Consider the following 103,848-nt stretch of genomic DNA (forward strand, 5'->3'; position numbering starts at 1 on the left):
TAGTGTTACTATTGCATTCACAGTCTTCAATCTATTAATCTATCAAGAAAAAAATGACAGTTCTTGTTTTTCCTCTAGATTTAAATTCAGCAGCCTCTCTCACAGTCAGTCCTAACAGAGTGCAGCACTTCATTTATGATTCAGTATCTCTGAATTGTTCTGGAAACTCTTCTCAGTGGAGAGTGATGACATTTACTCAGGACGGCTATCTGAGAGAACTCCAGGAATGTGGAAACTGGGGGATAATGACTGAATCCACATGCAACATAGATCATCTCCTGTACCAAGATGCTGTATCCTGGTGTGAGTCTGAATCAGGACAGTTCAGCAATGGAATCAACATTACTGCACCTTGTAGGTCTTTACATCCCTAATTCTAAAGAGTTTGGATGCTGTGTAAAATATAAATTAAGAAAGAAAACAGTATCTATGTTTAAGCTTTTAAAATGAGAAACTGTATAATTGCATGAAATAAGTCATTTTAAATGTGGTGGCAGCAACGCATCACAAAAAAGGGAGAGGGCCACATTTACCACTGTGTAGCATCTCCACTTATTTTAACAGCAGTCTATAAACATCTGGGGACTGTAGAAACCGGCTGCTGGACCTTTGGGAGAGCAATATTATCCCATAGTTTTCTGATAGAGGCTTATATCTGCTCAACAATCCTGGGTCTTCTTTGTCATGTTTTTCATTTTGTGATACACAAATTGTTTTCAAATGGTATAGTAACCTTGAAACACTGACTAATCTGCAACAAAAAAATCTATCCTTGCTGCAAGTCATCTTATTACAATGTGTATACAGCAGAATAGAACATGTATTTATACAATGTTTGACATGTTTCATTATATGGTTCAATATCTACATTTTTGAAATATATTTTCCACATAATTACCAAGAGTTTAGTTTTCTATTAAGTGGCACCAACAGGATTTAAATTCACAGTACAGCCATTGCACACATTGTGCTCATTTCTGAGTTATTTATTTATTTACAAATAACTCCAACACTGCAGAGGATGAAGCAGAAATGTGAGCCCATGATTATAGGTGTGGTAATAGCTTTGTGTCATAACAGTATTCATAATTATGAGACGACGTAGCCAAAAATGCATCTGAAATCCAGCTATAGCTTAAATGATCATGCTGTGGTTAAAAGTGTGAGGAAAAATATTACTAATAAAACATAACAAAGAACAGGATTAGAGCTGTTGATGCCACCGTCTTCATTTACCAAACAAGGATGGAAACAGTAGACTTTATGTTGGCAAGTTCTCTCATATTTTAATGGCTTTTACAGATACTGATGTGATCCTGGTGAGCCCTGTCCATCCAGTCAATGAAGGGGACTCTGTTGCTCTTGGCTGCAAGTTGAGGACAGGAAACGTCAATTCCACTGTTGCATTCTACAAAAATGGGAAACTAATTCAAAATGATGACCGAGAAAAGCTAAATATCCCTGCAGTGTCAAAGTCTGATGAAGGTTTCTACAAGTGTGACTATTCAGGGCATGAGTCACCAGAAAGTTGGATGTCAGTAAAAGGTAAGTGTGAACGATACAGTTGTAGACAGAAAAGAAATACCCTGTTGTCTCTGTTTCAAAAGATTTAAACAAAAGGCTCATAAAATAAAACCAGCCGGCCAGTAGTGACAGTCTACAAAATCTAAGTGTGAAAATGAAGAAGATTTAATGGTTAAAAGAAGGTTAAAATGGTCCTGCCCACGTAAAGTATGCAAACCCTTATTTTGACTAAAACTGTATTTTATAGTTTGTATGTTTAGCCATTTTTATAAATCGTTGATTGTTTAACATCTTCCAGTCATTACTGTGTAACCCTTTACAATATTTTTCATCTCCACAGTTTAAAGAGATGACTTTCTGATTTAACAAAACATTTACAGAAATCTTCAGACACGCCAGAAAATGCCTGTCAGGTTCAAAGTGTCCTTTGCCCTTGATGTATCCCATTGATTGGGTTATATCATTATAGATTAAGCTAATTTTTACCCTTTATCATTACAGGATCCAGATCTTCACTTTCTGTCTCTCTAATCACGGGGCTGGTTAGTGGTATCTCACTGATTCTTCTGCTGTCCCTGCTGCTCTGTTGTTGGCACAAAAAATCAAAGGGTGAATTTTTTATTTATTTTTATTTCATATATTAACTGCCAGACACTGCCATGGTATGGACAATTATTGTGTTTATTTGTAATACTCACCCATTTAATATTATTACTACTGTCTTCTCCATAGGTGCACTTTGTATCAGGTTGGTAAAACACTCTTGTCTTGTCTCCAGTAAACAAACACTATGTAACACATTCATTGTAACTTGAACCTGTTTAAAACCTCAGACCAGCCCAGTCTCAGGAAACCAGTCAGGCTGCTGCTACAGTTCAAACTATGAGCCAGGATGAAAATCAGCAGCAAATATATTCCTCTCTTCTTCATGGTCAGCCACACACCTGTTACAAAATAAGAGCATTTACAGATGAACCTTTCTATACTCATGTTTATATTCACAGTTATAATATAGCTGCAGGTTTACTGCACACAGAGTGATTATTTTGTCATTGTCTTAATTCTCACTGACCCAAAGGTGACATGAACGTCTATGAGTCATGTAGACCTTCTGAAAACACTGGTACAGTATAAGATATGTCTTTGTTTTTATTAAAGATTAGATCAAAATCTTATTTTTACTGAGAAATAAAAATCTAAAATAGTACAATTGTCCTCATTTTAGGTGGACGGACAGATGACTACAGAAATATCTCTCTTCAGCTCAGAAGTGTCGAACAGAGGAGTGAGTACAAAAAATATGAAAATACAAAACAGATTTTGAATTATAAATGTAAAGACATCATGTAGCCAAAAGCATGTGCACTTTTGAAATCATACCTGTAAATATATGTAACATTTAAGTTTCAGTGAATAAAATCTCATTTGTATATTGTACCATTTAAATTTTCAAGGCCCTTCAGAGTCATGATACCCACATATATTTTCCGTGTTAATATACAGGAAAGCGTGATGATCCAGAGGAAACTTCTGACTACCATAATGTAGATCCAAACTCAGCTACAGGTACAAATATTAAATGTACCAAATATTTAGTTTCAGGGATGAAATATGTATCACATATGCATGTTGGGCTACATGTGTGTTAACTTCAAGGGAGCTTTAATTAGATGTCCTAATAAGAAGAAGAAACTCATTTGTAGCCCTTTTAAAAACACGCCTTCAGTATCATTAAACCTGTTCTTTAGTTAGTTTTACTTTATTCTGTTTTCATTTATTTCATTTTATTTATTTACAATTGAAGGTCCCTAAAGAGAGGCACGGCATCAATAAAACAAGAGAAGGTCAACAGCAACATGAAAAAACAAACAAAAACATAAAAAAAAACATTATGTCAGTGATATGGCAGCATATGGCTTCATGCTGAGAAAGAAGTATAAGGAAGGTCAGAGGGAGCTTCACTGTGTCTTTGTGGATCTAGAGAAAGGATATGGTGCCAAGCGTGTGGGGTACTGCGTGAGGATGTCAGGAGTAGCTGAGAAGTATGTGAAGGTGGTGCAGGACGTGTATGAGGACAGTGAGACAGCAGTGAGGTTTGTGGTTGTAACTTAGCAGTTCAAGCTGGGGGTGGGATTACATCAGGAATCAGCTCTGAGCCCCTTCTTGTTTGCAGTAGTGATGGACAAGATGACAGATGAGGTCATGCAGGAGTCTCTGTGGATTATGTCGTTTGCAGAAAACATTGTGAGGTGTAGTGAGAGTAGGGAGCAGGTGGAAGAGAGGCTGGAGAGGAGGACGCATGCATCAGAAAGAAGAGGAATGAAATTCAGTAGAAGCAAGACAGAACACATGTGTATGGATAAGAGACAGTGAAGCTGGAGTAGGAGTAGAGGAAGTGAAGGTGGATAAGTTCAACTGAGAGCCCCAAAGAGACTGCAGCAAGGGTGGGTAAAGAGTGGGCAGGGGTGATTTGTGACATATGGACAGCAGCGAGATTGATAGGGAAGGTTTGCAAGACTGCACGACTATTTATTTGTAAATGATCAATTAATAAATTAATTGTTATTGTAATAATTATTATTGTAATTCTATAAATGTTTACAGTATAATTCAGAGTTGGATATCAAACTAAAGGAAAATTACAAAGACACTTCCAACTCTAACAATACTAAGCTCCTAAGTATCATAATTGTACTGGTGACCATGTCACATGATCACCAGTATAAACATGCTCATGAGTATCATGATGAGTAATTCTGTGTGTAAATATATACGAAACATATAAACATGAGGAAGTTTGAATTTTGTAGAAGTGTTTTTATGATGAAAATATTGTATAAAGTATAAGTATAAAGTGTATTAAGTAGTTTTTCACATTGAACTGTATCCCATTTTCTCATTATTGTAATCGTGTTTCTACTAAAATAAAAAATATTAAATTACTTAAATGTTGTTGTAGGAAGCTCCATTTCTTGCACTAGTCGCTCTATCACAGTAACATTTTAAAAATTTCTGTATTTCCAACCATGTTTTGTTTCAGTCTTGGAGACTTAAGTACTTGAGCTTATATTTATGCTTTGTGTTTGATTTGACTCATTAGATTACGACACAAGATGTGAAGTATTTTCTCAAGCCAGGTGCTCGGCTGTGTGTTGACTCACACAGGTGGTCCTCTTGGGGTACAACATATCTACCTTCCTCCATCATATCTCCTTGCTGTCTTCCTTTAAAAGTCAGAGTTCCATTTAAAGTTCCTACTTTCTTCTCCAAACTCTTGTCTTTCCTCTCTTGCTGTCCTCAACACACCACCTCTGTCTCCCCTTCCTTTGTCTATGGAAAACAGTAGCACAGTTTCTACTGGCACCTTGTTGTCTTGCAGCACCAGAGGAGGCCCCAACCTATGTAACATGGAAACCACATTTTACATTTATGATGCATGTGTTTGATTTGGAAAATATTTTATATTAGACCAGTGGTTCTCAAACTTTTCACACTGAGTAAACCCTCATAAAATATATGGCTCTTGAAGTACCACCCTTATGACCAACATTAAAGCACAGTAGTATAGGCCTATTTAACGCCATTTACAGTTTACATGAGTCAAATGTATTTGTTATATGAATATGTTTATTTTAACTGTCATAAACAGGATGGGAAAAGTAATAATAATAAGAAGAACTGTACTGCATTAAAACATTCACAACAGGTGGGATATCTGGTCTTTAAGTGATGACGTATGAACCCTGCTTCCAGGTCCAAACTACTCTGCATTTATTAAGGCTTTGTGTTTTTAACATGTTTTAATGTTTTGTATCTTGTTCTATTTGATCATTGTCGACTTCTCTCAGTTTTCATTACAGCTATTCATTTTAAAGCTGAGTTTTTAAAACCTTACGATGTAACTACAGCCCAGCCCATGCAGCAGTATATTAATGAGTAACCTTGTAATGTGGATGGATTATCTCAGTTGTTCTCCTGACTGAAGTTTTGTCCGTTTATAGCAGGGGTGTCAAACTCAAATACACAGTGGGCCAAAATTCAAAACTGGGACAAAGTCGCGGGCTAACGTTAATATTTATTGAAATATATTTATTCCTCCAATATAAGAATGAATCTTTTCTTATGGACTCAAACACGTTTTGCTGAAAAACTGAATATGGAACAAGCAAAGCTTAATACTAAACAATATATATATTAGCTGTATAATACTAGCAGGCCAGCTCTAATAGTTATTTGGTATGGCTTCGTGGGCCAAATGTAATTAGGCTGCGGGCCAAATTTGGCCCGCGGGCCAGAGTTTGACACCTATGGTTTATAGCATCCTGCCATGCGATTGCATTTGTCCCTAACCTTCGGGAACCATCACGTTAACTTTCATTGAATGGAAAAATGTTAGCGTTCACCCTCCAGTTTCACTGTTTATATTATGCTAACATAGCTGTGTCGCTAGCCACCACATAGCCCAACTTCAGTAACCCTACAAACACCACTGCTGTTTAGTTTTCCGTCTTCATTTATGTTAAAAGTGATAGCAGAGCTGTATGTTTTAGATTTTGCTGTGGCAGTTAAGCCAAGAGAAGCATTGCCAGGAATTATTGAAACTCAATGTAAAAGCACAAGATGGTGATGTGGTAAAATTTGACACAGATTATGCACAGCTTTATATCAGCTGGGTAAAAAGACACAGATCTGATTAAGGTCATTAAGTCCCCAAAACAACTAACATTAAGATATAATTTAGTTTGTGACACAAGTAATTAAAACCATCTGAAAGCGTCCACAGGAAAACAAAATAAAAAGAAACTAAAAGGACCCAGCCCTGGACACTGAGAACGACCAATGCATCAGCGGGTGAGGTTCTGAGAGAGGTGGTCTAAGATCTGAGCTGACACAGACAAACAGCCACACACAGTCACAAACGTGCATTCCCACCCTCATGCACGCATATGCAAATACTCGCACACACATGGAGACACACAGAAATGAACACAGTACACACACACTCCCCATACATACTCTATACCCTCAAGCCTGTGGAACATCAGAGTCAGATGATAGATATGGACAGGCCAAGTGGAACACAGCTTGGCTGAAGCAAAACTCGGGTGTGGGAGGCACACAGTGCAGGTGGAGCGCTGATGACTTTAACTGAGGATATTGTTGGGCGGTGGATGTAATTCTTCGAGGACTTCCTTAGTCCCACTAACATGTCAATGCAGTTTTCATCCCGGTCGCGGAACAGTGGATCAGCTCTTTACCCTATCAAGTTTGCCCAACCAGTCTACGTGTATTTTGTGGACTTGGAGAAGGCATTCGACCATGTTCCTCAGTGTGTTATGTGGGAGGTGCTTTGGGAGTACTGGCCCATTGCTATGAACCATTCGATCATTATACACCCATTGCAAAAGCTTTGCCTGCATAATCAGCAATAAGTCAGACTTGTTTCCATTGGGTGTTGGACTCCGCCAGGGCTGCCCTTTGTCACCGTTTCTGTTCATTATATTTTGTGGACACTTGGGCATGCTAGCCATCTTTGAAAGGTCAGAAAGTAATCAGGTATAACATCTAACAACTAAAAACATGTTTTTCCTGTTCATGAATGGCAGTAAATCATTTGGAATCTTAGTACTTGTTAATTTCTTAGGAAAGGAATAAGATTAACTGGGAGCCACACAGCAAAGCTGGGTTCTCTAATGTGTTTCTATCCTTTCTTACACTTTTTCTTCTTCCTTTTCATCTGTTCATCCCACGAAGTCTACAATAAAACATTTAAAATGTGGGTACACAGTGATGTGGGGACAAACTGACTGACAAGTCTAGCTTGACACATTTACATCTCTGTCACTTTGTTGAGCAGCAGTTAAATATGTATAAAGAGATGTGAGTCAGAAAATCACAAGAAGCACAAATATAGTATTTGTACATCAGCTGTGTTTGCAGCTCTGCTCTGCAAATATCAGACTGACAGAGTCTTGTATGTGGTCAGCAAAGCAGCTGTAAAATCTGAATTTATTCCAATTGTTCTCAGTGCAAACAGTTTATAGAAGAGACACATGGTATTTTAATCAAATGGGTTTTGGATTTCAATAAAAGTGTTCTGTATTTGTAGCTCACTGTGCTTCAGTGTGCTTTATAACTAAATAATCATGTCCTGTAGTTTGAACAGCTTCCTGTTTTAAATTTAGCCAGAAAGTTTTTTTTTTGTTTTTTTTTTATTTCAGCAGCATTTCCCTTTGAACCTTTTGAACTGGTGGCCCAGTGGTTACTAAGTGATAAAAAACAAAACAAAACAAATCAAAAAATCTTCAGGATTACAACAGTTACAGCTACTTTTATGGGCACAGAGATAAGCTGAGAGAGTGGGCAGGAATTCACCTCGTGTTCACTTCTGGTTAAGGACTCAATTTCTGTTTTGCTTCAGCTAATTTCCTGTGGATGAATTTAAATGAAGACTAAAACTCGAACTATAAAAGAGTTCATGTTTGGTGGAGACTTTACATCAATGAAGCTCAGACTTAATTACAAGGGAAGTATTTTTAAGTTATAGTTTTAAATCTTGCAATTAAAAGTGCAGGATTATGAACAGCTTTCTGGTGTTTGGTAGTGATTTATGGGTGTGCTGGTGATTAGAGTGCACCAGCAGTTTTATGACTGCGAGGGTAGCAGAGGTGGCCTACTGTGTTTGATCACAGGTCGATGACAGGAGGAAATAAAAAGTAATGTTGTCTTGCTTGCTAATATTTTTTATCTCTGCAGTTATACCTCTATGTCAGTTTGAAACATCTAATATATGTATTTTTTTAGACTTCAAATGTAGATTAACCTCAATGACCCAACAGCAAACGCTTGTGACAGGTAATTATTTTTTTGTGATAAAGCTTCTGACCAAACAAAGCTAGCAGGCAAAGATGAGACACTTGTGTGATGCCTATAATGATTTATGACAAAGTGAATTCACATGTCAGCATACAGTGCCATTCAGTCTTTATATGGTATGTGGGCATTACTTGGCCTTATGGTAGACACTGTGCTAATGGTTATTTAGATTTCTCTGGTGAATCTTCGTAAAGCCTATGATGTAACCTACATAAGTTTTTGTAGGTTTGTAAAACAACCATAAGCATTTATGGTTGTGTGTGGTACATTATGTGTTCCTGTCCTGGTGTTTTATATGTGGCAGCAATCATGATGGAAACAAACAATCTTTATAGGATCTTTATTTCCCTTTTTTTTGTTCATTTGAATCCTAGGATTCTACTACAAACGTGTGTTCTTCCAGTTTTATGTAACTATTTGCGTAGATTTTCAAGAAACCCCACCTTGCTGAGGTCAGAAGTTGTTATTTCTGTGTAAAGGAAAAGAAGCAGAAAAGTCTTTGTTTCCTTCTCAGCTCTTTGGTATCTGCTGTGCTGCTGCTTCACTCTCTCTCTTTACAGAAAGTTCGTAGAAGTTTTCAAGACGTGTCACTGCTGGGATGTGAGGATGGGAGCCACTTTGCTCTGGTGAGCTGGGCCCTATTCTGTGAGTACATCACTGACTTCTATTGTTTGATTCATACTGATCCATAAACCATGTTTTAGTAAGACACAGAGCATCAAAGTCATTTGTTACCATTCAGGTCATGGTGATCAGAGGAGCTCTCATGTTTTGTTATTATGTGTGTTGATGGTTTGACTTCTACTCTGAAGTCTGTGTGTGGAGCTTGGTTAGTTTACTCTAAAAAGATTTGTTTCTACATCAGATTGTTCCATGGTCCGCGGCCCCCCCCCCGCCCCCAGCTCCGAGGTGCCTGATGGGATGCCACGCCCACGGGTTGGCGTTAACTCCACACCTGCATCCCATCCCAGGCGATCATCAGGTGGACTATTTGATCCAGCCCAGCCTGCTGCTCCACGCCAGTCCGTTAGTCGTCTCACAGTGGTAACGTACACCTGTGGGAAAGCGATTGTGAAAACTCTCATTTGTCTGAACGAGCGCTAATTCTGTCCTGTGCACTCAGATAACAGCTCGGCGTGTTTTTTGAGCCACCTGCCCGTCTGGAGTTTGGATCGCCTTCAGTACTCGTCACCTCGACTTTCCTGGAGCTCCCCCGCGGACCCTCACCCCTCCCTCCGGCTCCCACGGCCCCGCTTTCACTCATACTCTCCCCCACATATTCTGCTATTTCCCCGCGCGCAATAATCTTTTTCCTTTTTCCTGTTGCACCCTCCCACAGTCCCGTTTTCGGCGTTCCTGCGCCGACGTCAATCTCCCGGTCCCGTTGGTTTCTCGAGTTTCACGCGTGTTTTCCTTCTACCCTCCCGGAACACCTTCAGTTAAAATAAAGTTTATTTTTCTCGTACTCCTGTGTGTGTTTGGCTCTGCTTCTGGGTCCAGCTTGTGACTGAACTTCGGTTGCATGGACACAATTATAAGTGAATGTTTAAGATCTTAATATAAATGGAACCAATCAAAGTACACTGGTAAAACCCCAGGTATTTTGTTTACGAGATATTTGAGTGTCTACGGAGTTTCTTGAAGAGACGCTTCTTCAGTTCAAAAATCAAAAAATAGAGAGTCCCAGGAATTTAAACCTCAATGGTGGTGTCCCTTACTGTCTGCACCTTCATTGCAGTTTTTTGGAGATCCTCACTTATTTTTACCTTTTTGATTAGGAGCAAAAATACTGACCTGCAGACCAGACAAACTTTGGTTGACTGTGATCAGTGTGATACTCTGGGTCTCCTCTTCCAGCTCTGCACACATATCCTGCTGTGTGTGTCTGTCCATGAATGATGTAGGAGTCCTGTGCAGTCCCACTGATGCTTCCAGGTAATAATTCATACTTGTAGAGGCGATTAATTCTATTATCATGAATCCAGTGTCTGTATCTGGAGTAAAAGTCATAGGGGTCATAGTGGTAGGGGTGATACATGCCTGACTCCTGTTTAATAAGTTTATACCAGTAGAAGCTCCATCCTGCAGACGGATGTTCAACCTCACAGTTCAGAGTTACTGAGGCTCCAGGACTCAGCCATGATGGAGACACAGTGAGGACAGGATGACGTTCTATTGGAAAATTATTTTTTCAGAGTGAGATCAAGAACAAGAACCTTAAGGGCAGATTGTCTGTTAATAAATGCAAGCAGACAATTCACATTACATTTATAATTCACTCACCATAAACTATCTTTAGTTCAAAGGATGCACTCCACATTGTTGAATTCTGTTGTGTACTTCTCATTCTGCCCTTACACCAGTAGTGCCCATAGTGTGATGTAGAAACAGAGTTAATCTTGTATTCATTTTGGTTTGGAGGTTGATGTGAGCTGCTAGTTGCCCACTCATAATCCCACTCAGTGTCTCCTCCTGGGATCTCACATTTCAAAGTGATTGTCTCTCCTCTATATACCTCAGGCCAGTTTGGATGCAGAGTCACAGCAGGCCTGTTTCTAACTGTTAAACAGAAAAAATAAATAAATAAATAAAAATAAATAACTAATTAAATTACTTTTTAACATCTTCCATTAATTAAATAAAGGGAAATTCACCATGACTCACCAGTTTTTTTAATACTGATCACATCACTGTAGTCTGTGTAGTAAACTGGGTTGCCTCGTCCTCCTCTGCACCAATAGTCTCCTTCCTGTGATACACCGATTTGTCCATTAGAGTGGAGAACAACTTCTGCCATCGTCAGTGGTTCTGAGGTTTTCTTGCCTCTGTACCAGTAGTAACTCCAACCAGTAGTGGAGGGTGTCACAGAGCAGGTCAGAGTGACTGTATCACCTTCTAGAAAGACTCTACTGTCAGCACTGATGCTGGCCTTTGGTCTATTTCCTGTTTAGTTTAGAAAAAAAAGTATAATAAAATTACAGTGAAACAATTACTTCCCCTTTGCTTTAGAGACAATTACAATTTTACAAGCAATTCTTAAAGGATACATAGTATATCTTATGTTACGTTCACACTGCAGGTCTTAATGCTCAATTCAGATTTTTTGATCAAATCAGATTTTTTTTGTCTGCTTGTTCACACTACAAATAAAATGTGACAGCAAACGCGCTCTATTGTGAACGCTCAAAGCGGCCCGCATGCGCAAAAGAAGACGTCACACACAATGCGCTCTGTTTAGACCCAGACCAAACAATATTGTTTGACTGATGGCTTTAATATAAAGACTTGTTTCAGACTTTATGTTTCCCAATTTTGCTTTAAGTTATAAAATTATTTTTGTTATTTACATATGGCCTAATAATGATCCTTATTGCTGTTTAAGAGAGGAGCGGTGCTTCAAAGGATAGTTGCAGATTTCTGTCAGAATCTGCAGATTATACCGTAAAAATAAAATGTTCACGTTTCTCCAACGTTGTCTTCCCAACAGTTTCACTAACATCTACACGGGATGGCCAGGAGTGTCGTCTCCGGCGCTGATAATTGGCGTCTGTCTTGTGTCAGTGACACAGAAGACGGATTTAATGCGACATGACCGTTCAAACAGCAGTCGCTTTCTAAAACATCAGATATGTATCTAATTCAGTACCACATACGCAAGAAATCCAGGTTGGATTTGAAAATATCGGATTTGTGCTGTTCAAACTGTCATACCATGATCTGATATGGGTCGCATAGGGTCAAAAAAGTCGGATTCGATGCGCTTTCGCCTGCAGTGTGAACGTAGCCTTATTCAGTAGCACTCAGCCTGTACCAAGTATGTATGTTTGCATCACATATATGAAATATTAACATTTGCAGTTATATGCTTTTATCAAACTCAGTTTATTTTTGCAGTCATCTGTTGGTAACAAATGCACTGTTATGAAAAAATTAGGACCGCACATTGAATATTCAGGTCTTAATAAGGAATATTCACATATCAAAGTCTAATTTTGTTATTATTTATTTTGGTAGAAGAAACTCATTTAACAGCAGGTAGTCTAAGGAGCTTGGAAAGAAAAGTGTCTGGACTTCTTTAAGTTCCTTGAAGACGTTTCACCTCTCATCCGAGAAGCTTCTTCAGTTCTAAGGTTAAATGGCGGAGAGTCCCAGATTTAAACCCAGTGGGAGTATCCCCCCAAGGTTACTAAGTTCTGACCTTAGAACTGAAGAAGCTTCTCGGATGAGAGGTGAAACGTCTTCAAGGAACTTAAAGAAGTCCAGACACTTTTCTTTCCAAGCTCCTCAGACTACGATGACCTGGATGACTGAGAACCTTCACAGATATATTGACTTAACAGCAGGTGAATAACCAACCCAAAAAGAAAAAAAAAATTAATTATATATATATATATATATATATATATATATAAAAAACTCTAAAATGACATCCTGTACTTGTGTACAACTTAGCTTAGAGAATAACTTCACAAGGCAACTATTTAAACAGCAGCTGGATAGCGTAGTGGTTAAGCTACACGCCTTTGGAACAGAGGATCGCAAGTTCGATTCCTGCCTGGGGCGTCTGTATCCAGTAAGGGTCCTAAGGCTAGACCCCCTATGCTAAGCAAGCCTAACATCCACAATGACGGCGAAACAACTAGTAGCTCAGTGTTCCAACATTCGAAAGAAGGGACTGCTCTCACAGCTAGAGATTGACGAGGTACAACACAAATGCTACGGCAAGGAGGAGTCAGGACGCCAGGTCAGGGGGGAGATATCATCACCCCCACCCGAGATTGGGTACATAGCCCCAAGTGCGATAGGAGAGTTGAGTGCGAGAGGAACTGACCTGAAAAATAGGATCATGGCCAAGCTTGAAACCTGGATCCCCCGTAGCCGGTTACCAAGATTACGTGAAGTACCCTCAGAAGGTCTGCTAGATGATGTTAATGCAGCACTACGGGCAATACCTACAACCACGATTACCGACACTAACAAGCTGATCTACAATACGGCAGCAGTGATCATTGAGATGCTTGGCTACAAGTTGAACAGCCACAAGGGGCAGTACCCTCCATGGAGAAGGAGGCTAGAGGGCAAGATCAAAGTAGCACGGAGGGAGGTTAGCCAACTAACGGAGTTGCAGAAAGGTGCGACAAATAAGGTGCCTAAGAAATACAGCAAGCTGTCCATACCTGAGGCCTTGGAAACTGCCAAGCAAAGACTCACAGCCTTGGCCAGCCGCTTGAGGAGGTACACCAGAGAGATAGAAGGCAGGAGAATAAACCAGCTGTTCTCCACAGAACCAGCAAAGGTGTACTCTCAGTGGCAAGGGAACAATAAGAGAACAGCACCACCAAGGCTGGAGACGGAGCAATACTGGAAGAGCATATGGGAGAAGGATGCAACCCATAACGGCAATGCTCAGTGGCTAGAGGATCTGAGGGCAGACCACAGCGACCTCCCTGAACAGGGTCCAGTAACCATCACAGTGGCAGATATCCAAGAAAGGGTCTCCAGTATGAAGAGTTGGACAGCACCAGGGCCCGACATGGTTCACGCCTACTGGCTGAAGAAGCTGACTGCACTCCACGAGCGTCTGGCAGCACAAATGAACCAGCTGCTAGTTAACGAAAGACACCCGGAATGGCTAACTGAAGGCCGGACGGTCCTGATCCCCAAGGACCCCAAGAAGGGACCGGTCCCATCCAACTACCGACCAATAACCTGCCTCAGTACTACATGGAAGCTCCTGTCAGGCATCATATCGGCTAAGATGAACAGGCACATGGGTCAATACATGAGCGGGACACAGAAAGGAATTGGCAAGAATACCAGAGGTGCAAAACACCAGCTACTGGTAGACAGAACAATCAGCCGAGACTGCAAGACCAGACTGACCAACCTGTGCACTGCCTGGATTGATTACAAGAAGGCCTATGACTCAATGCCCCACAGCTGGATACTGGAATGCCTAGAATTGTACAAGATCAATGGGACCCTAAGAGCCTTCATCAGGAACTCAATGGGGATGTGGCGTACAACACTAGAGGCCAACTCCAAGCCCATAGCACAAGTTACCATCAAGTGCGGGATCTACCAAGGAGATGCCCTGTCCCCACTGCTGTTCTGCATAGGCCTGAACCCCCTCAGTGAGATCATTAACAAGACTGGCTACGGATACCGACTACGGAGCAGTTGTCAGCCACCTCCTGTACATGGATGACATCAAGCTGTATGCCAAGAGTGAACGAGACATCGATTCACTGATCCACACTACCAGGCTATACAGCAATGACATTGGAATGTCGTTCGGACTGGAGAAGTGTAGTCGGATGGTAACAAAGAGAGGGAAGGTAGTCAGAACTGAGGGGATTGAACTACCAGAAGGCAACATTGCAGACATAGAGGACAGTTACAAATACCTGGGGATCCCGCAGGCAAATGGGAACCATGAAGAGGCCGCTAGAAAGGCTGCAACCACCAAGTACCTGCAGAGGGTCAGGCAAGTCCTGAGGAGTCAGCTGAATGGTAAGAACAAGATCCGGGCCATCAACACATACGCCCTGCCCGTGATCAGGTACCCTGCTGGGGTAATAAGCTGGCCAAAGGAGGAGATAGAAGCCACTGACATAAAGACAAGAAAGCTCCTGACCATGCATGGAGGGTTTCACCCCAAGTCCAGCACCCTGAGGCTGTACGCTAAGCGGAAGGAAGGGGGCCGGGGACTGGTGAGTGTCAGCACCACAGTCCAGGATGAGACAAGGAACATCCAAGAATACATTGGGAAGATGGCCCCAACTGACCGAGTGCTCAGTGAATACCTCAGGCAGCAGAAACCCAAGAAAGAGGAGGGAGACGAGGAACCATCATGGAAGGACAGGCCCCTGCACGGTATGTACCACCGGCAGATAGAGGAGGTGGCTGATATCCAGAAATCCTACCAGTGGCTGGACAAAGCTGGACTGAAAGACAGCACAGAGGCACTAATCATGGCAGCACAAGAACAAGCTCTGAGTACAAGATCCATAGAGGCTGGGGTCTATCACACCAGGCAAGACCCCAGGTGCAGGCTGTGTAAAGATGCCCCAGAAACAATCCAGCACATAACAGCAGGGTGCAAGATGCTAGCAGGCAAGGCATACATGGAACGCCATAACCAAGTGGCCGGCATAGTGTACAGGAACATCTGTGCCGAGTATAACCTAGAAGTCCCGAGGTCAAAATGGGAGATGCCCCCAAGGGTGGTGGAGAATGACCGAGCTAAGATCCTGTGGGACTTCCAGATACAGACGGACAAAATGGTGGTGGCTAACCAACCGGACATAGTGGTGGTAGACAAACAGAAGAAGACGGCCGTAGTGATCGATGTAGCGGTTCCGAATGACAGCAATATCAGGAAGAAGGAACACGAGAAGCTGGAGAAATACCAAGGGCTCAGAGAAGAGCTCGAGAGGATGTGGAGGGTGAAGGTAACGGTGGTCCCCGTGGTAATCGGAGCACTAGGTGCGGTGACTCCCAAGCTAGGCGAGTGGCTCCAGCAGATCCCGGGAACAACATCGGAGATCTATGTCCAGAAGAGCGCAGTCCTGGGAACAGCTAAGATACTGCGCAGGACCCTCAAGCTCCCAGGCCTCTGGTAGAGGACCCGAGCTTGAAGGATAAAACCACCCGCAGGGGCGTGCTGGGTGTTTATATATATATATATATATATTTATTTATTTTTATTTTTTTATATACATATATATATATATCATTCTGTTCACTCTCACTTCAACAGTCAGGAGCACACCAAACTAAGTGTGTAAAGGTTTAAACATGGAAAGCTTCATTACAAATGCTTAGTCACAAAGTTCTAATCACGTACACTTGATATGATACATCTATGTGTGATTTTAGCAATTTCAAGAGGAAATAAATATGAGAGTACCCCAAGACATTGCACTTTTTAAGAGGTACATATTGCAGATAATTCCCCAAAGTCCTTTTTAATTGTATAACTATATTACTTTGATCTCCCAGTATTGTTCAAATTTATATTAAATTGAATTGCATTCAATTCTGAAGTTCTCTACCCTTTTCATCGACACTCTCAAAGCAAATATCACATCTGCAATGCCCTATAGTCATGTGACTCCATCCTGCTTGCTCACTAATCATCACCACCCTTCTCAACTTAGCTTCAACAACTGTTTCCCATATTTTCATGTTATGGCTCATCAGTTTCATCACTGTTACTACAGCTCTACATTTCACACTTGATCTTGAAAATCTGCACCAATACAGTTCTCCATTCCTCAGGCTTGTGTCAAAAAATGTGACTAAAAGGCCCACTGCCCTCTCTTCTGGACATCTCCATACCTCCACTGATGTGACATCAGGACCAGCTGCCTTTGTACTCTTCATCTGCTTAGATCATTAACAAACAAGGCTTTTCTGTTAAATGAATTCTTCACCTCACAGGATTTTATGTTTCCCACAGATGCTTGTCTTAGTGATGGTGAGTCCAGCCTATTCTTACAACTACTTTGCACTACTGGCAGAGGTGGGGGTTAGCAACTGTTTTCAAATCCAGTTTCCAATGTCGACATTTATACTGTGCTGTGCACTCTGATCTACCACTAAGATTTTTAAATAGAATTTGCAGAGTTTGTGGGTGAAATAACCCTGAATTATGATCACTTTCAATTGTTGGTGGTTTTAATATTATTATTTAATATTATAATATTTAATATCTAATGTCTTCATCTTGTTGAAAGATTTAACCTCACTTACTCAGTGACTTGTCCAACACAGGAAAAGGGACACACACACCAGACCTTATGTCCCACACAGATTTATGACGCATGTATTTCAGACTATGATGCTGTTTTACCTTCTGCTTCTTGGTTCTCAAATTAAATAGTATTGCCCAGCTTATCGAATTCACATAAATTCTTTAACAGCATCTTCGTTTTCATTAGATTTTAATGACCTTAAACTTTTCCTTTGAAAATACTTCATGACGAAGCTCTCTTACTAGTTGATAAAAAACGAGTCCTTACATGCATAAATGTGCATCTGAATACTTTTTTTTTACTTACACTTTTGACATAATGCTACTGCTATTAGGTTTAAGCGTTTTATACTTGATGAAATGCTTAATTTACAAAACAGTCATTTATATACAACAAAAATGCTCATTAAACATGCTATGACCCATTAATGAAGAATAATGATTTCATCATTATTAGTTGTAATGTTTATTATGCCATAAGGTTTTTATAAATAATCAACGATGCACCAATAGATCATTAATGCCTTACACTATGTAGTTATTATATAATGTTACGCTTGTGCCTTATATAGGCATAATAAAATGAAACTTTCTTACCAGAGACTGTCAGTGTGATGACATCACTCCACTCTGTCACAGCATACAGCTCCTGTTTGTTTTTACCCATACACCTGTAGCTTCCACTGCTGATCACAGATGCATTAAGATTTAAGTATGCATTATTTGCCATAACTGTGCTTGAGTCGGGTTTGCTCCACTCATACTCCCACTCAGTGCTTCCACCTAAAGAAATCTGACATCTAACAGTGATCTTCTCGCCACTGAATATCAGAGGCCAGCTGGGATCCAGGGACACAACTGCTTTGTTGGAAACTGTTTACAAAAACAAAAATCTAATTGGTCCAGATTGAAATATTTCTGCATCCCATGTTAATCCAAATGAAAACGCTTAAACTCACCTCTTTTTTCAATAGTGATTGGATCACTGTCCTCTGTGAAGAAAACTGGGTTTCCTCTCCCTCCCTTGCAGTAGTAGATACCTCCCTGTGTGACAGTGATCATTTGATCTGGTTCGTCGTTTCTAATCACCTGAATTTCTGAGAAGACTGAGGCACGTCTGAACCAGAAGTATTTCCACTCATTGTAGCTCCCCACAGAGCAGCTGAGTGTTGCATTGCCTCCAGCTGGTATAGTTCTTCTCTCAGCAGTGATTGTGGGTCTGGGTTTGTTTGCTGTTTGTTAGAGTAAAATAGAGATGTTTTTCTATAGCTGGTCAGATGAATAAGAGTAGATAATAAACTCAAAGGTGATTTTACTTACAGACTTTTAGTGTAAAAGCATCACTCCAAGCTGTAGAGAAGAACAAGTCTCTTCTACCCTTACACCAATATTGCCCGTTGTAGGAAAATGAAGCACTGCTGATGTTGTATTCACTGTGTGTGGGAGGTGTTTTTGAGCTTGTTGTTCTCCATTCATACTGCCACTCAGTGTTTTCTCGTCCTTGGATCTCACATTTGATGGTGATCATCTCACCGCTGAATATCTGAGTCCAGTTCTGTTGCAGAGTCACAAAGGCCCTGTTGGACACTTTTCATACCGAAAATGAATTAATACAGAAAAGGTTGGTCATCATAAATCTTTGTCCTTTTATTTCTTACAAAAAGTTATCAAACTCACATGTTTTCTGAATGTGATACACTTTGCTGAGACTTGTGAAGAAAACTGGGTTTCCTCTTCTTCCTCTGCACCGATAGATGCCTTCATCTGAGACATTAATGAAGTTCTGCAAAGTGTTTGTATTAATTGCTACTTCACGAGAATCTGGTACTTGTCTGAACCAATCAAAATTCCAGCCAGCAGAGCCCTGAACAGAGCAGGTCAGTGTCACCGAGCCCCCCACTGGAATAGTTGTCCTGTCTGCTGTTATAGTCGCCGTGGGTCTGAGTGCTGTTTGATTTAGAATATGTTGTTTTTGTTATTTATGCTTTTTTTTTTTCTGGGAAAAACTCAACGTTAACAATTTCTCATAATATGTAGAATAAAAGGCTGAAGTAATTCATCAAGGCAGCATCTCATGTGACCAGTTCTTCTCACGTCTCTCATACATCATACTATATATAACATACACTATGCTAAAGTTCACACTGCTTCCTAATTTGGTGTCATCTTCACCAGTTTTCACAACGCTCAGCTGAAAGTTACATCGTACTTGACATATTTACTTCCTGCTACATTTTCAGCCTTCACAGGTCGACTCTGAGTTTGTAACCTAGCAGGAAATGTCTGCTTAATGTCACTGTCCACTCCCTGCTGTGCAGAGATCATTACATCAACAAGAATAAAAGAAAAATACTAAACAGAAACTTTGGAATAACATAAACTGAAACTCTGATGCTGGATTTAACACAGCTGTGCTACTGGAGAATGAAAGTCTAATAAATATGATACAGTAGCTTACCTGATATGGACAGAGTCAGGTTATTACTCTGTTTTGTAAAATCTTTCAAGCCATTGCGATGACCAATACATTGATAATTCCCACTCAGCTCTGCTGTCAGGTAAAGTGAGTAGGAGCTACTTTTACTGAATTGGACCATTTCTTGATCATTCCAGTTGAATTTGTAAAGCCAGTCAGTGGAATTTCCCTCTCTCATGTCACAGATGAAGGTTACAGACTCTCCAGCAAATAAATGGGACACGTTTGGTTTAAGGCTCAGCTCAGCATCTAAAATCCAACATGAACATAAACACACAGAAAAAGTTCAGACCAGATTTTGTCTTAATGCAGAGGAAGATTTCTCACTTTACAAGCAATTATTAATGTATTTTTAATATAATTTGCAAAAATGAAGAAAAAACAAGAATGTTATTCACACATCAATCCATAGAAAAATAAAAAAGGAAGAAAGCTGTTCATTTACCTTGAGCGTCTCCACAGCAGAGGGTAATATTCAGCACTGTAACATATCATTCAATCATCAGTGGTCACATGTCGCAAATAAAAGCCTTTTTAATGAATAGAATTTTACCAGTAGTATCAATAGTTGGACAAACATTTAGCACTCAATATAGTTCAGTCTTTATCGGTCAAATAAAGGAAGTTTCTTATACTCACAGAATAAGGACAGCACGCTGAGCACAGTGAGCCCCATCCTCACACTGAGCCTGAAAGTCTGTCACTGCTACTGACAACAGAAACACTGAAACAGAAGTGAGAAACAGAGAATGTGAGAAAATAGTAATGTTTCATCTGATTATGGGAGTAGAGGCTTTCTGCAACCTCGTTTTATGTGTTCAGCCCTTCACTGCTACTTCTCTTTTAGCCCTACATGAGGACACTGATGACATATCTTATTTTTAACTGTTGACACTTCCTGTTTTACTGTGGACAGTATGCAGAGCTGACAATATATATGATCCCTGCTTCTGAAAGTAAATTGTAACTGCTCAGATAATAATGTTTGGGAAAGTGATTTGTCGTAGTGTTTTAAGATCACCAGAATGTCACCAACGGTTTAATTTAAAAACAAATTCAAAGAAAAAAAATGGAACAACTTATCATTGTTATGTCTTAGACTACTTAAAATCTGGGGTTCAAACAGGAGGTAGCAAATAAATTCAAGCCTGAATGTAGATTTTCTCAGGGGCAGATTGTTAGAACAACAATGCTTTAAAAAAAAAAAAAAAACAGAAAAAAGAAGGAGCCTCAGCTAATGCTTTATGTAGTGGCTTCCTGATGAGATGATGTGGGTGGCTGATTGCTGCAGCTGCATTCAGCCAGAGGCAGGAACCTGTAGTGGGTCCCACCCACAGACAGACACACATGCACAGAAGAGAGAGAGAGATAGGGAGAAAAACTAAACTTGGAGCAGGAAGTTTAGGAGGACTAGGGGACCATGACACTGACGGTTAGCATGTGGTTGATGAGCTCAACTTCTTTTTCACACCTTGCAATGTGCTGCTAGATCAGGGCTTTGACATCATCTCAGACATTGAGCTTCATACATATGCAAACAAACTTCTTTATATATTTATAATGCATTCAGGAAAGATGTGCAATTAAAAATGCTATACAGTTAAAGATCAACAGGGTTTATAAAAGTATTACAGCATCTGACACTCCTGTGGTTTTGAATAAAAAGTCCGCTGTTGTGTTTTTTTATATATATAAATGAGGAAGTGTAGAGTGAAATGTTAGAAAATAGTTGCTTCATGCAAGAAAGAGGAATAAAGGTCTTTGCATTAAAAAACTACAACTAAGATACTGAAATATATGAGTTATTTCACCTACTAGGAAATCAGAATGACAAATGGAACAACATAGTCAGCCATTGCGTGGCAGGTTTGTCAGCGAAACTCATCCCACGACCAGAATTCTCAAGCAAAAATACCACATTTTATGTTCAAAATTAAATGTCATGCACAGTAGCAGACGCATACAGGTTAGAAAAGTACAGCTGTAACATATGCAGTGTTAACTCTTAAAGACAAAAATACTACATGGCACAGATAAATATTTGTTGCTCAAACATCAAAACTTGGCACTTGACATAACAAGACTTAAGCAAGATGAGTGAAAAAGAGGAACAAAATATAACTAACTATGACCAGGAAGAGAACCCAGATAACTAAAACTAAGTGCAGAGAATATAAATTCAATTAAACGAACTAGTAATAAAATCTTTAAGTTAGCAAATACAAAACTCAAAATGCAACATCAAAAGAATACAATATACCAAAGTCACCCAAGCTGGTTGTACCTCAGTATCTAGTGATTTATTTGTGTGTGACTGCTCCTCACATATATGTTTCTAGTATGTTTGTATTTTAAAATGTTGTTATATTTGAAGCTGAAAGTTATTAACAATTATTTGTTAGCTCCCACTGACAATTTACCCAAAACCATGTGCTTTGATGATAGCACTTTACTGAGGTCGCAAGATTGTTAATCGGAGGTTTTTCCCCCTTCAAAAGCACACTTGGAGCAAAGCTATAACTAGGCTCAATAGACACTTGGTGTACTGTATAATGCTTTCAGGTAGTGATGGCCCGCTTGAAGCTGAAGCTCCGGTGCGTGTGTCAAAAAAATCAACACAGTGCTTCTGAAGCACTGTGTCGAAGCTTGATTCGTTTGGCCAGAGTCACGTGATCGGTGACGTCCGAAGCTTCATTTAGAACCTAACTGCTTCAGTATCTGATTCAATGGTTTATAAGGAAGCGAATCATTCACTGGATTTGTGGAGTGTTTTGATGGTGACAGATAGCGAACCACTGATCATTCCACTGAGAGATTTGGAGCCAGCGAGGAATAGAGGGGGTTCTGTTGCGTGGGAGAATTTTGAGTTGATTTTTGTCAATCGGGTGGGTTTTACAGCTTTGTGTTCTGGCCGTTTACTTTTGTTTTGTGCGTGTTTATTATATCTGAAAACGGGAAAAAGGTAAAATGTTAAAAATCTGCTTCCATAATATAAATATCATTAAATAACTTTAGAAAAACTTCCACTTGACTCTTTACATGTAATGTTGTAAAAAATATATATTTTATTGTTTAATTAATCTGAAAATGTTAGTCTGCCAAATGTGCAGCAATTGAATTTATTTATTCTCTTTAGCTGATAGTTGGTGGGGCCCAGTTAGACTGTATAACTGCATCTCTACCAGTTTCTCTGCACTCCAGCCTCCTCTGGGCCATGTGAAGGGATTTTCCTTAAGGCAGGATAAATGATCTCCACGAAAAGGAACAGGTTCGGCCATCGCACACTAGAACAATTTCATAAGCATTTTTCCTTTCCATTTCACAATCAATTCTACCCCCAGGTCAAAAATATGTCTGGGAAAATTTCCCTAATATAATAGTATTTATAAATACACCCGTCTAGCGATTAATTGCATAAGTGCATGGAGGCAGGACCTCAGAGCAGAAGCATACTCCATAATCTGTTGTACATTATTATATGTATATATTATATGTAACGTGGTATTTTTCAATTATTGTATTTACCAACATCAAGAAGTCACAAGCAAAGGAAGACCACACCATGGTGCATGTTTAAACAAGGAGAGTTTACTGGTCAAAACTATTTATTAAACAAATAAAACACTTTTTTTTTTAACCACCAAAAAATACACGTTCAAAGCAACACAACAGCGGCCCAATATCAGACAAAACTCCACTCTATAGAGTAGGCAATCGTAATGAAGCAGTTGGTTTTATTTTGTGGATTCAAGCTGCTCTTTGTATTTTTGGCCACCAGATGTCACCAAACAGGACTGTGTTGAAAAGCTTCGAGTAATGAACCGTTTTTCAATACAAGCCTCAGTGCTTCAGAAAGCTTCATTTGGCCATCACTACTTTCAGGTTAACCCTAGCTGTACGACAATATTAGATTGGTGGCGATGTCATGGATCGGCAGAATGATAGACCCACTCACAGACGGGTTTGTTCACGTGTGAATAGAAACAGACAAAGCAGCTGGTGAATCTCTAATGCAGGGGTGACAAACTTCAGTCCTCGAGGGCCGCTGTCCTGAAACTTATAAATGTGTCCCTGCTGCAACACACCTGAATAAAATTAGTAGGTCATTAGCAAGAAATTATTGAACTCGACTGCATGCTGAGGTTACAACCCCTAACCCCAGGGTGTCGAACTCCAGGCCTCGAGGGCCGGTGTCCTGCAGGTTTTAGATATTGCCCTGGGTCAACACACCTGAATCAAATGATTAGTTCATCACTAGGCCTCTGGAGAACTTCAGGACATGTTGAGGAGGTAATTTACCCACTTGAATCAGCTGTGTTGCAGGACACCGACCCTCGAGGCCTGGGGTTTGACACCTGTGCCCTAACCCTACTTATGACTAGTTGTTTGACATTTCTAAATTTGATTACCCTGAGCTTTGCTTTCCCACTTTATCTCGACTTTCTGTCTTTGTTGGAGTCTTGCTGGATTACATTTATTGTAATTGTAAAATTACAATAAATGTAATTTTACAATTACATTTATTGTAAAATTACATTTTACAATAAATGTAATTGTTTGGAATAATTTACTTCTTAAAGCAATTTTATTGCACCACATTCATTCACTCATGAGCTGCTGTGACATGAATCAAATGGCTGAATTGCCACCTCAGCATTCTTTCAAGTTCTAGTCTCTTGCTAATGACCTATTAATTTTATTCAGGTGTGTTGCAGCAGGGACACATGGAAATGTTTCAGGACAGCGGCCCTCGAGGACTGGAGTTTGACATCCGTGCATTAGATATTTGGGAATGGCGGTGAAAGTATTGAGGCTTTCCAAGGAAAGCACTGTTGTTTGAAACTCAGGGGGCTTGATACACACAGAGAGACTGATTATTCCACTGAAACACAAACAGAAACTCATATAAGAAAGAAGCAGAGCACATATCTCACTGACACAATAATATGGCAACCGCTGAGTATCTGCTTCCGTCGTAATACTGAGCTTGATTAGAAATGGTGAAGCAGGTGAATCTGATCAGCTGATCCTCTACAGGAGAGCAGCCAATGGGGCAGCAGAGAAAATGAGTGGAGCTCATGTCCACACATGTCCACAAGCACACACACAAACACCAACAGGAGAGAGAGAAAGAGACAAAAGGCAGGCCATCACGAGAGAAACTCGGGGACCACATCAGGAAACTGTTGGGTGTATCTGGCACAACCTTGTTACCATGGAACTACATGGAAGACGAGGTATTCATGTCAGAGAACAGCAGCATTTAACTTGACAGTGGCACTGCTGCACTAGAGTCTGGATTGGCTCTTTCTATACCTGTGTGGGTTCTCTCAGAGTACGTCTGCTTTGTCCAAACATATGCATGTGAGGTCAATCAGTGATTTGAAATTCCCTGGAGCTGTGAGTGATTTTCTCTTTCCTACTCTGTTGACCCTCTGATAGACTGGTGACCTCTCCAGGTTACACCCTGCCTTGAGAGGTTCAAGCCCCTCTGTGACCGAAGAATATGGAAATTTTAATCTACAGCAAATGGATGGATGAGTAGATGACTCACACTGGGCATGTTGTAGTTGCACAAAAAGAACAGGATATTCCTGAGAAGACCAGTAAGAAATGATAAAGTAATCAAAGGGCTTTTACACTATGAAAGTTATTGAAAACAAAAGTCTACGGGTCTACTTCACTTACGGAGTGCAATAACTTATTGGGTGTTCTTTCTAAGCTGAGACAGTCAAAACTTCATTAGAATATTATTATAATTTTAAATTGATGTACTGTAATTATTAGTGTTTTTATCTATTACCTTTGAATCATCATATCTGCTGTCTAAACACTTTCACAATCCTGCTCCTTTTTTAAAGCCAAGAATGAGACAATCTTTCTATTTTTATAAAATAACCAGATGATGTATTTGTTGTAAAACTGAACAAATAAACAAACAAATAAATACTGTATCACTGAGTGTGTTTGATGAACAAGTACCCTCATCAACACCCAAGGCATCAGCAGTTGCAAGACAGTAATCTGTGTATTTGTTGGTACCTCTGAAGATCAATATCTAGGCTCCTATTTTTAACAGTAGAGTAAATCCTGTAGTCACACTGTACATATAATTATTATTTCTGTCTTTCTCTTCCCATGTACAGCTGTTCATGAACATTCCCCACTCTGAGCCATGTATGATCTGATAGCACTTAACTTACTTTAGTGTTTAGAACACAAACGTTCAAGTCAATTTGAATCAATTTTGTTTATTTAACAACAACTCACAATAATAGCCGCCTCAAAATGCTTTATTTTATAAGATAATCACCTTAAAATAAAAAGTCTGCTTTAAACAAGCACCTGGTAACAGCTGGGAGGAAGAACTAAATCTTACACTGACAGAAACTAAAATATGTGGATGATATCAGCCATGTGTGAATTAGATCTATCTGGAGCAATGAAGCGCAGAAACAAGAAAACAAGAAAAATTGTTTTTCAACAAACAAGACTGTAGATGTAACAATATTTGAGATTAAATATCTTATAGGAAACACATATTCATATAACACAATTGCAGCTCTCCAAGCAGCTTCCATAAAATAAAATTTAAAGTTGATCTTTTCCTAAAGCTGTTAAAAGAAGAAAAGCAACTTTATAGAAAAATGTCAAGTGATGCTTAATTCATGCAGGGGAAGAGAAACATGTATGCTTATCATACACATCAAATGATTTTAGAAACAATACAGGAAACATCTGTAAACATGCACTGCTCAAAAAAAATTAAAGGAATTATTTTTAATCAGTGTTTAGCATCACATCACTCAAATGTCTATCCTCGATGAAGTAGCAGAAAATGTAGTTAACACTAGGTACAGCAGGGTGAGACGATCCCTGGATGCTACAGAGGTTGTACAGGATGTCCAACTCCTCTAGGATGCCAATTCAGTGCATGCTCAAGAGTCTGTCACCCACTGTCAGACCCTATTGTGCTGTGGGTCCTGGGTTCCTCCTGGTATGATAATGACCACCCTCATGTGTTGAGAGTATGCAGGCAGTTCCTGGAGGATTACGGAATTGATACCACTGACTGGTCCCCACACTCGCCTGACCAAAATCCAACTGGGACATTATGCTTCTCTCCATTTGAAGCTGCCATGCTGCAGCTCAGACTCTCCAGGAGCTCAGATGCCCTGGTCCAGATCTTGGAGGAGATCCCCAGGACACCATTGACTCATTATTCATATGCTCCAAGATTGTCAGGCATGCACACAAGCACACGTTGGCCAAACTGACAACTGAGTATCATTCTGAGTTGATGCAATGAACATTTGACAAAATGGACAAACCTGCTGCATTATTTTGTCACTTTGATGTGTCTCTGCATTTAGCCCTCTGTAGGTTGTTGACTTTCATTTCCAAATGTTGTTTATTTTTATTTTTTTATTTGTTGTTTATTTATTGAGCAATCTAAATGTAAAAAGACTCTAAAAAGCATCCTGGTCTCAAAGCCAGATCATCAGTTGGTGCTATTATGATGAAAGAAAGTTTGTTTGACTTTATTTTATTTTACAAAACAGTGCATAATCTCATTTTCTCCAATGAGCTCTTTACTTCTAATGGAATTAACTCAGTTTTGTCACTGATCCGGTTGGTTTTGCAGATCTTGTTATTAATCTGAAAGAAATGGTGCAGCACAATTCAGTCATTAAAGGTGATTTAGAACTAAATTTACTAAAAACTTAAAAACTTTAGTATTTAAGTTCATCGTTACAGCAACATGTAAGCTATTTTATTTCTGCACAGTAACTCAGAGCTGTTTGTGATTTAACTTCAGAATAAACTGTTTCATCAGCTGCTGCAGGAGCTGGTTTTCCTGCAAATAAAGAAATGATTTGTCAAATGTCATTGCAAGTGCCTCTTTGTTCAAAGTGACAACTTGATTTATTTATACGGTTTTCCTTGGTGTGTAAAACGTGTAAAACCCAAAACAAAAGAAATAAGGTACTCATTTTATTACTTTACTTACCTTTGTGTCTCTTAGGTTTCGCTTTAGTGTAATAGACCCGTGCGTACAACAGGCTGTCATCTAAAAGAGGATGGACAGATGAGCAGCATTAAAAAATGAGTGGCTTTAATTTCCTTTATATTTTCTGTCAGTTAACACCTACAGTAACTCATCACAGGAACTGACTGAAGGAGATTTTCGCTCTATTGAAGACGAGATTTTATGACAACCTGTTACTGTTAAATCTCATTTCAGTGTCAGATCACTTCAAGCTTCCTCCACCCTGGTTATTAAGGTCAGTGACCCTATAATCCAATGATATCTAACTGATATCATTATAACCCTCTTAAAATGATGAAATAATGGTGTAGTCAATGAAGTCAAGAAAAAAGTTATATATTATATTACTTTACTCACCGTTGTCTTTCTTGGTTTTAGATCTATCGTGGGAGACCTGTGCATACAGCACACTGTCATCTGAGAGAGGACGGACAGATGATCAGGATAAAAGGTTAAGTGTGTTCATTTTCATTACATTTATATATCTGTCAGTCAACAACACACTGATCATAGAAACCTATTGAAGGTCTATTAAAGATGTTTCTGTCATGTTTAAAAACCTTTTCTATGAAAACCTGTCAACCCTCAAGTCAGTGTCACATCAGCTCAACCCTGCTCAGCATGACCCTTCCACTAAGCTCAAATCCAAACCTAAAGGATCACCGTTCACTTTTCCTCCATCTTTGCCATTCTATACTCCTGCACTACTCATACAATTTATGTCCTCTTAAAACAAGATAATGTGCTCTAATCAACAGACTCCTCAAATGTTTCTTCTAATCTCTTATCTGAAACAGCACTGAAATTAATTCCACGTGATTCTTCTAGGTTAAAATATTAGAATAACAATAATAACAATGATGTTTAATACATAACTTGGCATAAGAAAAATGAAAACAAAACATACTGACATTTAAAAAACAATTATACCAAAATAAAGAAAAAAATATTAATCTCTGAAATGTAAAAACAACCAAACAAAAAAAGGATATAAGCAAAGAGTTAAAAAATGAAGACATGAGGTTGATTACTGGTTGTTGTCTCATACTGTTAGTAGTGACAGGAACACCAGCAAAAAGTGAAACTAGAAAACAATTAGTCAGGAGGAATGAGATGGATTCATAAAACAGATTCACAGTGGTTTACGTTTTGTAGGACAGACTGATCTTAAAGTTGAACTGACCCTGTGTTACACTGGAAGGACCAAGTGTCCAACCTCTTTGTTTTCTTATCTGTGTGCAGCTGATTTCTAAAACTTCAATGTTTAAACATAAATAATCACATAGTCTTCATATGTCAATGCTACTGTATCTACTTTACCATTTTGTGTGTCATCATGGTCTTTGATTGATTCATAAACACAAGCATCACCTACAAAAACAAGCCAATGTTAGGTTAAAAATTGAATTTCTTATGTATGGGTTTGATTATCTTCTAAATCAGCAAACTAGAAACAGATATATTGGACCTGGAGTTTAAAAATCGTCAGTAAATAAATTAATAAATACAACAACAACAACAACAAAACTTGTCATGGATCAGGCTGACCTTGGACAGTAGAGTTATCTTGACTGTGTTGAGCTTCATCCTTGATCATGTGGTTCATTGCAGAGCTCTGATTTGTGCTCCGAGTCCTGGTGGAACAAAAAAAAAAAAAAAAAAAAGTAGTAAACCTGTAGATATAATAAGAAACACAGGATGTAGTTCTAGTACAGGAGAGGGGAGATTTGAACCAACCTGACAAAGAAGGAATCTGTAAGAAAAGACAATTACATTTTTTATTGTAACCTGTTGTGGTGCAAAATTTTACATTGAGCGTTCAGGATACATCTGTGATTTTTATTATTTACATCATATTCAGTTTAATATCAGATGGTTAATGGTCTCACCCTTTGACTGTTTGAAGCGACACAAAAGCAGAAGAAGAAGAAGAATCAGTAAAACTCCACAAACGAGTCCAACGATCAAAGGAGTGAGAAATGAAGAGCTTTCAGGTGCTGCTGTAATAATACCAGGCTTTAATTAGATGCATTTAAACAGATTATTAACATAATTCACATGGGAACATTTTAAAATATAGTATTATTTACAATATCACTATTCCTAATAATAACTGAAAATATTCTATTTGTTTTACTATCATATTTCTCTGTGGTGACTATTTACCTGAATAGTGATTTAAAAAAAACCTTTTGAATTTCACATCACCTGTTTATCATTCCTTTATGAACAAAGGTCTTTAAACCAGCAGCATATTTTGATTCATGCAAGTGGTGATAAATTCTGTGAATAGTTTTCTAATTCAAATACATAATGTCAGCTTTACAGAGACAAAAGTATATATCGCTATTTTATCAATTTGTATTTATACTTTAAAGCTCTGTGCTAATATGTTTAAGCTCAGAAGAACACTTACGTTTGTTTGCAGACACTGTGAATTTTTCAGTAATGATAATTATTATTATAATTATACAGTAGATGATGAGTGAGCATAGAAGTAGATTCACATCTTCATCTATTCTAAGTATTGTATAAAAACATAATGAATACTGACAAACTGAAGTATTCACTCTAATCTGTTGAACCCTGGTGTGCACTCTCCCCTCACAGTTGTATTCTGCATCATCGGGTTTTAAAAGCATATTTAACTTCCTGAATTCATTTTTGTTGGAAGTTTGGTCGTTTTCTATTCATACATCCACTAAAGGTGTAAATGTCAGATCATTAACTTTTCACATTTTGTGTTTCTAGAAGAAGAAAAAAACTCACCCCTGCGATCAATCCTGACTGACTGGCTGTCCTCTGTGTAGTAAACTGGGTTTCCTCTTCCTCCTCTGCACCTGTAGAGTCCTTCCTGTGAGACACTGATTTGTCCATTTGAGTGGAAAACTGCATCTTGTGTGTTCAGAGGTTCAGAGGAGTTCTCATCTCTGTACCAGTAGTATTTCCATCCAGATGATGATGATGATGACTTCACAGAGCAGATCAGGGTCAAACTGCCCCCTGCTGGGATGTCTCTCATATCAGAAGTTATTTGGGCCTTTGGTTGATCTGCTGTTGAGTTTAAACAAAGACACAAAGAAAATATGAATATATACCCCACATGAGGGATCACACGGCCCTGATGTTGTCTCCATTGATGTTACCTCTTGTAAACCTCCTCTCCAGTTTCCAACAACACATAGGAAGGAATAAGACTAAACTGAAATGGTATGAGTAATCTTACAGATGCCTATAATGCATTTTATTCTTTTAGTGTTTATTTTTTTCTGTTTCATTGTGATTCTTCTTTGGATTTATAAAATAATACTTGTGCTTATTCTGTGTGATTCCTTCTTATTACCACAACAGAAGACACAGAACTTATTTATGAGATTTCTTCTAATTTCAGACTTTCATAAAGCATTTTCATTTGTTTAGCATGTTTTTTCATCATAAGTTTGCTTTGATTAGGGAATAGTCTTCTTCGTACATGATCAGAAGAAACATACCAACATATCTCTGTCTCTATAAACCTAATATCAAAAACTTCCACATCACTGTTTGTTCCATTAATACAACAAAATGCATTAATTTATCCACCACTGTTCATGCAAAGTTCTTAAATAAAGTGTTTGAAAGCATCAATTTCATGACAAAAAAGAAAGAAGAACATTTTTCACACAGTTCACCTCAGCTGGCAAAACAAACCAGTCACTAAAAATGTTGATTGATGCAACCAAATCACTCTCTCTCTAGGATGCCTCGCCCCAGAGTAATGAAACTAAACAAGGAAAATATTGCATTACTTCTTGTAATCACAAAGAAAACTAGTAATTAAAGAAAAAACATTAATCTTACTATCTCTAAATGTTGGCTAATTTAATATCGCTAATATGCTACATCTTCAGCCCACACATTTAGTCCACTTTGTATTTCCACAGACATCACCTCAGTGTTTGTTTGTAATAATAAATTTTTCCACCTTGTCAGTTTTTTTCTGTTTTTGTTTTTCTGTCATTATTGTCCTCAGGTGATGGAGCAGCAGGTCAGCATTGGCGTCTCTATACCAGCTGAAAGTTCATGACACAAAGTGGTGACAAACTGTCTACAATGAGGCTACTATCAGCTGCAGCTCTTTGTCTGACTAACAATGTAACATGCTTTGTAGACCATTGAATTCATCCTGTGCTGACCATTATGACATTTGTCAAATGGAGATCACACAACAAACATGACTTACTTGATACTGACAATGTGAAGGCTTCACTCCACTCTGTTGAAGAATATGAGTCATCTCTGCGTCGACTCTTACACATGTAGTCTCCACTGCTGGACTCAGAAACTCTGAATGTCACATCATTATTGTGTGTCCACTGTGTGGGTGTGCTGGGTCCTCTCCATTCATACCACCACTCAGTGGTTTCACCTCCTTCCTGCACCTCACATGTCAGAGTGATCGTCTCACCTCTGAATATCTGAGGCCAGTTGGGTTGTTGTTTTACAACAACTTTATTGGAAACTGTTTACACATATTAACAGTTGAGATACAAACAGAAACATGAAATCAACACAGAAAACTCAACATTGTATGTTTGATAATCATGAGTGAATGTATATTTCAAACTAAATTACTGAACTCACTGGTTTTCTCAATGGTGACATCATCACTTTCATAAGTGTAGTAAACTGGGTTTCCTCTTGTTCCTATGCAGCTGTAGATTCCTCCTTGAGATACTCTGATATCTCTGTTTTGTTGATCTCTGATTTTACCTTCATAGGTTGTTTGGGTTCGTCTGAACCACTCATATTTCCATCCATCAGAGCTCTGCAGAGAGCAGGTCAGAGTCACACTGCCCCCTACTGGTATGATTGTTGTTCCTGCTGTCAGTGTGGCCCTGGGTATATATGCTGTTATCAAAAAGACAAAAAGAAAACACAAAGCCATTGAACAACATTTTAAAATATGCTTTCATTTGATTTAAATTCCAACTTCCAAGAAGAGATGTCTTTGCCGAGCACGCATCATTCTCAGGGACTCCTCTCATCCTGCCAATAAACCTCCTCCCCTTCAGCTGACGCTACCGGACCCTACAGACTAAAACCAGCAGGTTTATGAACAGCTTCTTCCCCACAGCTGTCACCTTACTGAACTCAGTCCCCTGCTGAACCTTTCCATCCACACCCACTTATCCCTCCTAATGACCATGATCATGACTGTCATTCATTCTCAACATTCACCATATGCTTACATTGCGTTAGCTTCATAGCATAATTGCCTAAGTCATTTGACTAAGTCAAATGACTTAGGCACTTATGCTATGAAGCTAACGATTGGTTACTGCTATAGTTTAGGACACTGAACCAGTATAGTCTCTGGTATAGTGCGTACACTGTTTACTATTATAGTCTATTCAGAGCGCTACGCTTCCACTGTGAATATATTCATAGCACTCTGTAGATCTGTTTACCATATGTAGCACATCTGTATATATTTAGCAAAGCTTTATATTTGTTCATAGTACATCTGTATTTCTGCCCGTCTGTATAGCAATATAGAACATCTGTATACTATATAGATCATCTGTATATCTGCTCTCTCTGTACATAATCTGTTCATAACTATCCCACCATTGATTTATACTACCCTTATCTGTATATAATTGCTCCCATTTTTTAGCACTTACTACTCTTGCACTCTGATCAGATGCAAACTGTATTTCCTTACCCTGTATTTATAAATGTGTAATGACAATAAAGTTGAATGCTAATCCTAATTAAATTTATTTTTTAAATACAGTTTAAGATCATTTTAATTTTTTCTGACATAGTAAGAGAGCTACAATTTTGAGGTTAGTCGGGTAATTCAGGTTGTAGATCTCTAAATAAGCACATTTCAAATGTTTGTCCATTCTTTGGCCTGAAGAAGTCACACTGAATGTAAACTAATGCAGTTCACTGTTGAAGGAAACACACTGATGGGTTCAGAGGGATCTGCCTGGTTTCACATTTAGATAACAGAAACATCGTCACCTTAAATTATGTGGAGCTTTTGATGTTTCTTTTTTCATTATTTAAATTAAATTTCATCCACAGTTATTCTTGTTATACATTAAAACATGCACATGTTGTAATGACAAAAAATATATTGTCTGAGTATTTTGGTTGTAGTGTGTACTGTCAACAAAGTTAGGTAAAATGCAAGGATCTTGGTTAAAGTTTAAAGTTTCAATACATTGGAAATAAAATAGTTTCAATGAAACATTTATTAAACACATATATTTTTTTATAATTCAGATGAGTATTTTAACTGGAGTCATCACATTATTAATCACTGAGGACTTACCTAATACAGTTACAGAGACAGTATTACTGTTCTTTGTATAATCTGACCACTTTGAGCTGCCATAGCACTGGTATTTACCACTGCAATCTGTGGATCTCATTTCTAATGTGTAGACTTTGTATTCACTGTAGCGGACATAGTCTCGACCATCCTTGTTGATTGCATAATACCAGTCAGTGTCTCTTCCATCATTCATGTCACACTTGAAGGTAACAAACTCTCCAATGAAATAACTGGATGATTTGGGTTCAATAGTTAGCACAGCAGCTAGAATCAAACACAAACAGACAATCAGACAACAGACAATCTGAAACACTTATTTAATGCTCAAGGCAAGACATTGATTGATAACACTTTATTTATATTCACACAAAATGAAAATACAGTGATAAATCAATAAAAAGAAACACAAATAGGATCTGCATTAGAGTCATACAGGTTGAGAATAATCTTTATTAAATAAAAAGGAAGAAATTGAAAAAGGAAAACTGTTCAGTCACCTTGAGCGTGTCCACTGCAGACGAGCGTACAGAGCACTACAATAAAGACAGAAACTTCAGACATTATCAAACTAAAGACACCAAAATGTAACATAAATAAAAAAACTGTTGGTAATGATGTGTCTCATTTCTTGAGGCACATGATCAATAGTGAGTTAATGACCTTCTTAAGGAACAATCCCACTAGGGTTTAAAGTCCAGTCGCTTTCTTACCAAGCTCCTTAAAACACTTGGAGATTTTCAATGTCTACTATGATCTGAGTCAGTGCACTGAAATCTAATCCAGTCTACAAACAAACATGGTGATAACAGACATGAGTGTCCTCTGATCATATGACCTGAAATGGTACAGGCCATCCTCTTTGGGCAGCCAGTGAAAGACTGGGTTCCAAAAGGGAAATGATCTCCCCAGTATTTACTTTGTATACTAGAAAAAAATCTCAAAAATTAATGCCATTGACAAATTGCAGTGGGTCACTTCTGTCAACAAGAATTTGTCTAGAAGGTGATATTTGTTGATCAACATTGACATATTTTAACTAATTTATGTGTCTTCTACATTTAAACCTGCCTACTGGGAGTTTTTTTTTTTTTAATCTCCATTTATGGCTGGATGAGCTCTAATCTTCCTTTAGGAAGCAAGTTTCATTTAGTCAGGAGTAGGATTACCTGGACTAAGGAAGCAAATTTCTGTTAGTCTGCATTAAAAGGCCTATTTTTAAATCTAGCACTGGCTTTAATTACTGCCTTTATGTGTTTAATAAAATGTAACCATGATTGGTTACATTTTATATTACGATGTCAAAAGCATCAAAATATCACTGATGGAGAAACAAACCTTTCTTAGATAAACTAAACCAGCTCAACTCTGATCTGAGTCAGTGCACTAAAATCTAATCCAGTCTACAAACAACCATGTTGGTAACAAACATGAGAGTCCTCTGATCACATGACCTGAAATGGTACAAATGACTGATGCTCTGTTCTTCTTACTAAAACATGTTTATGGATCAGTATGAATCAAACAATAGAAGTCAGTGATGTACTCACAGAATAGGCCCAGCTCACAGAGCAAAGTGGCTCCCATCCTCACATCCAGCAGTGACACGTCTGAAAACTTCTACAACTTTCTGTAAAGAGAGAGAGTGAAGCAGCAGCACAGCAGATACCAAAGAGCTGTGAAGGAAACAATGACTTTTTAATACTTCTTCTCTCTGCTTCCTTCCTTTTACACAGAAATAACAACTTAACATAGTCTGACCACCACATCATGTGATACATTTATACTCTCCTGCAGAAACATATCAGGCAGATTTTTATCAGAATGGCTATAAAAAAATATATATATATACTGAAACTAAACAATAATAGCTTGACTGAGTGCCCAAAATGAGATTTAACTGTGAAGTACTTTAGTTCATTTTACAGCCCAGAAACACAACGAGAAACATTGTTCAGATTCAGATTGCTAACAAGTATCTATCAGGCATTAGATATTAAAGTAACAGCGACGGATATTTTGTTGCCTTTGTCTGCTGCTTGTATGCTTGGTTTGATTATTATGAGCTTTATCGCCAGTAATAATTACCCTCATAAACACTACATGTATACATCATTCAGATCGTTTTAAACTGCAGTAGATGCATAAATGAAGACAACTGATTAAACACAACCAAGACAATAAACTTTTACCATTCCCTTCCTGTCACAGATGTAGTCATTGAGTTGGCTGCTGCAACTTTACAAGGAGATGATGATACACTAAATATTGATGCACAAAATCATTACATTGCTTCAAATATACATTAAATAGATTTGAGGTGAGCCCCCATACCAGCTGATAAACAGAGATGTCATACTTACTGAGCAAATGTTCACAGCAGATGTTGGTAATCCACACACTTTCCCACACAGCAGTGAAATCAAGAACTGACAGTAATTTTATTTTTATTTCATTAAACTAATGCAGATTCCTTTAACATATCTTTCCACTGTGGTGACATCTTAGATTAGTCATAAATTTACTCACAGAAAGTAAGCGTGCACTAGTTAAAATAGAAATGTGTCCTTAACCAGAAGTGACCGTGAGACCAGATGAAGTCCTGCCCCCTTTCTCAGCTCCTCTCTGTTTTCTTACAAGTAGTTGTAACTGCTGTATTAATAAATAACGACAGTGCCTTTTAGCTTCACTTAGTAACTAAAAAGCACACTTACACACTTAGTTACTCATTTCCATGGCTAAATTTTTAGATAGCAGAGCACAGCTGCAAACAAAGCAGCTGTTTATATACTTGAATGTGTTTTACAGAATTAACGGTGTAAGTCAAATAAAGGAAGCAATAAGAGGAAGCAAGCAGTTCAGCAAGGCAGAGTTAGCATGGCAATCTGATAACGTACAGTTATTGGTGAAACACAATTGTGCTTCCTGCACCCTTTACTTCATAAGATGGTGGACTCGAGCTCGTATTGAGGCGATTTGCTGCTGAGTGTGAAGAGGAGGGAATGAGAATCAGCACCTCCAACTCTGAGCCGTGATTGACACTGGATAATTGTTGAAGTCATAACTGTGGTTTAGGGATGAGTTCTGGCCCAAAGCACAGGATTTTAAGGATCTTGTGGCAAGAGTGGAGTGGGAGATTGGCAGGTGGATTGGATGATACTGTGTGACATATGCAGTGATATGGATGCAGGACCAGTGTGGTGTAGTGAAGTGAGAGCTGAGTGTGAAAGTGAAGCTGTCTGTTGGCAGGTTGATTTATCTTCCTACCCTTGTGTGGTCACAAGCTCTGGGTAGTGACGGAGAGAATGAGATGGAAGACATTAGCTTCTAAAGGTGCAGTTAGAGAACATATCTTGAAGCAAATCATAAATCATAATGTTATTTATATATTTATATGTATATATGTAGTATGTAGCTGGAGCTATAATATACTATGTAATAGTGTGTGAGTCACAGTGAACTTTCACAAAACTGCATTGCATAGATTTTATTTTTTATTATTTAAATTGAATTTTTGTAATAATAAGGTTCCACATGTCAATGTTGTCGGGGGCATTAGTCAGTGGGACACCGCTAGCAAACATGTTGCATATGTGGAGGTTCCCAGACAGAGTTGCATGATCTCCACACTGGTAAGGCACATTCGCTGTAGGTCCTCTCCCTGTACTAACTTATAAGTTTAAGTTTGGTGTTGCTTTACTAAGTGTTAGTTCTTAGAGCTAAATGTCCCCAAAGTGCTTTTGATTACTTTTAAAGGGAAAAATAGTAATTGAATCTGACTTTTATCCATTATAACACCTATTTATGTGTTTTTCACCTGTGCTAAACAGGGATGAAGAGAGGCCTGCTGCTGTGTGTTTCCCTGATTGTGCATTTTGTCTTTTAGAGTTTGTAGAGATTTTGTTTTATGTGTATAATGAGTTTGTCATCTAAAGCTGCACGTTAAATAGTATTTTCAGCCATGTTGGGAAAATTTACTCTTGTATCTATAGGTTTTTTGTAATTGATCCATCTTAGCGGGGATTTAAATATTATAACTGATTATCAGTAGTTTGTTTTTGAGTATACTTCCTCATCGTATCAGAGGTGGGTCGAGTATCTAAAAATTGTACTCAAGTAAGAGTAGCATTACTTTAAAATATTATTACTCAAGTAAAAGTGAAAAGTAGTTGTCAAAAAAGTTACTCAAGTAAGAGTAAAAAAGTACTTGGCGAAAAGACTACTCAAGTAGCGAGTAACTGTTTGAAATGTCCGATTTATTTTATAAATAAATGCTATCAGACAAACAGAAATAAATAAATATACAAATTTGACCATTTTCAAAAGGAATATATGTAAAAAGATCAACAAAATAAGGCACAACAATTCTAATTTCCAGATTTCAGTTTTTCACAACATAAAGCTTTTTTCACCAATACCTACAGTAAATAATATAAATATATAAACAGTGCAAACAATTTCCAGTGACAAGATATGCTGTAAACTTTATATTCATTTTTGCTCCAAAGGGCACAGCAGCCTCAGAGAAAACAGAACGAGGCATCTTCAACATAAATACATACATGCCTTCATACAAGGCAGCTTAGAATTTTATCTGGATATGTGGGTTAACTCTGCAAAGAATTTTCCTCACATCAGCAGAGGTCAGACAGAGAACCTGGTCGTTATGATGGGGGTTGAACTTCCTCACCAGCACATCATTCTGGGGATCAAACCATGCGCTGCGTGTCACCGCTGTCCTGGAAGTGGCTGCGGATTTTTCTGCTTCGCTGCTTTGATGGTTTGAGACAGTTTGGCCCTTGCTGTTCCCAGGGCCCCCTTGTCACCTGCTCTGAAGGCAGAGTCTTGAATCCTTAGCAGGTCACGCACTTCTGCAGTCATCCACGCTTTCTGGTTGGTCTGTATTACAATGTCCCTGGAGTAAGTGACATCATCGATCAGGGCCGTTGCTAGCCATTTGGGTGCCCTAAGCACAAATGCTTTATGGTATTAATAGTATTATTATTAATATATTTACAAATAGTTTCACAATAGAATTTAAATAAGAAACTTAAATAAGAAAAATAAGAATTTGAACACAAAAGCCACATTCCTTAAGTAACTATGTTAAACATTTTTACAATTCGTTGTCAGAGTATGCCCTAGAGTCTAGGGCATACTCTGACAACCAGAAAATGCAGGCGTGGTGTGCCTCTCTAGGCCCTAGAGAGGCACATGCCTGCATTTTCTGGTTGCAAAATCAGCTATAAGGTCATCATATGATAGCTTCTGAGCCACGTCACCATTGATGCTGATAACAGCCAGACCACTTAAACGTTCCTGCCCCATTGATGAACGCAGGTACGTTTTAATGAGTTTGAGCTTTGAAAAGCTTCGCTCAGCAGAGGCAACTGTGACAGGCAGGGTCAGTGCAATACACTCTCAGAAATAGAGGTACGAGAGAAGAACATTTTTGTACCTATAGGTACATTTTTTTAAAATGTTCCCTTAAAAGTACAATACTGGTCTTTAAAAGTCCAGAAATGCCCCTTTAAAGGTTCAATTTGAAATAAAGTACAAATCTGTACCATTTTGACCTGTACTGCAGTGTCAGTGGCAGAATGTGGTAATGGGTCAGCATGGGAAAATCTGGATGGGCCTGGTTAATTGTAAAATTCATATGAGATTTGAGTGTGCTCATAAAAGCTACATGTTATAATCAAATCTGTTGGTCCTCTCCTCTGTACGTAAATTATCCTATGATGCAAAGAATATCTGTAACCTACCTTTGTGTAAGTTATGTTAAATTATATTAAAAAACACACACACAATGACATGCAGGCACAACCAAATGATGTTAAAAAAAACTGGCCCATTTCCATTTTATTAAGTTCCAGTTATAATTTTTTATGTTTTAAATCTTTCAAAAACGTGAAATCATTTTACTGTTATGTTTGGCCATTTACTTTTTTGCTTTTACTACATCCTAGAATTGTTCATTAATTGTCAGGTTTTTATGGAATTTGCAACATCAAGTTAAACCGAGGTTCTTTGGAAGTTAAAATGTCAAGCAGATTTTTATGTTACGGTGACTACATTTTGTAAGTTACAAATATAGTTAGCCAAGACAGCATAACGGTTTCTAAACAACTGCGCATTAATACCACAATGTTGTATTTTCATGTATCAAGTTCGCAACGCGCATTTATCCCAGAGGCCGAAAAGGCAGCAGTGATGAGTGCTCCGCCTCGGCGCTGAAAATGACTCTCAGGGGGTTATCCACGGAGGAGCTCCTTAAAAAGTTGATGGAAGAAGGCATTGATGTGTCAGACGACGAGGCGCAAAGATTTAGAGGTAAGTCGGGTGTGATGTTGTGTTTTTATAAAAATTACAACGTGTAATTTTACAGTAGAGTTAGCAAAAGTCCGAAGAGCTAGATTTAACATGGGCGAAAGCTAGCAGTTAGCTAAGTTTTAAACAAAGAAAGGTACAAATGTGGACTATTTAGACTGTTGGTGGAATGTTCAACGTCTGTCTGCCCGCCGTATTCGAGTGTTTTATCAATAAATAGTGACTAACCGTGTACAACAATGTAAAAAAATCAATAATTTCTCAAAACATGCTAGAATGTAAATATAGCTATTAACAAAATCGTTTTCTAAGCAAACTTTATGGCATCTAACTTGTTTCCCGCTCAAAGGGATTTTAAACAATGGAAGGTACACATTTGTACCATTCCACCTACTTAGTGGGATTTTCGAATATGAGAGCTGTAAGATCTGCGCAGGGACACTTACACTTACTTACATTTTTATATTACCAGTTAATTTATATTAACAATTAATCAAGAGAAATAATTGTAACTTCCTTTTGGGGAACATAGACAGATTCACAATGATAGCTTATTGTTATTATTATTATTATTATTATTATTATTATGTATTGACCATAATGTCACTTTAAAACTAAATTTGAAAATGGTTTTATTTTTATTTCATACTGTACTTTATATTTCAGATAATGATGTAGATGGAGAGACGGTAGACTGTGGACTCACTGAGACCATGGTTGCATATCTTTTTGACAAGTCTTTCAAAAAGCAGCTGAAGTTCAGAAACTTCACAAACCGCTACAAGGAAGTCATCATCACTTTACAACCGGTCGACCCATTTGAAGGTACAGTTGAAGGTCCAGTGTCCCAAGCAAACCAGAGGTAGGTTGTGATAAATGTCTAAATTTGCATATGCATTTAAGTGCTTGCAAAATGGCTAGTTAATGCTGTTTTCCTACTGTATTGCAGTTCTATACTTTCTTGCCGTAGACTGCCTGCAGTTATTTCCATTCCAAAATTCCCACAAGATGTCCAGAGTCGCTTGGATCTCAAAGAACCAGTCCAGAAAGAACAGAAGTACCGAAACAAAATAATTGGGACTCTTTATGAAATTCTGTCACAGTACACAATGTAAGGGTTCCTTTCTGAATAATTACATTAATTTCTTAATATTAATATTGCTGTTGTACGAGAGGCAGAGAACAAATGCTTAGCCCATCTGCCTCCCAATCTGGAGACCAGCGTTCGAGTCTGGCGTGACACACGGTTCCAATGAACTGGCAATAGTGGTAAAACCATACATCCTGTGTCTCCAGACCTTGTCTGGACTATGATATCCAAAGTGTTCATTTTCGAATTTACTCAAGAGTAAATTAATAATTCAGGACTGCAGTCAATTAATTAATGAAGTTTCGGAGAGGTGTGGCTGTTTGTCCACGCCCATTTAAAAAAAATTAAAATCAACTTTAGCTACATTGATTTGACATTGGTCTATAACATAACTATTTACGGTAATAACAATATGATTAGAAGAATTGAAGAACAGAAAAGCCCCCAGGAAAGGATAAGAGTAATCAGTGTACTGTGGGTTGTTTTTCTTATGTTTGAAACAGGTACCCAACCCACTCAGACTACATCCAGGTCATCAAAGCCCTGATTGTGAAGTATCCTTTCTTAAGAGATGTACACGGAAATGGTTATGTGAGTACCTCTCCTTTTTTGTTTCGTTTATAGATTATATTAATATAAAGTAAGCATAATTAACTATTTATATACATTTGAAACAACTAGGACACCTGGCACAGCCAACTCAAGAGAAAGTTCAAAGCAGAACGGGCTCCCCTAATCAGCAACGAAGAAGTGAACCGGGTTAAAGAAAAGTTTGGATGCACGCAGAAACATCGGACCACAGAGGAATCCAGCAGCTCCTGTCTGAAGAGACTGAAGCCCTCTCTCGTAAGTCCTCACACCCTCAGCCTCTAAGAGCTAAGGTAACATATGTAGTCTTATTATGTTCACTGTAAAGCTAAAAGTAAACATTAATTGAAAGAAACATGTTAACAGATAACATTAACATAGAAAAAGGAACTTCACAGTTGATTTAACAAAAGTCAGCTCAACTTGCAATTCCTATTCAACATTTTTGCATTTTTTTCAAAGCATTTGGTGTACAAATTACCACATTTCGAGTAACATTAACTTACCAGATTTTACTTATGATAATACTGATATCTGCTTTGACAAAGGATTCGTGCTTTGTGGGGGAAGATGCAGCCTCTGTTGATGCTCATATCAAGGTGCTAAATGATCAGCACAAGAAGCTACATCCTGACACAGCACTGGTGAAAGACCGCATACAAAAACCTTTGCATGGAGACGTAGAGAGGTAGCTGAAGGAATGTGTTCTGTGGACCTATTAAAGAGATATCCATTCCTGGGGACATCTGCAGGGGTAAGAATTGTTAAGATGATTGGGGAAACAGCTAATGATTTTTTTGTCTCTAAATCTGATTATTATTTTCTGTACTAACTGATTAATCAATCTGTTCATTATCTTTAGAATTTTTGTTCAAGGGTTAAAGCACTTTACATTCATCTCCAGTCTGTGTCTTTAAACATGTCAAAAGTTTAAATCCTCAATGTAAAATGTCATTCTTTTGTCTATTCTGCTCTTTTCATTTCCAGTTGTGTGATGAGGTTGATTTAATGCATCCCTGCCAAGACAACATCTGTCGCCGCTTTAGCGAAAACTTCACTGCTGTTCTTCAAAATGTTCTTCAAATGACCAAGGATTTGCCACTGAAGAAGGTCTACATGGAGGCAAGAGAGAATGCACTGACTGAAGACATTACAGGTGCTAATTTGACCTCATACAAATAGTACATTTTGTGACAATTCATTTGCTCTCTCTTCCAAAGATAATTGATGTACCATAGTGCCATGTGAAGAGCATGTTAATGGGAATTTGCATGCTATCAAAATCTAATGAAGTGCATTTGCATCTGTATGACCTAGGAATTGACTTCAAGGGGGCACTTCTCCTCTTGCCATCCATCTTCAAGGAGAAGATAGAAGATTTCATCATCCTTGGAGAGGTAAATGCATGATGCAATGCATAGCCTTTGGCCACAAGTTTCATTCTCGGTGTTTTGTTGGCATGGAGCTGAATTCAGCTGCGGTTCAGCATCACAACTAAGCTAATGTAGAGGAAACACTGCTGTTAATCCACAGTGCTGCTGTGCTCTTGGGTTTTGTCTGGTGTTTATATAGATAGATAGACCTTTATTGTCCCCTTAGGGAAATTCTTCTTCACAGGTACTGTCACTGTCAGGGGTGATTGCTTTTGCCCTTGAATATTATGTCAAACTTTAGCAGCTTATCAAACACTACCACAACAGTCGTTGGTCAAGAAGCTTTTGTTTGGAGTAGGGGCCATGTTTACAGGTTATCAGAATAGACAGTTTTGTTTTGCAGCAAAAAAAGAAGGTAATTTGAGGAATCTGTTGAAAATCCACTTGGCACATATTAAACATACTGTATACTAATGTTTTTCTTCCTCTTCTGCAGAATACTCCCATGAGTCCATACCCAACCATTCGAATGAAGGATAAGAGTTGGACAACTGCCCTCTCAAGACAGTGTCGCTGTGTTGTCACAGTTGAAGGAGTGGATGTTTGCTCATGCTGCTCGCTGGATGAGGCCTACATCTCAGCATTCTCCACCTTCTTCGTGTTCAACATGACCTGCCCTGCATACTTCAAGAAAACACTTGTCTTTCTTCAGAACTGCATTGTCAACATAGGAGACCAGGGAGACAAACCCCTGCCAGTAAGTGTCACCAGGGTACTTAACCAACTCTATTAAATATGCCCCCACTCCACAAATGTTCAAAATGTTCAAAAAGGGCATTTACTCTGAGGAAGCTGATTACACATGTTGGGTTAGTACACGCACATGAGCCTCATTTCAGGCATGACTGCCAGGCAGCTTTTTCCAAGTATCACTCTTTTCAACGCCATGTGTGATCCGTCAAAACATTGTGTTCAGGTGTTTAATGTCTTTATGTGATTGTTTACTTTTTTTAAATGAATGTATTTTTCTTGACATGTCCTATGGCAATATACGAATGTAATCAAGGAGGTATTCCTGTGGTTGTTTAAATGCTTTGATGTGATTCTATTATCGAAAATAAATGGTTAAATAACCAAATATTTTGGACTATTGGGGTACATTTTTGACTCTTTAGGTACGAAATAGGTTGTCGCTGGGGGGGTACCCTCATAGGTACCCTATTGTACCCTTTTCAAGGGAACATTTCTGTACTATAGTTTGAAGGTACATTTATGTCTTAGGAAAGTACATGATTGTACTTCAGATGGTACAACTTCATAAGGTACAAAAATGTACCAAGCCTAAAGGGTACAGAAATGTCCTTCAAAAAGGAACACCCCCAGCGACAAGCATTTGTACCCTTTTTGGTACACTTTGGTACCCCTATTTCTGAGAGTGTACGCAGAGCAATCCACAGATTGGGATATACCTCTTGAAGCTGATTGTCATGTAAAAATGACAGCATTTCCAAAGCAGACGTCTGTGGTGGCAGCTGAGGAAGGTTGATGATTTCCTGCATCATCTCAGGTCCATCAATGTCAGCTACTCCCTTATCTGTCAGTGTCTTCTGTACTTCAGTGCAGTGTTTTTTTAAATCCTCCTTGGACATCCCATTCACTTTGCTGAAATCAAGCAGCACTCCATATTTCTCCTTCACTTGATTCATGGTCTCAAACCTCTCCTGTAGGGAGATTAAAGCAGAGTCCACAACACAATTGAAAAATGTGACCTCAAGCTTTTTAAGGGCATCATGGAGGGGCTCATCAACAGCTTCATATGCAAACTGCCTTTTTGTGCTCCTGAGCCTTTTCTCCTTCAACTGTGGTTCTATGTTCAGGGCCTCACAGAGTTCTTTGGCAGCTGACACAGCCTCATCAAACCCAGACTGTCTGTATTTAGAGAGGTTACTTTTGGCAGTGTCAATGAGCCTGACAGCAACATCGAGCTGCATGGAGCTGGACTGTAGTAACTTGTTCACCTGGTTTGTGATTGTAAGAAGTTCACACCACACGATGGAGCAAATCAAAAATCGAAATGAGGCTACTTCCTCAGCAAGCACTTGAGCCTCCACCTTTGCGACTGCATCACTTACAGCTTCTCTGGCCTCCAGGAGAGCATCCCTCACTTCTTTTGTCTGACTCCGGACAGCAGTTACACTTTGAAGCCTGCTTTCCCATCTAACGTCACTCCAAGATTTAAGTGTCAATTTCACATGTTTTGTTAAAATGGCCCATCGCTGGGTGGCACTGGAAAAGAAATTGAACAACTTCTGCAAATACCCAAAGTAGCCAGTTGCATCTGGAGAGGACTTGGCAGCATCAGCTATGACCAGATTCATCGTGTGAGCTCCACAAGGCACAAACAATGCTCTCGGGTTTAATTGTAGCAGTCTGGCCTGAACACCTTGCTTCTTCCCCTTCATGTTGGCCCCATTGTCATAGGCCTGTCCTCGACAGTTTTCAAATGGAATGCCAAGCTCCTTCAACTTGTCAAGGACAACATTGGACAGGTTAAGGCCAGTTGTTTGCTCCACATTTATATAGCCAAGAAAGTATTCTTTAATATCTGGTTGTGCTTGGAAACAAACAATGCGTACTATGACTGACATTTGTTCAGTGTGACTCACATCTGGAGTACAGTCAAGAATGATGGAGAAGTATTTTGCCAACTGGATTTGCTTCACAATGGCGCGGAATGTTTCTGAAGAGATAATCTGAATTAGTTCGTTCTGTGTCTCAGGGCTGAGGTAATGTGTGTGGGAACCTTCATCTTTTATGTTGGCCAAGTGATTTGCCATTACAAGGTCATATGTTGCCATAAGCTCTACTTCCTTCAAGAAGTTGCCATTGTCCGGCTCATAAAGACAGTCAGAAGAGCCCCTAAAAGACAAATTTCTGGAAGCCAGTGAGAGAGTTATTGAGAGTAATCGTTTGAGAATCTCTCGCCACTTTTTCCTTTCTGCCTCTAGTAAGGTCAACTCCTGTTGATCTATTGCCATGCTTTTCTTTAGCCGTGTGTCCAGTTCTCTCCACTTAAGCATGCACTGTATGTGGTCTTGGCTACACTCATGACCCCTCAAACGGATGTTGATGTTTGACCAGTCACTGAAGCCCTCTGTACTCAGCTTTATATCCTTCACACTGAAAAGCTTACATGCAAAGCAGAACACAGCATTGTTCTGCGGTGAGTACACTAACCAGCTCCGGTGAACCTTTTCTCCATTGGGAAGAATTTTGAACTTAAGGCTAGTGTGAAATGCTCTTCCATCAGGCCCCTTTGGAAAATTAAAATCAGAGCTGACATTAAAAGGACCTCTCCGCACAATTTCAACACGATCAGCATCTACAATGTGAGCTGGCCAAAGAGCAGGATCGGTTGAAGGGGGCACACATGTCTCCACAGTGTCACTTTCTGATAGTCTCTCAGTGACAGGACTCTCAGTGGTACTTGTGTATGGAACTGTACCTGAACTGGTGGTTGATGGTTCTTGTTCTTCTTGGCTAGGGATTGTTGCAGGGTCTACAATGGCTGGTGGTTGATGTCCAGGGATGGCACTACTACTGGATGGTTCATCCTGTCCTTGAGATCCTCCTTGAACATATTTAAGCATTGACCCTGCATACAAGAGAAAATATTCAGGGATTTTACAGAAATACAATTTTGAATCTACAGTAGGCCTACGAAAGATTGCATTATAAGACTAATAAATTAAGTAAGTCACTGGTACATTTAAAAATTACTAACTATATTTTACATGTATAGATTTTCATAATGGCAAATGGCAATATAAACATGCTGTACATAATTTGATATAAATGCGCAAGTAGGAAATCTATATTACTGGAAGATATAGGTTTCATATTACAGTTTCACCAACAGATGTCGCCCTTGATCTATGAACCTAAAGAAAGACGAGAACTATTTATGTGTTCAGACGTCAATGGCATAAATAAGATATGCGTCTTTATAGATATCCTGAAATGCAGCAACATACAAAGTAATCTTGTCTAATCTGATAATAATACTTGACTGCATCACTGACCTATCCCAAAGTTAAGGTTAATCAGTAGCATGCATGACGTTAGCCAGCTAGCAACCTGAGGAGGGAAATGCTAGTCTCACGAATCACGATAACGTTAGCAATCGTGACTCACGATTGCTAACGTTATCTGAAAACCGTCAATTGAGTGACCATGATGAGTTGCTTTTAGTAGTCCATTCTATATTCATATCCACAACGTAAACAAAGTACCCAACATCAATCATTTGCAACATTTGTTAACACAGTATGAACACTGCTAACAGGAGCTATCACAGAGTTGACGGACATGAGCGTGCAAGCAAGGGCTACAATAATGAACTTTTTTTATTATTATTATTTAAACATTGCCTTACCGGCAAGCGACGCCTGAGTTTCATCACGCTTCCTCTTCTTCTTTCTTTTCTCCGCTCCCGACTCCTGTTGCCATTTCGAGGCCATGTTCAAACAGGTGTTTACCAATTATAGAACAGACCACTGGGAGTGGGGGGGCACCAGGAGGAGACTGGAGACAGGGCACAAAGCAGATTCACCCCTTTTCTCGGGAAAATTGTTTTATGTTGCTTTTGTATTGTTTAACCATATTAATGCATATGATATTTATAGTATTAATATGGTTTACTTTTTTTTTTTACGACCCTGATTTTTTTGGTGCCCTACCGGCCATTTGGTGCCCTACGCAGTGTGCGTTATGTGCGTTTGCGGAGCTACGGCACTGTCATCGATGCACTTCCTGATGTAGCTAGTCACAGATGATGTGTACTCCTCCAAGTTGGTCCAGTCGCCATTTGTTGTAGCCTCCCTGAACATGTTCCAGTCAGTGTGCTCAAAACAGTCCTGGAGAGCAGAGAGAGCTCAAGTAGGCCAAGTTCCCACCTGTCTCAGAACCAGTTTGGAGTGTCTGATGAGTGGTCTGTATGCCGGAATTAGCATAATAGACCAGTGGTCTGAGTTTCTGAGGTGGCGGCGGGGCTTCGCTCTCTGCACACTGGGAATGTTTGTGTAAACAAAATCCAGCATGTTTTGCCCCCCGTGGCAAAGTCAACGTGTTGATGGAATTTTGGGAGGACTGACTTGAGATTTTGCGTGATTGAAATCTCCGGCGATAATAAACAGTCCATCGGAGTGTGAGTTCGGGAGCTCACTGATCAGCTCGCAGAGCGCCTCCTTAGTATTAGCGCTGGGTGGGATGTACACTGCTGTAATGAGCACAACAGTGGCGAGTTGGCGCACAGTTGGCGAGCCAGCAGCCAGGAGTTATTGTGAAACTGCATGAGACTCATCTTATTAAGTATTACAACGATAAGAAACAATCAAAACCTAGTTTGACAAAATGGACGTAGTACTTAAAGAGGCAATTAAAATCCCTAACGCAGTAATCATAAAAGGGCTTACTAACAGCGACCTCGATGACGAAGTAGCTATTTACCTGGGGAAACACGGTTCAGTTAACCGCCACATCCGTATAGATGATCCGCATTCTGAATTTCACAGGCAGATGATAGCTGAATTCAATCATGCCAGCACAATGGATACTTTGAATCCCCTTTTGCCGCAGACTATCCAAAGGTTTGCTCAGCCTGAAGTCACGTTTGAGATTAGGAGTTTAACTGTGGTGTATGCAGCAAATGCAAGGAATGTCACCAGAGCATACATGAGACAACTGTCTGAAATGGCCAATCTTAGTGGCCACTCGCTAGAAAACATGCTCAAAGAGGGGCTAGCTAACTTAAACGCGCCCCCTCTATCCTCTCAGCCTACAGTTTCTCCCCCTGTTGACAGAGGCATGCACAGGGTGATCATTCCCCCAGTCAACCTGCTGCCGATTTCTCACAGTCTACGGATTCGATTCCAATCTTAAATCAAAACCTGATCGATCTTGACTCACCGACCCAGTTCCATCCCACACTTGAGCTTAACCCGCCCAATGTCTGGCGGGTGGTAGTTGAACATGTGGTGCGCAGTAGTGAAGTTTCTTCACACTCGCCCATGCCGAGTAGGATTAGAGCTTTCTCTGGGCGCATTCCCCGCCCTAACAGTGAAGCTGATTGCGACGCCTGGCGCACAAGTGTTGAAGTCCTCATGAGTGATCCAGTCGTTTCTGACTTGAACTGCACACAGAGGATACTTGACAGTCTCCTGTCGCCTGCCACAGACGTCACTAAGCATTTAGGTCCAAATGCTAGACCCTCTGAGTACCTGAGAGTACTCGATTCTGCGTTTGGAGCCGTCGAACATGGCGATGAGCTCTATGCGCGATTCATGAACACACTACAGAATGAAGGAGAAAGACCATCAGCCTATTTGCAAAGGTTACATGTCTGTTTGACCAAAGCAATGCGACGAGGAGGTGTCAATATGTCAAATTTTGACAAGCAATTGTTAAAGCAATTTATTCGTGGCTGTTGGGAGGACAGTCTCATCAGTGACCTCCAGCTAGGACAAAGAAAAGAGAGCCCACCTTCGTTCTCTGAGCTACTCTTGCTTCTACGCACGGAAGAGGACAAGCAAGCCTCAAAAGTCCGTCGTATGAGACAACATCTTGGTCAGAGCAAACCTGGCCCTAGCAATCCAAAGCACCGGGCCATGTCAAATGTACAAACAGCAAGTAGCTGTGAGTCCGACCTCGATGTGTTAAAGAAACAAATTGCTGATTTGAGTGCACAACTTAACAGTTGGAAAATAGAAAGCCAAAAGCAAAATCAGCCCAAGCACTCAAAGTCAAAGTGCCACACAGTTAATGCCAAAGTTGAAGTTTACCCCACGAAAAGGAAGGCTTCGACCACACAGAACTTTGCAAAAGCCAATGCAAAGCCGCGTCCTTGGTACTGCTTTCACTGTGGTGAGGACGGTCATATTGCCTCATCATGTGAAAACGAACTAAATCCATCCTTAGTGGCCACGAAGAGAAAACAGCTGAGAGAAAGGCAATCTAGTTGGGAAGCATCAACTAGGGCCAGTGATGAGCCGCCTTTAAACTAATCCCAGCCTCCAGTGTGGGACAAGTGGGGGCTGCCGGAGACAATTCTCGTCCCAAGCCACAATGTGCTTTTTCAAAGGAAGTTCAGTCAAAAGCGCCGTCTATACACCTTCCAAAGGGTTTGGTCGGAACCAAAACTTCTGCTACTGTCAACATCGCTGGCAGAGAAATGAACTGTCTTCTTGATACAGGGTCACAAGTGACAACCGTGCCTCAGAGTTTTTATGAGAAGCATCTCTCAGACTTGCCTATAAACCCGTTGGGCAAACGGCCAATCCGTCCCTTATCTAGGTTATGTAGAACTCTCAATCACCTTTCCCAAGAACTTTGTGGGTTCGGATATTAGTGTTAATACCCTAGCATTAGTTATCCCCCCTCTGCGAGCCGAGGCGCGAGAACAGATCTTGATAGGTACAAATACCTTAGATGCCCTTTATGCGGACTTCCATGAGTCCAGTGCGAACTTTCAGCCCGTCCCCCATGGTTTCAGAGCGCTCCTCAAAATCCTTGGAGTACGTCGAAAATCCGCTAGCAATTGCAGCCTTGGGTGTGCAAAGTTAACGGGTAAAAAGCAAGCCGTGGTGGCGGCAGGGCAGACGGCAGTTTTAGAAGCTTCGGTGTATATTCCCAACTCCATTAATGAGAAATGTGCAGTTGTCGAATCGTCATCAGATTTTCCCTTGCCCAGTGGTTTGCTTGTGTTAACTGGTCTTGTCAACCTGCCAGCCAAGCAGCCTTGTAAACTGCCGGTTGTAGTGAAAAATGAAACCGACCACGACATTGTTGTCCCATCAGGCCGTGTGCTAGCCGACATTAATGCCGTGACCAGAGTCATATGTAAAGAACAGACAGAGAAGATGTCAAACTCTTCAGACCACTCAGGAAATTCTTCTCAACCTGAAGAAATCAGTTTCGACTTTGGAAATGACTTACCTGATGAATGGAGAAATCGTGTCACAAAGTTGCTAAATTCAATGCCTGAAGTATTTTCGCAGCATGCATTGGATTTTGGACACACAGAGAAGGTGCAACATCACATCAAGCTTAGTGATGAAACCCCATTCAAGTCCAGACCCCGACCAATACATCCACACGATGTGGAGGCCATGAGGAAGCACCTGCAGGAACTGCTCAACGCGGGAGTGATACGGGAATCTGAATCACCATTCGCTTCCCCAATCGTAGTAGTCAAAAAGAAAGATGGTTCAGTTCGCTTGTGCATTGACTACCGGAGGTTAAACCTCCAAACCATCAAAGCCGCATATGCACTCCCGAATCTGGAAGAAGCTTTTTCCGCTCTAGCAGGGTCAAAATGGTTCTCGGTCCTGGATCTCAAGTCGGGATATTATCAGATTGAAATGTCAGAGTCAGACAAACAGAAAACAGCCTTCGTGTGTCCCTTAGGATTTTGGGAATTCAATAGGATGCCCCAAGGGATCACCAATGCACCCTCCACTTTTCAAAGGCTCATGGAGCGGTGTATTGGTCCGATGAATCTTAAGGAAGTCCTTGTCTTTATTGATGATCTCATCATCTTTTCATCATCTCTTGAAGAACACGAGCAATGCCTGAAGAAGGTCCTGTTGCGGTTGAAAGAGTTTGGGTTAAAATTAGCACCCGAGAAGTGTAAATTTTTCCAAACCTCTGTTAAGTATCTCGGCCACGTGGTGTCAGAGCGTGGAGTCGAGACTGATGCAGAGAAGATCAAAGCCCTCATGAGTTGGCCCGTTCCCACCAACCTTAAAGAGTTAAGGTCATTTTTGGGCTTTGCTGGGTACTACCGGTGATTCATCCAGGGTTTTTCTAATATTGTAAGGCCGTTGAATGAGTTAACCGCTGGTTACCCACCATTGAGAAAAGGAAAGAAAAGACCCACGAAGCAACAAAGCTCCATGTACCATAGCCCGAAAGAGCTATTTGGTGACAGGTGGACTCAAAAGTGTCAAGAGGCTTTTGAACAAGTCATTGGTAGGCTAACCTCAGCCCCAGTGTTGGGTTTTGCCGACCCCAGACTCCCATATATCCTCCACACGGATGCTAGTACCATTGGCCTTGGTGCCGTTCTGTACCAACTCCAGGATGGACAGTTGAGGGCCATAGCCTTTGCTAGCAGAGGACTTTCAAGAAGTGAGATGAGATATCCAGCCCACAAGCTGGAGTTCTTGGCTCTTAAGTGGGCTGTCATCGAAAAGTTCTCCGACTACCTGTATGGTACGGAATTCACAGTAGTGACGGACAGTAATCCGTTAACGTACATCCTAACATCAGCGAAGCTGGATGCAACGAGTTACCGTTGGCTCTCAGCCTTGTCTACTTTTTCATTCCAACTCCAGTACAGGGCTGGTAAGCAAAACGTAGACGCGGATGCACTGTCTCGTCGTCCCCATGGTAGCCCAGGTGATGATCCTGTCTCACAGAAGGAAAGTGAAAGGATCCGGCAATTCGCCCTCACTCACCTCAGTGGCGATGACAAAGAAATGGTTTCTAGGGAGGTTGTACAGGCCATCTGCGAAAGGCATTCAGTTAATTCAGCAGGCCTGGATTCAGAGTCATTCACTTGCCCAGGTTTGGCTTTAGTTGAGTCCTTAGCCTTACATGCTACAGCTGTCCCTGATAGCTTTGCAGAAGAGCTGTTGAATGGTTCTCCTCTTCCCCCGCCTATGGCAGAGGATGAGCTCAGACAGAAACAGAGGCTAGACCCAGCTCTCGATGCTATAGTCACTCTGTTAGAAACTGGTCAGACCCCACCTCCCAGTCTTAGAGCAGAACTACCTGAGCTTCCCTTGTTACTGCATGAGCTCAGTCGTCTTGAACTGCAGAATGGAGTTCTTTACCGAAAGAGGCAAACCAGTCCAGACATCTCCTTTCAACTCGTGTTACCCGAGGAGTTGAGGCCAGTAGTCTTCCAACACCTCCACAGTAACATGGGCCACCTAGGAACTGACTGCACTATTGACCTGGTCAGAACTCGGTTTTACTGGCCAAAAATGAAGACGTCAGTTGAAAAAATGATCAACACGTGTGAACGGTGTGTTCGCCGGAAGTGTAGGCCAGAGAGGGCAGCTCCCCTCATGAACATCAAGACAAGCAGGCCCCTTGAACTGGTCTGTATAGATTATCTATCTATTGAGCCAGATCAGTCTAACACTAAGGATGTATTAGTTATGACTGATCACTTCACTAAGTTCGCAGTAGCTGTCCCTACACCAAACCAACGAGCGCGCACTGTTGCAAAGGCCATCTGGGAGAACTTCATTGTTCATTATGGTGTCCCAGAGAGACTTTTAAGTGATCAAGGCCCCGATTTCGAATCGAAGACAATAAAAGAACTCTGCGCAATTATTGGCATGAAAAAGATACACACAACGCCGTACCACCCCAGAGCCAATCCAGTTGAGAGGTTCAACAGAACACTTCTCCAAATGCTTGGCACCTTGAATGACAATGAGAAGTTGCATTGGAAAGAGTATGTAAAACCTCTAGTAAATGCATATAATTGTACCAAGAATGATGTGACGGGCTATTCGCTTATGTGCTGATGTTTGGGAGACAACCAAGGCTTCCCATTGATCTAGTATTTGGGTTGCCTGTGAATGCCCAGAAGAAGTCGCACTCCCAGTACATCAGTGATCTAAAACATAGGTTGGAGGAGAGTTTTAAGATCGCAACCTCAAACGCACAAAAGAATGCTGAGCGCAATAAAACCCGCTTTGACAAGCAAGTGGTTGACTCAACTCTGAACGTGGGTGACAGGGTTCTCGTGCGTAATGTTAAACTGAGGGGAAAGCATAAGTTGGCAGACAGATGGGAAGATGATGTGTACGTAGTTCTGAAAAGAGCAGGCGAACTACCAGTCTATACGGTTGAACCGGAAGCGAAAGAAAGACCAGTCCGAACATTGCACAGAGACCTGCTCCTTCCTTGTAGCTTCATACCGGTCACGGAGTCAACTGAAAACAGTCCCAAAAAGCCCCAAGCTCGGCGGAACAGAAGGCAAACTGTTGTTCAGGAAGACGACGACGACCTCGACTCCGAGTATTTACCAGTACCTACCTGGATACCAATCTCCATTACCAGCTCTGTCAAGCCAACTCTCGTTGTGCCCCGCACTGAAAGTGTGCAGAGACAGTTTCTAGCTTATGATGAAGCCAAACGTGACAATCCCACCGAATGTGACAATCCCACCGAATGTGACAATCCCATCGGACGTGACAGACAATCAGAGGAAATTGAGGAAACGGAAGTTGTGAACTTACCTGAAACTGCAACTGAAAACTTACCCGAACATGTGGACTTACCTGAGCCTAGCTTGCTGGAGACCAACATTCAAGTTGAAGATCCTGTGGAGAGAACCCAGCAACCTAGCAAGCAAGTCCTGCCCAATGTGGATGAGACGATGCTAGAGCGTCCTAATGACCAAGAAGGAGTCATAACTGAGCAGCCTAGTTCGCTTGGTTCACAGAACAGCTCTCAGGAAGAACATGACGTTCTTCGTCGATCTCAAAGGTCATGTCAAGCACCAGAAAGGTTGCAGTATTCTACCTTAGGTAACCCCTTACCTAAGGTATTTTACTGTTGTTAATGCAGTATTTAATAGCCTAAACGAAGCCATTTCAAGCTTTATGCAGTCTAGCCATTTAGATGCACAGGGACGTGCATACCATCACGTGGGGAGGGTGTAACCCACATTTGAGTATGGCTTAGATAAAATATGCCAGAATGAGAAAAGAATCATTAATCTAAGCAGCACACTTCATTTATAATGAATAAACTATAGGTGCAGCAGTTAAGGAGTTAACTGTTCTGGTTTAGACACGTGTTACTCTAGGCCAATGAGCTGCTGAAACATGGTACAGGCTCCGCCTGCCGCCCCTGCCTAGGAGGACACAGATTGTTCTCTTCTCTCTTTTTCGCTCGCGAACCTTCCATGAGCAAGCTAGTAAGGAAACGAGACACGGCGAATTATTGAGACAAGGTATGAAAAAGAGTAATATAGGCGGAGAGTTAGCACTCACCGTTTACTAAAACTATTTTATTGTTTGTATATTGCTAAGACGAGTAATTAGCTGGTTCTTTTTACATTGCTTAGTCGAGAAAGGTCGGGAGTTAGAGACGACGCCATTTCATCGGTCGTGCGCCATCTCGCGCTGCTCCGTCTTTCTAATTCTGAGATCGGTGAGCAAAGTATTTTACTTGTTCATTATTTATCTGTGTTTCATGAATGCCTTGCAAGTAAAATGTTCCAGTGTTTAATGATAATTGTTTAGGAATGTTCTGTAGGAAACTGTTCAATTTACTGAAACCCAGTAGTTGAAGCGAATGTGTGAATTGTGATTTTATGAGGAACTTAATATGTCCCATGACACTGTCCTTGACAGGTCAGGTTTTTTTTGTTGTTTGGTTTTGTTTTTTGTTTCTTTGGTTTGTATCTTCCTGGTGCATTCCAACGGATCCTGAAATTGATAGCGAGCCAACCCCGTTGAAGGACCAATTGACTTTGTTCTGTCCTGCACATCAGAGTGTGGTAGGCCAGATGTAACAAAACAGAAACACACCATGCCATTTTGTACTAGTAGTCCCCCTTCTTCACATACATCCCTCTGGACTCGCGGGTGGGTTGTTATAAGGACTTGGGTTCACGGACTCTGTACATTCCATAAATGTGAACAAAAGTGAGTGTGAGCGGTTGGAAATAACCCTCCAGCTGATTAACTGTTGCTAATTGTAACGAAATCTGTGAAAATGCAAGTAAGTGTTAACATTTATATGCTGATGATTGAAATTGTGGTTCATTGTTGGATGTGAACTGTACTTCTAGAAAGGGTGCACCCAGGTAAGATTTCTTTCTCATCGAGTGATTACTGTGATTTTGCCAAAAGGTATCATTAAGAGAGTACTGGTACCGAAAGGGAATAATTTCATTTGTAAATGTTTTGAATGTTTATCATAATGTTCTGTTGTTTCTAAATGAAAAGAAAAATACAACTCCGGTAACTTTTCAAAACTCGCGGTTGTCTGAGTCTCATTCAGTTCGCCTCTCCTGTACGTAGCCGAACCTACTGGTCCAAATCATTGAGCTCTTTGGTGTCAAATTTGGGTGACCGCCATCTCATCTACTTGTAATAATAATATTTGTAAACTTGTAATAATTCTACTTGTTCCCACTGTGTTCCCCACCTGTTTCTACTCGCCTCATATCCTCTTGTAGTTATTGTCTCAGTCTTCCGTCGCTTTTTCAGTTTTCTGCCTCTGTTGTGTATTTGCTCTTGTTACCCAGATACTTAGCTGTGTGTATTCTAGTGTTCCCTGGATCATTACAACACTTGTGTGTTCATAAGTCAGTTTTCTTAGTATTGATTCCTTTTGGACTTTTTAAACCTGACAGCAATAAAAACTTGTCCTTTTTTGATTTTGTCTACAGATGAAGCTCTGTACAGTTTGTAATCTGTCCACTTAAACATGTTTTGTCTGTGGATATAGTTTCATTATTCCTCATCCTGAACAGAACTCATAGACTGGGCAGCATCGTTCCTCTTTTTAGTAGTCCTGTCAGCAATTTTTCTTTTCGTTTATAAAAATAGAACTTCCAAGCAAATTGTTTCTGTGGGGTACTGTGTGTTTCCCCGTCCTTCACTCGTGTATGTTCATTTGAAGAGGAAAAACCTTCCACGGGACTCCGATATGAAAATATACAAACAGAAATATAATTCAGAGCATGTAAATTGTCTTACAGGCGTAATGAGGTTTAAGTTACCCTCAACAACAAACAAACTACGGTAGAAAAACCGTGTGGCTCTGCAGCGTCTTGCCTCTGCTATGTCCCCACCCCCTCAGCACCGTGTGCACTTAGTTGCATAAATCCATGATGCATAGATTTAAAGTATAAACCTAGCCTTTAAAGTGAACATATTCAAAGTTTTACTTTACCAAGCCAAAACACAATAAAATAATTTTAGTTTCACTATAAACATGAATTTACTTATTAAATTACTAATTACCCAAAATAAGTTTAACAGCAAATATAAATTGAACTATAGTAACCTGGCTCCCACACTGTGTGTCCTGCTGTGTAGACTTGCCTTTCTTAAGTTTAACATAGTTTCCTTGTGTTTCTCTTCACTTATTACAGCAGTTCTGGTGAAATCACACTTCTTAGGCTGACTAAGGCTGCACAGAAAACGTGACATAGCAGGAGATCAGGGACTATCATGGTGCTGCGTCTTTAGACCCAGCTTTAAGTTACAGACCAAGATTCATATTCTTCAGTATCCTGAGTAATTGGGCCTAACTTTTGCTTCATACATTTATGATACCATATAATGTTTTTGTCTTTACACCATCAGGCTATAGTTTAGTTGTTGGTCATAGGTACACACCGGCTCACTCCTTGGCGGCCGCTTGTCGGGGCCTGGAGCCTGGGGCTCGCTCGGGCCTCTCGGCCTGGGGCTCGGTCACTCAGGCGCAGCTGGCTGCCGGCGGAGCTCACGGGCGCGTCACTGCAACTCCCCCTGGCTTCTGCTCCGCGGCTGCTGAGTGAGCCCTCATCTGGGACTCTCCTCAGCTCTTTCCGGGACAGTGGCACAGCTGCCCCTCTGTTGGTCTTCCTTGGTCTCTTGTGTTCTGGGGGCCTCTGGATGTCTGGAGTTTTGATCTCCTCCACACCTGCTTCACGCCCTGGAGGACGGGGCTGTGGCCCCCCCACACCCTCTAGCAGATTATTACATGAAGGAACCTTTTAACAAACAAAAAACAAGCGCGTCCATGCTCACAGGTGTACACACGGGTGATCTCACCCACAAACTACACCCTTTTTGGCTCCTACCTCAAAGCACACTGTGTTCTGTTGATCTTATGTGCTGCACAATAATGTTTAACATTGAGTATTTACTGTCATATTCCCATATATCATTGTGATGTTGTTTATTCTATTACTCTTGTTCTCTTCTGCTTGCTTTCTTTTTTCTTTCTCAGCAGGTGATCCAGGTGATTGATATATGCATTTTTTTTTCTCTGCCCGTTCTGTTGGTTTTTGTCTTTTGCCCTTCTCCCCCGTCCCTCTTCTCAGCTGTTTCTCTTCCCCTCTTTCTTTCTCCCCTTCTTTCCTCCAGTCAAGTCTGTCCCGTATTCAGTAAGTGAAAATAAAATAAACAATAAAAGGTAAATCAAATGGACCATTACGGCAAGGCTGGGATGGTCAGTTTGGTAAAGTAAATCCGTTGGGCATCTTTCTTTGCCTTTAGACAACAATTCTGATGGCAAAAGAGCCAAACGGGACAGGCCAAAAAGAAAAAAAAAAAAAAAAAAAGTTACAGACCAAGATTCATATTCTTCAGTATCCTGAGTAATTGGGCCTAATTTTTGCTTCATACATTTATGATACCACATTATTTTTTTGTGTTTACACCATCAGGCTATAGGTTAGTTCTTGGTCATAGTTTGTTTATGTTCTGCTTCAGTTTAATCTTTCTTCTGTGTCATGGATTCAGCCAGACACCTCCAGAAAGACCCTTTATATTGGTTCTGATTAGCAATAAGCATGATTAACTATCACCAACCTACTTAACACTCACACTAGGGCTGCTCGATTATGGCAAAAATGATAATCACGATTATTTTCACTGAAATTGAGATCTCGATTATTTGACGATATTTATTTAACCCTTTAAGACCAACTATAGAAGCAAGTCCACCAGAGCTTATATTTTTTTTTTACATGTTGTAGTGCCATTGGGAGCATTTCAAGTTGCTATACGTCAATACAACTGCTATTGCCCATATTTTAATAATATGTATGCATTAAGTCCATAGTAACTACATTAATTGCAAAAAAAGTGCAATAAACTACAAAAAAATTGAAAATCATTTTTGTTTTTGTTTTTTTTACATATATTTCTACTTGGAGAAATTTAAGAGGTTTATCCCTCAAAACTTTAAATGCAAAAAATAGTTTACAACAACAGGAAATTTATTTTGAGTGTCTTCATAGTTTTATTTTGGAGATAAAGCAATTTTTATATACTGCAGGAAAAACAAAAAAAACAATCCTATGATTCAAATTTGCAAAGAAAACAGCATGTGCATCAAAATAAACTATATCCAGCAGTGCAATATGAGTTCTAAGCATCCCAGAAACTATTCAGAAAAGTCAAACATGACTTATAAAAACACAAGTATAGGTTTTTAAGGCCTACAAGTAAAAAACTACATTTTCCGCGAAGATGACGTCTCTTCCGGTTTCTGGCAATGGCGGACATGCGATAGTTTGCGCTGCCGTCTGTTTCAATGTGGGAAGTGTTACGAACAGCTGATCGGATCGGCAAAGCGTGTTTCTAGAATATTATGTTTTTGTTCCTGCAAGTGCTTTTTATGCAATTTTTGCAAAGCTTTATGTGGAAGGAAACCATGACCTAGGACAAGCTGATGGCATGAGATGTGAGTACAACTCCTCTGGTTTCATATGCAAAAAAAAATGATTGCGCTAGCTTACACGGTTCTGGTTCTACAGGGATTTAAAAATAGTTATGCAAAACGGAGCATGCCCACTCTGACCGGCTTTAAAGGGTTAACAATAACAATGTATTGAATAATGACTTTTAAAAAATAATATAAAACAGTGTGCAAATACTGATAACAGTGCAAATGTTTGCAATATAAGAAATAAATGAAAAATCTATGTTTAGTGAACTTTGCACTGTTGCTCTGTGGTGCAGCTACGACACCGTAGCAAAGTTTACACAGTATGTCTACTTGATCCACGTCTGACTCCGCGAACCCATAATGTTTCCACACCACTGAAGTTTTTTTTTTTTACCCCTCTTTTCAACCAACAGCAGTGACTCTCCTCTCCAAATAACTTCTGCTTAGCTTTCCGAGTTTCCCTCGAGTCCTCTTAATTGTTGTGACGCGTGTTCGAAACGCAGAGAGGTGCGCTCGATTTGCCACACGGAGCAGCGCGAGAGTAAAGCACGAGGGAGGGGCTAATAATCGGCTCAGTCACTTTTAATGATCGTTGAAAGCCCAGATCGTAATCGTGATTAAAATTCGATTAATTGAGCAGCCCTAACTCACACATGATGACAGGCCACAGACTTCCACACTCTTATCTTCACCACATTCCTCCAGCCAGTCTCACACACAGAGACTAATATGTTGAGGTTGGAGGTGAATGATGCCAGTGCAGGCAAAATCCAGACATTAAAACAATTTTTCTTGTTCATCCTATTAATTAGGGTCATACTTCAATTAGAATTAAGCATGATTAATTATTTGGAGAACAGCATATAGATAAACATATAGATGTTAAATCCTCGTACTCCACTTTTAAGTCTTTGTCTCTGTGGTAGGTGTTCGTTACTCCCTGTTTTCTTTTGGTAACCTTTTTCTTATATGTTAGTGGTCAGCTTTACTTTCCCCATCATTTCCCCAGTTAGTGCCAGCTGTTCTTCCACCTGTTTCCTCTTCCTACTTTACCTTTTATGCATTTATTGTTTGAGTCTCGCCTTGTTTCTTGCCGCATTCGACCCTCTTTGGTTGTGTGTCTTCTGTCTTATCTATTTAAATTTGTTCTGTGAGTCACAGAGAATAAAATCAAGATTTTTTTTAAAGTTTATTACCATGTTCTGAATTTAAGGTCCTGCTCTGTCTGCCACACAGTCATCATATGACAGAAACAGTAAATGGATTGTTCTCTTTCTTTAACCCTTTAAAGCCTGTCGGAGCTGGCACGCTTGGTTTTGCGTAACTATTTTTAAATCCCTGTAGAACCGGAACCACATAAGCTAGCGCAATACATTTTTTTGCATATGAAACCGGAAGAGTTGTACTTACATCTCATGCCATCAGCTTTTCCTCGGTCACGGTTTCCTTCCACATATAGCTTTGCAAAAACTGCATAAAAAGCCCTTGCAGGAACAAAAACATAATATTCCAGAAACACGCTTTGCCGATCCGATCAGCTGTTCGTAACACTTCCCACATTCAGCGCGAACGATGGCGTGTCCGCTATTACCTGCCCGAAACCGGAAGTGACATCATTTTCGCAGAAAATGTAGTTTTTTACTTGTAGGCCTTCAAAGCCTATACTTGTGTTTTTATAAGTCATGTTTGACTTTATGCTTTTCTGAATAGTTTCTGGGATGCTTAGAACTCAAATTGCACTGCTGAAAATAGTTTATTTTAATGCACATGCTGTTTTCTTTGAAAATTTGCATCATAGGATTGTTTTTCGTTTTTCCTGCAGTATATAAAAATTGGTGTATTTCAAAAATAAAACTATGAAGACACTCAAAATAAAATACCTGTTGTTGTAAACTCTTTTTTGCAACTTTTTTGTATTTTAAGTTTTGAGGGATAAACCTCTTAAATTTCTCCAAGCAGAAATATATGTAAAAAACCAAAAACAATTTTCAGGTTTTTTTGTAGTTTATTGCACATTTTTGCAATTAATGTAGTTACTATGGACTTAATGCATACATATTATTAAAATATGGGCAATAACAGTTGTATTGATGTATAGCAACTTGAAATGTTCCCAAAATGGTACTACAGCATGTAAAATATAATATAAGCTCTGGCAGACTTGGTTCTATGGTAGGTCTTAAAGGGTTAAAAAAGTGGTTAAAAAAAACCAAAACTAATTTTGACTTATAATGAAACATATTTAAATAATAAGAAAGCTGATTAAAATGAACGTTCACAATAAAATTAGAATATTTACAGTATAAGACATTTAAAAGAAATGATGGGAGAAAGAAGTATGTACAGTTATTTCAAGTGATCTGATGGATATAAGAGGTCTGGTGTTTGCCTGAATGGGAAGTCTCTGGCAGTGTCACTTTATCTGACATGGATGGAGTACTGCAAGAGTTTGTCTTTTGGCAAGTGCAGCATCACACAGGGTGGTCTGCAGGTGGTTCTTGTGGAGTCTTCTTTCTTTACCATTAAATACATTTTCGGTGCTGGCTCAATCGACAATTACAAAACAGCTGAAGAGCTGCTGTTAAGAGCTGTGGCTGAATTTGGATTGACATTATTGTAGTCAGAGCTCTCCTCTGGGTCACCACGTTGCCCTGTTCAGGTGATCAAATGAAAGCATTTCAAGTGTAATTATTAATGATGATAATTATCAAGGTATTTTCTCATGGTCATCACCTCACATTTTGTGCACTCACTTGTCTTGTTAATGACTGAGCTGAATCCCAGATGTGACATTGTTGTAATCACCTTCTGCTGGACCTGAAATAAGAATCTGATTGACTTTCATGTTAAACACAGTTACTGTATCATCATCCAGCTTCCACAAGCTCTGTATTAATGAAAGTGTAAACTTTACCATTTTCAGTGTTTTCACATCTTCTGACTGTCTCATAGACACAACGATCACCTGCAGGTCAGAGAAAATCAGTCACCTCATGTCTGTGATACTAAATTAAACACAAATATTCTTACAAATAACATTTATATTAAAAGCTGCAGCAGATGTAACAAGTACAGTCTTGTTGCAAATCGCATCAGAATATTTGAAACTGCATGAAAAACTAACCATGAAGAAGAGAGGAGTACACTTGCTGCTGATCTTCATCCTGACTCAGCGTCTGCTCATTAGCAGCACCTTCATTAAAAATGTAAAATTAGATGTTTGTTTTATGTTGTTGTGGATTATACATTCTTGTGAACAGTTTGCATTTTATGACTCAATGCTGCATCTGTGTATTTAATCATTTAAGATATAAAATATGTAATATTAGAAGAAAAATATGAAAATCTCACCTTTGAACTTTTTACAGCAATACAACAAGAGCAGGATGAAAATAAATGTAATTCCAGAAATTGTTCCAATGCTTATCAGAATAGGAAATGAAGAGATTTCAGGACTCGGGACATCTACTGTGGATAAGAAACATACGTTTTAAACTGAACCTAAGTTATAAGTTAAAAAAAGTTAAATAATATATTATAAACTCACCCTTTGTATCAATGCTGACTGACTGGCTGTCCTCTGTGTAGTAAACTGGGTTTCCTCTTCCTCCTCTGCACCTGTAGAGTCCTTCCTGTGAGACACTGATTTGTCCATTTGAGTGGAAAACTGCATCTTGTGTGGTCAGAGGTTCAGAGGAGTTCTCATCTCTGTACCAGTAGTATTTCCATCCAGATGATGATGATGATGAGTTCACAGAGCAGGTCAGGGTCACACTGCCCCCTACTGGGATGTCTCTCATATCAGAAGTTATTTGGGCCTTTGGTTGATCTGCTGTTGAGTCTAAACAAAGACAGAAAGAAAATATGAATATATACCCCACACACAGGCTGGGATCACACCAGTCTGATGTAATCTGCATGTGTCTGTATGTTGTTGGGAATAAACTTGCTCTCCAGTTTCCAGCAACACATAGGAAGGAATAAGAGCAAACTGAAATGGTATGAGTGCTCTTACAGAGGCCGATAATGCATTTTATTCTTTTAGTGTTTATTTTTTTCTGTTTCATTATGATTCTTCTCTGGATTTATAAAAGAGTACCACAACAGAAGACACAGAACTTCTTCCCAATTGAAGTTTATAATTCCCAGACTAGTAGTAGTCTAACTAGTAGCTGCACAGAGAAATTTGAAATAGAAACACTTTATTTATGAGATTTTTAATTTCAGACTTTCATAAAGCATTTTCATTTGTTTAGATTATTTGTTCATGGCAAGTTTGCTTTGATTAGCGGATAGTCTTCTTCCTACATGACCAGAAGAAACACATCAATATATTTCTCTGTATCTATAAACTTCCTGTTGCAAAAATACACACTAATATCAAAAAGTCACACATCACTGTTCGTTCCATCAATACAACAAAATGCAATGATTTATCTACCACTGTTCTTAAATGAAGTCTTTGAAAGCATCAATTTCCTGACAAAAAGAGAAAGAAGAAATCACCTCAGTGTTTGTTTGTAATAATAATTTTTCCACCTTGTCAGTTTTTTTCTGTTTTTGTATTTCTGTCATTATTGTCCTCAGGTGATGGAGCAGCAGGTCAGCATTGGCGTCTCTATACCAGCTGAAAGTTCATGACACAAAGTGGTGACAAACTGTCTACAATGAGGCTACTATCAGCTGCAGCTCTTTGTCTGACTAACAATGTAACATGCTTTGTAGACCATTGAATTCATCATGTGCTGACCATGATGACATTTGTCAAATGGAGATCACACAACTGTGACAAAGTGGAGAAGCAGTTGTAATTCTCTCCATTTGTCCCATATGTGTTTACCTTTTTTTTGCACATTGTACACATTATTCTGTTTCTATGTATTTGCTATGATTTGCTATTTGTCAAGTAACATTACTTCACTCACTATCCCGGGTTTGTTTGTGTAAGCGTTTTGTTGCCGGCAAATCAAACATTCTGCAAATTAAGACAAATACTAAGTTATGTTTCTTTATACTTTATTATGTTACAGATTAAGTCATTTGTTCATACTTACTTTGTTTGTCTTTTCAGTCATCATGAGTGTCAGGTGTGGGGAAACGCCCGCCTGGCATTTCCTCATTTTAAAGTCCTGATCATGTCACACATGACATCATCAGGTCAAACCAAGTGGAGGGGTTTCTTTTTCCAGAGAGATGCTTCCTTTTGTTTGTGTTAATGTTTAAAGGGATTTGTTGAATGTTTTTCCTTGTGTTAATACTGCCATTTAGTTGTGTAAATGTGCATATTAGAAGTGTGTAGAGGTTTTGTGTTTTTAGATAATCTGTGTAGAGTTATAGATCCCTCAGTTGAGTGAGTGGTACTGGCTGGGCAATTGGAGGGAAATTGATGGCCCTATTTAAAGCCAGTCTCTACCAGATGCAGGAGAGAGGAGAGGTGAGCCATGGCACCAGAGCCATGGCACCAGAGCCATGGCACCAGAGCCATGGCACCAGAGCCATGGCACCAGAGCCATGGCACCAGAGCCATGGCACCAGAGCCATGGCACCAGAGCCATGGCACCAGAGCCATGGCACCAGAGCCATGGCACCAGAGCCATGGCACCAGAGCCATGGCACCAGAGCCATGGCACCAGAGCCATGGCACCAGAGCCATGGCACCAGAGCCATGGCACCAGAGCCATGGCACCAGAGCCATGGCACCAGAGCCATGGCACCAGAGCCATGGCACCAGAGCCATGGCACCAGAGCCATGGCACCAGAGCCATGGCACCAGAGCCATGTCATGTTGAGTTTTGTTAAATGAATTGATTTGGGGTAAGTTTTGTTAAGTTACATTAAAATTAAGTTCACTGTAAATAAATTGCTCACCTTGGAAACCTAAAATGTCTGCATAGTCTGCTTCCCTACCACCTTCCTTGACATTCGAGTCTGACTACTTCACAACAACAAACATGACTTACTTGATGCTGACAATGTGAAGGCTTCACTCCACTCTGTTGAAGAATATGAGTCATCTCTGCGTCGACTCTTACACATGTAGTCTCCACTGCTGGACTCAGAAACTCTGAATGTCACATCGTTATTGTGTGTCCACTGTGTGGGTGTGCTGGGTGCTCTCCATTCATACCACCACTCAGTGGTTTCACCTCCTTCCTGCACCTCACATGTCAGAGTGATCGTCTCACCTCTGAATATCTGAGGCCAGTTGGGTTGTTGTTTTACAACAACTTTATTGGAAACTGTTTACACATATTAACAGTTGAGATACAAACAGAAACATGAAATCAACACAGAAAACTTAACATTGTATGTTTGATAATCATGAGTGAATGTATATTTCAAACTAAATTACTGAACTCACTGGTTTTCTCAATGGTGACATGATCACTTATATCAGTGTAGTAAACTGGGTTTCCTCTTGTTCCTCTGCAGCTGTAGATTCCTCCTTGAGATACTCTGATATCTCTGTTTTGTTGATCTCTGATTTGAACTTCAGAGGTTGTTTGGGTTCGTCTGAACCACTCATATTTCCATCCATCAGAGCTCTGCAGAGAGCAGGTCAGTGTCACACTGCCCCCTACTGGTATGATTGTTGTTCCTGCTGTCAGTGTGGCCCAGGGTCTATATTCTGTTATCAAAAAGACGAAAAGAAAACACAAAGCCATTGAAAAACATTTTAAAATATGCTTTCATTTTATTTAAATTCCAACTTCCAAGAAGAGATGTCTTTGTTGAGCACGCATCATTCTCAGGGACTCCTCTCATCCTGCCAATAAACTCTTCCAGCTCCTCCCCTTCAGCTGACGCTACAGGACCCTACAGACTAAAACCAGCAGGTTTATGAACAGCTTCTTCCCCACAGCTGTCAGCTTACTGAACTCAGTCCCCTGCTGAACCTTTCCATCCACACCCACTTATCCCTCCTAATGACCATGATCATGACTGTCATTCATTCTCAACATTCAGAATATGCTTACATTGGTTACTGCTATAGTTTAGGACACTGAACCAGTATAGTCTCTGGTATAGTGCGTACACTGTTCACTATTATAGTCTGTTCAGAGCGCTACGCTTCCACTGTGAATATATTCATAGCACTTTGTAGATCTGTTTACCATATGTAGCACATCTGTATATATTTAGCAAAACTTTATATTTGTTCATAGTACATCTGTATTTCTGCCCGTCTGTATAGCAATACAGAACATCTGTATACTATATAGATCATCTGTATATCTGTACATATGTCTGTAGGTCATCTGTATATTTGCTCTCTCTGTATATAATCTGTTCATAACTATCCCACCATTTATTTATACTACCCTTATCTGTATATAATTGCTCCTATTTTTAAGCACTTACTACTCTTGCACTCTAAACAGATGCAAACTGTATTTCCTTAACCTGTATTTATAGATGTGTAGTGACAATAAAGTTGAATGCTAATCCTAATTAAATTTATTTTTTTAATATAGTTTAAGATCATTTTAATTTTTTCTGACATAGTAAGAGAGCTACAATATTGAGGTTAGTCAGGTAATTCAGGTTGTAGATCTCTAAATAAGCACATTTCAAATGTTTGTCCATTCTTTGGCCTGAAGAAGTCACACTGAATGTAAACTAATGAAGTTCACTGTTGAAGGAAACACACGATGGGTTCAGAGGGATCTGCCTGGTTTCACATTTAGATAACAGAAACATCGTCACCTTAAATTATGTGGAGCTTTTGATGTTTCTTTTTTCATTATTTAAATTACATTTCATCCACAGTTATTCTTGTTATACATTAAAACATGCACATGTTGTAATGACAAGAAACATATTGTCTGAGTATTTTGGTTGTAGTGTGTACTGTGAACAAAGTTAGGTAAAATGCAATGGTCATGGTTAAAGTTCAATGTTTCAATACATCAGAAATACAATACTTTCAATGAAACATTTATTAAACAGATTTTTTTTAATAATTCAGATGAGAATTTTAACTGGAATCATCACATTATTAATCACTGAGGACTTACCTAATACACTTATAAAGACAGTATTACTGTTCTTTGTATAATCTGACTCCTTCCATCTACCAGAACACTGATATTCACCACTGCGATATGTTTCGAATCTGTAGTCTTTTTGTGCACTGTAGGGGAAATCCTCTCGACCATCCTTGTTGAGTGCATAATACCAGTCAGTGTCTCTTCCTTCATTCATGTTACACTTGAAGGTAACAAACTCTCCAGTGAAATAACTGGACCAGCTGGGTTCAATAGTGAGCACAGCATCTAGAATCCAACACAAACAGACAATTAGCAATCTGAAACACTTATTTAATGCTCAAGGCAAGACATTGATTGATAACACTATATATATATTCACACAAAATGAAAATACTGTGATAAATAGAAAAAAAGAAACACAAATAGGATCTGCATTAGAGTCATACAGGTTGAGAATAATCTTTATTAAATAAAAAGGAAGAAATTGAAAAAGGAAAACTGTTCAGTCACCTTGAGCGTGTCCACTGCAGACGAGCGTACAGAGCACTACAATAAAGACAGAAACTTCAGACATTATCAAACTAAAGACACCAAAATGTAACATAAATAAAAAAACTGTTGGTAATGATGTGTCTCATTTCTTGAGGCACATGATCAATAGTGAGTTAATGACCTTCTTAAGGAACAATCCCACTAGTGTTTAAAGTCCAGTCGCTTTCTTACCAAGCTCCTTAAAACACTTGGAGATTTTCAATGTCTGCTATGATCTGAGTCAGTGCACTAAAATCTAATCCAGTCTACAAACAAACATGGTGATAACAGACATGAGTGTCCTCTGATCATATGACCTGAAATGGTACAGGCCATCCTCTTTGGGCAGCCAGTGAAAGACTGGGTTCCAAAAGGGAAATGATCTCCCCAGTATTTACTTTGTATATTAGAAAAAAATCTCAAAAATTAATGCCATTGACAAATTGCAGTGGGTCACTTCTGTCAACAAGAATTTGTCTAGAAGGTGATATTTGTTGACCATTTTTGACATATTTATGTGTCATAGCAAACAACATTCATCTGAAGTTAAACCTGCCTACTGGCAGTTTTCTTTTTTAAATCTCCATTTATGGCTGGACGAGCTCTAATCTTCCTTTAGGAAGCAAGTTTCATTTAGTCAGGAGCAGGATTAGTCTAGTACTCTTTATACCTTGACTAAGGAAGAATATTTCTGCAATAAAATGCTGTTAAAATCTAGCACTGGCTTTAATCACTGCCTCTAGGCGTTTTATCATTGTCTACTATGATTGGTTACATTTTGTATTACGATTTAATCAGCATCAAATTATCACTGATGGAGAAAATAAACCTTTCTTAGATAAACTAAAGCAGCTCCACTCTGATCTGAGTCAGTGCACTAAAATCTAATCCAGTCTACAAACAACCATGTTGGTAACAAACATGAGAGTCCTCTGATCACATGACTTGCAATGGTACAAATGACTGATGCTCTGTTCTTCTTACTAAAACATGTTTATGGATCAGTATGAATCAAAAAATAGGAGTCAGTGATGTACTCACAGAATAGGCCCAGCTCACAGAGCAAAGTGGCTCCCATCCTCACATCCAGCAGTGACACGTCTGAAAACCTTTACAACTTTCTGTAAAGAGAGAGAGTGAAGCAGCAGCACAGCAGATACCAAAGAGCTGTGAAGGAAACAAAGAGGTTTTAAAACTTCTCTCTGCTTCCTTCCTTTTACACAGAAATAACAACTTAACATAGTCTGACCACCACATCATGTGATACATTTATACTCTCCTGCAGAAACATATCAGGCAGATTTTTATCAGAACGGCTGTAAAAAATATATATATACTGAAACTAAACAATAATAGCTTGACTGAGTGCCCAAAATGAGATAGACACAAGTCAAAGACAAGCTTTAACTGTGAAGTACTTTAGTTCATTTTACAGCCCAGAAACACAACGAGAAACATTGTTCAGATTCAGATTGCTAACAAGTATCTATCAAGCATTAGATATTAAAGTAACAGGTTAGTAATACGTTTTTCCTGGTTGCTTAGAGTGCTGTCTATGGACTTTTTGTATATACTGTAATAACTCCAGACTTGGGCATTACATGCATTACGAAACTGCATTTCGTTGCCCTGTACCTGTGCATGTGCAATGACAATAAATTTGAATTCTATTCTATTAAAATTTGACTGAGGTCCGACAGAAGCAGCGACGGATATTTTGTTGCCTTTGTCTGCTGCTTGTATGCTTGGTTTGATTATTAGGAGCTTTATCACCAGTAATAATTACCCTCATAAACACTACATGTACACATCATTCATATCGTTTTAAACTGCAGTAGATGCATAAATGAAGACGACTGATTAAACACAACCAAGACAATAAACTTTTACCATTCCCTTCCTGTCACAGATGTAGTCATTGAGTTTGCTGCTGCTCCTTTACAAGGAGATGACGATACACTAAATATTGATGCACAAAATCATTACATTGCTTCAAATATACATTAAATGGATTTGAGGTGAGCCCCCATACCAGCTGATAAACAGAGATGTCATACTTACTGACAGCAAATGTTCACAGCAGATGTTGGTAATCCACACACTTTCTCACACAGCAGTGAAATCAAGAACTGACAGTAATTTTATTTTTATTTCATTAAACTAATGCAGATTCCTTTAACATATCTTTCCACTGTGGTGACATCTTAGATTGGTCATAAATTCACTCACAGAAAGTAAGCGTGCACTAGTTAAAATAGAAATGTGTCCTTAACCAGAAGTGACCGTGAGACCAGATGAAGTCCTGCCCCCTTTCTCAGCTCCTCTCTGTTTTCTTACAAGTAGTTGTAACTGCTGTATTAATAAATAATGAAAGTGCCTTTTAGCTACACTTAGTAACTAAAAAGCACACTTACACACTTAGTTACTCATTTCCATGGCTACATTTTTAGATAGCAGAGCAAAGCTGCAAACAAAGTAGCTGTTTATATACTTGAATGTGTTTTACAGAATTAACGCTGTAAGTCAAATAAAGGAAGCAATAAGAGGAAGCAAGCAGTTCAGCAAGGCAGAGTTACCATGGAAATCTGATAACGTACAGTTATCCGATTGTTCAGTCTGACGTCACTAGCCATGTCTGGGTCTAAACTCCGCTGCAGGTCCATATATCAAACGATCACTATGGCATTACTGAGAGTTGAAAAACTGTCTAAAATCTTTCATCTTTAATAAAATGATCAGCGTTCTGCACTACCAGGTGTAACAATTGAGTTTAAAATCCAGGCATCCATGAAAACGGAATTTATGACATTTAACGGAGTTAGAAGTTAGCAGGGAGTTAGCTCGCTAGCTTCTATCTAAATACAATATAGCATGTCCTGACTGCGGGGTTTTGGAAACAAATTAAAAGGTACAGCTCTGTTATCACTTCCAACATAAATTAAGACAGAAAACTAAACAGCAGTGACGTTTGTAGGGTTACTGAAGTTGGGCTAGCTGGTATATAATGATGAGCTCTGAGCCATGATTGACACTGGATAATTGTTGAAGTCATAACTGTGTTTTAGGGATGAGTTCTGGCTTTATCTGGATTTATCTTCCTACCCTTGTGTGGTCACAAGCTCTGGGTAGTGACGGAGATAATGAGAAGGAAGACATTAGCTTCCTCTAAAGGTGCAGTTAGAGAACATATCTTGAAGCAAATCATAAATCATAATGTTATTTATATATTTATATGTATATATGTAGTATGTAGCTGCAGCTATAATATACTATGTAATAATGTGTGAGTCACAGTGAACTTTCACAAAACTGCATTGCATAGATTTTATTTTTTATTATTTAAATTGAATTTTTGTAATAATAAGGTTCCACATGTCAATGTTGTCGGGGGCATTAGTCAGTGGGACACCGCTAGCAAACATGTTGCATATGTGGAGGTTCCCAGCCAGAGTTGCATGATCTCCACACTGGTAAGGCACATTCACTGTAGGTCCTCTCCCTGTACTAACTTATAAGTTTAAGTTTGGTGTTGCTTTACTAAGTGTTAGTTCTTAGAGCTAAATGTCCCCAAAGTGCTTTTGATTACTTTGAAAGGAAAAAATATTAATTTAATCTGACTTTTATCCATTATAACACCTATTTATGTGTTTTGCACCTGTGCTAAACAGGGATGAAGAGAGGCCTGCTGCTGTGTGTTTCCCTGATTGTGCATTTTGTCTTTTAGAGTTTGTAGAGATTTTGTTTTATGTGTATAATGAGTTTGTCATCTAAAGCTGCACATTAAATAGTATTTTCAGCCATGTTGGGAAAATTTACTCTTGTATCTATAGGTTTTTTGTAATTGATCCATCTTAGTGGGGATTTAAATATTATAAGTGATTATCAGTAGTTTGTTTTTGAGTATACTTCCTCATCGTATCAGAGGTGGGTCGAGTATCCAAAGATTGTACTCAAGTAAGAGTAGCATTACTTTAAAATATTATTACTCAAATAAAGTGAAAAGTAGTTGTCAAAAAAGTTACTCAAGTAAGAGTAAAAAAGTACTTGGCGAAAAGACTACTCAAGTAGCGAGTAACTGTTTCAAATGTCCGATTTATTTTATAAATAAATGCTATCAGACAAACAGAAATAAATAAATATACAAATTTTACCATTTTCAAAAGGAATATATGTAAACAGATCAACAAAATAAGGCACAACAATTCTAATTTCCAGATTTCAGTTTTTCACAACATTAAGCTTTTTTCACCAATACCTACAGTAAATAATATAAACATATAAACAGTGCAAACAATTTCCAGTGACAAGATATGCTGTAAACTTTATATTCATTTTTGCTCCAAACGGCACAGGAGTCTCAGAGAAAACAGAACGAGGCATCTTCAACATATGTACATACAAGGCAGCTCAGTTTACCATAAATTGTATGGGTGTGCATTTATTTCTGCATATTTAGCAAAAATGTGACATTTCTTCACTCAGTGAGGTGATGGTTAAGCTTCAGCAGCAGTTTGCTCTCAAGGTTCTTTCTGTGAAGCTGTAACTGTTTAGCAGTGAACAGGAGTCCTGCATGACTGAGAAGTCCTTCACAAGCTCCAGATGCAGGAAGAGCTGTATTGACTTTGATCAACAGCTTCTTGATGTGAGGAAAGCCATGCAATAGATCCACACCTCCAGTGAATGGACAAGAAAAGGTACCTCTCCTGCTCTCCTGCTTCTGGCTTTCCTGACCCCATGGATCCATCATCTTCGTTGAATAGGCCGCTGTTTGCGCTGGCCTCATCCATCTCTGTGTCTAGGTGATGTCTGATGAAGTTGAGACCTGTGGAAAGATGAACCAACAACCATGAAAAGAGTTGGATGGACATTGCTGCTCAATCACAGCTGCCTGGTCAATGTTTTTCATTAGTAATTTAGCAAAGTTGATGGTGTGTGTGTGTGTGTCTGTGTGAGTGAGTGAAAGACACAAAGAGGGAGAGCAAGAGACAGATTTTGTATGATAAGCTTCATGTTATTGAGCACTCAGGTCGCATCAGAGCATCAGGCCGTATAGTGTGAGACCCTGCATCGTGACCTATGAACTTCTAACCCCTGAGATTTAATTGTACAGTTTGAGCAGGAGCTAAATAACGTTGTTGTGATATTTTGATACCATGGTAGCATTTACAGGATATTGCTTTGTAGTGAAAACTGTTACTCAATAAGGCCCATTTACTAGTTGTTTTTCTCTTTCTCTCTGACCCATGTATTGATGTGTAAGAATCACAGGCTGGTACCCCAAGGTCGAAAATACCACAGAGACGAGACCACTTCCTTACTCCCATCCTCCCTTCTTCTTTATCTCTTAGAAAAAGGCTCGTTAAAGGCCAGGTGGTTTGTTTCAGAATTCACTAATGAAAGAACTCTGTATTCTATGTCTAGGAGTGTATTTTGCTGGGATGATCATAAATTGTAGCTGAACTGATAAACTACACACAGGATACTTCTTTGCTCAGAAGGCAGGAAGACGTTTCCTTATTTGGTCTGTACCGGAACCTGCTGACACACGAACCTTTTTTTCCTCTATATAAGCTGTTGTTTGATGAATAAACCTTGAGTTGATTTTGGAAGAGCAACCTGAAGCAGTTTCTGTGTCATTTTGTTCTCCCAAGCTACTCCCGGCGCTGTAACTAACCTGCTGAACGGCATACTTGAGTGTTACTTTGAATAATTAGGAATCTAATAAAGAAAGGACAAAACTCTGCTTATCGGTGCTCGTGCCTTGGAGGGAAACCGGGACGGAGATTTTCTCTTCAAACGTGACTGAAAAAAATCGCACAGTGTTTGCCCAGCTTAATGCAGACTGTTTAAACTAAACAAGCTGCTGTTTCACATATTAAACCCTGTCAGCCGCAGTATTGCCTTCTGTTTTAACAGTTAAAGCAGTAGAGACGAGCTGTTTGCATGTTCGTGGAACTCTAGCGTCATTAACCAGGCTAGCTGTTAGCTTATAGGCTAACCAGCGAGCAGTTAACAGGACAGCCGAAGCTGCACAAAACACCCACAAACTTGTCTCACTACAACGTAGCGCCGAAAATATGACTCGCAGCTCGAGCTAGACACAGCGTCTGTAACATAAGACTGACATCCACTGACACCACAGCTAAAAGATATTTAGAGAAAACTTACTGTTTCCTCAGGTTACACGAGTTGAGTTGTTTCACGCTGAAAAGTTTGTTTGTTTTGGCTCTCACTGAAGACACCGACACTGAAGACATAGCTGTTCTTTTGTACTGCTTTTAAGCGAAACATCCTTTGTATGTGAGGCCAAGGCTGTTCATCCTCTTCAGCTCTAGCATAGATGACTGGCTCTGCCATGTTTCGTGAACGAATCGTTCAATACTCGAGAATCACTTTACTGACTCGTGAATCATGATTCACAAGCCCAACTGACTCACTGACTCATCCCTGTTGCTGTTAGCAAACTAATTCCATTAGTAAAAATATATCTAGCTTATAATTAAAATTGTGGGGGGAAAAACAACAGCCAGTTTTGTAACAAAAGCATTTCTGCTCTGAACTGGAAGAAAAAACCCTGAGTAGAAGCTCACATCAAGAAAATAGCTCCTCGGTTCAGAGTAGCATCACACTGCTAACATGCTAACAACACATTTGAGCTACTCACCCCCTCCCTTCCTGTGCTGAATCGTAAGCATAAGCGAATCACTCAGGACTCGCTCACCCCCTCCCTCCTGTGCTGAATCATAGAGCGAACGAATCACTCACTCACTCACTAACCCCCTCCCGGGGTGAGGCACCAAGATGGCGGCTTGAACAGTCGTGTTTTTTCAGGAGCTCCGAAAGACCGCAAAATTTACTAAGTAACTTTATTCTCTTTCCACTCGAACTATAACTATGGATGCCCAAAAGGTTATTAAGAATGCAAAGCTGCAATTTGTGCAGCTTATTGTGGAGATTATTGTGGACTTCAGGAAGCACACAGCCCCACTCCCCCCCATCATCCTGACTGACACCCCCATCACCTCTGTGGACTCATTCCGCTTCCTGGGTACCACCATCACCCAGGACCTGAAGTGGGAGCCCACCATCACCTCCGTCATCAAGAAAGCCCAGCAGAGGATGTACTTCCTGAGGCAGCTGAAGAAATTCAACCTGCCAACACGGACGATGATGCAATTCTACACTGCAATCATCGAGTCCATCCTCACCTCCTCCATCACCGTGTGGTACGCTGGAGCCACTATCAGGGACAAACAGAGACTGCAGCGTGTTGTGCGCTCTGCTGAGAAGGTGATTGGCTGCAGACTCCCATCTCTGCAGGACCTGTACACCTCCAGGACACTGCGGCGTGAAGCCCGGATCTCAGCTGACCCTTCTCACCCTGGACACAGTCTGTTTGACCTGCTCCCCTCAGGCAGGAGGCTCCGGTCCATTCGCACCAGAACCTCTCGCCATAAGAACAGTTTCTTCCCCTCTGCTGTTGGACACATGAACAATAACCACATGACTGTCCCCGCCACTGACACATGACCCTACGCTGTGTCACTGCATCATTTCATGTCTGGCACTGATCACCACCTGCACTCATGTATATATCTTTCTACGTAGCACTCATAATTCTTATTCTCATGTATATATCTCATGTATATCTCATGCACATATCTTTCTTTCTACATAGCACTTTAATTCTTATTGTTTGCACTGAAGCACCGCAGCAATTTCCTAATGTTGTAAACCTCAACATCTGGCAATAAACCCATTCTGATTCTGATTCTGATTCTGTCAAACCCCATTGTTAAGACGTCGTCGCATGCTAAAGTCAGTGACCATGGCTATGCTAGCACTGAAGCTGCCAACGTGGGCTTAAACAAGCGAGAACGAGGAACAGACTCGGCGCCGCCAACTCCTTCAAAACAACCGCCAGAGGAGAAAAGAACAAAATCTTCAGAGAAGGAAGATGATATCTCCAATAAAACTATTTTTGAAGCCATTATGGGACTTGACAAAAAATTTGAAGCACAACTGGAGGATATCAAGGAACAAAACAAACAAAGTGCAGCTATGGTTGCCAGCTTGGCTAAGGCTGTAGAGTTTAATGCTGCAGAGATAGTTGATTGCAAACTGAAAGTTGTTAAACTGGCAAATGCGAATGAACAGCTGCTTAAAGAAAATGAAGACTTGAAAAGAAGAGTGAGAGAACAAGAGCGCTACCGAATGAGGTGGTGCCTAAAACTGAAAGGGGTGAAGGAAGACAAAGATGAAAACATTAGAGTGAAGGTTTTGCAAACGCTTCAGAAGATTGCCCCTGACTTGAACTTAGAAGAGGCCGTTGATATTGTCCACCGCTTAGGGAAACGAGTTGATGGCAGAAACAGAAACATCATTATTCTATTTACACAGAGGCGAATTAAAGAAGAATTGTGGAGGCGCACCAAAGACTCTTCAACCTGCAAGCAAGAAGGCATCAGCTTCGCGGAGATGTTGCCGCATGAGGACATACAAGATCGACAGCGCCTATGGCCTCTGGTGGAGGAAGCAAGACGTGCGGGTAAACGGGCCTACTTTCGTGGTCCACATGCCTTCATTGATGGACGCAAAGTTGAGGAAAGACAGGAGAACTAAAAATGACAAAAACTGAAATAGTGGAAACTTGTTCGCGGTCTGAGGAGCTCAGCATTTAGTACTTTTTTTTTCTTCTTTTTCTCACGTGGTGAGTGATATTCTGTCTATAGTTCATGTTGAATGTTAACATTTGTTTTGGTTCTTTAAATGTTAGGGGTTTAAGAGAATCTGTTAAAAGAAAGGCCTTATTTTTGTACTGCAAAGGTAAAAAATCAAACTGTATTTTTTTACAAGAGACTCATTCATCTGATAGTGATGTATCTTTTTGGTCAAACCAATGGGGTAGCAAAATCCTGTTTAGCCATGGCTCAATGAGGTCGGGGGGTGTAGCAATTTTATTCAATAACTTTCCCGGGGATCTTGTAATACAACGAACTGACTTGAATGGTCATTGGTTGATTGCTGTAATGAGAGTTGAAAGTTTGTTTTTCATTTTAGTCAACGTTTATGGATATAACAATGAAAGTCAGAATAAAATTATGTTAGAAGATATAACTTCAAATATTTTTGAACTTAAAGGTCGATACCCTACAGAATACATTTTAATGGGTGGTGATTGGAATATGACTCCTGATGAATGGACTGATAGATGGCCCTCAAGGACAGGTAGACCACAAAAAAATAACCTAATTATAGAATTTTTCATTAATAACAACTTGACAGATATTTGGAGAGTAAGAAATCCAGAAATTAAGAGCTTTTCCTGGTTTAAACCAAATGGAGCTTGTAAATCTAGAATAGACTATTGGCTAGGAAGTGACATCATTCTTAGCCACACTGTAAAAGTTGCAATGTCAAATGCACCTCTATCTGATCATTGCTTTATTGAACTGTGCTTAGAATCGGAAATTAGACAATCAAATAAAAGAACTTATTGGAAGTTCAATGCCAAACTTTTGCAAAATGAAGACTACTGCAACATAGTCAAAAAAATTATAAAAGATATTATGGCTGATCATCTAATTGTAGGATATATCAATAAATGGGAATTCATTAAATTCAAAATTAGAGAATTTAGTATTCAATTCAGTAAAAACATAAGTCAAAAGCAAAGAGAATATGAATGTAAATTATTCCAAGAAATTACTTATTGCTGTAGTAAAGATGATCTAAATACCCAAGAAAGGAGTAAACTTATGGAGTTGCAAACTAAATTAGATCAGCTCTACCTAAATAAAGCAGAAGGAGCTTTTGTGTGTTCACGGGCCAAGTGGATTGAGGAGGGGGAAAGAAATTCTTCATATTTTTTTAATTTAGAAAAGAGCAGACAGAAAAGAAATTTTATATCTTCTCTGTTAATTGATGGCATTGAATGTGACGACCCTAAAATTTTGGAGAATGAAACTTATACATTCCAATTTATACTCCTCACAGTTCTCCCAAGCAGATTGTGATGTCTTTTTTGATCAAATAGATAATCTGATCCCTAAAATTGATGAATCATTTAAGGAATTATGTGAATCTGACTTCAGAATTGAAGAGTTAGATGCATCTGTTAAGAAAATGGCACTTAATAAATCCCCTGGTCCAGATGGGCTTACAGTTAATTTCTTCCAATTTTTTTGGGAAGACTTACGGGAAATTTTATTCAAAGCTATACTGGCCAGTATTGAAAAGGGAGAATTGATGTCTAGCATGAAACAAGGATTAATTACATTAATTCCTAAACCAAACAAAGATAAACGACAATTGGATAACTTAAGGCCCATAACTTTATTAAATACAGATTATAAAATTTTCTCTAGCTCAGTTGCAACAAGGCTCAAACAAGGGGTTTCAAGTATAATTAGTGAGACACAATCAGAGTTTTTGAAAGACAGGAACATTCATAATAATATCAGATTGGTTTTAGACTTACTGGACTACAATGATCTGATTAGTGATGACAGTTTTATTCTTTTCTTGGACTTTTATAAAGCTTTCGATTCAGTAGAACATCCTTTTATTTTAGAAACACTAACTCGATTTGGATTTGGGGATAAATTTAGGAAGATAATAGATATACTGTATAATGATATAAATAGCTCTGTGTCATTAGGCTATGGCACTGGTAAAAGATTTAGCGTCAAAAGAGGAATTAGGCAAGGGTGTGGAAGCTCTCCGTTGTTGTTCATAATGGTTGTGGAGATGCTCGCAATTCTAATTAAAAACAGCAGCGTTGCCGGAATTGAGATTATGGACAATTCTTTAATAATTAGTCAACTTGCGGATGACACTACTCTTTTCTTAAAAAATGAACATCAGATTCCCCTGGTAAAACAAATAATCACTACATTCTCAAAAGCTTCAGGCTTAAAGTTAAATTTAAATAAATGTGAATTATTGGCATTAAAGGAGTGTAATTCACAATTACTGTACGATATAAAGGTGAAGGAGGTGGTAAAATATTTGGGCATCACAATTTCAAAAGATCACAAAGTCTTAGAAAAAGTAAATATTTTAGATAATGTTGACAAATGTAAGACAATCCTAAATAAGTGGTTACAAAGAGACATCACAATTTTTGGAAGAATATTATTAACCAAAATGGATAGTTTATCTAGATTTATATATCCAGCTTACTCTCTATCAATATCGAATAAAGTTATTAAAACAATTAATAGCTTGAATTTTAATTTTATTTGGAGGAATAAGTGCCATTATATATCTAAAGATGATTTGGTTAAACCATACATTGAAGGCGGTGGAAACGCAATTGATTTTGACATAATGAATGGTGTTTTGAAACTTAAATGGTTAAAATCCTTCCTAAATAATCCACACTCCATTTGGTTTTTTATACCAAGTAAGGTCTTTAAAACACTAGGGGGTATCGACTTTCTCCTAAAGTGTGACTTTGAAATTACTAAGCTACCTGCTAAACTCTCTGAATTCCATAAACAGGTCCTTCTTTATTGGAAAATGTTATTTAAACATAATTTCACTCCACATAATAGCCCAATTGGGAACAATAGATATATACTGATGAACAGAAAATCTATTTTTATTCAAGATTGGTTATCAAAAGGTGTTTGGGCAATTGCCCATTTTGTAGATGAGGAAGGACATGTTCTAGGACATCAAGATTTTTGCCAAAAGTTTAATATCCAATGTTCTAAAAGTAAATTTAATCGGGTTATAAAATCCATTCCATTGTCACTTAAAAACATAGTTGTAAATGATATAATATATTCTGACATCTCCCCCAAGTTAAGGCAATTATATATAGATGGTATTCGATTTTGTGATGTTAAATGCAACAATAAGTTTCTTAGATCTTCATTAAGGAGGCTTTATTCTCCAAATTTACTTAGACGTAATTACATATTAAAAGATTTCCAAAGGGAAGAAATTGAAAAAATAAGAACTGATTATATCACCTTCCCTATCCCTCCTAAAGGGAAAGAAGTCCAATTTAAAATCTTGAATAAAATTTACCCGACAAATAGACTCCTTAGTGATAGATTCAAAATAGAAACGGGTAATTGTGTATTTTGTGAAACAGAAGAGGAGGATTTGGACCATCTATTCTTTTTGTGCAATTTTATACAAATATTTTGGTTGGATTTTCATACCTGGCTTTATTCCAGTGGGATTCAAATTACCCCATTTACCTTAAATATGATAATGTTTGGAGTGTTTTTGAAAGAAAAGAAAGCTAATTATGGTGTTAATGTGTTATTAATCTTGTGTAAGTATTTTATACATAAATGTCGCTTTTTTAAGATTAAACCAACACTGGCTCACTGGAAAAACGACCTAAACCTGTTGGTTAAATCTTTGACTTTAGTTAAAAAGAAAAAGGCTGCTTTTTTTGTTTCCTTTGTAGAAGATTTTGATTTAGTGAGTTAATAATCTGTTAATTTATGTGACCCCATCTTTATATTTTATTTTCACTATATATGAAAGTTGCTAATATGTAAGAAATGTTTATTCTCTGAATCTGTAATATATGGTGCATTTTGTTTGTATGTTTATATTACTAATAAAAGAAAAAAACAAACAAAAAAAAAACAAACAAAAAACTAATCCTCTCCCTCCTGTGCTGAATCAAAGAGCGAACGAATCACTCAGGACTCACTAACCCCCTTCCCTCCTGTGCTGAATCATAGAGCGAGCGAACGAATCACTCACTCACCCCCTCCCTCCTGGCTCACAGCTTCTTCTTCTTGGTTGGCAACCAATGTTAAGGCGCATTACCGCCCCCTGGCTCACAGCGCAGTGGATATTTAGATGAGAAAAAATATATTTGACACACTTAAGGAAAATACTAATAAAATACAAAAAAACAAAATAAATGTTTATTAAGCAATTTTGATAGGAAATTGCTTAATTTTAGAAATGTTTTTGCTCTTTTTTCTCTATAAAATAGTTTTTTTTTTTTTTTGACTTATTCATCTTAGCAGTGGGATTTACATGAAAAGGGAAACAAATTAAGTTTGAGTGAAAATGAAAATTTTTTGCACTCTCTGGTCAACTGACTCAGTGAATCAAATGACTCAAAAAACCCGATTCACTTTGGTGAGTGACTCATTAACACTCGATTCAGTAAAAAGAATCAAATTTACCATCACTATTGCCCATGTTCAGAGACAGATTGTTGACTCTACACCAGTCCATTAGCTGTTGCACCTCCTCTCTGTATACTGACTCATTGTTCTTGCTGATGAGACCCACCACAGTCGTGTCATTGGCAAACTTGATGAGGTGGTTTGAACTGTGCATTGCTACACAGTCGTGAGTCAGCAGAGTAAACAGCAATGGGCTAAGCACACAGCCCTGAGGGGCTCCAGTGCTCAGTGTGGTGGTGTTGGAGATGCTGTTGCCGATCCAGACTGTCTGAGGCCTCTCCGTCCAGGATCCATTTGCAGAGGGAGGTGTTCAGGCCCAGCAGGCTGTTTTCCAATCAGGTACTGAGGAATGATTCTGTTGAATGCTGAACTGAAGTCTATGAACAGCATTCGAACATATATGCCCTTATTGTCCAGGTGGGTGAGGGCAAGATGTAGGGTGATAGTGATAGCGTTCTCTGTTGACCGGTTGGGGCTATAGTCAAACTGCAGTGGGTCCAGTGTGGGTGGCAGCAGGGTCTTAATGTGCCTCATGACAAGCCTCTTAAAGCACTTCATCATGATGGGTGTGAGTGACGGTAGTTGTTGAGGCAGGACACTGGGGACTTATTTGGCACAGGAACGATGGTGGTTGAGGCACGTTGGGACAACAGCAGTGCTCAGGGAGAGGTTGAAGATGTCGGTGAGGACATATGTCAGCTGGTCTGCACATTCCCTGAGCACTCTACCAGGAATTTTATCTGGATATGTGGGTTAACTCTGCAAAGAATTTTCCTCACATCAGCAGAGGTCAGACAGAGAACCTGGTCATTATGACTTCCTCACCAGCACATCATTCTGGGGATCAAACCATGCGCTGCGTGTCACCGCTGTCCTGGAAGTGGCTGCGGATTTTTCTGCCATGCGCGCACTTCGCTGCTTTGATGGTTTGAGACAGTTTGGCCCCCTTGTCACCTGCTCTGAAGGCAGAGTCTTGAATCCTTAGCAGGTCACGTACTTCTACAGTCATCCACGCTTTCTGGTTGGTCCGTATTATAATATCCCTGGAGTAGGTGACATCATCGATGCACTTCTTGATGTAGCTAGTCACAGATGATGTGTACTCCTCCAAGTTGGTCCAGTCGCCATTTGTTGTAGCCTCCCTAAACATGTTCCAGTCAGTGTGCTCAAAACAGTCCTGGAGAGCAGAGAGAGCTCAAGTAGGCCAAGTTCCCACCTGTCTCAGAACCAGTTTGGAGTGTCTGATGAGCGGTCTGTATGCCGGAATTAGCATAATAGACCAGTGGTCTGAGTGTCCGAGGTAGCTGCGGGGCTTCGCTCTCTGCGCGCTGGGAATGTTTGTGTAAACAAGATCCAGCATGTTTTACCCCCCGTGGCAAAGTCAACGTGTTGATGGAATTTTGGAAGGACTGACTTGCGATTTGCGTGATTGAAATCTCCGGCGATAATAAACAGTCCATCGGAGTGTGAGTTCAGGAGCTCACTGATCAGCTCGCAGAGCGCTTCCTTAGTATTAGCGCTGGGTGGGATGTACACTGCTGTAATGAGCACAACAGTGAATTCTCAAGCTACATAAAAAGGTCTGCATCTAACAGTCATAGGCTACGTCCACATGTACCTGGGTATTTTTGAAAACACAGATTTTTCTATGCATTTGCACCTTTCGTCCACACGTAAACGGCTTTTTCGGTCACTGAAAATGGAGATTTTTGAAAACTCCTGCCAGGGTGGAGATTTTCGAAAGTTCTAACTATATATGTAAGCATTTAAACACTGCAGAGAGTAAAATTTACGTGTGGATGAGGAAAACGTCCACACTGTGTGTCCTGCTGTGTAGACTTGCCTTTCTTAAGCTTAACATAGTTTCCTTGTGTTTCTCTTCACTTCATTTCATTTCATTTATTCATTTATAAAGCACATTTAATAACAACAGGGCGTTGACCAAAGTGCTGTACAACATAACAATTAAACAGTGACATTAACAACAACAACTGATAAAAATTAAAAACAGATTAGGATAAAAGAATTGGTAACTCTCCTACAGTTTCGAAAGCCAGAGTAAAAAAATATGTTTTAAGATGCGATTTAAAAAGAGTAACAGTTGGGGCCTTTCTAATGTGGAGAGGTAGATCGTTCCACATTTTCGGTGCCACAACTGCAAATGCCCGATCTCCTCTATGAACCATCCTAGACTTATGTAAAGTAAGGAGTAGGTGATCACTTGATCGAAGGGCTCTAGAGGGCGTATACTGCTGCACAAGGTCAGACAAATAGTCCGGTGTCTGGCCATTTAGCACTTTATAAGTTAAAAGTAAGATTTTGAATTTAATTCTAAAACGCACTGGAAGCCAATGAAGGGAAGCAAGCCCCGGAGTAATATGTTGGTGTTTCTTCACACGAGTCAAAAGGCGAGCTGCAGCATTCTGTACAAGTTGGAGCCAGGCCAAGCTGGACTGACTGACACCCACATACAGTGAATTGCAGTAATCCAGTTGAGATAAAACAAACGCATGCATTGGTCGTTCCAAGTTTCTAAAGGATAGAAAAGATCTCACTTTGGATAGGAGCCTTAATTTAAAAAAGGACCGCTGGACAACTGAATTAATTTGTTTCTCAAATGTAAGTTTGCTATCCAAGAGAACCCCCAGGTTTTTTACATGCGTTTTAACAGCACATGTTAGGTTACATAAGTCCAAATCTGGGGCATTGAAATTACAGCTTGGTCCAAAAATAATTACCTCTGTTTTATTCTCGTTGAAGGTAAGAAAGTTTGAGGCCATCCAGATTTTAACTTCGTCGAGACATTTGACTAACGATTCCATGGGCGTAGACGTGTTTCTATTAAACCGAAGATAAATCTGGGTGTCATCGGCATATGAGTGAAAGCAGATGTTATGTTTCCTAAAAATTAGGCCTAGGGGCAACATATAGATTGAAAAAAGAATTGGGCCTAATACGGATCCCTGCGGGACACCACAAGTAAGAGGAGCTGGGGAAGAAATAAAATCATCAAGGCTCACGGAAAAAGTCCTCTTGGAGAGGTACGACCTAAACCATTCCAAGGGGATACCTTTGATACCACATTGCTCCAAACAGGAGATCAGAATGCTGTGGTCAACAGTATCAAAGGCTGCAGTTAAGTCTAGGAGCAGGGGCACGGCTGGGTCTCCTGAGTCAGTGATTAATAAAATATCATTAAGTATTTTTAAGAGGGCAGTTTCTGTGCTGTGGTGGGTTTTGAAGCCCAACTGGAACTTCTCAAAAATATTATGACTGTTTAGAAAGGATTGTAGCTGCTCAAATACAATCCTTTCTAGCATTTTTGACAGAAACGGTAGCTTGGAGACAGGTCTAAAATTAGCAAGAACAGAAGAATCAAGATTCGGTTTTTTAAGTACTGGCTGCACTACAGCGTGCTTGTATCCAGTTGGTACTACTCCAGAGCTGAGACTGCTGTTAAAAATAGTTAAAATGTCAGGACCGACTACCTTAATAATCTTTTTTTGAAAATGGGTTGGGACTGCATCTGAGGGGCAGGATGATATCTTTATGCTATTGCAAAGCTCTTCTACCTCGTTAAGACATACAGCCTGTCAAGGTTCGAGTTTTTGAGGAGGAGACAAACGACTGCATGGTCCTCAGTAGATGTCAAAATGTCATGGTCCTGGGTCGTGTGACCCAGTGTGTTATGCTTAACCTATTTTGATGTTTATTGTTTGCTTAGGTTCTTTAAGGTAGTCCAGCCCTTTTTGTAATTATGTTACCCTTGCATTACGTCTCCCTTGCCCTTCGTGTGTTTATGTCTGTGTGTCTTGTACTGTCAAGTTCATGCTGTCAGTTATGTCACCTCCCCCTGTACTACGTCTCCCCGGTTCATGTCTCATGTTTCCTGTTTTACTTTGAAGGCCTGCATTCACTGTCTGTGTATTCAGCTCACTCCTCCTGTCCTGTCGTTAAGTTCATGTGTGTCAGCTGCGTTCCCATGTGTGGCCACTTCCCCTGATCATCCCTCATGTGTATTTAGTCTCTGTGTTTCTTACAGTCTGCGTCGCGTCGTCTGTGTTCCCACCCTCCGTGTTTCCATGCCTGGTCTGTTGTCTTCCAAGCCATAACCTCACCATAGTTTGTTCCCAGTTTAGGTTTTTGTTTAGCCACGCCATCCCTGCTGTATTTGCACACCTTGTTTTCAGCCATATTAAAGGCTCGCCTTCTGTTAAAGCTCACTCCCGTCTGTTCACTTGTGTACGCACCTGGGTCCATTACACGCATTCTCCACTCGGTCCGTCACAGCGGACCGTGACACAAAATAGTGGTTTTTATTATACACATATATATGTGGGGAAGATGAGCATCATAAACCTTTCAGAGCTGATCTCCCCCGAACAACCATGTCACAAGGCTTTTATTGCAATGATGCCGTCAAGTCACATGATAAGTATCAGTCAGTTCTCAGAACTCAGGAAGTTCCCCTTATATGGCCTCCAGATGTTTCCACTCAGTCCAGCACTTAGAGAAAACCAGTGTGTGTGGTGTGTATTTCTATTCGTGTCTATTGTGAGTGTGTGTGTGTCAAACAGGGAGCATGTCCTGAGACGCCCTCACAGTTCTCCATAAGTGTGTGCGTGTTCTACATGACTATGTAGGTGCGTGTAGTGTGGACTTGAATGTGTGTACTCCGTGTAAGTGTATTCAATTGTTGTCCAAAACCAAATATGGAGTTGTCTTTAGTTGGCCTCAGCTCTGACAGCATTACAGTGGAATGTGTGGGGAGTGTGTAGTGCATGTATCTGCAGACCTCTTATTATTGGTCAGTTTAACATGAATATGATTAAGCCTGGAATGTAGGATTCTTCTGTAACCATAAATGATAAATGATAAATCATAAGTGATGCAAAAGCAATAATACTAAGTGTGAATAGTAACACAGAGACAGTAAAATAATATTCCACCTGATAAGCCTCAAACTGGTCAAAAGTTGTTGAGGGGGTATATGTTAATGAGACATTATACAGCAATGGGATAGATGTAGATCGAAGCCTTTCTATCTTATTAATAAAAAACTGCAAGAATCTATCGCAAGTTTCAATGGAGCTATCTATATGGAAAGCGGGGGAGGTATTCAAGACCGATTCAATAACTGAGAAAAGAGTTCGAGGGTTATTAGAGTTGGTCTCAATAATGCTTGCGAGAAACTTAGATTTTCTTGGCTTTTACGATGACTTGATATCTAGATAGGCTCTCTCTCAGCAGCAGGAAAGAGACTTGTAACTTTTTTCCATTTTCGTTCGGCCTTCCTGCACTGTCGCCTAGCTGATCGAGTTGAGTCGTTTATCCACGGGTCTGAGTAAGCTGTTGATTGCACTGATTTAAATGGAGCGATCTCATCAAGAATAGTCTTACATTTATTATTAAAATTCAAATGCATCTGCTCAATGCCATCACCAAGAGCAGAATTCGACAGTCCTTCAAAGGCAGTGGAAAACTGTTCTGTGGAAGTTGGTTTAAAAACACGATACCATCGTGTTGAGGATGTAGGTTTAAGATGGAAATGAGATAAAAGTATATTAAACACTAATAGACAGTGGTCGGAAAAGATTGCATCACTTATTTCCAAATTAAAAATTGGTAATCCAAAAGACAACACGAGGTCCAACGTGTGGCCCTGTACATGTGTTGGATCCAATACATGCTGGATGGGGCTAAAAGAGTCAATCAAATTTAAAAAGTCTTTAGCCAGCTGATTGTGGGGGCAGCATACATGGATATTTTTTTTTTTTTTCTTTTTTTGGTCTGTCCCGTTTGGCTCTTTTGCCCTCAGAATTGTTGTCTAAAGGCAAAGAAAGATGCCCAACGGATTTACTTTACCAAACTGACCGTCCCAGCCTTGCCTTAATGGTCCATTTGATTCACCTTTTATTGTTTATTTTATTTTCGCTTACTGAATACGGGACAGACTTGACTGGGGGAAAGAAGGGGAGAAAGAAAGAGGGAAAGAGAAACAGCTGAGAAGAGGGACGGGGAGAAGGGCAAAAGACAAAAACCAACAGAACGGGCAGAGAAAAAAAATGCATATATCAATCACCTGGGTCACCTGCTGAGAAAGAAAAAAGAAAGCAAGCAGAAGAGAACAAGAGTAATAGAATAAACAACATCACAATGATATATGGGAATATGACAGTAAATACTCAATGTTAAACATTATTGTGCAGCACATAAGATCAACAGAACACAGTGTGCTTTGAGGTAGGAGCCAAAAAGGGTGTAGTTTGTGGGTGTGTACACCTGTGAGCATGGACGCGCTTGTTTTTTTAAAAGGTTCCATCCATCCATTCGCTTCCTCTTATCCTTTTCAGGGTCGCGGCTGGAGCCTATCCCAGCTGTCATAGGGCGAAGGGCGGGGTACACCCTGGACAGGTCGCCAGTCTGTCGCAGGGCCAACACACAGGGACAGACAACCATTCACACTCACATTCACACCTAGTGACAATTTGGATCATCCAATTAACCCTTTACAGCCGATCGGAGCGGGCACGCTCTGTTTTGCGTAACTATTTTTAAATCCCGGTAGCTCTGCAACCACTTAAGCTAGCACAATAATTTTTTTTGCATATGAAACTGGAGGAGTTGTACTTACATCTTATGCCATCAGCTTGTCCTAGGTCACAGTTTCCTTCCACATATAGCTTTGCAAAAACTGCATAAAAATCACTTGCAGCAACAAAAACATGATATTCCAGAAACACGCTTCGCCGATCCATCAGCTGTTTGTAACACTTCCTACGTCCATCAGCGCGAACTATCACATGACCGCATGACCTGCCCGAAACCGGAAGTGACGTCATTTTGCGGAAATGTAGTTTTTTACGATCGGGCCCTTATGAGCTTGTGTTTTACTTGTTATGTGTTTTAAAAAGTTATGTTTGCGTTTATGACTTTCTGTGTCGTTTCTGGGATGCTTAGGACTCATATTGCACTGCTGGAAATAGTTTATTTTGATGCATATGCTGTTATTTTGCAAATTTGCACTATAATATTTATTTTCGTTTTTCCTGCAGTATATAAAAATTGGTGTATTTCAAAAATAAAACTATGAAGACACTCAAAATAAATTTCCTGTGGTGGGAAACTAGTTTGTGTAACTTTTTTGTATTTACAGTTTTGAGGGATAAGCCTCTTAAATTTCTCTAACTAGAAATATATGTTAAAAAAACAAAAACGATTTTCAATTTTTTTGTAGTTTATTGCACTTTTTTGCAATTTATGTAATTACTATGCACCTAATGCAGACATATTATTAAAGTTTGGGCTATAATGGTTGTATTGATGTATAGCAACTTGAAATGCTCCCAAAAATGGCTCCACAGCATGTAAAAATACAATATAAGCTCTGGCGAACTTGGTTCTATGGTAGGTCTTAAAGGGTTAACCTATCCCCACAAGCTGCATGTCTTTGGACGGTGGGAGGAAGCCGGAGTACCCGGAGGGAACCCACGCAAACACGGGGAGAACATGCAAACTCCACACAGAAAGACCCCGGCCTGATGGTGGAATTGAACTCAGGACCTTCTTGTTGTGCGGCAACAGTGCTAACCACTGTGCCACCGTGGTTCTTTGTGTCCGGGGATGGGCGTCCAGGTACACACCGGCTCACTCCTTGGCGGCCGCTGATCGGGGCCTGGAGCCTGGGGCTCGCTCGGGCCACTTCGGAGGTGGGGTGCCCCCGGCCTCTCGGCCTGGGGCTCGGTCACTCAGGCGCAGCTGGCTGCCGGCGGAGCTCACGGGCGCGTCACTGCAACTCCCCCTGGCTTCTGCTCCGCGGCTGCTGAGTGAGCCCTCATCTGGGACTCTCCTCAGCTCTTTCTGGGACAGTGGCGCAGCTGCCCCTCTGTTGGTCTTCCTTGGTTTCTTGTGTTCTGGGGGCCTCTGGATGTCTGGAGTTTTGATCTCCTCCACACCTGCTTCATGCCCTGGAGGACGGGGCTGTGGCCCCCCACACCCTCTAGCATACATGGATATTAAAATCACCTACTATTAGAATTTGATCATAACTCGGGGTGATTCCTGCACTTATTACAGCAGTTCTGGTGAAATCACACTTCTTAGGCTGACTAAGGCTGCACAGAAAACGTAACATAGCAGGAGATCAGGGACTGTCATGGTGCTGCGTCTTTAGACCCAGCTTTAAGTTATAGACCAAGATTCATATTCTTCAGTATCCTGAGTAATTGGGCCTAATTTTTGCTTCATACATTTATGATACCATGTAATGTTTTTGTCTTTACACCATCAGGCTATAGTTTAGTTGTTGGTCATAGTTTGTTTATGTTCTGCTTCAGTTTAATCTTTCTTCTGTGTCATGGATTCAGCCAGACACCTCCAGAAAGACCCTTTATATTGGTTCTGATTAGTAATAAGCATGATTAACCAGAGGTGTGGACTCGAGTCACATGACTTGGACTCGAGTCAGACTCGAGTCATTAATTTTATGACTTTAGACTTGACTTGAAAAAATGTTCTAAGACTTGTGACTTGACTTGGACTTTTACACCAATGACTTGGGACTTGAATTGGACTTGAACCGGTTTACTTGAAAAGACTTGATATTTCACCCCAAATATAAAATCTAACATGCATATTATATAGAGATTGAAAATGTGACGTCATTCACGGGTAGAACCGCAAAGGATTCTGGGAACTCGTGGCAAGCGGTACTAGCGCACGCAGGCTTTCAATTAAAATCAGTTATACAGCGATAAAAAGAAACACAAAAATGTCAAGAAGCTGTTGTATTATTAACTGCAATAGCCGGTCGCATGACAGCCACGGGAAGCCGACGGGTAAAGAGATCGGTTGTTATCGGATTATGTCGTTGAAGAGAAATTGTTCAAGCCATGTTTCCGAAGTAACAAAGAGGAGACGGATGGCCTGGATTGCAGCCATTCAAAGACCAAAACTAACGTCCCAGAACACTCCAGCTCACAGGTTAGTCTGCTCCAAGCATTTACACGAAGGTCAGTCTGCTGTTGTAGTTAATGCGTCATTTTTCTTAACATAATTGGTGATATAGGTTACAAGCAAGTCTGGCGCTGAACAGAAATTGTCGCGCTATGCTCCTTTATTTATTGTGCATAAATAGTGAATTGTCCTGACACAATATTGCGTTTCGCTTCTGTTATTATGGTACATTGACAAAAACATATACTTTTATTCACAGGATAAAACAGGTTTTTTGTATCACTAATTGTCCAGTACGATTACAGCATACAATATTATTGTCACTGCTACATTTCTGTGATGAACCAGAAATTATTTCCACTACTAATTAATTACCGTTGAGCTCAAAGGTCCTATTAATAAACGGTTAAGGAATGTGTATTTATGACGACGATTTGTGAGACTGGTAAACTTATGATACGTACGATGGTCTTTACTTTCTACACGGTGCATTTCAAGGTCCTGCACCCATCCGTCGGTAAACTGTACCTGGGCTTGTTGCAGTGACCGGAAGTTACTAAACTTCATGAGTGTATGCACTCACTCCAAGAACCGTATAATTATAAATATGCATATAAATATGCTACGATGAGATAGCTGACTTCATCTAACTAGCAAATGTTGTCCAGGCTACGTTGGTGATACAGTTTTTTTAATGTGTATGATATTTTTGTCATGCGATTTTAAAGCTGGTCCTACAACCGCATCCAAGAATAACATGCAGCTTATCTCAGAACTGTCGGTGAAAATTATTCTTGGAGCTAGGTTTAATTGAGCTGCATTTTAAAGAGGTGCAATTTCACAATTTGTGTATATTTTCTAAGTTCACTATTTTGTCATGTGTTGAGAAAAACACAGATTTAAAAATTACATGGTCTAATATTTACATTTAGCATAACTGCAACATTTTTTTTTCATTTTTTTTTTTTAAAGACTCGAAAGGACTTGAAATTCAAAATTTCAGACTTGTGACTTGACTCGGACTTTTACACCAGTGACTTGAGACTCGACTCTGACTTGCCTGACATTACTTGAGACTTGACTTGAGACTTGAGGATAAAGACTTGAGACTTACTTGAGACTTGCAAAACAATGACTTGGTCCCACCTCTGTGATTAACTATCACCAACCTACTTAACACTCACACATGATGACAAGCCACAGACTTCCACACTCTTATCTTCACCACATTCCTACAGTCAGTCTCACACACAGAGACTAATATGTTGAGGTTGGAGGTGAATGATGCCAGTGCAGGCAAAATCCAGACATTAAAACAATTTTCATTGATCAAACTAGGTTTTCTTGTTCATCCTATTAATTAGGGTCATACTTCAATTAGAATTAAGCATGATTAATTATTTGGAGAATAGTATATAGATAAACATATAGATGTTAAATCCTCGTACTCCACTTTTGAGAGTGTGTTTCACATACCTTGTTAAGTCTTTGTCTCTGTGGTAGGTGTTCGTTACTCCCTGTTTTCTTTTGGTAACCTTTTTCTTATATGTTAGTGGTCAGCTTTACTTTCCCCATCATTTCCCCAGTTAGTCCCAGCTGTTCTTCCACCTGTTTCCTCTTCCTATGTTACCTTTTATGCATTTGTTGTTTGAGTCTCGCCTTGTTTCTTGCCGCATTCGACCCTCTTTGGTTGTGTGTCTTCTGTCTTATCTATTTAAATTTGTTCTGTGAGTCACAGAGAATAAAATCAAGATTTTTTTTTAAAGTTTATTACCATGTTCTGCATTTAAGGTCCTGCTCTGTCTGCCACACAGTCATCATATGAGAGAAACAGTAAACAGATTATTCTCTTTCTTTAAAAAACATGGTTAAAAAAAACCTGCTGCATTATGTTGTCACTTTGATGTGTCTTTGCATTTAGCCCTCTGTAGGTTGATGATTTTCATTCCCAAGTGTTGTTTTATTTGTAATTAATTTATTGAACAATTACATGTAATAACACTTACAGTTTAATGAATATTCATGTCTAAAAAGCATCCTGGTCTCAAAGCCAGATCATCATTTGGTGCTATTATGATGGAAGAAAGTTTTTAAAGTTATTTTATTTTATTTTACAAAACAGTGCATAATCTCATTTTCTTCAATGATCTCTTTACTTCTAATGGAATTAACTCCGTTTTGTCACTGATCCAGTTGGTTTTGCAGATCTTGTTATTAATCTGAAAGAAACGATGCAGCATAATTCAGTCATTAAAGGTGATTTAGAACTGAATTAACTTCCTTTAAAACTTATTTGGGTTCATCGTTACAGCAACAAATCACAACATTTAAGCTATTTTATTTCTGCACAGTTACCCAGAGCTGTTTGTGATTTAACTTCAGAATAAACGGTGTCATCAGCTGCTACAGGAGCTGGTTTCCCTGCAAAGAAATAGTTTGTCAAATGTGATTTCAAGTACCTCTTTGTTCAAAGTGACGACTTGATTTATTTATACAATTTTCCTTCTTGTGTAAAACATTTAAAACCTAAAGCAAAAAATAAGTTACTTATTTTATTACATTACTTACCTTTGTGTCTCTTAGGTTTCGCTTTAATGTAATAGACCCGTGCGTACAACAGACTGTCATCTAAAAGAGGTTGGACAGATGAGCAGCATTAACAAACTTGAGTGGCTTTAATTTCCTTTATATTTCTGTCAGTTAACACCTACAGTAACTCATCACAGGAACTGACTGAAGGAGGTTTTGAAGCTCTATTGAAGACATGTTTGAAAACCTGTTTCTTTCTCTGCTGCTGTTAAATCTCATTTCAGTGTCAGATCACTTCAAGCTTCCTCCACCCTGGTTATTAAGGTCAGTGACCCTATGATCCAATGATATCTAACTGATGTCATTATAACCCTCTTAAAATGATGAAATAATGGTGTAGTCAATGTTGATTGCTTGCTAAATAAAAAACAAGAAAAAAAGGTATGTATTATTTTACTCACCGTTGTCTTTCTTGGTTTTAGCTCTATCGTGGGAGACCTGTGCATACAAACAAATGTCATCTGAAAGAGGATGGACAGATGATCAGGATAAAATGTTAAGTGTGGTAATTTTCATTATATTTATATCTCTGTCAGCCAACACCACACTGATCACATAAATCTATTGAAAATCTGTTAAAGATGAGATGTTTGTGTCATGTTTAAAAACCTTTTCTATGAAAACCTGTTAGCCCTCAATTCAGTGTCACATCAGCTCAACCCTGCTCAGCATGACCCTTCCACTAAGCTCAAATCCAAACCTTAAGGATCAGACTTCACTCACTCTGTTGACAACAGGACTGAAATTAATTCTACATAATGCTTCTAGGTTAAAATATTACAATTACAATAATAATGTTTATTCCGTAATCTGGCATGAGAAAAACAAAAAGTAATTTCATCACAAAAAAACATACCAAAATAAAGAAAAAACAATAACCTCTGAAATTTAAAAAACAAACAAACAAAAACATATATCCAAAGATTTTAGAAAATGAAGAAATAAATTGAATTTATGTTTGTATTTTTTTTTTTTTTTTTTTTTTTTGCCTGTCCCATTTGGTTCTTTAGCCATCAGAATTGTTGTCTGAAGACCAACAAGGATACCCAATAGATTTACTTTGCCAAATGGATCATCGTGGCATTGCCGTATTGGTCCATTTGGTCGATCTTTGTTTTTATTATTTATTATATTTTATTTTCAGATGTTACAGACGGGACAGACATGAGTGAGGGATAGGAAAGGGAGAAAGAAAGAGGAAGGAAAGGAAAAACAGAAGGGGAGAGGGACAGTGAGACAGGGGGGGAGAAAAAAAATCTCCTGGATCACCTGTTGAGAGAAAAATAGAAAACAAGCAAAAAAAACAAAGCAACATACTAAACACAACACCATCGCATTAATCTAGCTAAGTGTAAACAGCAGTAAATACTAAATATTCAATGTTGTTGTGCAGCACACAGGACAGATGTGCTTCGAAGTAGCGGCCAAGAAAGGTGTAATTTGGGTCTACGAGCAGTGAACACCCGTGTGCATACCTGTGAGGATCAGCGCGCTTGTATTCCAAAGGTTTCTCCATGTAACGATCTGCTAGGGAGTGTGGGGGGGCCACAGCCCCGTCCTCCAGGGTGTGAAGCGGGTATGGAGGAGATCAAAACTCCAGACATCCAGAGGCCCCCAGAACACAAGAGACCATGGAAGACCAACAGAGGGGCAGCCGCGCCACTGTTCCAGTAAGAGCTGAGGAGAGTCCCAGATGAGGGTTCACTCAGCAGCCGCGGAGCAGAAGCTAGGGGGAGTTGCAGTGACGCGCCCATGAGCTCCGCCGGCCCCCAGCTGTGGCTGAAGTTTGTATTTTTTTTCTGTATGTTGATGACCTCAAAGTTGAACTGACTTTGTGTCACACTGGAAGGACCAAGTGTTCAGCTTCTTTTGTTTTCTTAGCTGTGTGGTGTGCAGCTGATTTCTTAAACCTTAAATCACACAGTCTACATCAGGGGTGTCAAACTCAAATACACAGTGGGCCAAAATTCAAAACTGGAACAAAGTCGCGGGCTAACATTAATATTTATTGAAAAAAAAAATCTTCCTCCAGATTTAAGAATGAATCTTTTCTTATGGACTCAAACAAGTTTTGCTGAAAAACTGAATATGGAACAAGCAAAGCTTAATGCTAAACAATATATATATTAGCTGTATAATACCAGTAGGCCAGCTGTAATAGTAATTTGGTATGGCTTCGTGGGCCAAATGTAATTAGGCCAAATTTGGCCCGCGGGCCAGAGTTTGACACCTATGGTCTACATACTTCTGTGCTACTGTGTCTACATTACCATTTTTTGTGTCATCGTGGTCTTTGATTGATTCATAAACACAAGAATCACCTACAAAACAAGCCAATGTTAGATTAAAAATTGAAGTTCTAATGTATAGATTTGATTATTAAATCAGCAAACTCGAAACAAATATATTGGACTTTGAGTTTAAAAATGTTCAGTAAATAAATGAATAAATAAAGCAACAATAAAACTTGTCATGGATCAGGCTGACTTTGGAGAGTAGAAACATGCTGACTGTGTTGAGCTTCATCCTTGATCATGTGATTCATTGCAGAGCTCTGATTTGTGCTCCGAGTCCTGGTAGAAACCCGTGGAAGTAGTAACCCTGTAGATTTAATAAGAAACAAGGGATGCAGTTCTACTACTGGAGAGGGGAGATTTGAACCAACCTGACAAAGAATGAATCTGTAATGAATATATAGTAAATTGTTCTGGTGCAGAAATATTACATGGAGTGTTTAGGATACATCTGTGAATTTTATTATTTACATCATATTCAGTTTAATATCAGATTGATAATGGTCTCACCCTTTGACTGTTTGAAGCGACACAACAGCAGAAGAAGAAGAATCAGTAAAATTCCACAAACGAGTCCAACGATCAAAGGAGTGAGAAATGAAGAGCTTTCAAGCTCAGGTGCTGCTGTAATAATACCAGGTTTTAATTAGATGTATTTATACAGATTATCAACATAGGACATGGAGCGGCTCTACTCCCGCACGACGATATACTTCTTCATTGGTAACGCGATCCCGATATGTGATCTTGAGCAGCCGTCGAAGACAACGTTGTTGGAAAACGTCAAGTTGGCGGTTGATCTTTGCAGTTGATTTCCAAGTCTCCGCTGCATACAGTGCTGTCCGTTTTATGATGGTCTTCAGGAGCCGCAACTTGGTTGATAAAGGCAGTGTGGTTGTCATCCATATGGGTCATAATCGTTGAAAGGCTGCCCATGCTTTCCCAATTCCGTCATGCTCCACGTCCCCGTCACTGCTAAAAGTGCAACCCAGATACATGAACCTGTCCACCTCTTCTAGTTGCTGCTGCTGCTTCACAGTTACCGCTGTGTTTGATGGTGTAGCGTAACCAACTCGCATAATCTTCGACTTCTCACCGCTGATCCTGAGTCCTATTGGTGCTGCTTCTCTTTCCAAAGATGAGGTTGTTTTCTGAAGAGCCCGGAGTGTTGGTGCAAGTAAGGCTATATCGTCCGCAAAGTCCAAATCTGTGAACTGCTGCAGGGGATCACGTCCGGCGATGCCCATCGTGTTCGGTCCAATTGCTCGGCGCATGACATGGTCAATGGCGATGTTGAAGAGGAATGGCGATAGGACGCAGCCTTGTCGCACACCAGTATCGATGTTAAAATATTCCGTGATGCCTTTGTCTGTTCGGACGCAACAACTAGAGCTGCGGTACAACGCTTGGAACGCGGAAATGAAGCGGTCGGGTATGCCGTAAGACTTGATGATTTTCCAGAGCGTGTCTCGATTAAGGCTATCAAAAGCCTTTATAAAGTCAACAAAGTTCACGCATAGCCTTTGCTGGAATTCGAGGCTCTGCTCAATAATTGATCTCAGCGCGAATATTTGTTCAATGCAGGACCTTCCACTTCTAAAACCCGCCTGCTCCTCGCGTAACCGTTCGTCCACCGTTCTCAATAGTCGCCGAAGTAATACCTTTCCGAACACCTTCCCTGGGATGGAGAGAAGGGTGATGCCACGCCAATTATTGCAGTTTGACAGATCACCCTTCTTTGGGAGTTTCACGATGGTACCTCTTGTCCAGTCGCCGGGTACTTCGCCTCTTTCCCAGCATTTGTTGACCAGAGTTGTCAAAGCTCTGACCAGAACGGGGTCCGCGTACTTCAGGAGTTCCGCGGTGATTTCGTTGGCGCCAGCTGCCTTTCCACTCTTGAGAGACTTAATTGCCGCCTTTGTCTCGTCCATAGTGAAGGGGTCAGTGTCAACGAGTTCATCATTTTTGGCTAACTCATTGTCCAACTAGGGCGTGTCTGGGGTTGATTCAGGAGGTCTTTGAATTGTTCTACCCAGCGCTTATCTTGGTCTTCCTGCGTGACGAGAGGTCTGCCATCTGTGCTTTTAATTGGCACTCCTTGACCCGAAAAGGTGCCAGTGAGGTCACGCATGATCCTGTATAGCATTCTCGTATCATTCCGATCAGCAGCTTCCTGTGCCTCCTCTGCTTTCCGCTCGACCCCTTCGCGTTTATCCCTTCGACAGCTTCACTTCACCTGCCGATCAAGGCGTCGGTACCGCTCCTCTGTGGCTTGCTGTTGTTCATTTGATGTCGTCTGATCCCGGGCGATATTTGCTCTTCGTCGTTCATCGATTAGCTGCCATGTTTGATCTTGGATCCAACGTTCCTTGAAGGTACCTCTTCGCCACCCGATGGCCTTCTCAGCAGCTGGCCGCCACAGCAATTTGAAGACACTCCCAGTGTGCCTCCAGATCTTCGACTTCTTCCAAAAATGGCAAAGCGATTTCAGATCTCAACGTTATATCGGTCGCGGAAATCGCAATCCTTGAGCTTGGCAACATCGAAAGAGCATACGCGGCGAGCATCTTGTCTTGTTCGTTTGAGCCGCAACTGGATCTTTGCCATAACAAGATAGTGGTCAGACCAACATCCGCGCCGTGTCGAGTGACTACGTCAGCAGTAGCTGACCTCCATTGCCTCGATATGCAAATGTAGTCGATCTCATTTGCTGTTAGACCATCCGGGCTTCTCCACGTCTTCTTGTGAATATGCTTGTGACGAAAGTATGAGTTCCCGACGCAGAGATTGTTTGCCGCACAGAAACTAGTCAATCGCAGGCCATTGTCATTTTTATTCGCGGACGATCCATGTGGGCCAATCACCTGCTCAAAGCCATTTCGATCAGGTCCAATCTGTGTGTTGAAGTCGCCCATGAGTATGACGAGGTCATGCCGGTGCACCTCGTCCAGAACAGTTTGAAGCTCGTCGTAGAAGGCTTCCTTGTCCATATCATCAGCGTCCTCGGTCGGAGCATAAACTTGAATCACAGTGGTTTTCGCATGGGCAGATATAAATCTTGCCACGATCAGTCGTTCAGAGATTGGTCGCCAACTGACCAGAGCGGCTACCGCTCATTCCGATAGGACTAATCCAGGTACTGCACTGCAGTGGTTTGTATCATATCTATCTAATAGACTCCAATTTGTTCATGTAAATGGAGAGTCCTCTTCACACACTGAGGTTAATTATGGAGTTCCACAGGGTTCAGTGCTAGGACCAATTCTGTTTACACTATACATGCTTCCCTTAGGCAGTATCATTAGAAGACATAGCATACATTTTCACTGCTATGCAGATGACACCCAGCTCTATCTGTCCATGAAGCCAGATAACACACACCAATTAGTTAAATTGCAGGAATGTCTTACAGACATAAAGACCTGGATGGCCGCTAACTTTCTGCTTCTTAATTCAGATAAAACTGAGGTTATTGTACTCGGCCCTGAAAAGCCTAGAAATATGGTATCTAACCAGATTCTTACTCTGGATGGCATTACCTTGGCCTCCAGTAACGCTGTGAGGAACCTTGGAGTCATTTTTGACCAGGACATGTCCTTCAATGCACATATTAAACAAATATGTAAGACTGCGTTCTTCCATTTGCGCAACATCTCTAAAATTAGAAATATCCTGTCTCAGAGTGACACTGAAAAAACTAGTTCATGCATTTATTACTTCCAGGCTGGACTACTGTAATTCATTATTACAGGGCTGGACCAGGTGACCCTGAATCCTCCCTTAGTTATGCTGCAATAGACATAGGCTGCCGGGGGATTCCCATGATGCATTGAGTTTTTCCTTTCCAGTCACCTTTCTCGCTCACTATGTATTAACAGACCTCTCTGCATTGAATCATATCCGTTATTAACCTCTGTCTCTCTTCCACAGCATGTCTTTTATCCTGTCTTCCTTCTCTCACCCCAACCGGTCGCAGCAGATGGCCGCCCCTCCCTGAGCCTGGTTCTGCCGGAGGTTTCTTCCTGTTAAAAGGGAGTTTTTCCTTCCCACTGTTGCCAAAGTGCTTGCTCATAGGGGGTCATATGATTGTTGGGTTTTTCTCTGTATCTATGAAGCGCCTTGAGGCGACTTATGTTGTGATTTGGCGCTATATAAATAAAATTGAATTGAATTGAATTAATCCCACACTTTTAACGTGATCAGTGACGTGTCCCGCATAAAGTATGCTCTTCTTGTCGCTGACAGTTCGCCCACTACCAGTCCATCTTACCTCGCTCAGGCCTAAGATGTCCAACGTGTATCGCTCAAACTCGCGCAGCACTTGTGCTAACCGTCCACTCTGGAATAAAGTTCTGACATTCCAAGTCCCGATCCTTGTCCTTGTCTTTGCCGTAAAGAGGGCGCTGGGCATCAGGCGATGGACGTCCGATTGACGGCTTTCTTCCATCGCCGTCATCAGACGGCGCTCTTCACCGCTAACATCCCGTATTCGATATTTCTCTCTTGTCGTTTCTGTAGCGGTAAAAAAAAATTTATGGGGTCGGGTTGCTAGCCCAACCCTCCTCCTTTCTCATCCGGACTTGGGATGAGTTCTACATGCTAATAAACAGCCTAAAAAATGTTTCAGCTCAGAAGAACATTTACATTTTCTCTGCAGACAGTGTGGTTTTTTTAATAATGATAATCATGCAGTAGATAATGAGCGAGTGTGGAATTAGATTCTATTCTAAATATTGTATAAAGAACATAATGAATAGTGAAAAATTGAAATAATCACTCTAATCTGTTGAATACTGGTCTGCGCTCTCCCTTTACACCTGTACACTCCATTATGGGGTTAATAAGCATATTTAACTTCCTGGATTTATTTTTCTTTGGATGTTATCCTTTCATACACACACTCAGTGTCTTCTCCATGGATCTCACATCTGATCATTATCTTATCACATTTTGGGTTCCTAGAAGAATAAAAAAAACTCACCCTTTTCATCAATCCTGACTGACTGGCTGTGTGTAGTAAACTGAAGGTAACAACCTCTCCAATGAAAAAATTGGACCAGTTGGGTTCAACAGTTAGCACAGCATCTAGAATCCAACACAAACAGATCATTAGCAATCCGAAACAATTTTATGTACTCAAAGCAAAATCTGTTCATGAAATGAAAATATATTGAAAAATAAAACAATGGAAATAGAAATGGGATGTGCTGTACAGTGATGAACTACGCTGAGAATAATCTTTACTGAATAAAAGAAATTTAAGAGAAAACGTTTCAGTCACCTCAAGCATGTCCAGTGCAGAGGAGCACTATAATAAAGACAGAGACATTATCAAACTAAAGACAAACAACTATAAAATAAATCAAACACGTGTGGTTGTACCAGTGGCTGCTATGATTTGTATGCATTAAATTGTCACTGTTGGAGAAACAAACCTTTCTTAGATAATCTAAGGCAGCTCCACTCTGATCTGAGTCAGTGCACTAAAATCTAATCCAGTCTACAAACAACCATGTTGGTAACAAACATGAGAGTCCTCTGATCACATGACCTGAAATGGTACAAATGACTGATGCTCTGTTCTTCTTACTAAAACATGTTTATGGATCAGTATGAATCAAGCAATAGAAGTCAGAAATGTACTCACAGAATAGGCCCAGCTCACAGAGCAAAGTGGCTCCCATCCTCACATCCAGCAGTGACACGTCTGAAAACTTCTACAACTTTCTGTAAAGAGAGAGAGTGAAGCAGCAGCACAGCAGATACCAAAGAGCTGTGAAGGAAACCAAGAGTTTGTATTACTTCTCTCTGCTTCCTTCCTTTTACACAGAAATAAAAAATGTAACAAGATCTAACTAAAGCATGATGTACAGTGGGGCAAAAAAGTATTTAGTCAGCCACCGATTGTGCAAGTTCCCCCACCTAAAATTATGACAGAGGTCAGTAATTTGCACCAGAGGTACACTTCAACTGTGAGAGACAGAATGTGAAAAAAAATCCATGAATCCACATGGTAGGATTTGTAAAGAATTTATTTGTAAATCAGGGTGGAAAATAAGTATTTGGTCAATAACAAAAATACAACTCAATACTTTGTAACATAACCTTTGTTGGCAATAACAGAGGTCAAACGTTTACTATAGGTCTTTACCAGGTTTGCACACACAGTAGCTGGTATTTTGGCCCATTCCTCCATGCAGATCTTCTCGAGAGCAGTGATGTTTTGGGGCTGTCGCCGAGCAACACGGACTTTCAACTCCCACCACAGATTTTCTATGGGGTTGAGGTCTGGAGACTGGCTAGGCCACTCCAGGACTTTCAAATGCTTCTTACGGAGCCACTCCTTTGTTGCCCGGGCGGTGTGTTTTGGATCATTGTCATGTTGGAAGACCCAGCCTCGTTTCATCTTCAAAGTTCTCACTGATGGAAGGAGGTTTTGGCTCAAAATCTCACGATACATGGCCCCATTCATTCTGTCCTTAACACGGATCAGTCGTCCTGTCCCCTTGGCAGAAAAACAGCCCCATAGCATGATGTTTCCACCCCCATGCTTCACAGTAGGTATGGTGTTCTTGGGATGCAACTCAGTATTCTTCTTCCTCCAAACACGACGAGTTGAGTTTATACCAAAAAGTTCTACTTTGGTTTCATCTGACCACATGACATTCTCCCAATCCTCTGCTGTATCATCCATGTGCTCTCTGGCAAACTTCAGACGGGCCTGGACATGCACTGGCTTCAGCAGCGGAACACGTCTGGCACTGCGGGATTTGATTCCCTGCCGTTGTAGTGTGTTACTGATGGTGACCTTTCTTACTGTGGTCCCAGCTCTCTGCAGGTCATTCACCAGGTCCCCCCGTGTGGTTCTGGGATCTTTGCTCACCGTTCTCATGATCATTTTGACCCCACGGGATGAGATCTTGCGTGGAGCTCCAGATCGAGGGAGATTATCAGTGGTCTTGTATGTCTTCCATTTTCTGATGATTGCTCCCACAGTTGATTTTTTCACACCAAGCTGCTTGCCTATTGTAGATTCACTCTTCCCAGTCTGGTGCAGGTCTACAATACTTTTCCTGGTGTCCTTCGAAAGCTCTTTGGTCTTGGCCATGGCGGAGTTTGGAGTCTGACTGTTTGAGGCTGTGGACGGGTGTCTTTTATACAGATGATGAGTTCAAACAGGTGCCATTCATACAGGTAACGAGTGGGGGACAGAAAAGCTTCTTACAGAAGACGTTACAGGTCTGTGGGAGCCAGAGATTTTTCTTGTTTGAGGTGACCGAATACTTATTTTCCACCCTAATTTACGAATAAATTCTTTACAAATCCTACCATGTGAATTCATGGATTTCTTTTTTCACATTCTGTCTCTCACAGTTGAAGTGTACCTCTGGTGCAAATTACTGACCTCTGTCATCATTTTAAGTGGGGGAACTTGCACAATCGGTGGCTGACTAAATACTTTTTTGCCTGTAACTAGCCAACTTAAAGCTTTCTGATTAACCGTCTCCATTTCAACTTGGGTTTAACGTGCGGACTTCAAACCATTTACCAGTTTTTAAATTGTGTTGATAGGACACGTAAAACCGATGTTTTTTGTTTTTTTCTGAATAAAACAGTGGCGTTTAATCTGGGAAGAAACGGTAAAAACTGTGTTTTCTAAGGAGAGCGCTAGCGAACAGGCTTTGCTTGTGAGTGAAAAAAAAAAAAAACCTCCTTTCCTATTGGTGGAAAAAATGTACCATGTCGACCAATCAAAAAATGATATGGCAGCATGTGGCATTTGTTTGTTTAGGAGTGACCGGCGAGAGAGAGAGAGAGAGTTTTGATACGTAAGAGATACGTGACGTTTACCGTGTTTGGAGTCTCAAGTGTAGTGGTGTAGTCGTTGTTTTGTTTGTGTGTGAGTTCTACTAGTGAATGTCACAGTTGCCACCAAAAGCAGATTGCAGTGTAACACTGAGTGACACACCTGGGGCCCGTTCTTCGTACCTCGCTAAGTAGGTTAGCCGGATTAGATTGTTGACGATTTCGCGTGATCCTGGATCAGTCGGTTCCCCGAAGCTCATCCGGGACTTGCTGTCATAGCAACAGAGCCGTAAGCGTAAAACCTGCTCGGGAGCAGGCTTACTTTATGTAAACAGGATTAGATCGCGGCCACGCAGGTATGTCCGCTTCATTTATACGAAAGCAACAGCGATATTCCACCACTGTTTCACCATAAATAAATATTATCAATGTAACTAAAGATAATGCAGCACTTGATCCTTTTATTGATGTCACACAGATACATACAGGTCATTTCCTAAAAAAGGGAAATGTACTATTAACATTCTATTACATGTATGTGATTATTACAGATGTAATTCATATTTCAGAGTAGTAATTGCAAATTACTTTGTGTAATCAAGATGAGAGACCACGGCTATAAAAGCGAAGGTGGATTTGGGAAG

General features: G+C 39.9%; 3 protein-coding genes, 2 long non-coding RNA genes and 1 pseudogene across 5 annotated transcripts; 2 read left to right on the forward strand and 4 right to left on the reverse strand.

Moving 5' to 3' along the window:
• The first annotated feature begins 82 nt into the window (after positions 1 to 82).
• LOC113014200 (uncharacterized) lies at positions 83 to 2,565 on the forward strand. The gene is made up of 5 exons (XM_026155579.1): positions 83 to 354; positions 1,303 to 1,545; positions 2,026 to 2,133; positions 2,257 to 2,272; positions 2,358 to 2,565. The coding sequence occupies exons 1-5, from the start codon at positions 186 to 188 to the stop codon at positions 2,563 to 2,565; spliced, it is 744 nt and encodes a 247-aa protein (XP_026011364.1). The 5' UTR covers positions 83 to 185.
• A 24-nt stretch (positions 2,566 to 2,589) lies between these two features.
• Positions 2,590 to 4,089, forward strand: LOC113019214 (uncharacterized). The gene is made up of 4 exons (XR_003271986.1): positions 2,590 to 2,647; positions 2,750 to 2,809; positions 3,028 to 3,090; positions 3,329 to 4,089. It is a non-coding gene; the product is annotated as an uncharacterized LOC113019214 (long non-coding RNA).
• A 5,298-nt stretch (positions 4,090 to 9,387) lies between these two features.
• Positions 9,388 to 20,310, reverse strand: LOC113014206 (Fc receptor-like protein 5). Its single transcript, XM_026155591.1, has 11 exons — positions 20,274 to 20,310; positions 20,080 to 20,115; positions 19,617 to 19,883; positions 18,836 to 19,105; positions 18,479 to 18,745; positions 18,118 to 18,390; positions 17,756 to 18,031; positions 11,065 to 11,343; positions 10,684 to 10,959; positions 10,195 to 10,572; positions 9,388 to 9,455 (listed from the first exon to the last, which is right to left on the reverse strand). Exons 1-11 carry the CDS (start codon positions 20,308 to 20,310, stop codon positions 9,388 to 9,390), a joined length of 2,427 nt encoding a protein of 808 aa, XP_026011376.1.
• Positions 20,311 to 26,289: 5,979 nt separating this feature from the next.
• Positions 26,290 to 69,491, reverse strand: LOC113019220 (Fc receptor-like protein 5). The gene is made up of 15 exons (XM_026162770.1): positions 69,430 to 69,491; positions 68,364 to 68,403; positions 67,881 to 68,147; positions 66,228 to 66,487; positions 65,827 to 66,105; positions 32,308 to 32,574; positions 31,907 to 32,185; positions 30,454 to 30,738; positions 29,574 to 29,684; positions 29,422 to 29,437; positions 29,233 to 29,318; positions 29,005 to 29,055; positions 28,042 to 28,101; positions 27,646 to 27,705; positions 26,290 to 27,293 (listed from the first exon to the last, which is right to left on the reverse strand). Exons 1-15 carry the CDS (start codon positions 69,464 to 69,466, stop codon positions 27,289 to 27,291), a joined length of 2,103 nt encoding a protein of 700 aa, XP_026018555.1. The 5' UTR covers positions 69,467 to 69,491; the 3' UTR covers positions 26,290 to 27,288.
• On the reverse strand, positions 34,243 to 35,638 carry LOC113019221 (uncharacterized). The gene is made up of 3 exons (XR_003271991.1): positions 35,560 to 35,638; positions 34,510 to 34,545; positions 34,243 to 34,276 (listed from the first exon to the last, which is right to left on the reverse strand). It is a non-coding gene; the product is annotated as an uncharacterized LOC113019221 (long non-coding RNA).
• Positions 69,492 to 97,367: 27,876 nt separating the features above from the next.
• On the reverse strand, positions 97,368 to 99,845 carry LOC113014221 (craniofacial development protein 2-like; annotated as a pseudogene).
• Positions 99,846 to 103,848: the final 4,003 nt, after the last annotated feature.

Source organism: Astatotilapia calliptera, chromosome 3 (assembly GCF_900246225.1).
Source record: "Astatotilapia calliptera chromosome 3, fAstCal1.2, whole genome shotgun sequence".
NCBI lineage: Eukaryota > Metazoa > Chordata > Actinopteri > Cichliformes > Cichlidae > Astatotilapia > Astatotilapia calliptera.

Excerpts from the sequence above, each read along its gene's own strand:
- LOC113014206 (XM_026155591.1), bottom strand. The coding sequence starts at position 20,310 with ATGGGGCTCACTGTGCTCAGCGTGCTGTCCTTATTCT. Across the intron at positions 18,746-18,835 it reads GTATCACATTCAGAAAACAT|TGTCCAACAGGGCCTTTGTG; the intron begins GTGAGTTTGATA and ends CGGTATGAAAAG. Across the intron at positions 18,032-18,117 it reads AATCACTATTGAAAAAAGAG|TTTCCAACAAAGCAGTTGTG; the intron begins GTGAGTTTAAGC and ends TTTTGTAAACAG.
- LOC113019220 (XM_026162770.1), bottom strand. The coding sequence starts at position 69,466 with ATGGGAGCCACTTTGCTCTGTGAGCTGGGCCTATTCT. Across the intron at positions 66,106-66,227 it reads TGTCACCATTGAGAAAACCA|TTTCCAATAAAGTTGTTGTA; the intron begins GTGAGTTCAGTA and ends ATGTGTAAACAG. Across the intron at positions 28,102-29,004 it reads CCATGATGACACACAAAATG|ATGACAGTGTGCTGTATGCA; the intron begins GTAAAGTAGATA and ends GTCCTCTCTCAG.
- LOC113014200 (XM_026155579.1), top strand. The coding sequence starts at position 186 with ATGACATTTACTCAGGACGGCTATCTGAGAGAACTCCAGGAATGTGGA. Across the intron at positions 355-1,302 it reads AATCAACATTACTGCACCTT|ATACTGATGTGATCCTGGTG; the intron begins GTAGGTCTTTAC and ends TGGCTTTTACAG. Across the intron at positions 1,546-2,025 it reads AAGTTGGATGTCAGTAAAAG|GATCCAGATCTTCACTTTCT; the intron begins GTAAGTGTGAAC and ends TTATCATTACAG.